We start from the raw sequence: 140,718 nt of genomic DNA on the forward strand, positions 1-140,718 counted from the left end.
TTCAATGATAATGGTCCTTAAGTCACACTGATTTCCTTGTTCACTTTAAATAGATAATATCAACTATTAAAAAGAGCTGAATAATTTCCCCCCTCTCAATTGGAGGCTGCACGGCTCCTCCATGTGTCTCCACAAACATTTCCTCTCTCTCCAGCCCAAACTGTTCTCTTCCCTTGTCCCCCCAGGCCACGCCCCCCCATCTCACCTTCGTGGCAGTTACACAGGATTATGTGGAAAGAGAGACTATATCTTTAAATTTCCTCTAAAGTTATTTTGTTATTACCTTTTATTTAAAACCCTTCTTTTGAGTTGCCATCATGTTATGAAATATAAAAGATAATTACATTGTTCATCATTATTCTCGTCGTCACTGAAATATTGTAATGAGTATGGAGTGATTATTGTGGGGATCTATACTATGGCTAATTAGGATTATTGCATCATTATGAGCATTTCAGCAGGCCATATTGCAATTTGGATTACATTGAAATTCTTTTTGCAACTCTACTTTGTACTAAGGGAAACGGATAGTGACTATAGCTATTTATTTACCATATAAACAGCTGTGTCAATCAAGAGTTAGTGAATGAATGTTTTAACTTTAAATGGGATGTAAGGCCTTCCGAACTTTGGTCTTGCTAAATAAGTTCAATACGATGGAAGGTCTGCTGTTGCTGCTTGCCATCTAACACGTCTATCTCCTGCGCTCTGCAGAGGTTGGACCCGTGTTTGAGACCGATGATCCAAACCAGTTCATCCAGCAGATGGATAACCTGATGGCGCTGGGAGGAGGAGACGAGCCAGAAATGTGTCTCTCTGCCATTCGGGTACATTTAGATGCTGTTTCTTCTGTAACAGTGTTCAGGTGTTTGAACACATTATACAGTATTACAATTGAAATCATGTGTAGCTGCTAATTTTCCTTCATTGTTTTTTTTTTTAAGCTGGCCCTCACTCACAGTCCTCCACTGTCAGAGATCTTTGTATTCACTGATGCGTCCCCTAAAGATGCCCACCTGTTTGACGCTGTGAAGGCTCTGGCACTTGAGAAACAGAGCAAGGTAAGATTTTATATTTTAAAGCATTTTTATATAAAAAACACGTCATTATCTCCGGTTTTGCACAAATGCATTTGGAACTTATGAGAAAATGCTCTGATCTGAAAAGCCTACATCTAAATAAAATGCATTATATTGTTACAGCTCACAAAAAATGTAATTCTTCTGATGACATTACCAATTAATTAATTATTAATTAATGACAGGGCCACTCAATCATAAAGAAGTTATCTATGTTTGCAGATATTTACTTAGTTAATAAGTGTAAAAGGATTATGTCAATTGCATTTTAGGATCTTTTTGTTCCTGTAACAAACTTTATAAGTACACCCTGTATTGTGTACAGAAATGGAGACATTTTATCATGTTATTTGCAGCTCAAACATTGGTCACATTTGGGGCTGATTTTTCCACAGGTGACGTTTCTTCTTACTGAAGACCCCAAATATACAACAGAGAGCAGAGGCAGGAGGAAGAGGAGGAGGAGGAGGAAGAGGGAACCTTTGTCTCCTGACCGTTTCTCTCTTTACTCCACCCTGTCCTCCCTGTCAGGAGGTCTGACGATATTCACCACCAACTCTGACATCCGCTGGGTCTCGGCCATAGTGGAGGATAACACAGCCACTGAGAAGGTGCAGCAGCCAGACACTGTGCTGGGGGTCAACCTCTACACTGTTTAACCAAATCAAATGATTTTTAAAGGCAAAGAAGGCAGAAGTGAATACCCACGTTTTTGGATTTTGATCCCTTGCCTCAACTCAAGTCCTTATCACTGATTGCTTACATATACTGATCGTGACCAGCAATGTTTTCTGTTTTATTTCAAAAATGTTGAAGACGTTAGAGGCAAAATAAACTGTCAAACAAACCACAAAGCCACTGAGACAAGCTAAGTGAAAGTCTGAACAAATATTGATTGTTATGGTCTCAGTAACTGAGCTATCATTCAGCTGTGAATATCTTCAACCACATTTAGGAAATAGTATCTGAAAAACAAACATCTTTAAACATGCATTACATCTCTTCACTTTTTTGCCACTTAGAGGTAGTGGAAACAAGCTGTACGTTTTCACATTAGCACATTATAAAGTTGCCTATTATTTACATATGCAATAACATTATAATTAATTTAAATGTATGTGTCCTTACATGTGAAGAATGTAAGCTCTCTTAATGGTTTCAAGCCCTTTCTGGAAAACAAATATTACACTCATGGGCATATTTTTCTTCCTCCTCCCCAGGTGACCCTCCTCCATGTGGAAAACGACCAAGATTTGATGTCCTCCCATTCCTTCAGAGTTGACAGCTCAGTAAAAAACATCACACTGCACATCACTGGCATCCTGACAGAGTGCATCCTGACCAGTCCGTCAGGTATCTGTGCAGAAAATATATTAGTTTTATAAGCTGTTGGTGGAAGCTCAATCCAACACTTTAACTTCCTCATAGAAATCTTAAAATACCACTACTTCTTGATAATAAAATAATCCCAGATGTTCATCTTCCTCTCCAATGTTAGACCAAAGTCAGTCTCTGCTGAGCGGGGACGGCCCCCTGGCAGCTTTAGACCACTTTGAGGGTCTGTACCGCATCAGCCTGCTCTCTCCCACACAGCCAGGCCAGTGGAAGCTCCAAGCCAACAGCGACGGACACCTCACCTTCAATGTGATAGGTAAAGGAAATGTTGGACACATAAGATATGAACTAACTGCACTTGACCTGATAAAAGACACAAATATTTGCCTCTTGATCTGCACCAGGTGAAAGCAGTGTGGATTTCCTGTATTACTTTGCCACGGTAACCAATGAGACACACCCAGGGTTAGAAAGAGTGGAGGGAAGTCCAGTAGCAGGTGAGAGATTGGGATTTTTGTCTTATACATTTAGAAAATGTATCAATAACAGTCTCACAACGAGGAACGTGCTGACATTTAGCAAAACCGCATTGTGATTTTGATTTCCCAGGTGTTCCTGCCTTTCTGGTGCTGGCTGTGACGGGCCTGGCTCCGGATGAGGAAGCGTCTTTCAGTCATGTGACGCTGCTGGGAGCTGACGGGGAGAGCCTTCAGCAGGTGAAGCTGAACGCCTCCTCCTCTTCCTCCTCATCATCCTACTCTGTGGAGGAGTTGGTGGGATGGGTGGACTCGGTTCCCACAGCTCCTTTCTGTGTGCGACTAACGGGCCGAGACAGCAGAGGGAACAAGCTGGAGAGAGTTTCCACAGAGAGGGTTCAGCCCACTCACGTTCAGATACAGGTAATGATAAACAAAACATTTACTGTGATGTAGGACACAACTTAAAAAACATTATTGGTAGTAACTTCAGCTTTGTGTCACAGTTCATAACTTTTTCATTGAAAACAGCTCAAATATCTTTATCTAAATGTTGCCTATGTTGGAAGGTGACAGATGTCCATAGTGACGAACCTGTAGAGACATTTTCTTTTAAGCTTTAGAGAGCGTTTTAGTGCCTTTTTATTTTATGTCCTGTAACTTTACTGTTTTGGCTCAGTCATTTCCAGAACAGGCTACAGGCTGCTGTTTTCAACCAAACAGTTGTGTTAAACCAAGCACTAAACAGCAGACAGAAAAGTTAGCAAAATGTAGACATTGTGGAGCATTTAGCCAGTAAATAACCAGATTCTTTCCTCACGAGAAGCGAATACTTATGTAAGCACTCTCCCTGCCATAATACTGTGTGTCAGTGTTGTGTTTACAGCTTGATCTGACCGAAGTTTACATAACTCAATTATTGTAGCATGAGTAGAGATAGATACAAATGAAACACTGACCAATTGATTTTCAATGGAAGTCAGAATATCTCACTATTCAAAATGTGAAATGATGGCTTATCCTTAACCAACTTTTCATTCAACTCTGTGTTGGTGGGTTTTCGGATTCATTACATTTCACATTGATGTACCTTAATTCCACTGGCTCTTGTTCTGATCATATTTCATTGTTATGTGTCTCCATTTCTCCAGGTGTTGTCTGTCCCCCGCCTGATACCCGGTAACAGCACGATGGTGGACTTTGACATCCTGAACCATGGCCCGGCCCGACTCTTCAGTCTGACTGCTGATGACGACTGTAAATATCTACATCAGAGAGGACCTCACAGGTAGAGCAAAAATAAAAGAAACGTAAATCTCCTCGCCAAGATTGGACTCTTATATTGCCATTTCATTTCTTATTGGTCATCACTGCTATCATAAAAATAGATCATGGAAAAGAGAATGGCAAAAATAACGTTTTATACATTTTGAGGACTGTTATAGTTAATTAGAATTTCTGTTCCTCAGCTTCCATGTTGCAGAACAAGGGTCCTTCCGCGGTCAGGTGGCCCTCCACACCCCTGCTACGGCTCAGGCAGGAGCTACCGTCACACTCACACTCACCGTGCGCGCTCTGGACTCCTTAGACTCAAATTACGCAGTGGCCTATTTGACTGTGATCCCTCCGGTGAGCATCAACAAAAAAAAAAAAAATCACATCCTTTGATTGGAGCTTTATGATTTTATCCAGAAGTCGCCTGTATTTTTTTATACACACATATTCAATTATCTTAAACTATGTACATTCGATTGTCTCTGTATTGCTGTTTTATATTAGGTTTATTTGCACAATTTAAAATGCAAAAATATAGCAAAGATAAGAAATGATGTGTAGAGGGACAGCAAGGGACAGGACACCCACTGGACCATTTGAAGCCTCCAACTAAAATAAAAAATCAACACAAAACTATACAGACAATAATATGACTTAAGGGTTAAAGGTGTTTCAATGGTTTTGCACAATTTAATAATACACACACATAACAGATAACAAATAACAACAGTGCAGTAAGAGGCAAAACATTTATTTAAAGCTTCTCCCTAAAAAATAATTTAAATCAGAATTGTATATTCATGATATGTATTGCTACTACTTGATCAAGACATTATAAAAAACAAATCACTTCCTTATTTCTCCCTGTAGGATCCGGACACGACCCCTCCCTCCTGCTCCGCGGCACGAGTACAGTCCACCTGTCCCTCCACCTGCACTGAGTCCAGCTGGAGTGTTTCTCTGGTGGTCTCAGACAGGGGGCGCTCCGGCCTGGCCGCCCTCCAGCTGCAGAAGGGTGAAGGCGTTCTGACTTTATTCCACAGCCCCCCACCCACAGAGGAGAGCCTGGAGGAGACCCAGCATTCGGCACACAAGGATACAACAACCATTGAAGGCCATCATCACCACCATCACCACCACAAAGCCAGATTACAGAGAGGAGACCCCCGTCTGAATCTTACTGATTGGGTACCGGGTTTGTCTCAGCAACTGTGGGCGAGGTACTCGTCCAGCTGCTGCTCCCCTAAAGCTGAGCTGCTGGTGTGGGACACAGCTGGAAACATGAAGCGCTGCCGCCTAACATCTGGCCAGCAGACACAGCTGAGAGACAGGAGAACAGAGAGCAGCGGAGCCAGAAGGATTACACTCACCAGCGTCTCCGTCCTGGTGGGAGGTCTGCTGGGGTCTTCTCTGCTCTAGGTCCATGGGATTACAGATGTTTTGCAGGTCAAACTAATCTGTGTGTTGATCACTGGAAAAGAGATAATAGAGAGACAATAAGGACAGAGGTAAAACTGAACAAAACTAATTTAGAATTGAAATAAATGCACTTGATACAAAAAACTGTCCTTTTCGATGATAATTTGATTGCTACTGTAATTTGTGAAGAAGTTGCACTGAATAAAGAATAAATCATTTTATATTTACTGTCACAAACTTGAATTATTTGCGATTACAATATCTGATATCATGCAATATACAATGCTCAATAAGTAAATAATTACTTTTTCAGGAAGGAAATTGTACAATTCTGATGGAAATAATAAATAAAAATAGGTTTAAAGCAACGTTGCAAAGGTTCATAAATAGAGATAATTAAATACTTTAAAGTGTGACTGTAGGGGTCTGTTACACACATCCATATTAATGTGTCTTAACATTACTGTCACTGATTTTTTTACCTATTTCTTTTGTCTAAATTATTATTATTCTATACATATCCTCATACATTTATATTCAATGTAATGGTATGTTTTTAACTGCTGCTTCATTTCGGACCGCAAAGATGATATAAGATGCTTTGGAGTATTTTATTAGGCGACTTTAACTTGACCGAGGCAACATCATTAATTGAGTCTGATACTTGTGATTTTTTGAGACACAACATTTACAGAAGTCTTGACAAAGGATTTAAATTGCTAACAGTAGCTGCTAAGGGATGTTGTTCTTACACAGACCTAATGTACAATCCATAAAAAAGTCAACAGATCTGAAAACCTAGGATTGGAGTTGTGCAACTTGAATTTCAATGAGACATTAATCACACATGTAGTCAGGTTCATTATAACTTGATTTTAACTTTCGTGGCATTTTTGTGGGGATTTGCTGAACTATACATTTTGGAAAGGGTATTGTATAAGGATTCAGAAAATCCATGCTTCCATTTGCCCAGATGTCTATATGGCGGCCATATTGGAATTTCCAAAATGGCCGCCTTAAAATGTAGGTTTTGTAATATCTTGGCTTCTAAATAAGCTGGAACATTGATTTTAACATCCAAACCTACATTTTCAGGGTCAAGGAATACAATGGTGGTAGTTACAAAGGTACTACATTTTACAACATTAACCCTTCGATGCATGAGTCGGTCGAAAATGACCTGTGCAAAGTTGGTTGGGCCTGCTGAAAAGCTGGAAACTGAAAAGAGGACCAGAGTTGTTGACCGAGCCACACTGACGGTGAGCCAGAATATCATGTATGGGTTCAAATCCAGTGCACAGGTAAAGTACAAGTCAAGCAGTGAATCAGCATCATTTAGGTCACCCCATGCACGACAGAACCCACAGGTTTTGGGACTGGCACTGACTATCCACCATGACACACGCAACAAGAAGCTGATGAATCTGCTCAATGCTCATGGCTACTCTGTTTCACTTGGTCGTGCCCTTCTCATGGAAACTGCTCTGGCCATTGCTGTTGTAGAAAACACCAGAGCGCACCAAGGCCTATGTACCACCATTCCTGAGGAAGGGGACCTTTGTGTTTTTTTCAGCAGATAACACAGACTTTGACGAGGACACTCGTGATGGGAAAGGAACCACCCACGGGACGATCACTGCATTGTACCAGAAGATTGATCCTTCTAAATAACCTGTTGCAGAGCCTCTCATCATAGATGATGCACAGAGTCTATCAGTCACTCCCTACCATGTAGACATACTTCACTGTGACAAGCCAAAACCGCAGCATGCCAAGAGGTCAGAACAGTTTGCCATCAGCAAGGGGATCTCAGAATCCTATCAGCTGACACATCTAGGAAGTGTTGTTGCATCTGCATTATCCAGAATGAAAGCAGGAGAAACTTACAGCAATATTCCAGACTGGGCAGGATACAACTCACTGTTGTCTGAAAGCCTTCCCTTGACACAGGTTGGTGCCTTGCCACTATTGCCAGAGGTGGCACACGAGTGGTCAACTCTGTTGACTGTGATCATGCAAGCAAATCAGCTGAGGAAGTTGGCAGTTGGGGAAGATCACCCCACAGTCATTACCTTTGACATGGCCCTCTATGAGAAGGTGGTGCAGCTCCTAGATGTCAGACCTCACCTGAAACAGATGGTTGTTCCCAGACTGGGTGAGCTGCATGTCGTCATGGCTGCCCTCAGAGCTCTTGGTGCCTCCATGGAGAACTCGGGTATAGATGATGCCTGGATGGAAGCAGATGTGTATGGTCCTGCCACAACAAGGCAAATCCTGAAATGCACACGCTACAAGTGAGCTCTCGATGCCCACATCTACTCGTATGTAGCACTCTATGAAATGGCTCTGGAGGAGTTCTTCAAGGACAACCCACAACTGAAATATGTGTGCCTGTAGGCAACAGAGGGAGTAGAAGCTGCCTGCTCAGAGGGTAAAGACATCAAGGCTGAATCTGTGAAGCAAGTCAACAGGACCCTCCTGGAAGCCACTGCTGAAGTCATCACAAAATTCCAAGAATGGGATGAACAAAAATCCCAGCATGCGATGTTCAAGGCCATGATGAGCTACCTACATCGGGTGGAAACAATCCTGTTCTTCGTAGCAGCAACTCGGAATACTTGTTAGGATTATGTTTAAACAGGACCCAGGCGCAGGCAATGACCGAAGATGTTTAAATGGTTTATTGTTTCGAAGACTCAGGCAGGTTTGGTGACTATGGAGGTCCGGAGTGGAGGTAGGCAGTTCAGGCTGGACTGATAACAAGGCAGGCAGGTATGATGCAGGAAGAAGCAGGCAGGTTGGCTGGAAGCTCTGGTGGACGATGGCTGAGGGATTGCACTGGAAACACAAGGAGAAACTAATTACAAAAAGTACAGAATAACACGCAGACAGGATAACTGAATGGGCAGCCAGGAGGATGTAATACCACTGGTGTAGAAAACAATCTTGCGGGGAGTTGCTGGGAGACTGGAGTAGATAAGCTGTGTCCTGATTAGATTGATCTGGGACAGCTGAGTCGGACGGCCAGGTGAGAGTAATCAGGCTGCGGCCTGCAAGGGAAACCACACCCCCTCCACACACACACAGTGGAACAAACAGGGACACAGTTTGGGCCGTGACAATGCTGACCTTGAACTCCATCTGCATTGCAGGCTGGAGAAGCACTGAGCAAGCTGTTCTTTGCCATGGATCGCATCAAGTACAAGAGACTCTGGCCAAGATACATCGCAGACATTCATGGCTTGAGGATCAATCACCCAGAGACCTGGTAGGAACTACAAGCAGGTAATATATCTTTCACCAAGAGTGTCATTCCCTTTGTGTCTGTTGGGGCAGACCACGCATGCGAACATCTGAACAAGCTGATGAAGATTCGCTCTGGGATTATTGGCATCTCTAACAATGCCAATGTCAGACAAAGATTTTTTTTCCATTTTTCATGGTCACACCAGAACTTTCACGTCTTTCGAAAGAGTTCAAGAGTCAATTTGACATGGAAGCTGACAGAACCAAAGAGCACCATGAGCTTGGGCCAAGTGCAGTCAAGAGGGTACATGGTACAATCGACAAGATCAAGGCAGCCGTACTCACTCATGGAAACCCCTTTACCACTGAAGGTGACAAGCTGTACAATGTAATCACACTTGCCTACATCCCAGATGAGTATGTACCACAGATCTTGAATGCTGATGTCACTGGCCAGAGGTTGTAGGAAGACTACGTGTCAGAGCGGATCAATGGAGATGTAAGCCTCTGGCCCCCTGTGAAGAAAGTGAACAATAAGATGTTCCTGTCTGGGAACAAGAAGATTACAGTGAAACTCAGAGAAAATACTGTGGATCTGAAGGAGACAAAGGACCTCTTTGCGAGGCTGATGGTAATTGCCGTAGTGACAGTCAAGGATCTGAGTGGCTGCTTCAATGACAGACTGATGTGACTAACAAGAGATTATGATGAAATCATCCTTGTGTTCGACACATACAGGACAGATTCTCTGAAGAGTGCAACCAGAGATAAACGAAGACAAGGAAAAGCTATCCAGTACCAAGTCAGAGATGACACCAACATCAAACACATCCCACTGAGCAGGTTCCTCTCTCATGACCAAATGAAGGCCGATCTGACTGACTATCTTGCAGCCAAAATTCTAGAATACAACAGGGGATCCTCCAAGCTGATCATCACATCAGCTTCTGGGAACACTAGGAGCAACAAAGACCTACTCTTTGAAGAAAATAACCACGAAGAAGCAGACCACCAGGCTGTGCTGGCATTACACCGAAACCCAGCTGATGCACGGTTGATGTTCTTCTCACCAGATACAGACATTCTAGTGCTAGTCACAGCAAACTATGATCTCTTGCTGAAGAACACATCGATTTCGATGGCCTCTGGTGTTGTGCAGATTGAACCACTGTGGCGAGCTCTAGGTAAAGAAAGAGCAAAGGCATTGCCAGCTTTCCATGCATTCACTGGGGCCGACAACACAGGCAGGTTCTCCCGTATAGGCAAGGCAACCTGGCTGAAGATCTATTCAAAAGCAGATGAAGATATTATCAATGCTCTGCAGATGCTTTTGGATGAAGCAGAAGTGGCGGAAGGAATGCTGTCCACACTGGCTTCCTTTGTGCAGCCTACTCACCCAAGGGTATCAACATAAAGACAATCCTCTTCTGCAAACACAGGGCAGAGAGTGACAAGCTCCCTCCAACACTTGGAGCTCTGAAGCAGCATATCTTGAGGGTCCATGTCCAAACCAGGGTATGGGCAAAGGCAGCCATTGCTCTGCAGGATCCGCAGCTGGACTCCCTGCATAATAGGTACTCCAGAGACTCGGTTGGCATGAAACCAGCAACCACAGAGGTCCTCCCAGCCCGAAAGGCCATCATTGAGATGGTCCAATGCCGATGTAAATCTAACTGTTCTTCTGGAAGAATTTCCTGCAGAGCTAATGACTTAGCCTGTACTGATATGTGTCAGTGCAGTAGCCAGTGCCAGAGCGACGATGGTTCCCATGCCGTGATGGATGAAAGTGTTGATGATGATAGTGATGATGATGCATAGATGTGAATACATTTAGATGTCTAATGAAGAAGGTTGCTTCTTTTCTGTGGTCACAAAATGTGCATGTCATGATGATACTGAAGTTCACAATTTTAAACTCAGTTTGATCAGTTAATGTCAATTATCTGTTGAGTCCTCAATAAAAGTTATGTTAACATGCAATTTAGGGAGTTCTACCTGATTATTGTTGGCACCATTACATTCCTTGATCCTGAAAATGTGGGTTTAGCAGTTCAAATCAATGTTCTAGCTTATTTAGAAGTCAAGATATTACAAAACCTACATTTTACGGCGGCCATTTTGGAAATTCCAATATGGCCGCCATATAAACACCTGGGCAAATGGAAACCTGGATTTTCTGAATCCTTATACAATATCCTTTCCAAAAATGTATATAGTATTGCAATCCCCACAAAAATCCCACAAAAGTATATAGTGAACCTGACTAATACCACAAGAACATGTTGATACACTTGAGGTATCATTTATGAACATTACTTCTCTATAGTTGTTTGTTTAGAGATTGAAAATCATTCTCAGCCTTGAGTGAATCCACATTTCTCCTGAGAACTGATTAACCTCTCAGGCAGTTGCTCATTACATGATACAGAATCGGTGAATATAAGGCAGAGAAGACCTGGACACAAGGGGACGGGACGATTGGGTTCAGACTGAGCTTTCACAATGACTTTGGATATGACGAATAAAAAGATTTCAACAAAAAACAAGCAAGTGGAGGAGAGAGGACACTGGGGCAGTAAGGTGGAGTTTCTCCTGGCTGTGGCGGGAAATATTGTCGGCCTGGGCAACGTGTGGAGGTTTCCCTACCTCTGCTACAAAAATGGAGGAGGTAAGCAAATACGAGGCTAACTACTTGTAACTATAATCTGTAGTAAAGGCAAACTGTTGTATACTTTGCACATTTAGGTGCCTTCCTGGTGCCATATCTGGTTTTTGTGGTGACCTGTGGAGTTCCCCTGTTTCTGCTGGAGACCACTATAGGCCAGTACACCCAGGAGGGGGGCATCACCTGCTGGAGGAAGTTGTGCCCACTGGCAGAAGGTATGCTATTTGGGACTTTTTTGTAGATTAAATATTCACTGAAAAAAGTGGAAGAAGTAGCTGGTACTTTTACTGTTTTATTTTGGTAGTCACAAAAAGGAGGGTTCAAACACAACATAAAAGGCCAATTTTCCCTCAGAGCTCCGTAGACAAACATTGACCACCTTTCAGTATGTCCTCTGTGAAAAACATTAATATTTAAATGAGAGGTGGGAAATCTTTTAGTTCTGTTGCTGAATGTTTATTTCAATGAAAAGAGTTAGGGATTTGTGTTGGCCCTAAACTAGCTGTGAGAGTTATGTAATTTAACTTACCCTTGTTTGGAGCTGAGGACTACCACCTGCACTGTTTGCATTGTAACAGTGTAGTTTACGACAACAAATAACATAAAATATATCTATTTATATACAGTTTAAGATACATTTATTTTAGATTCAGTAAGCAGTTGAAGAAGTAGGCTGTATTTGGTCAGGCTCCCGTTAGGCTGACCATTCACCGCTTTAGGAAATTATTAAAACGAGGTTGACGGGTTTTTCATATGGTTAGTTTATAACAGAATCTATAACTGCAAAATGTGAGCTTGCAGGTATTGGCTATGGAGGGCTGTTGATCCACCTCTACACCTGCATGACCTACATCATCATTCTGTCCTGGGCTCTGCTCTACCTGGTGTTCTCCTTCAGCTCACAGGTGCCCTGGGCCAGCTGCGACAACTATTGGAACACAGGTGAGAAGGATTGAGATACTTAGATACAAGATAATCTAAGATTAACTAGTAGTACCATGTGTTAACTAGTAGTACCATGTGTGCTGTGTACTGATGTTATCTTAGAACATGTCGTACTTTTTCACATTATCTCAAGACACTTCCAGTGATTTAGAAGTGCTATTTTGTTATTTTAAAGAAGAATTAAAGGAACCAATGACCACTGACTTTTACCTCCTAATATGCGTTAAGTTTCAGAAACAATTAATCATACATTTCCGATAATGCAACTAGATGGCATCATTCATTAGCCCCTTCCTGTCTTTTTTTCCATTTAAAGAGGCCCCATCATGCTTTTTGTGTTTTTTCAATCAGACGGTGAAAAGAGGTGCATGCAGCGTATGAGAAAAATAAAGATCTTATTGAATATATAAGCTAGTAAACATGTCACAATAAAGGCACAAAATAAAATCCTGATACCAGAACATCAGCATGATCAGCATAGGGCCCCTTTAAACTCCACACCAGAATGGAGGCTCTGGTTAAAACAATTTTTAGACTTCCGTAGCCTCATCCTAGAGCCACAGAGACACTTATGCATCTGCCTTGAGAATATAATCATAATTTCCTTTCTTACTATCTTTTCAGATAACTGTGTTGATTTTTCCACAAAAAATGAAACCTTTCAATGGAGCAACCGGACCAACACATCCTCTGCTGCCACAGAGTTCTGGGAGTATGTATATGAACAAGCTAAGCCTCTAGGTTCATTCAAGTGCCAAAGTGTGCCCTAAAAAGTCTCAATAAAACATTGTGCCTATCTTTTTATCCTTCTAGACGACGGGTGCTGGCTATCTCAGGGGGTATTGAACAGATAGGCAGCATCAGGTGGGAGGTGCTGTTGTGCGTAATTATAATGTGGGTCACATGCTACTTCTGTATCTGGAAAGGGGTCAGGTCTACAGGAAAGGTATTTATATACAACCTAATACTATAGTAAAAGTATATGCTATATATTTGAATGCCTCAAATGTTGATATTTTTCTCCAGGTGGTTTATTTCACTGCCACCTTCCCCTATGTGATGTTGGTCATTCTTTTGATCCGTGGACTCTCTCTTCCTGGGGCTAAACAAGGAATCATTTTCTACCTTTTGCCCGAACCCTCACGACTCGCAGACCCTCAGGTAGGAGATGCATGATATATGGTAACAATGCAGAGTTCATGGATACATTTACCCACTGTTATGTTGCTGGAGCAGGTCTGGATGGAGGCTGGGGCTCAGATCTTCTTCTCATACAGCGTGGGGGTTGGCACCTTAACTGTGCTAGGCAGCTACAACAAATACAACAACAACTGCTATAAGTTAGTATTCGTCAATGTGTGACCTCAACCTTTCTGACAGATGATAACATGATCATCACATGCCATTATTTCACACATGTTTGTGTTGTGCAGAGACTGTCTGTGGCTGTGTCTGCTAAACAGTGGAACCAGTGTAGTAGCTGGGTTTGCAGTCTTCTCTGTGCTGGGGTTCATGGCTCAGGAGCAAGGCGTTCCCATTGCAGAAGTGGCCGAGTCAGGTAAGGCAAGCTGCTGTAGATTCAACCTCATCTTCCTGCACCTTTTTGTAGCCTTAGAATGAAGCTTAGATAATTATATTGACCCAAAGATCGTTATTGTCAGTAGAAGGAGATGCAAACCCTGTACATTCCCAAGCAAGGCTAGCTAGTTCATGACCATGGTGGAAAGTAACTGAGCACATATACCTATCTAACACCAGGGCCGGACTGGGACAATAAGTCAGGCTGGGAATTATACACCCGAACAGGCCACTACCAGTTTTCTTTTGTGTCATTTTCCTGGATTTATTTGTCAATATTTGCAGCGTTGCTGCCATAGTGATAGCCCTAAACTTTAAATCTACTACCCCAGAATAAACATATGGACATGGCTTACTATTTAAAAAAAAAGTGCAAATCTATTTAGGAACCTATCCATGTGAACATATTTTAAGTGGAGGTGGACCTCAAATCCTCTAGGGGGTTCCGGGGGCATGCTCCCCCGATAAGATTTATTTTTTAAAATGTTGGACTTAAATGCATCACCTGGTACACTTTGAGGGGGAAATAAAGAGACTACACCCATATGAAACATAACTGTATACATTTAAATAATCATAAAATCATAAGACCATGGCCACAACCAAAAACATACCGTATCCAATATGAAAAAACATTGAAACTTGTTTATGTATTTGTTTTTGGTTCATTTATAGTTAGCATGGCATAGTGTGTCTGGGCTCCTGAACCAGCCTCACCCGTCTCCCCCCTGCTCCTCTTTGAGGCAGCAGCAAAGACTAGTTTTAGTTCTCAACAACTTTTTAAAGTTTACCTTACCTTTTTTCACCTAGTTAACTTTTTTTGTATTATTATTCATGCATATTTGACCAGTGTTGGGAGTAACGCGTTACAAACTAACGCGTTACTGTAATGCAACTACCTTTTGCGGTAACTAATAGCGTTACTAGTTACCTATTCCCATTCAGTAACGCCGTTATAGTTACTTTGATTTAAATGGGTGCGTTACTGCGTTACATTATTATGTGTTCCAACTGAACCGAATCTCCCTGCGGATGTAATTTACAGGTGAATACAGTGATGTCCTCTCACAGTACCATGGAAAAGTGAAAGTGACCAGAGAGGAGTGATGATTGGTTAACGCGGGGTAACATTTCAGGGTAAGCCAATCAGAGACAGAGTTGGGCGGGTCTTGCCTTATCGGGAAAATACACACACGAACACTTGCTAATGCTAACACACACACAGACACACACGGCAACGCTCACCACCAGCACACACACAAACAATGGCAGATGCAAGTATTCAGTGTCTTTGATGTTAAGTCCATTTCCCTTATGGCGCAAACTTGAGGATGATGTTCTGGCATCACTCGAGGCGGCGGGAAGATGGGGGCATGGTGGCACCCCGAAAACACATGAGCATCTAACACTGGAATGTGTTCTGGAGCTGGGGAACAGGGAACTTCCAGCTCTCTCGTCAAGGAGAGGAGAGGAGGCTGTCCGCTTCTTCTTCCTCGCCTGGTGGCTGAAAACCTGGGCCGGCTGTGCCTGAGCGGCAGCTGCCGGAACCGGAGATTTTTTTGGCCAGCTCATCCTCGCCTCATGCCTGGGCCGGGGACCCGGGACGGGCTGTGGTCTTTGCTGCTTCGGTATCTTGAACCGGGCAGGACGTGAGACAGCTTGAGTGAAGGCCTGCCGCGGGACCGTTGAAGGTGGCGGCTGGACCCTTCGGGGGAGACAGAGCTGGAGAGCCTCGTCTTCCTTCTTTTTTGATTCGCATCTCAGCTGCATTGAAGCTAGAGCGGAGGCAAATATGCCCTCGGGAACAATAGGCATGTCCAAAACATCCTCTTTTTCCCGGTCTGAAAGGTTCGTGAGGTTGAGCCACCTGGCTCTCTCCTGTACCACCATAATTCCCAGTGCTTTGCCCGTGGCTTGGACTGCACAGCGCTGCACAAGGAGGCAAATGTCCGTGATCGCTGCGATCTCGTCCCAAACGGCAGGCTCAGGTTTGCTCGACAAGTCTTCGCAGAGCTCCGCCTGGTAGGCGGTCAGCAGCGAGGAGACGTTGAGTGCCCTGGCGGACAAAGCTGCGGCTTTATAGGCCCGTTCCGTCATCGCTGACTGAAAACGGTCTGCCTTTGCCGGTAGCGTGGGGTTCCTGCTCGGTGTCGAAGCCAGCCTCGGTTGGAGGTGGGCTGCCACAAGCGGTTCCATGGGCGGCATGTGGAGCAGGCCGAGCCTCTCCATACCATCACAGTCCAGGGAGGAGGCACCCTGGATTGGGGCCTTGTTGCTGAAAGGGCGGTCTCTCCATGAGACCGACACCTCGTCCAGCATCTCCGGAAAGACTGGAAGGAGCTGCCTCTTCGTCCTCGCTGCTTGGGGCAATTGCTTCCCCTCTCATAGCGAGATCTGGAGGTCTTCTTGGCCACTTCAGGCCATGGGATGTCCAGCCTAGACGCAGCACGCTTACACACGGCCTGCAAGTCCATACTTAGGCAGGGCGAAGCTGGTGTGCTTTCGCCCGGGAGAGCGGACATCGCTCCCGGCTTTGCAGCCTGAGCCGACGAAACGAAGATGTCATCCTCGTGCTCATCCGAGTCGGACAGGAGGAACTCAGAGGCATCCTCTTCTTCCTCCATATAGTCCAACTCCAGGACATCCTCCGCGGGTGGAACCATGGTGAGATCCAATTGGGAGCCCCAGCTTGACACAGCGCGGGGCTCCGCTCTCGCGGCTCTTGCCACCGGACCCCAGCCTGACACGGCGCGAGGCTCTGGTTCAGCGGCTGCCGCTGTTATTGAGCCCCAGCCTGACACAGCGCGGGGCTCAATTTCTGCGGCGGACACCACAATGTCTTGATTGCCGGCCGGCGAATCAGCGGACATGAGGGGGTCCTGTCCCGACAAGCTAGCTTGGCGTGCTAGTCGTCGGCGGAGGCTCTTAATGGTGAAGCGGGCACAATGTCCGCACGAGCCGGGGTTATCGATAGCCTCCTGGCCGTGTTCCAGCCCGAGGCAGGACGAGCAGACCTGGTGTGAGTCTGTGCCTGAGATCTTAAACCCGCAGCCGCATAGCCGAGCCTCCGAGTCCCTGACTCCTCTGGTGTGAGGGAGAGAAGGGTCCATCTTTGTTCGCCGGGGTCTCGGCGTGGAGAGGACACGCTAGTAACAGGTACGTTACTGAGAAGAAAAAAACAACCTTGTCGTTAATCCGAAAGGAAAAAGCGACGGTGTAGATTTTATTCTTTAAAAAATATTAACTGGTGTGGTAATACCTTTTGTTTTTACCTCCGTCTCCTCTGGTGTGAGAGAGAAAAGAGAACGTCCTCGCTACCGTGGTGTCGGTGTGGAGGGAAGAAAAGCTAGCAACAGGTATGTTACTTGCTTGAAGAAAAAATCAAACCTTACCGTAATTTTGAAAGAAAGAAACGGCGAGGCAGATTACAATATTAACTGGTGTGTTAATATTGTTCAGTCTTCTTGCAAAGCAAAAAAGTAAACCGGCAAGCGCCCGTCGACCGAATGTTAGCTTTGGGTTCAGTCTGTGGACCGTTAAGCTAGCCCGGCTACTGATAATTCCAGATGTGCTCTGAAGCGAGAAGAGGTGTTTGAATGACCCTGCGTCGTAGAGCAAGCTACTTATAGGGTGGGTGGATTCCCTGACGCTGACGTCAAGATCACCAGCCAATCAGGATTGGCGTAATGAGATTGATGCTTCTGTTTACATACGCGTTGAGGCGCATCCCATAGTGAGACATCGAACGGAGTGTTATGAATGAGAACATCAATGCCAATCTCCTAAAGCACCTAACTAATGTACATGTGGGGAGTTGTTTTTTTCTCTTACTGTGCCACAGAACAACACAAAAACTTGTATTTTTATTGTTATTATTTTTAAAGTAAAGTAACGTGTTACTAGTTACTTTTATAATTTAGTAACTAATAAAGTTACTAGTTACTTTTTGAGAGCAGTAACTATAACTATTACTAGTTACTTTTTTTAAGTAACTTGCCCAACACTGTATTTTACTAATCACTCCCCCTTCAAATGGAAATATGTGTTTACATAAATGGTGACCAAACCGTTTGAGACCCACAGAGAACTTAGACTAAGTTAACTATCTATACACTCTAAAGTCCTTTACCTCACCTGAGGCCTGTACTACGAAGCTGGATTTTCTCTTAGCTGGCTAACTTCAGGGACAACTCGGGGTTTCCGGTCCTACGAAGCTGGTTCTCTTTTTAGCAGGCTAGATCTCCATGGTAACTTATGCTGTGCCGCTAACCTGCCCCGGAGCAGGTTAGGTTGCAGGCTAAGAGCTCAACTCAGTGAAATCACTGCCTGCTGACCAATCAGAGCTCAGTGTGCGGAGTTTAAAGCGATTAAGTCATATTACAGGAGAAAGGAAATACAGAAAAGCTGCCGTTGCATGAAAGACGGCCGGCAAAAATCACGAACTGTGTGAACGTGAACATTAATAGAATATCACCTCCCATCTTCAGAGCAATCTTACTATTATAACATTAGCGTTAAGAAAGCTTACTTAAATATCTGCCACAACATAAGTAACCGAATCAAAGTAACATTAAGTACAGTCCGCGGCATATCACATCATAATGTATCATATATTTCCTTATCTGAGTCAGCTGAGCCGTATCTGGCCGTGCAACACTCACAGTGTCACATTCTGCATGAAGAAGTATTATTTTAAGCAACACATTAAGTTGACGAAGCACTCGAGTCAAATGTAATTAAAGATCGTGTCTTAGACGGGGCAGTGATGTCATAAACCTGTTAATGTACGCATTCAAACACTTGTTCTGTTACCAGCTGTATTCACTTTGCATGTGCAGCTATGTGGCTTTGATCCCGGATAAAGTGTTTAAGTCATGGATGTTTAAAGTTTAACTTCTTCATATGTCTAATATTATAGTTGACTTTTCATTCAGGAAGTATGACGCTGCGCTGTCAGTACGCTTCTCCAAGTTTGTGATTGGTCGAATGCTCCAAATACCACCCCTTTCATGTGAAAGGTTGGTTTGAGCGATCCACTTGATAACCAGCGTCGTAGTACAGCTTAGTGACAGCGCGTATGTTTTGGATTAGGCCAACCGGCTAACTCAAACATATCCAGGTTAGGAAAATCCAGCTTCGTAGTACAGGCCTCTGAGCTGTAGTTATCAGTATCTCAATCTGACAGGAGAGGACTCTCCTCCACCTTGTTGACAGCTCATTATATCCGTTAGCGCAGCTAGCTAGCACCAGATGCTAAGAACAACAATACACGTAACCGGTGCACGCGCTTTCTCTCTTGCTCGCTCGCGCCACACATACACACCCTCCCGAGCTTGAATGACACACAGAGACCAATTGAGGGCATTAGTGTATGATCTGTATGAAAGTGGCCAAACAGATCATGCATTTTAGCCATTTCTCATTTCGCTCAATTTAACACCGTCTTTGCATGGGCTGATTCTGCGAGAACAGCACCATCTACAGGCCTGGCATATTTACTACAGCGTCTCCACCGCTTTCGAACTGCAATGTCCGTGGCTGTCTCCTCCTGATTGGTGGAGTTGGCCCAATAGCCGTAGCGCCACTTTTGTGACGTCATAGAAGTGTTCAAATCTGGATCAGTCTGTATCAGATCCGTTGCAGACCCTTTTTAACAGATTTGGGTATGAAGGAAAATAGAGAGGGTTGTGTTTTCTGACACTTGGTGAGTTCCCTGGAACACCGGGGACACATATTCATGTATAACAGACGTATACAAGTGCATTTTGCATGATAGGTCACCTTTAAGTAACACACGGCTGATCAAGCCGACTGATTAAAGCGTTTGTATTTAGAGTACTACCTTCTGTGTGTCTGTGGTGAAAACCCCGGGAAAATCATGAGCAGCACACTCTGTCCGTATCTCTGGGAAAGGAGGTCTAAAAACACACCTGCCGTTATGGCTTATCGATATAGATTCAATGGATTCAAATGGTTTATTTGTCATATGCACAATAGTTACAGCATTGTTGTTGGCAATACAATCCTCAGGCTCCTCCAACAAAACGTAAAATAGAGCAATACGTTTGGCTTCAGATGCCACCAAAATTAGTCCATCATCACGAGTCAAAAGTGAATTAGTTGACAGCAGTTCAACCAAAGATGTTTTTCTTCCTACATTTTCCACATGGGTTATCTAAAAGGAACTGTTTAGGGCTAAAGAGGTCAAATTCTACAATATTTTCACAACAAAAAAGAGAAATCCAAACACAAACTGCATGAGAATTTAGTTTTAGAATATATTCAAGTCAATATAAAGTATCTCGGGACATTTCACTGCCGAACGAGTACTGTTACTTTTTTACTTGTCAACTACGATATTGGTAAGAGGAGTTTTCCTAAGGGAGTATTTTTGAATTATTTAATTAGTACTTTTACTAAATTAAAAGTCCTGAACAACACACCTCTAGTCCATAATAAATTAAACATTTGCTGACATCTTCAGGGCAACCATAGACATGACATTAACAATCAGCCCAACGCCTGAGTGTTCATGGCACCTCATACACACACACATTGTCACTCACTGGGGTAAGGGTCAGGCTCTGAATGAGCTCATGTTGCTCTACTCACATGTCCCTTCTCTTCACAGCCCAAATATTTACAGTACAAATAAAAAATCTGACTGCGCCAACATCAGAAGCTTATCGCATTTTGTCCGCTGTAGCTTGAAGTAGTGAATGACATTAGATGGCTGTACTTCCTTTAAACCCCTTCATGATTCCCTGTTATTTTCCCAGGTCCCTCTTTTTAGAGATCAAGAAAGTTGTATTTTAATGTGTTACTTAAATCATGTATTTTCCACTACACAGCCACCTGTGTTAATACAACTTTTTGAATGGCTCTTTTTTGTTATTTCTTCATTCCTACATTCCACTCTTCCTCCTCGTTAAAAACACATAAATGATCACGACAATAGAGCAGTCACCTTGGCCTTATCGATTTCAAAGATTATTTTCCACACAATCTACATTCAGTCTGTACTGAAACACGCATGTGAAGAGATTTACTCTTTCTTCTATACCCCTTCCTGATTTCCAGTAACGTCCCCAGTACCCTCCAGGACACTGTTATTCATTTGTTACTCAAATAATGAAAACCCACTTGCCATTGGATGCACTTTTGCTTTACAAAGTTATAATGCTGAATCGTTTGAGCAACAAAGGCAGATAATAGCCAGTGACGAGTCTTGTTGTGTTCCAGGTCCCGGCTTGGCGTTCATTGCGTACCCTCAGGCTGTAGCCATGATGCCTCTGCCCCAACTGTGGTCCATCTGTTTCTTTGTCATGCTCATCCTCCTGGGTCTGGACACACAAGTGAGATGGCCTCTTCATGAACTCTTTGAGGAAGAACACGTTCACATATTGAGATGTAATAATTCTGTCTCGTGTTTTCTCCCTTCAGTTTGTTTCAATGGAGGTGGTGATGACGTCCATCATAGACATGTTTCCCTCAGTGATGCGCAGGGCAGGCCGGCGGGAACGCTTCCTCCTCCTCTTCTGCCTCACATGCTTCTTCTGTCAGCTCGTCATGATCACTGAGGTCAGGGTTTAGTGTTATATACATACGTTACATATTTACCAATCCACTATGGCAGAATATTGCTGCCAAATACGATTTGTATACCATATTTTCATTTTATTTTCACAAGATGTTTTCAGTTTATGTCCTTTTAATTCATAAAACTTTTATATTGTAGGCTTCCATGCACCTGATTTTATCATAATAAGTCAAATGAACAAACCTATGTTAAGTAAATATCTTTACTGTTGTTTCCAGGGAGGAATGTATGTGTTCCAGATGTTTGACTACTACGCTTGTAATGGCGCCTGCATCCTCTTCCTGTGTGTTTTTGAAACCCTGGCACTGGCATGGGTATTTGGTAGGTATTCTGTTTCAATTGGCACTGAAGGTATTTATGTTTGACCTATACAGTTGGGAAACTGGAGAGATGAAACGAGATACAATTTAAATCAGCAGAGGCAGAAACTACAACCTAAATGACATCAAATAATCCACAAACATCTAGCCTGATCCACTAATCATATCCTCTTAAATCTTCATCTATAAAGGGGCTGATCGGTTGTATGGCATCATAAAGGACATGACAGGCATGCAAGCCAACCCGTTCTTTAAATTCTGCTGGCTCTACCTCACACCGCTGGTCTCACTGGTGAGTCACTTTCAATGTACATACAGTATGAATAATGTATTTTCACACAGCCTTGGTCTATTCTCTAGTACACAGAGGCTAAACGAAGTACTCAGATCATTACAGTGTAGAAATACTCTTTTTAAACTAAAAGTCGTGCATTCAAAGTTATCCGTCAGTGTAAACAAATAAAGAAGTATAAAGAACAAATAATACATTTACTAAAAAAAGCACCAGTAGAGTAAATGGAAATACTCAAGTATAGTAGAAGTACCTTAGTCAGCTGAATATGTCCCAGCATGTTATTGTAGCCTTTTTGCTAGATTAAATGTCTAGACAACTTCTGAATCTCTCCTTTTTTCTCAGGGCACTTTCATTTGTTCTCTAGTGGAGTACCAGCCTCTGACCTATAACCGCTGGTACGTGTACCCTACCTGGGCCTACGTGTTGGGCTGGGTCCTCGCCTTCTCCTCAATCCTGCTCGTGCCGGGGTGGGCGCTGTTTAAACTAGCAATGGGGACTGGGAGCCTCAGTCAGGTGGGAAAACTGTATAAATGATAACAATTCAAGAATAATCACGGCCTATATGTCTTACATTGGATATATTCATTATGGGCCAATTAAAAGCAAAATAACCGATAACTCACGTCTCGGATCTTATTTATTAAATAGGTTTCAGTTTCAGGATTATTGTGTTTTTCATTATTACAATTAATTTAGAGTAAAGGCCTTTTAGAAGTGTGACATGTTGAGGTCTATAAATCAAAGTATAATGCCGATTTACACAGTATATAACTCAGTGGCGAGCCGTGACTTTTATACCTAGGCCCCCTGACCCCCACGCCTTCCCTTGAGTTATTACGTTACAGCGTATACTTCAGCGGAATATCAAAACAACGGCCCGGGGTGCAATACGCATCAATGAAAGCGACCCTCTACCACACAATACAACACCTGTAAATAACCCTATTTGTGTTCTTTGAAATTGAAAAAGATATTGCATTGCGTTTGTTACTTTCGTTGCAGTTGTATGTCTTAAGTGGAATTTGGCATGCTTTTATTTTGAAGGCGAGTTAACGCTGTTGACAGGAAGTTGTTGTTGTTGCTATGGAAACAAGAAAAGTTTCACAGCTGGCGGAACTTGTCAGAAAGTCCGCGATAATAACACCCACCCATTTAGAGGGAAGATATGATTGGTCAATTGTAATGTCATTTGACATTACTCTCTCGTTCAGTTACTATAGCTGGGCCCTCTGTGAATTCATAGCTGGACCGCCCATCCTCTTCACAGTAACTCGCAGAGACGAGCTTCTTTCATTTAACCCTTCACATTCAAACAGAAACTGAATATGCAGATTCGAAGGATTTATTTCTTTGGAAATGTTATTTTAAATACCATTAAATGAAGTTATTTTGGTAAAACTAATGAAAAACATAACTAAAAAAATATATTTTAAAAATGTTTTTAATCTTTTTTAATGTTTTTAAATATGATTTTGTAGAATATCTTAGGCCCTCACAGAGGGCCTAGAGGGCCCTGATGGCTCGCCACTGATATAACTACATTATCCTTGCTGTAGTGTTGGGCAAGTTACTTTTAAAAAGTAACTATTATTTATAGTTACTGCTCTCAAAAGTAACTAGTTACTTTATTAGTTACTGAATTATAAAAGTAACTAGTAACGGGTTATTTACGTTACTTGAAAAATAATAACAATACAAATACAAGTTTTTGTGTTGTTTTTTGCTGACTAGTTCTCTGAAGGCAACAGACTCGACCGTTGCGATGGGCAGCATGTCCTCAACGACATACCTGGCCATCAATCTATTTAGTTGACTCTGGGTGACATGTGGCGATTTTAAAAAATCGTTTTTAGGCTGTTTAGATGGTGTTGCTCCATCTGGGCCACTGCCGGTGGTTGAGACGGTGGGGTCTTTTGCGACTAGTTTTATAGCCCCATGTCCATTACTTAGGTGCTTCAGGAGATTGGCATTGCTGTTTTTCGATGCGGACAATGCTTTCGGTCCCGCACACAGTTTACATTTTACCGTAAGATGTTTTGCGTCCTTTATCCCCACAAATTGAAAAATAGTGGTTATATTTCCAAGTTGCAAATGTGCTGCTGCTCTCACTGATACTTGCATGTGCCATTGTGTGTGTGTGTGTGTGCGTGTGCGTGTGCGTGTGTATGTTAGCAATAGTATTAGCAAGTGTTCGTGTGTGTGTATTTTCCCCATAAGGCAAGACCCGCCCAACTCTGTCTCTGATTGGCTTACGCTGAAAGTTACCCCGCGTTAACCAATCATCACTCCTCTCTGCTTAATTTCACTTTTCCATGGTGCTGTGAGAGAACATCGCTGTATTCGCCTGTAAATTATCCGCAGGGAGATTCGGTTCAGTTCCATCAAATAATGTAACGCAGTAATTAACGCACCCATTTAAATCACAGTAACTATAACGGCGTTACTTAATGGGAATAGGTAACTAGTAACGATTTTCGTTACCGCGTAAAGTGGTTGCGTTACAGTAACGCGCATAAGTGATATTGATTATTGCATGAATGCTGTATTACCACTGCCACAATGCAACAAACATATGCAACAATCTAAAAAAAATTGTCTCAAAGTATTTCTGGCTTTTTCTCCCATTTTCTTAGCGTTTCCATCATTTGTGCCAACCTGATCCTGACTTTGCCGTGAATCAGAAGAGAGAAACTGAGTTGCAGCCCAGCAGAGGGGAAGACTTGCACATCACCACTACGTTTATACCAAACACAGAATGAACTCTTCTTCAACTGCATTTAAGTGTCCTCAAACTGAGATTGGGTACAGAGCGGCTGGGCTTTAGTCTAAAATCCTTGTTGTTGAAAGGTTATCAAAGTGTTTATAAATGGTTGTGAAAGCAGTGCTGTTAGGGTGTAATTCCGAATGAAACATAACATAAACTGTTTTTCACATACATAACATATGTGTTAATGAGATACTAATTAAACAAACAGTTTTAAAACATTAACAAATACAATTTCTAAAGATGCACTTTGCCGAAAAAAATGTAATTATGTAAGTTCATCACAATCCACTTCCCTTCCGATTTTAATACGAACTAAAATCATGCATAGCCTACTCTACTACTCTATCATGTATGCTATCAAGTCGTCCGCAAATAGTCCCAATTTGTGTTCTAAACCTCCTGCCTCAACCCCCTTTATATTCTGGTTCTGTCTAATTGCTTGGGCCAATGGTTCGATGAAGATATCAAAAAGTGTTGGGGAGAGACAGCAGCCCTGTCTTGTCGACCTCTCTAATTTAATCCGATCCGTCAGACTACCGTTCACTTTCACTCTAGCTGTTGGTTCATGATACAATGATTTTATACATTTGATTGACTTTTCATTAAATCCAAACTTTTCTAAGACATTATACAAATAGACCCAGTTCACACTATCAAAAGCTTTTTCTGCATCTATACTCACTAAAATTGCACTTTCTCCCCTCCTTTGGGCCTCCTCCACTATATGAATTGTTTTCCTTATATTATCTTGTGTCTGTCTCCCTCTAATAAAACCAGTCTGGTCCTCATCTATAATGTCGGGCATGAATGTCTCAAATCTTTTCGAAATTATGGACGTATACATCTTGTAGTCTACATTAAGTATGGATATTGGTCTAAAGCTACTACATAATTCTTTATCCTTGCCTTCCTTGGGAATTGTAGTAATGATAGCCTCTTTCCATGACGGGGGAGTTTTGTTCTCTTTCATAGTATATTTAAATGATGCCAACAGTAAGGGGCTTAATTCCGATTTGAATATCTTATACAATTCGGATGGCAGCCCGTCACTGCCTGGTGACTTACTATTTTTCATTCTACTAATTGCATCCCCCATCTCTTTTTCTGTAATATCTGAGTTCAACAACCTATTCTGTTCTTCTCCTATCGATGGTAGGGCCAGCCCCTCTAAAAATGCCCTCATACTCTCTTCCTCTGCTGCAGTTGGTTGTGCGTATAGTGTCCTATAATAATCCTCAAATGCTCTCTCTATTTCCTCCGGCTCTCTTAGTAACTCATTGGTTTTAAGATTCCTAATCTTATGTATAGTGTTTAATGTTTGTTGTGTCCTTATCTTTCTAGCCAATCATTTATTTGCTTTGGGCCCCCCTTCATAATATGCCTGCTTTACAAACCTAGCTTTCTTCTCCACCTCTATTAATAATATATTTTCTATCTTCCCTCTAATGTCCTTAACCTTCCTAAGTGTCTCTGGGTCATTTGTATTTTTATGTTGCCTCTCTAATTCTTTTAGTTGCCCAGTTACATTTTGATAGAGTTCCAGTCTGGTTCTTTTAAGGTGTGCTGCTTGTGCTATTAGTTTCCCCCTTAATACTGCCTTTAGTGCATCCCCCAGAATAGTTGGGGCTACTTCCCCGTTATCATTTTCCTCCTTATATCTGATTATCTCTCTCTTTATTTCTTCCACTAACCCCTTATTGTTTAATAGACCCACATTCAATCTCCAGACGGTGTTCTTCCTCCTATCATTTAGATTCAATGTTAGATATATTGCACTATGGTCAGACAGGTCTGTAACACCTACTGTATTCTACAGTCTTCTACCCTATATTTATCTCCCTTTGACATAAAAAAGTAATCTATCCTAGAATAGACTGAGTGGGGGTGTGAGTAGTGTGTGTAGTCTCTATCTAGTGTGTGTATATCTGTCCATATATCTGTGATTCCTAGTTCCCTAGGTTGCATGTTCATGTATCTGACAATGTGCGTCCTAGCCTTCCTTGTACTTGTTGTATCCAAATCATAGTTTAGTACCACATTGAAGTCCCCCCGCAAATCAGGATTCCTTCCATTTCCACAGCTATGATATCCAACAATTCCTTAAAAAAAGTCTTATCGCTGTCCGGTGGGGCGTAAACATTAATTAGTGTAACCATTTGTCCTTCCATTTTCCCCTTGATCACCACATACCTCCCCTCTCTGTCATATATTTCTTTGTTTATTTCAAATTTTACTGAGTTCCCAATTAGTGTAGCCACCCCTCTCCTACCTTGCTTAAATGAACTATAAAATGTGTTGTTATATCCATACCTTTTCAGTTTTTCATGTTCTTGTACTAATAAGTGAGTTTCTTGCAATAAGATAACCTGCATCTCTTCCTTTCTAAATTCGGTTAATACTTTCCCCCTTTTAATCGGATTGTTCAAACCATTGACATTTAACGACACCATTTGGATTCCCCTACGTTGCATTATATTTCCCTTCAAAGCATCTTTTCGTTCCCTCCATGTCACAAAAAACAATATATATAGTAGCAGCAACCGCTAAGCTAAACAAATACAAATTAAACATCAGAACTTGGTCTTCCAAGGTTTTTGGGGGTTTTAAAAATATCCCCCTTTCCCCCGCTGGTGGGTGGAAGGTAAGGCCTCTCCTAGTGAGAGGGCCCCCCCTAGTGGCGGAGATCTCTCCTGTGGCTGATCTCCCAAGCTCACTATAATTGTCCAGCGTGTGGTTTAAACTCCGGAGCTCCCGGCCGGAACTTTGTGAACATATTTGATATAGTCTTTAAACCCTTGGTCTCTGTATTGGCGATGGAGGTGATTCTATGTTTCTAGTGAATTAGCACTTCTTTAAATTAGTCCGAATCTACGGAGCCCCTAAACGGACATGGAAAAAAAAAATGGAGTTTTCCCGACTTTATTTTTTTTGAGAAAGTTACCGATGCACCAAGGAGGAAGTGGAACACACTTTAGACAACCATTTCATTGCAGACTGTTATGTTTACGTGGGGAAATGACAGAGCATACATTATTTGAGATAGACTATATTTTGAAGTCAGACTTAATTTTATGGACATTTCGACCAGGGGTGTAGAGCTATTGGTTTAAGCACCGGATTGGCAAAACAGGAGAGTTTGTAAACCAGTCTGCTTTGATCTATGAATTAATGTCCGTGACTCGCAGAGTACCTGCTTCCCCCGCGAGCTTTTTATAGGGAAAGAAACACTCAGATCACACACACAGAGCCAGTGGCGGACTGTCCCCCCACCCCGTTGACAGTTTACGTCGGCTGGGCAGGGTGAGATTCCCGAGCTGATTTTTAGTCCCAGTCTGCCCATCATGCGTCCTGATGACCGGCGATCTCCTCCATAAAACTAATAAAAGGGGGAGTAATCGGGCAGTTCGGTGTGTGTGTAGAGGTGTGTGTGGTTAAAACGGCCTGTGGTCACTCTTTATAGCTGTTCAATGAAGGTAAACACATAAGGCGGTGCGTAAAAGCTCTTTGAGCGCTGGTGCTGCTCTTCTCTGAGTTACACGTCCCGCTGCCTCCTGGAGTGACCACACACCCCTGGCCGAAATGTCCTTAAAGTGAAGTCTGAGTACGAAATATATCTCAAATAATGCACTGTCATTTCCCCACGTAAACATAACAGTCTGCAATGAAATGGTTGTGTCCTGTGCGCTTCACTTCCTCCTTGGCGCACCGGTAACTTTCTCCCCCAAAAAAAGTCAGGATAACGGGTTATTAGGCTTGTTTGAGACGCGTTGCGGCTCGCCTCGAAAGTAGACGAGAATAGCCGATCGCAGCCGGGAGAGGTCTCAAAAAGCTCGCCTGAAGTCGGACAGCTCCGAGTCGGCTTCTTCTTCTTCTTCTTCTTCGCCTTCTTCTTCGCCTTCTTCTTCTTCGCCTTCTTCTTCTTCGCCTTCTTCTTCTCTCGGTTTTTTGGCAGATTGCAAACAACTTTAAGGTGCATACCGCCACCTCCGGAGTCGGCTTGACTCGGTTTGCATTTATAAAGAATGCACACATGTGTTTAATCGTTAATGTCAGATATGTACTAAGTAAATACATTTGTTCCTGTTCAAGATTAGATTAAACTTGATTGTTATTGCACATATTACAGGTACTGAGATAACGAAATGCAGTTTAGCTTCTAACCAGGAATGCAACAAGCAGTAAAGTGAAAAGTAATATACACAATCTACAGAATAAAATATAGAATGAATTGAATGATGAATAAACAGTGAGGGGTATGAATATACACAGCAGCCTGTGAGCAGTATGAACCGTGTGTATGAATATGCTAAGATATATAAAGTATGAAAACGGTAAGCAGTGCAAGTATAGTATACAATATATAGATATTAATTTCATGATGATAAACATTGTGGAACAATGATGAAAAATGTGAATGGAAGTGCGGTAAAACTGACACAAAACAACAACAAACTTTTGCCGAGCCAATTGGAGAGTTTCATCAGCAGCACGTGGTAAAAACCACCAATGAGCGCTCAGCTCGAGATACCAGCTAGTCGTTTCCCATCAAGCATTTTGCTTCCGCAGCCCGTGGAGAGGAACTGCGGCGCCTCGCCTCGCCTCGCTCTCAAGGCTGCGGGCGTCTTTGTCCCGCGAGATTTCAACGTCTCATGTGAGCGAGCCTCCAGAGCAAGTCGGACAAAATGACTAACCATCATGCAACGCACTAGCAAGACGTTGATCGAAATTGCGCAGGTCTGCGCAGGTCTCGCTTGTCTCAAACAAGCCTAGTATCTCGTGCGCACGAGATACTAACCCGTTATCCTGATTTTTTTTTTCTCTCTCTGTTTTTTTTTTTTTCATGTCCCTTTAGGGGCTCCGTACGAATCAAATCGTAAAATGTTATAGATAAATAATTCCCCAGCCTGCATACATGTCCATACAGGTTCCTTTTATAAAAACAAATAACAATCTTACTTACTCACCCACTGCAGTGTTTCAAAGTGGCACAAAATAAAAGGCTATAGCATTTATAAATAATTTGGTTAAATCTGTTTGTGTCTGTGCTGTCTTTTTCTGATCGCCGTGGTCCGTCACCTCTCATCCTTCTGTCTTTTCAACGCCGTATCTTGTTCCCTCATAGACTACTCATCAACACCCTCGATACGGTGCCGGTCTTCCCTCACTCCCATCTCATTGTTGTCTCCCCGCTCTCGTCTCCGAAGTCTGGTCCACTTGCGTGCTGCCTCCAGTCTCTGCAGCAGCGTAGGTCTCTCTACTCCCGGGTCCGGCACCTGCCAGCCTCTCTTCCGCATCGCCCTCGCTGCATCCTGAGCACTCTTATACACTATCGTTCCTTCGTTCCAGTAAACCCTCAGTGTGTCCATTGAAGGTTGAAAACGAATCCCTTTATCTTTGAGAATTCTCTAGAGCCCCGCATATTTCCGACGTTTAACCGCCACCTCAGAAGAATAATCGTGGTCGAATGTCACTCTCCGTCCCTTCACTTCCATCGCCGTTCTCCAGGCCGTCTTAATGACGTTCTCCTCGACCTCAAACCTCAAGAAGTTGACAATAATGGCTCTTGGGGGTTTGTCTGGTTGTGGTTTTGAAGCAGGTGCCCTGTGCGCCGTTTGAATCTCCAACTTAATATCTTCCGACATTCCCAGCTCCTTGTGAATTAACCTGTCGACGTACTCGGAGACCGAGTCTCCCTCTATTCCCTCCTTCAACCCCCAGATTCGTATATTATTTCTTCTCGACCTCCCTTCTATGTCGGACAGCTTATCTTGGAGCTTGGTTTGTTTTTCAAGAGAGGCCGTAATAATGTCCTGGACGTCGGTACTCCACTCCTCGAACCCAGCCGTACGCTCTTCAAGGATCTCCATATCCTTCTTTTGGGCCCGCATCTCCGCCTCAGCGGTCTCAAATTTTCTATTTGTTTCCTCTCTGAAGCTATCAAGCCCTTGCTTCATATCTTCTCCGTGTTTGTCCATATATTCTCTCAGTTGTCCCATTTCTTCACGTACTCCTTTTAGATTTTCTTCCATCCGGCTGCCAATTTGATCCAGTTTAGCGTCCATGTTGTGCTGGGTAACATGCATGCACAGGTAATGACCGAAGATGTTTAAATGGTTTATTGTTTCGGAGACTCAGGCAGGTTTGGTGACTATGGAGGTCCGGAGTGGAGGTAGGCAGTTCAGGCTGGACTGATAACAAGGCAGGCAGGTATGATGCAGGAAGAAGCAGGCAGGTTGGCTGGAAGCTCTGGTGGACGATGGCAGAGGGATTGCACTGGAAACACAAGGAGAAACTAATTACAAAAAGTACAGAATAACACGCAGACAGGATAACTGAATGGGCAGCCAGGAGGATGTAATACCACTGGTGTAGAAAACAATCTAGCGGTGAGTTGCTGGGAGACTGGAGTAGATAAGCTGTGTCCTGATTAGATTGATCTGGGACAGCTGAGTCGGACGGCCAGGTGAGAGCAATCAGGCTGCTGCCTGCAAGGGAGACCACACCCCCTCCACACACACAAAGCGGAACAAACAGGGACACAGTTTGGGCCGTGACAATGCTGACCTTGAACTCCATCTGCATTGCAGGCTGGAGAAGCACTGAGCAAGCTGTTCTTTGCCATGGATCGCATCAAGTACAAGAGACTCTGGCCAAGATACATCGCAGACATTCATGACTTGAGGACCAATCACCCTCAGACCTGGTAGGAACTACAAGCAGGTAATATATCTGTCACCAAGAGTGTCATTCCCTTTGTGTCTGTTGGGGCAGACCACGCATGCGAACATCTGAACAAGCTGATGAAGATTCGCTCTGGGATTATTGGAATCTCTAACAATGCCAATGTCAGACAAAGATTTTTCATGGTCACACCAGAACTTTCACGTCTTTCGAAAGAGTTCAAGAGTCAATTTGACATGGAAGCTGACACAACCACAGAGCACCGTGAGCTTGGGCCAAGTGCAGTCAAGAGGGTACATGGTACAATCGACAAGATCAAGGCAGCCGTACTCACTCATGGAAACCCCTTTACCACTGAAAGTGACAAGCTGTACAATGTAATCACACTTGCCTACATCCCAGATGAGTATGTACCACAGATCTTGAATGCTGATGTCACTGGCCAGAAGTTGTAGGAAGACTACGTGTCAGAGCGGATCAATGGAGATGTAAGCCTCTGGCCCCCTGTGAAGAAAGTGAACAATAAGATGTTCCTGTCTGGGAACAAGAAGATTACAGTGAAACTCAGAGAAAATACTGTGGATCTGAAGGAGACCAAGGACCTGTTTGCAAGGCTGATGGTAATTGCCAGGTCAAACCGAGACATCAACCAGAAAGAGGCCATAGGAAACTATGAATTTACTCTAACACCAAGGGCACTGTTCGTTCTTCTAATGGAACAATCCTGCCATGCCATGACAAGTCCAAGTTAATCAATCTCCTTGAGAAGCTGACAAGAGAAGATGTGCCCCATGAAAACCATCAGCTGCCTCAAGCTGGAAGTACTACCCACCAAGATGCAATGGATACAGGATTCACAGACACCACATCTACTGATCAGCCAAGTCGAAAGATAGCACTGGTGGACGGCATGGTGCTTGTGCAGAGACTGAGCAAAATAACAGCCACTGTAGTGACAGTCAAGGATCTGAGTGGCTGCTTCAATGACAGACTGATGTGACTAACAAGAGATTATGATGAAATCATCCTTGTGTTCGACACATACAGGACAGATTCTCTGAAGAGTGCAACCAGAGATAAACGAAGACAAGGAAAAGCTATCCAGTACCAAGTCAGAGATGACACCAACATCAAACACATCCCACTGAGCAGGTTCCTCTCTCATGACCAGATGAAGGCCGATCTGACTGACTATCTTGCAGCCAAAATTCTAGAATACAACAGGGGATCCTCCAAGCTGATCATCACGTCAGCTTCTGGGAACAATAGGAGCAACAAAGACCTACTCTTTGAAGAAAATAACCACGAAGAAGCAGACAGGCTGCTGATCCACCAGGCTGTGCTGACATCACACCGAAACCCAGCTGATGCACGGTTGATGTTCTTCTCACCAGATACAGACATTCTAGTGCTACTCACAGCAAACTATGATCTCTTCTTGAAGAACACATCGATTTCGATGGCCTCTGGTGTTGTGCAGATTGAACCACTGTGGCGAGCTCTAGGTAAAGAAAGAGCAAAGGCATTGCCAGCTTTCCATGCATTCACTGGGGCCGACAACACAGGCAGGTTCTCCCGTATAGGCAAGGCAACCTGGCCGCAGATCTATTCAAAAGCAGAGGAAGATATTATCAATGCTCTGCAGATGCTTTTGGATGAAGCAGAAGTGGCGGAAGGAATGCTGTCCACACTGGCTTCCTTTGTATGTGCAGCCTACTCACCCAAGGGTATCAACATAAAGACAATCCTCTTCTGCAAACACAGGGCAGAGAGTGACAAGCTCCCTCCAACACTTGGAGCTCTGAAGCAGCATATCTTGAGGGTCCATGTCCAAACCAGGGTATGGGCACAGGCAGCCATTGCCCTGCAGGATCCGCAGCTGGACCCCCTGCATAATGGGTACTCCAGAGACTCGGTTGGCATGAAACCAGCAACCACAGAGGTCCTCCCAGCCCGAAAGGCCATCATTGAGATGGTCCAATGCTGATGTAAATCTAACTGTTCTTCTGGAAGATGTTCCTGCAGAGCTAATGACTTAGCCTGTACTGATATGTGTCAGTGCAGTAGCCAGTGCCAGAGCGACGATGGTTCCCATGCCGAGATGGATGAAAGTGTTGATGATGATAGTGATGATGATGCATAGATGTGTATACATTTAGATGTCTAATGAAGAAGGTTGCTTCTTTTCTGTGGTCACAAAATGTGCATGTCATGATGATACTGAAGTTCACAATTTTAAACTCAGTTTGATCAGTTAATGTCAATTATCTGTTGAGTCCTCAATAAAAGTTATGTTAACATGCAATTTAGGGAGTTCTACCTGATTATTGTTGGCACCATTACATTCCTTGATCCTGAAAATGTGGGTTTAGCAGTTCAAATCAATGTTCTAGCTTATTTAGAAGTCAAGATATTACAAAACCTACATTTTACGGCGGCCATTTTGGAAATTCCAATATGGCCGCCATATAAACACCTGGGCAAATGGAAACCTGGATTTTCTGAATCCTTATACAATATCCTTTCCAAAAATGTATAGTATTGCAATCCCCACAAAAATCCCACAAAAGTATATAGTGAACCTGACTAATACCACAAGAACATGTTGATACACTTGAGGTATCATTTATGAACATTACTTCTCTATAGTTGTTTGTTTAGAGATTGAAAATCATTCTCAGCCTTGAGTGAATACACATTTCTCCTGAGAACTGATTAACCTCTCAGGCAGTTGCTCATTACATGATACAGAATCGGTGAATATAAGGCAGAGAAGACCTGGACACAAGGGGACGGGACGATTGGGTTCAGACTGAGCTTTCACAATGACTTTGGATATGACGAATAAAAAGATTTCAACAAAAAACAAGCAAGTGGAGGAGAGAGGACACTGGGGCAGTAAGGTGGAGTTTCTCCTGGCTGTGGCGGGAAATATTGTCGGCCTGGGCAACGTGTGGAGGTTTCCCTACCTCTGCTACAAAAATGGAGGAGGTAAGCAAATACGAGGCTAACTACTTGTAACTATAATCTGTAGTACAGGCAAACTGTTGCATACTTTGCACATTTAGGTGCCTTCCTGGTGCCATATCTGGTTTTTGTGGTGACCTGTGGAGTTCCCCTGTTTCTGCTGGAGACCACTATAGGCCAGTACACCCAGGAGGGGAGCATCACCTGCTGGAGGAAGTTGTGCCCACTGGCAGAAGGTATGCTATTTGGGACTTTTTTGTAGATTAAATATTCACTGAAAAAAGTGGAAGAAGTAGCTGGTACTTTTACTGTTTTATTTTGGTAGTCAAACAAAGGAGGGTTGAAACACAACATAAAAGACCAATTTTCCCTCAGAGCTCCGTAGACAAACATTGACCACCTTTCAGTATGTCCTCTGTGAAAAATATTAATATTTAAATGAGAGGTGGGAAATCTTTTAGTTATGTTGCTGAATATTTATTTCAATGAAAAGAGTTAGGGATTTGTGTTGGTCCTAAACTAGCTGGGAGAGTTATGTAATTTAACTTACCCTTGTTTGGAGCTGAGGACTACCACCTGCACTGTTTGCATTGTAACAGTGTAGTTTAATACAACAAATAAAATAAAATATATCTATTTATATACAGTTTAAGATACATTTATTTTAGATTGAGTAAGCAGTTGAAGAAGTAGGCTGTATTTGGTCAGGCTCCCGTTAGGCTGACCATTCACCGCTTTAGGAAATTATTAAAACGAGGTTGACGGGTTTTTCATATGGTTAGTCTATAACAGAATTGATAACTGCAAAATGTGAGCTTGCAGGTATTGGCTATGGAGGGCAGGTGATCCTCCTCTACAGCTGCATGACCTACATCCTCATTCTGTCCTGGGCTCTGCTCTACCTGGTGTTCTCCTTCAGCTCACAGCTGCCCTGGGCCAGCTGCGACAACTATTGGAACACAGGTGAGAAGGATTGTGATACTTAGATACAAGATAATCTAAGATTAACTAGTAGTACCATGTGTTAACTAGTAGTACCATGTGTTAACTAGTAGTACCATGTGTTAACTAGTAGTACCATGTGTGCTGTGTACTGATGTTATCTTAGAACATGTCGTACTTTTTCACATTATCTCAAGACACTTCCAGTGATTTAGAAGTGCTATTTTGTTATTTTAAAGAAGAATTAAAGGAACCAATGACCACTGACTTTTAACTGTTAAGCGTTAAGTTTCAGAAACAATTAATCCTACATTTCCGATAATGCAACTAGATGGCATCGTTCATTAGCCCCTTCCTGTCTTGTTTTACATTTAAAGAGGCCCCATCATGCTTTTTGTTTTTTTTCAATCAGACGGTGAAAAGAGGTGCATGCAGCGTTTGAGAAAAATAAAGATCTTATTGAATATTAAAGCTAGTAAACATGTCACAATAAAGGCACAAAATAAAATCCTGATACCAGAACATCAGCATGATCAGCATAGGGCCCCTTTAAACTCCACACCAGAATGGAGGCTCTGGTTAAAAAATGTTTAGACTTCCGTAGCCTCATCCTAGAGCCACAGAGACACTTATGCATCTGCCTTGAGAATATAATCATAATTTCCTTTCTTACTATCTTTTCAGATAACTGTGTTGATTTTTCCACAAAAAATGAAACCTTTCAATGGAGCAACCGGACCAACACATCCTCTGCTGCCACAGAGTTCTGGGAGTATGTATATGAACAAGCTAAGCCTCTAGGTTCATTCAAGTGCCAAAGTGTGCCCTAAAAAGTCTCAATAAAACATTGTGCCTATCTTTTTATCCTTCTAGACGACGGGTGCTGGCTATCTCAGGGGGTATTGAGCAGATAGGCAGCATCAGGTGGGAGGTGCTGTTGTGCGTAATTATAATGTGGGTCACATGCTACTTCTGTATCTGGAAAGGGGTCAGGTCTACAGGAAAGGTATTTATGTACAACCTAATACTATTGTAAAAGTATATGCTATATATTTGAATGCCTCAAATGTTGATATTTTTCTCCAGGTGGTTTATTTCACTGCCACCTTCCCCTATGTGATGTTGGTCATTCTTTTGATCCGTGGACTCTCTCTTCCTGGGGCTAAACAAGGAATCATTTTCTACCTTTTGCCCGAACCCTCACGACTCGCAGACCCTCAGGTAGGAGATGCATGATATATGGTAACAATGCAGAGTTCATGGACACATTTACCCACTGTTATGTTGCTGGAGCAGGTCTGGATGGAGGCTGGGGCTCAGATCTTCTTCTCATACAGCGTGGGGGTTGGCACCTTAACTGTGCTAGGCAGCTACAACAAATACAACAACAACTGCTATAAGTTAGTATTCGTCAATGTGTGACCTCAACCTTTCTGACAGATGATAACATGATCATCACATGCCATTATTTCACACATGTTTGTGTTGTGCAGAGACTGTCTGTGGCTGTGTCTGCTAAACAGTGGAACCAGTGTAGTAGCTGGGTTTGCAGTCTTCTCTGTGCTGGGGTTCATGGCTCATGAGCAAGGCGTTCCCATTGCAGAAGTGGCCGAGTCAGGTAAGGCAAGCTGCTGTAGATTCAACCTCACCTTCCTGTACCTTTTTGCAGCCTTAGAAGGAAGCTTAGATAATTATATTGACCCAAAGATCGTTATTGTCAGTAGAAGGAGATGCAAACCCCGTACATTCCCAAGCAAGGCTAGCTAGTTCATGACCATGGTGGAAAGTAACTGAGCAGATACCTATTATCTAACACCAAGTTAAGTAACACAAGTCTGATCAAGCCAACTGATTAAAGCGTTTGTATTTAGAGTACTACCTTCTCTGTGTCTGCGATGAAATCCCCAGGAAAATCATGAGCAGCACACTCTGTCCGCATCTCTGGGAAAGGAGGTCTAAAAACACACCTGCCGTTATGGCTTATCGATATAGATTCAATGGATTCAAATGGTTTATTTGTCATATGCACAATAGTTACAGCATTGTTGTTGGCAATACAATCCTCAGGCTCCTCCAACAAAACGTAAAATAGAGCAATACGTTTGGCTTCAGATGCCACCAAAATGAGTCCATCATCACGAGTCAAAAGTGAATTAGTTGACAGCAGTTCAACCAAAGATGTTTTTCTTCCTACATTTTCAACATGGGTTATCTATAAGGAACTGTTTAGGGCTAAAGAGGTCAAATCATACAATATTTTCACAACAAAAAAGAGAAATCCAAACACAAACTGCATGAGAATTTAGTTTTAGAATATATTCAAGTCAATATAAAGTATCTCGGGACATTTCACTGCCGAACAAGTACTGTTACTTTTTTACTTGTCAACTACGATATTGGTAAGAGGAGTTTTCCTAAGGGAGTATTTTTGAATTATTTAATTAGTACTTTTACTAAATTAAAAGTCCTGAACAACACATCTCAAGTCCATAATAAATTAAACATTTGCTGACATCTTCAGGGCAACCATAGACATGACATTAACAATCAGCCCAACGCCTGAGTGTTCATGGCACCTCATACACACACACATTGTCACTCACTGGGGTAAGGGTCAGGCTCTGAATGAGCTCATGTTGCTCTACTCACATGTCCCTTCTCTTCCCAGCCCAAATATTTACAGTACAAACAAAAAATCTGACTGCGCCAACATCAGAAGCTTATCGCATTTTGTCCGCTGTAGCTTGAAGTAGTGAATGACATTAGATGGCTGTACTTCCTTTAAACCCCTTCATGATTCCCTGTTATTTTCCCAGGTCCCTCTTTTTAGAGATCAAGAAAGTTGTTTTTTTATGTGTTACTTAAATCATGTCTTTTCCACTACACAGCCACCTGTGTTTATACAACTTTTTTAATGGCTCTTTTTTGTTTTTTCTTCATTCCTACATTCCACTCTTCCTCCTCGTTAAAAACACATAAATGATCACGACAATAAAGCAGTCACCTTGGCCTTATCATTTTCAAAGATTATTTTCCACACAATCTACATTCAGTCTGTACTGAAACACGCATGTAAAGAGATTTACTCTTTCTTCTATACCCCTTTCTGATTTCCAGTAACGTCCCCAGTACCCTCCAGGACACTGTTATTCATTTGTTACTCAAATAATGAAAACCCACTTGCCATTGGATGCACTTTTGCTTTACAAAGTTATAATGCTGAATCGTTTGAGCAACAAAGGCAGATAATAGCCAGTGACGAGTCTTGTTGTGTTCCAGGTCCCGGCTTGGCGTTCATTGCGTACCCTCAGGCTGTAGCCATGATGCCTCTGCCCCAACTGTGGTCCATCTGTTTCTTTGTCATGCTCATCCTCCTGGGTCTGGACACACAAGTGAGATGGCCTCTTCATGAACTCTTTGAGGAAGAACACGTTCACATATTGAGATGTACCTATTCTGTCTCGGGTTTTCTCCCTTCAGTTTGTTACAATGGAGGTGGTGATGACGTCCATCACAGACATGTTTCCCTCAGTGATGCGCAGGGCAGGCCGGCGGGAACGCTTCCTCCTCCTCTTCTGCCTCACATGCTTCTTCTGTCAGCTCGTCATGATCACTGAGGTCAGGGTTTAGTGTTATATACATACGTTACATATTTACCCATCCACTATGGCAGAATATTGCTGCCAAATACGATTTGTATACCATATTTTCATTTTATTTTCACAAGATGTTTTCAGTTTATGGCCTTTTAATTAATACAACTTTTATATTGTAGGCTTCCATGCACCTGATTTTATCATAATAAGTCAAATGAACAAACCTATGTTAAGTAAATATCTTTACTGTTGTTTCCAGGGAGGAATGTATGTGTTCCAGATGTTTGACTACTACGCTTGTAATGGCGCCTGCATCCTCTTCCTTTGTGTTTTTGAAACCCTGGCACTGGCATGGGTATTTGGTAGGTATTCTGTTTCAATTGGCACTGAAGGTATTTATGTTTGACCTATACAGTTGGGAAACTGGAGAGATCAAACGAGATACAATTTAAATCAGCAGAGGCAGAAACTACAACCTAAATGACATCAAATAATCAAACAAACATCTAGCCTGATCCACTAATCATATCCTCTTAAATCTTCATCTATAAAGGGGCTGATCGGTTGTATGGCATCATAAAGGACATGACAGGCATGAAAGCCAACCCGTTCTTTAAATTCTGCTGGCTCTACCTCACACCGCTGGTCTCACTGGTGAGTCACTTTCAATGTACATACAGTATGAATAATGTATTTTCACACAGCCTTGGTCTATGACACGATGGGCTCGTAAGAACTCAGATGCTCGATTCCGTTGCTTCGTAATATTCTTTATTGCAAAGAACTCAAAGCTTCTCAATGATGACTTCTAGGATCTACTAGGACTCTCCATAGAATCACTAGGTTCGACTAGGTAATGCAAAATAGGTCTCCGGCAAACAGGCATGGATGTGACGACAAGACAAGACGAACCAACACAAGACAAAGGGAGAGAAGGACTATATATACACACATTAGGTAATGGGGCAGAGGTGGACACAATCAGGGGCGGGAACAATCATCAGTCTAGCAGGTGCCACACAGACAGGAAGTGCAGACACCTGGAAAGAGAGAGTAGAGTCATTAACATAATAAGACAGTTAGACAAACACTTAAAACACAACAACTAACAGGATGCTAGCGCTAAAACCTTACAGTCTATTCTCTAGTAAACAGAGGCTGACGAAGTACTCAGATCATTACAGTGTAGAAATACTCTTTTTAAAGTACAAGTCATGCATTCAAAGTGATCCGTCAGTGGTAACAAATAAAGAAGTATAAAGAACAAATAATACATTTACTAAAAAAAAGCACCAGTAGAGTAAATGGAAATACTCAAGTATAGTAGAAGTACCTCATTTTGTACTTCAGTCAATATTTACTGTCCAACAGTGCATGTACACAGGGCCGGCCCTAGACTTTTGGGGGCCCTAAGCAAGCTTTGGCTTGGGGGCCCCCTCACTCTAGCACGATCTCACTACACACAACACGGAACCAACTTTTGTCTTATGATGTTAGCATAAGCACACATATTGTATAAATAAGCATGTAAACACCGTGGACCTAACATCGTCTTAGGGGGTCCTCACCTCCTCTAGGGGGGTCCGGGGGCATGCTCCCCCGGGAAGATTTTTTTTTAAATATTGAATTTAAAAGCATCAATCTGGTGCACTTTGAGAGAAACATTAAGAGATCTATGGATACATATCTCAACACCCATATGAAACAGAACTGTAAACAGATTTTTCTGTATGGATATTTTACAAATCACTTAAACTGTATACTTGTTTTGTCATATAGTATTTCATAACTCTTTTTCATTTATTCTCTCTGGCTGTCCATCATATAATGTTCACATAGAAACTAGCTGTCAATAGGAATATCATTCAGAAGAATGATAATTTCTTGCAAAAATCTGTCACAAAAAGAGGTTGCACATTTAAATTCCAGTGTTGTTATGGCAACGTCAGTGGCCAAACAGCCACATTTACTGCTGCAAATACATTCAAACATGCTGTTGACATGTAAAGCAGTGGCAACTATGCCACCATTTCAGCTGACTTTTTCTCAGAAATACTGTCACATAACATCCATATATTTCAGTGCTAGGTTGATGCTTAGATAAGCTAACTGTGAAACACTTTAACTGACAGGACTCCGGATCAAATGTGTACTGTAAGGTAGCTTCTAGCTTCATGTCGAACAGTAAGTCAACATTTCCCAGAGAGCTTTCTTTGAAATCACCAGGTAACGCTAAAAAACATTACATTTAGATTATATGACAAAGTGTTTATTTAATATATCTGGCTAGCTATAGCTACTTGCTAACGGTTTAGCTTACCCCCGCGATTCAAAGTAACGTCAACGTAGCTGTAATTTATGCTTTGCTTAAATGTTCGCATAACTTGGAAGTTTACTGACATTTACATACCTTGTTTACCTGGCTCAACTGGTGGCTCTGGGGTTGTTGTGTGAGCCACCACTTGAAAATTGTCGTATTTTTTAAGAAAATGTTTTCTTATGTCCATCTTCAAAAACTCTGAGTCCGACTGACAGTTTATTTTAAACATTGTCACAGCTCACAGGATAGGTACCTGTCAGCCAATAAGACAGATGTTTATTTCCATTCAACTCTCTGGCTGGTCTGGTGTCTTGCCTCTGTTGCATTCACTGAACACGGGAAATTACAATCCTGCCGTCCTCTCTTGTGTCATGATGAGGTTCAGGTAAAGCACGGTTAATGTATTATATTATTGACTCAATAATATAATACATTACTTTGAGAGTAGGCAATCTAGGCATATTAACACAATTAATTAAACATACTTATCACGGCGACGGTGTACTGAGATTTATTTATTTTTTAAATAAAAAATTAAAAAATATATATATTTTTTTTGCTAGGGGGCCCCTCACTGGCTGCGGGGCCCTAAGCGGCCGCTTATGTCGCTTAATGGGTCGGGCCGGCTCTGCATGTACACTTGAATATGTCCCAGCATGTTATTGTAGCCTTTCTGCTAGATTAAATGTCTGGACAACTTCTGAATCCCTCCTTTTTTCTCAGGGCACTTTCATTTGTTCTCTAGTGGAGTACCAGCCTCTGACCTATAACCGCTGGTACGTGTACCCTACCTGGGCCTACGTGTTGGGCTGGGTCCTCGCCCTCTCCTCCATCCTGCTCGTGCCGGGGTGGGCGCTGTTTAAACTAGCAATGGGGACTGGGAGCCTCAGTCAGGTGGGAAAACTGTATAAATGATAACAATTCAAGAATAATCACGGCCTATATGTCTTACATTGGATATATTCATTATGGGCCAATTAAAAGCAAAATAACCGATAACTCACGTCTCCGATCTTATTTATTAAATAGGTTTCAGTTTCAGGATTATTTTTGTTTTTCATTATTATGATTAATTTAGAGTAAAGGCCTTTTAGAAGTGTGACATGTTGAGGTCTATAAATCAAAGTATAATGCCGATTTACACAGTATATAACTCAGTGGCGAGCCGTGACTTTTATACCTAGGCCCTCTGACCCCCACGCCTTGCCTTGAGTTATTACGTTACAGCGTATAGGCCTACTTCAGCGGAATATCAAAACTGTAGATCTACATTACCCTTGCTGTATAAGTGATATTGATTATTTCATGAATGCTGTATTACCACTGCCACAATGCAACAAACATATGCAACAATTTAAAAAAAATTGTCTCAAAGTATTTTTGGCTTTTTCTCCCATTTTCTTAGCGTTTCCATCATTTGTGCCAACCTGATCCTGACTTTGCCGTGAATCAGAAGAGAGAAACTCAGTTGCAGCCCAGCAGAGGGGAAGACTTGCAACACATCACCACTACGTTTATACCAAACACAGAATGAACTCTTCTTCAACTGCATTTAAGTGTTACAGAGCGGCTGGGCTTTAGTCTCAAATCCTTGTTGTTGAAAGGTTATCAAAGTGTTTATAAATGGTTGTGAAAGCAGTGCTGTTAGGGTGTAATTCCGAATGAAACATAACAGACACTGTTTTTCACATACATAACATATGTGTTAATGAGATACTTATTAAACAAACTGGTTTTAAACATGAACAAATACAATTTCTAAAGATACACTTTGCCGAAAAAAATGTAATTATGTAAGTTCATCACAATCCACTTCCCTTCCGATTTTAATACGAACTAAAATCACGCATACTCTATCAGCATGTCCTAAATAACTGGCAGTTTTACAGTATGTGCAAAAGGTGTTTTTTTCAAGAGGTCCTCGTATAAATATTTTAAAAACATCGACGGACACACTCTTTCCTTTCTCAACCGTATCCATGACAACACACTGATTTTGTGTCATAACAAAAGCATCCTTTATTTCAAAAATGATTAATCACAGTGAACAGAACGTTTTCTCTGTAACCATGGAGCTCAATGGAAACTATTTTCAAGGTGTTCGGGAGACAGTGAAGCTGTCTCTAACATACGCGTCATAACCCGGGAGACTCTTTGATTTCCATGGAAGAAGTTACATGAACTAATGGAGACCCATATTTCCATAGTCGGCTGAATTAGAGATGATTAATTGATACACTGACAAAGTCTATTCTTCATATTTCTTTATTTAAATACCTTCAAATTATGAAAAACACACTGTAAAAACCACTTGAGAAATATGTGCATTGATTGCAGTGAGGTCTGTCATATGCACAAGCACACAGAGAAACATCATTGACATAACACATGATTGTAGCCACTTAGGCAACACCGTTGTTATACTTTAACACAGTCAAACTCTCAACTGTGGCCCATCTGAGGAAAAGAAAATATCAGAGTGAAACCGGAAAATAAAGCATCTGCATGAGGAAAACGGCATTGATTGATTAGATTCTGTCGATGAATCTCTTCCAATATTATAAGATATGTGTTGTATTTGTAAAATAAAATACGATATCATAACCTGGGATCATGGTGTGTCTTGGTAATGCAAAACAGATAAAAGGAAGTTGGTGTCTTTAAGGCTTTGTTGACATTTAGATAGAAGTCCTTGCAGCATGGATGATGTAATGTTGAGCAAGGTTTTCTCTGCAGCATTGAGCATTCAGTTGTGCCTCCAGGGCCATTTTTCCGGCAGCTTTTATCTTGTGTTGTTTCAAGGGCACCGATCTTGTTTATCACATGTTTGGACTGCTGCCTCTCCTTCAGCATTTTCTACCAGAATAAGGATACCTTTATCCTTTCTCTGTATTAAGTTGCTATGGTGTGACAGTGACACAACCAACTCAACTGATTTATATTGTATTGCCTGTGTCCAAGCCAAATTCCTCAGCCTCCAGGGGAAATACATTTTATTTTTCTTTAAGTGTCTCACAAGCAGAGATCATCCAAACATCAGTGTGGGTGTATAAAGTCAGTGATTATATAAAGTGGAACCTCAGGTTGCACTTGAGTGAAATAAAAAGGGATAAGGTGTCAAACGCTTATTTCTGTTGAAGCACGTTCGGCAACAAAACCTGTACTTCGACATGTAGTACGAACCTTGAATCATTGTTGGATTCCCATTGGCCTGCAGAGTGCAGAGATATCTTGTGCAATCCCTTTAAAAACTAAATAAATAACCGGGGATTAACCATTCAAATGACACATAATATCCAAAAATAGCCCTGAGTACTCCCTCTTCCTTTAAAGGCACGGCGGATTTCTAACCGGTAGAACTGTCAGGAGGTGTAAAGGTGACATTTTCTGATAGACCATTTCTATCACCCACAATCTCCCTGCTTTTTTCTGAGTTTGGGTTTGGTACAGTAGAGTGAAGGCGAGAAGAGCCCTCAGCAGCGTAGGAGTCACCTGTGGAGAAACTCACTGGTTGACTGGAATCTATGTGATACGGGATTTGTACATTTTGAAGGGTTTTAAGGTTAGGGTAGCTCCCGGACTCGGCCATGTCTCGATGCAGATGTTCCCATGTGCTCCTCAGGCTGTGGGGGGGGGGGGCGTCGCTGGCCGCCCGGCACAGTAACTCCGTGTGCTGGCGGAGCTGAGCAATGTTCTGATCCGTGGCGTTGCTCTGGCGAAGCAGCTCCTTGGTGCGCAGCGTAATGTCCAGCAGACCTGACTGTCGGAGGATTTGTACCGTGTTGAGGAACCTGTGGTGGCGGGTACTGATGGTGCCGTTTTGGTGAGGTCCTCTGGATGTGAGGTTGGACGACGTATGGTGCAAAGTGGACCCAGATGGGGCGCCTTGGCTTGAGGAGACAGTAGTTGGACTGGAGGAGGATGGACTGGTTGAAGAGGGACAGGGCAGTGCATGGGTTAGGACTGCCTCTTTGGGTTGCTCGTGAAGACGCGGCTCAGGAAGACTCCTGATCAACCTTTTTTCCTCATTCATGTGATTTGTGCACACCCTCTTACTCAGATTCTGTGATTCATCATTAGATACAGATTTATCAGGCGGTTTCTTGCTGGGGTGTGGGGCAATGCTGGGGTAGGAGTTGAGAATGGGGAGGTAAGTGTCATTTATTTTCTTCCCTGTGATGTGGGACTTCCGGGACAAAGGCTTGTGGAGCTCGCGGGACGCCGGCAATAATCTAGGGTGCTGGGAATGGATCATATGGGCGGAACCAGAACTTCCTGTTCCCCGGCTTCCATTTCTCCGGGACAGCTGGACTTTTTTTTCTATCATGTCCGGCTGGTGGGACAAGGAAGAACAATGCGAGACATACATTAAACACTATATTGAAGGTAGAGGGGTATGTCTACATTATGTTTATTGCGAAGTTACAATTTCAGTTTCCAGAAATGCTATTTGCAAAGGCCTTTGCCGTTTTGAGCATGTGTCCAATCAGACTGGGCCTATTGCTTGGCCCCTGTAAGCGCAATTACTCCAAGGAAGTGAAGAAGAATTTGGATGTAACTCCAGTATAGTATCTTGCTGCTATGAGCTGCAGCCTTTAATGGCTCGCTTCAGACCACATGCTTGATTAATATAAATATTGAATGTGTCGCATTTCTACATTTGACATTGAACTTCATTGGTTCCCTAGCAATACACTCGCCAAGTGTAAGGTAAGGCAAGTTTATTTATATAGCACCTTTCAACACAGGGCAATTCAAGGTGCTTTACAAAAATTAAAGACATTCAGACAAAGGCATTTAAAAACAGTCATTAAAAAGAAAAGATAATAAAAGAAACATTAAAAGAAAAAATACATTAATACAAAGTAAATGAATACCTCTACCTTCACAAAAAAAAATTGTGAATGAGGGCACTCAAGAGATATCTTGCTTTAGATCAAATTGTAAAATAGGGGGATTATAAATCTTCCCTTGCATCTACTTTTTCCTTGGCATATGCATAATGAATACAGCCTCCGTGTCCCCTTTCAGAAAAGTGAAAAAGTCCCTATGGCAGATATGAAACACTTTTACAGTGAGTCGCTCTGACATTTAGCAGTTTGAATTTGAAACATTATTTAAAACATGTTTTCGTTGCACAGCCTTCACACATTCCATCCTTCAGGTCTGTCTACCCTCCCTGTGTGTGCCTAGTACACTTGTCTTACCTTTTTCAGCATCATGTTATTGATGATGTAGATGGGTTGGAGCTCGCGGCCTGCTGCTCTCAGCGTAGGATTCCCAGGATTCCCTTGCTGGAGGTCTTTAGTTTGACCTCTCTGTGAAGTGTTGGCCTGCTCACTACGCTGGTCCTCCACATCTGTCTGCTGCCAGTCTGAGCCATCTGTAGAAGAGATGGAACAAGAGATACAGTATATGCTGACTTATGAAGAATAAAAACATGCTCTTTTTTTTATTTTTATGAAAATGTATTCAACATATGCTTTTAGTTAACAAACAGGGGAGAGAATAGGGACGTACATGCTTCGTTTATATTCATTTTATTCCGCTCCTTACTCTAATCAAAGGACAATACATAATGATAGTGATCCTTACATATTCTCCACTTCCTCAAACACCATTTTGGTTAGCTCGCCTTTTAAGTGGATACCGGGGGGGCTTGTCACAACTGAAGAAACGTTTTCAATGGCTTGTGGAGGAGTGGGTGTGTTTGTGTTGTATGACAGGAGGGGTGTGTGTGTGAGGTGTGGCAGGAGTCGCTTCACAACAACAAGCATTATTAAGTAAAAGCTTTGGTAAAGTGAGACACCTGAACTCTGACTAGCCAGTCTATAGCAGCAAAGTATTTGACACCATTTAATAAACACAATGACTTAATTTAAGTATATTTTAACTTTCAATTCATGTATGTCTCCTCAAATTTACATAATTACAATAAACATTACTTAAATTCCTGCACACTTCCTCTGATTTGGATGTCCTCACCAGCACATTTGCCTTCATGGTTACATTTTAAATCCAAGAACATTTCTTACACATTCATCGTGTATTTTAATGTTTTTGAACCATTAAACTTCTCAGCACTACCTAATCTGACTTGTTAACATGCATGGCAGTGTTATAAGAAATAGACTATGATACTCTGCAAATTCTTTTGCTCTGGTCAAATGTTCACCACATTTACTCACCAGAGTAGCCGGAGTCTTTCTCAGAGCTGCAGCGGGAGCCCGTTCCACTGGAGTCATCTACGTCTTTAGTTTCACGCATTGCCATCTGAGTCAAACTGTTGCTCTTATTTTTAGCATTCTTGCTGGATGAGGCAGAAGGATTGTGTTCGCTCAAGCAAGGCGCTTCCTTCGGCATACTGGAGCCTAATGAGAGAATACAGGATATTTATTACGTGGCTCAAAGCTAAAGATAGAAACAAAGAAATATATTTTCCTCTCATGAGACAGAGCTTTGTGGTGGACTGGTGACGTGCCCAGGCTGCTTGTCACCTACTGCATTGCATAGTGGGCATCCAATTAACATTTCCATTGGCTATTAATTATTTACAAAGTGAGACATTGTTGCTGTCTTTTTTCACTTTATTTGCATCACAGCTTCTTACAATAAGAGTGTGCTGTTCATAAATAGCTTATCACTTGCTCAACTTCCCTTTATTTGTAAAATAATTGGCTGGGTGTTTGTGCAGTCAATTGCACAACAGTTTTTTACCTTGTCAACTTTTATCCCCTCATGAATCTGAAGGTGCCTGTGTTGATTCATGAGGGGATAATAGATGCCTTTGGGTGGTGTAACTGAGACAACTAATCACAGAAACATAATATGTGTAGTACTCAAGGTAATAGCTTATAATTTAAAAGTGACAAGTAACTGGAGACTGTGGGAAGTTCATGAAACATTTGAGGAAAAACCACAACACAAATGACCCCCCCCCTGTTTTCATGCTTGTGTGTACATGTGTCCCCAGGTGTATTTACATGGAGCAAATGGAATACAAGGGTCATGTGTTGTTTTCGAGTCAACAGAGAATTGAAAAAATACAAGGCAGAGACCTAGAGCACAGTACATTCATGCTTTCATATGAATGCATGAGCTTGTTCAGGCTGGGGTTGAACTTTAACGCAACCACTTCTTCTTTCACGCATTTGTATGACGTCAGTCAATCTCAAAGGCTCAGCAACCAAAATGAAATCCATATGTGTATTTACATGCATCTCTGCTTATGGCCTTAATAAAAGCCCTAAGAATAGAAACAAAATAATATCTGAGGAGGGGCCTCAAAATAAACCAACACATTTAAAAGATAACCAGTTTTAACTGATTTGTTGATCACTATTAGTTTGGGTTTATGGGTTTTAAAGAACATGACTTAATACTCCCATCCACACATAGTTCAAGCCAAATAAATCACTTTTTGTGTCTTCCTGTGTCCTCCATTTAAGTTGGATATCATCATGTATTTGATGGTGCAAATTAAAATTACAGAAGCACAAGTCAGTTAGGGAAATTATCAGATAGAAAACAGGTCTTGGATAGTAGACCCTGAATGACACCAGATACTTTTATGTGCTTTCCTTTGTCTGCAAGGATACAATAATTAACAATGCAGCCACTAAATACTACATTGTAGGTCTGCTATCAAATCAACACTGCAGCAACAACATGTAAAGCTCTGCATGAGGCATTTTCATTAGACATTTCTGCGGTATAATACTTTTTCTCCTGGTCATTTGTGTACAGTCACCAGTGCTTCTCCTATTTTCGGAGGCAGTGAAGGCAACACTGAGCTGAAACAGCGCCCCCCCCTCCTTCTTCTACATTCCCCCTATTATGTAACACCACAGACTATGTAACGCCGAACTTCGTGTCAAATTCTCTCTTAAATACACAACCTCTCACACTGAACGCAAAAACACAATAAATAAAGAGGTTGTGGCATAAAGCGGCATTAAAGGGCCGAGTACAAAACAAAACAAAAAGTTATAAGAGTCGGAGCTCGGACAGGGAGAGATAAGTCCTTTCAAAGCATGCTTTACATGTTCTGTCTGCAGTGGGAAACTTACCTTCAAATGTAAAATATAAAAATCATTTCCACATTTGGTTGCTTTCCCCGCTGACTGGGTACCGAGCATCGCTAACCTGCACTGTCATGTTTCAAATGTTATGTAAGAGTTACAGTAGAAACGATTCAGTTTCCGCTCTTTGTCAAACATGCTGCGAGATAACAGTGATAGGGACTAAGGATATATATCCGTCAAGTTAGTCAGAACACAAGGCACATTAAATAGTTAGCTTTTAAAATAAAATGCATCCCCTTTTCTTCTGAATGAATTGCACTCATTAGGAAGAAAATTCGTATAATAAGTGTCAATGTTCTGCATAATTCATACCATAAAATGTGTCAGTCTGTAGGCCTACATACCTGAACGTTTATCCAAAAAGTGTCCGCTTTTGTTTTGAAATCAGGCAGGCTAATTCTAGCTGGCTTGACAATGTCGTTTGCCACGAAATGGTAAATAAGGAGTAATGAAAATAGGTATATCGAAATGTAATGTTATTCGATCTTGTATGCGGCCACAAGACAGTTAAAAAGTTCCCCGCCGATGACACAATAAAAAACGGGGGGGGTGATTGTGTTTCAAGTTGCCTCATTTAAACCCACAATCTGATGGACCTCCTACCAGACACAATACAAATGATCACCCTGTTAGCTTAACGCCCATTGGTCGATGAGACAACCGCTTAAGCCAATCACAGTTCAGGGTACATGCAGCAGCGAGCAAGTGTGCAATAAAACAAAGAAACTCCCATAAAGACCTTATAATTATGGTGGAATTTAAACTAAATAAATTACATAAATACATCGGAACTAATAAATATAAATAAATCAGAATGAATATATAAAATGACATGTTATAAGAAATACATACATACACAGGAACCACTACAATACATAGAGGTTGAAAAATGTATACGAAATACATGCATAAATAAATGTTGAGATTAAAACATAAAAAACATATCTTTGATGTATTCCCAAATGTTGGTTTACTTGCATTTATGCTTAGGTCATGTTCAGTCCTGAATAGGCCTATATATTTGGGCTAAAGCTAAAAATATATTAGATTATGGGCAGGAATAGTTTCAGTTAAAGTCACTTCATTTTAAATTGCAGTCTCGAGCTTTATTCCAAAAGGCAGCTAACAATTGACCACGTGCCTCTGCCAACAAGTCTATTGCTGCTTGCTGGAATGAGCCTGCACCCACATTACAGCACTAAGCTCATTTTATGGGATGGGCGCAGCAGGGCACAATAGAGCAGTCAGGAAAATCAGTTAACATTGTGGGTTTGCAATATGCGCATTGGTTTCTTGACAATTATTAAAACTACATACTCTAAATATAATCACACTGTACCAGAGGCATAACATTCTTGACCTATCGACTCCTTTAACCCTCCTGTTGTCTTCGAGTCAAATCTGACCGATTTACTACTTTCAATCATAACTTTTGTGTTTTAGATTCGATTGCATCAAGGCTTTATGATATCCTTTACAGAAGACATTTGAACATATACAATTGCTGACCACCACTTTCATTGAATTTTAGAGGATTTAGTCAACTTTGTAACACCCATGATGTTCACGGTCAAAAATGACCACCATAAAGAAAAGGAATTAGTAACCATCCAGATCAGATAAAACACACACATACTCTAGTTGTGTGTCGTTGTTTGACCGCGAACACCAAAGTAAAGGGGGGGAACAAAGACAATAGGAGGGTTAAGCCAGTCAGCATGTGGGCATGATTGCACATGAGCAGGAATGGCCAGTGTGAACAATACCGCCATGCAGCCAGAAGGGGGCTCTGCTGTCATGTAGAAATCGCATAAGTTTGTGCAAAAACAAAACAGCTGAAACTCAAACAGTTGCAGCGGACACTTTATTTTTACATTAAAACGTTCAAAAATAACATGATAGACAGCCCCCAAGACAAGGACACATCAATACAAATTGGCTGCAAGATAAGATCATAAAACAGGTGTCACATACATACTAAAGTGCATACAATCTTTGGTCAAACATTTTTCTTTTTAAATCTTTCAAACTTCTTCCTCATCCTTTCCCATGGCAACTCTTCGGGATCCACAGCAAATAGTTGAGCCATGCTTAGATTTTTGGAGCACACTAGACAAGTGATACTGGTCTAGCATCAAAGTTACTGAGTCAAACATGTCAGGTGCATACACCCAGCAGAGCAGCAATGTTTTTAAGGCCAGGGTGCAGGCTGACATACATGGTTTCTGGGGAGGAGAATTTAATAAAAGTAGCGCAGGTCTCTCGAGTGTGGGCCTTGGCTGCGGCACCGGCCAGAGTGTGCATGATCCTCAGCAGGGCCGTCTCACTGAGAAAAAACAAAAGAATAGATTTAAATATTGACAGATAGGATGGATGCTGACTTATACACAACATGTGGACGGAATATTTTGCATCTGTGAAGTTAGGAACATGGAGAAGCCAGGGATCCATTACTTAAAAGCTGAGGATGCCCGGGGGAAAGGCTCTCTTAGGGCACTGTGGATGAGATAAATGTATCTTATCAGTCAAAAACACACACCTGCCGACATGCACACTGGAGGCCAGACACCAAGCAGCCTCTCCTTCTGGTGTTAGGGGTTCCTGCAGAATTTGCCGGGACAAGCAGAGGACAGATCCTGCCAACTGCAAGGGCAGAAACACCACACACTGGCTCTCCAGGAGAGACAGCTCCAGAAGATAGCGACCCATCCACACCACCTGGTGGCACAGGCAACACTTCTGTTCAGATCTCTACTTAATAGGAAATACATTGACAGAAAAGAGGACCAGGATGGACCTACCTTAGCACTGCAGCGAGCAATGGAGGCGAGGAGGAGGAGGAAATGTAGAGGGGGACAGTAGGACAAATCGAACTTGAGCGCTAAGAGGACTTTGCGTTCCATTCGCAGCAGCTGATGCTTCGTGTAGGTGTGGTCCATCAAGTAGCAGAGTCCTGATACCTGGAAAAAAAAAGCGGGAAATGTTTCACATTAATTTAAGGTAAAAACAAGAATGACTAAAGTGATAGGGAATTGGAAAACTGTTGTTGATTACATTTTTAAAAAAACGGTTTGATTAATATCTCAATTGTCCCTCTTCGCTTATTAAAAAGGTCCCATGGCATTGCCATTTCTACTGATCATAAATCCATTGTTCAGAATCAGAAACGGGTTTATTGCCAGGTAGGTTCACACATACGAGGAATTTCACTTGATCTCATGGTGCATACATACAATATAAAACAAAAACTCTCCATATAAAACAACCAATCTAATATAAAACAAAACATCTTTAAGGACACTAATAAAATATAGTTAGATAGCAATAAAATAAAGCAGTAATTTGCAGCAAAATACAATGCACTGAATTATAGAATATAAAATAAGAAATATGTGAATATCAAATATATATTTCAACATTGTGAGATGGTGATGGAGGAGGTGAGGATGGACTCAATGGAGGTGTAGAAGTTCACCATCATTGTCTTTGGCAGGTGGAATTTATTCAGCTGCCTCAGGAAGAACATCCTCGGCTGTGCTTTTTTGATGAGGGAGCAGATGTTCTGCTCCCATTTGAGGTCCTGGGCGATGATGGTGCCCAGGAAGCGGAAAGCCTCCACAGCAGTTACTGGGGAGTCACACAGAGTGATGGGGGCGGGTGGGGTTGCATTCTTCCCAAAGTCCACAACCATCTCCGCTGTCTTGAGAGCGTTGAGCTCCAGGTGGTTGTCCTCACACCAGGTCACAAGATGGTCCAGATGGCAGAGCCGGGATGATGGTGTTGAAGGCAGAGCTGAAGTCCACAAACAGGATCCTGGCATAGGTTCCTGCTGTGCCCAGGTGCTGGAGGAGGAAGTGAAGGGCCATGTTGACAGCGTCGTCCACAGACCTGTTGGCTCTGTAGACGAACTGCAGGGGGTCCAGGAGGGAGTCTGTGATGAATTTTAGGTGGGACAGGACAAGGCGCCCAAAGGACTTCATAACCACAGAGGTCAGGGCGATTGGTCTGTAGTCATTTAATCCTGTGATCCTTGTTTTCTTGGGAATCGGGATGATGGTGGAGGTTTTGAAGCATGCTGGAACGTGGCATGTGAGGTGTTGAAGATGACACCGGAGACAGCTGATCAGAGCTTCAGGGTGGAGGGGGAGACATTGTCAGGGCCAGCCGCTTTTCAGCTATTGAGTTTTCTAAAAAGTCTGTTTACATCCCTTTCATTGTTGAGAGAACTTGATGTGTCGGGGAGGTCAGTGGTGTGGGAGAGTGAGACACTGAAGGGGAGGGGGACGTGGAGGTGTGAGACTGAAGCTGTTGGGAGGTGTCATTGGGGATGGTGTCAGGACTGAACTCTTTGTCTTCAAATCTACAGTAGAACTGATTCGGATCGTTTGCAAGGCATTGGTCGTTCATGGAGTGTGAGGCTTTTGGCTTGTAGTTTGTGATCTAGACCACGCCAGACAGAAGCAGAGTCATTCGCCGAGAGCTGGTGTTTCTTAGAGTATTGTCGTTTAGCATCTCTCACCGCCTTACTAAAGACGTACTTCGACTCTCTAAAACGTGCCTTATTGCCACTCCTAAACGCCTCCTCCTTGAGGTCTACTAGAATGGATTTACATTGTTCAATTTTCCAAACTCACATTGGTTTCTCATACAGCATCTCTATATAGTATGTGTATTCACTCTGTCCTAAACTGCTTGTTTGAGCTCCTGACCCCCCCTCTCTATGAGCCCACTGTGTTCTGATTGGTCAGCTTGTCCACTCTGTTCTGATGAGTCCACCACCGTTGCAGCGGAACATCAGTGTGTATGTGTTACAATGGCGTTTGTTAGCAACCAGAAAATGACAAACAGATGAGAATGCTGCGAATGGAGCAGAGTGAGTGTGTGCCGGCAAAGCTCCGGAGCACCGCGGCTGAGAAAAGATAAGGCTGATTGAGTGTGTGTGTTACGTCACTATGACCAGGAAGAAAACAAAATGTAAAAAGAAAAATGTCCAACGAGGCGTTCTGGGGCAGCATAGACAAGTCTTTTCTGTGTTAGTTTTACTCGCTACAGGCTGTACTTTGAGAGTTTGTGGGGGACGGGTAAAAACCGGAAAAGCATGTCATGGGACCTTTAAAACTACACGCTTGTGTGTAAAGTAAAACAAATACCATATTAAACAAGGGTGGGCTGAGCCAGCTTACCTCAGGGAGGAGACACTCTTCCTTCTTTGCAGCGAGGAAAACGCAAACCATGCCGAGGAGCTGCAGGTTGACTGTGGTCACTTTGATCACACGCAAGGAGCGGTTGAGGAGGTTTATGGCCAGATAGAGGGTCTCCTCTTGAAAATGCATCATCTCCTGTAAACCATAAGATACAGACCAAACAAATGTGATATAGTATATTAAGTTTTCCCCTCAACCTGGACATTGAGGTAAAATACAAATAAAATATATCAGTCTTGTTTCAAATTTGTTACATTTCTTAATACACATTTTTTGTAAATGTGGAAAATTAGAGAGGTCCAAGACAGCTGCCCTGGGGAATTCCACATTGTAGTGATTTCATTTGTGACAGGGTACCATTATACAAATACACTGGTTTCTGTTGGATTAGTCCATCAGTACCGTACCTTCAATTTATGTTAATATGTTATACAACCGTTTGTTAAATCGTTTTACGCTGTCCATACAAGTACCCCACATGATATGCATGTTGGAATCCAGCGTTTTACCATGACACCAAAGACAAATACAGTCATCTCTTTGGGAGCATTTGACCAGTTTTTAACAGACACATAAGAATAAAAAAAAAACTGAAGACTTGCTTTGTTTCGAGGAAAAAGATACCTTTAATCAACAGCGAGACTTACATGCACTTGAATGAGCCAGTCTACCAGGACAGAGCGAGTGGCGTCAGTAAAATGCCGGGGCAGATCGGCGTTGGGAAGAGTGTTTATTGCTTGAGTTTTCTGCAGGGTGAAAACAGAAAACAGGAGGCACACACTGAATATTTAACCAGATATTGTGTGGTACGATTTTCTGCCAATCTTGTAAACATTTAGTGGCGAGGTCTGCATAGAAAACCTTTCCTAGAACATTTTAAAACATAAAAGAAAGCCAGTGGATGATTTATGTCATCTCACCATCATGTCCAAGAACATATCCCAGGCAAATGTCCTGTCCCATATGAGATCAAGCTTCTCCAGTGCCGTCTCCACTTCATGGCGCAGCAAGCTGGGCACCAGTGCCTGTAGGCTGTGAAAACCCTGCAGCTGAGGGTAAAGAAACATACTCTCCTCCACACACCCATCTGCTACACAGGATGGAAACAAGGACAAGTAGGAGTAACATTAGGCAAGTAAATACTCATTTTCTACAATGTCATAAAGTAACCACCTGTGCACCAAAATCCCTCATTTACCAACTACTGTCATTCTGATGCAGGCACCAAGTCAATCCTCATATTAAGTGCATCCATTTGAGACTTTAGAGTGGAAATAATTGTTATATTGGTTACATTACCAGTTGTGTCTGTTAAACTGTCTTCATTGAACCCCATGATGATGCTTTCGTTTGTTTGTGCCGATAACCTCCTCTCCTGCAAACAGACAACCCCTTTAAGCACATGCACTTGGAAGTGGGATTGTTAGGATCATAGCAAACAAAAAACAAACAAAAAAACCTTGACAATCTTAGCTGAGTTGCTGAAACAGTGAATGAAACATTTCATATTTGGAGATCAAAACTATACAAACCTTTCTATTACAACAAAGGGCAGGTCCTTCACACCTGGACTTCCCTCTAACAAATCATCTATACTTATTGGCTGGAAAAGGAGTTTATACTAGCTCAAGCTAAGACAAGACACTCTGGTATGTGTTGGGTGACGATTATGAGCAGGAAAGAAGGCGTACCCATCTGCGATCTGGCTCCATTTTGACTGGAACCATCCTGGACTCCTCTACTTCTACAGGCTGCCAGCGATCTATCGTCCCACAGGCATACCATGATCTGAGGGGGGCCCGCCTCTCATCCGCCTGCAGGGTCAACAGAAAGTCTCACTGCTGCAGATGTAATCAGGATTAACCCATTTTATTACCACAACTGAGGCCAAAAAAACTACTTGATGGAGACTCTAGGTGGCTAAAGTTCATTCTTTTTATTAAAATCATTTTTTTTAGCAGACAACAATGCCACAAAATTAATGTGTGCAAATAATGTTTAACTTCAAGCAATCCCAAGGTCACACTCTACCCATCTAATCAGCAGCTCATTGACACCTGGGATCATGGCAGGTGAATTAAATTACTATCCTGACAACACGAACATGGAGCTGGCCTGTGTGTTAGAGTTTGAGAAACAGAAGGCAAAGAACTTAAAATAAATAAAAGTCTGATATTTTACAAAACTTGAGCTAATAAAAGGAATTAATAAGGAGCAAGGTTTATTAAATTAGCTTTCTTCTGAACCCACCCCTAACTGATTGCTCAATTTAACACATCTGCAATCAATTATTTCGAGAAAAAAAAGTTAAAAACCCCATCAAATTTAAAATGGTTTTATGGTTGAAATCTTAGAAACACGAGGGAACTTTTTGCACATCTAAGAAAACTGAAAAAAAAATTTTTAGGTTTGGACTTTTTTTTTGTTGCTAATAAAGTATGATTGAGACTGCTGATTTGAGTCCGCTAAGCAGACCCTCACCTTCATGTGTAAGTCCAGCAGGGGCTTGGAGTCGCAGAAACCAGTCCGGGCCATGGTGACAGCCGGAGACCGAGTTTCGTCCCGCTGCAGCTACTTATCCACGGTGTCGGTCGGCGGAGGCCTGGAGCAGAGAGCAGTCATGCTGCCCGGAGGCGGACAGCCGCTGATAAAGACAGGTGAGCCCCGCTGATTGGGGAGGGGCCACCGGGGTCAGGTACACGGGAGAGGAGCACCACTTCCGGTTGACGTTTCAAAAAAGAAACCACGGCCCTTTCTCATTTCTCTAACTCCCCTCATCGACTCCCCTCCTCGACTCCTATCCTCGAGACTTAGTCCCGCCCACAGGAGATGCGAGCTGAGGAGCCGAGGAGGGGAACCGAGTAGAGAGGAGGGGAAGCAGCAGGCGGTTAGAGAAATGAGAACTCCTCTCCTCTGAGCGGTCATTTTAAAGAGACGTCCATTAATGATGACAGGAGGCACAGCAGCCCTCTGTCTGATGGACAGATGTGTTCATGACGAATTATATATTTACTTTTAATTCATTCACAGTGCGGTATAATGAGACAATAACAGGCTACAGATGCGGACACACACACACACACACACACACACACACACACACACACACACAGACACACACACACACACACACACACACACACACACACACACACACACACACACACACACACACACACACACACACACACACACACACACATATATGTATATATTTTTTTATATATACAATTTCAGAATCAAACAGAGCAATCTCATAATAACGTAACACATTCAGAGACTGGATATATCCCCCCCCCCCTCTGGTCGCTACAATGAGGAAAATAAATTACGGGCCAAAAGTTTTATTTACAAGTATTAAAAGTAAGACCGAGGACACCAAACCAACTGCAACTGAGACCTGTCTGTCCGCCGCATCTACGCACACACTGTACCACACACACCCCTACACACTGTATCACACACACGCACCTACAGCTAACAGCCTAACAGCCGTTGTGTATTTTATTATTTGAAGCACTAAATGGTCTTAGAAAAATATCGAGTCTTTGTTTGTAGATATCTACTAAACTAAAGCAAATAAAGAGAGTAGTTCTCACTGTAAACATCGCGTCGCGATGAAAGCAATAAAATAATATCCAGGGGATGCATGCAGAGCTGTCATTGGCTGAGATAAGTCCGGCCGTGCGTCACGACTCTTTGAAACATCTCTGTTCCCGGAAATGCATCTACGAAGGAGCCGTGGAGGACCGTGGAGGACCCATCAGTGTATCCGTTATAGCTCCTCCAGAGAGCCTCCTCGACGCTCGATCATCGAAATGCATTTAGAGAAATGAGATGTCCTTCAACATGGTGCGCTGAAATTCATTTCCAGGTCACTACCGGAGGACCGAGGAGTCAAGGAGGGGGATTTGATGAAATGAGAAAGGGCCCACGTTTTCTGTGTCCAAAAAAAATATTATTTATCTTGACAGAAACAAACTTCAGGCATATATGTTGTTTATGGTTCATTGTGGAAAACTTGCCATGCTCCATAATAAAGGAATATTTTGACATTCAAGATTTATACAAGAAACCCCTTGTCACATCTCATCATCTAAATTAATGTGCTTCCTTATTATGAATATGCCTGAAATATCAACTATGGCCCTGTCTCAGGTCGACTATTTTCATTTCCTCGCTCCTCGGTCTCACCGGAAGTAGATTTGTCTGCGCCATCTCGAGTACCGTCCCATGGCTCTTATTCCTGCCGGAGGACCGAGGATTGAGGAGCGAGGAGCGATAATGGAGGAGCGATAATCGAGGAACCACCAGTCCATCCTCCGATGAAATCCTCAGATACTCGCCCCGCCCCCTTACTGTGTATCGCTCACTGATTGGACGATGCAGTGCATGCACTGATCTCATGCTTCTTGTTCTTGACATGAGAGCAGTACCCCAGCGGAGTGAAGAAAAATAAATGAAACTCACGAGAGTCACTCCTCAGTTTAAACTGTGTTTTGTTTCAATTCATGTATCATTTAGTTACAAATATGTGATATATCTGAACAACAAAGTGGTCAAAAATCATTTTATTCATTTATTGTAAACATTTTCATGATCGCTTTTTTCGTTTTATATTTTCATTTACTGTCATTTCCATTCAGTCAGTTCTAAGTGCTATTAAAATGTTAATGTGCTACATCTCCACACAAACAAACAAAGTGTGCAATCCAATTAATGTTAATCTAACTGGGTTTTGATAGATAATATATATATTTTTCTTCTCTCAATTATTTTATTTCTATTGAACTCTAATCAATATTAATCAAAAATATTGTTCGTTTATACATTTTAAGAATGGCGTTTATCTTTTTTGAGAATGAGTTCTTATTTGATTTTATTTATTGGGGTCTACAACAAATGATACAAATGTTTGTGTCAGTAAATGTGTGGCAGGGTTTTTTGTGAAAATAACGGGGACATAGCTGCTGTCACGAACAGCTGTGCGGCGTCATCACAAACGGACGTCGCTTCACGTGACGCTCCGGAGGAAAGGACGTCCCATTGCTCTTAAAACTAATTTCCCTGCTTCTCGTGGTTTCCTTGCGTCCCTCCATGCTTCCCTGGAGGGTGGGACTAAACACAGGGAAACGACGCAAGTGAGGGAAGCAAGGATTTAATTTAACCGACCTGAGACGGGGCCTAACAATCAGTGTTTTTGGTGTGCTACATTTATTGTGTCTAGATTAATTTGTACATTTTAGGGAGAAATTATAATGTAAATATATGTGTGTGTGTTACTAAATAAATCATGAGCTGATAACGTGTCATAGTCTGAGCTGTTCTCATATTGTTTTTGTTTTTTAAATTATACTGATGTCAAATGTCCCTAAATGCAACCCCACAAATACAAAAACAAACTTGACTACCCACTAAAAAAAATCTGTAACTCCTCCGTCACATTTTATACATGGATTTGTCTGCTGAAATTAACTTGTTATTGTTTTTTTAAATGTGTTTCTGGGCTTAAACCGTCCACATGTAAGGATTTTGATTCTTTAAAAAAAAGTATAGGACCAGGCTTTACATAAGTGGATAATGTAAATCTCTTTATTTATTGTGTTAAACCCTCTAACACAACATCCAGACCATGGCCTGCTTCTTCAATAGCTATGGCATGAAGACGGCATCTGTTGCAGTGGATTACACAAGAGAGTGCAGGTGTAGAGTGTAAAAATAGCAAAAGAAAGACACAGATACAGATTTATTCAGTAAAAATGTTTACTGGCACATTATAGTTGCAAATGTTATAAGCTACCATATTGTAGCAGGTATCACCCATTACATTGTGAAGTCTTGCACAGGGGGGCTGAAACTGTCTACCAGGACAATGTCCTCCCCTTATAGATTGCTTTTTTCATTGCCATCTGAGCCTCAACTAACAGCAACCAGCAAAAAAAGAAAAGAAACTTGTTACACCAGCATCAGGTGTGACATTTGTGACAGTTGCACACATTCAAATATACAGAGAAGCAAGGTAAACATAGTAAAGCTGCAAATCAAATACTACAAGCTGCAGGCCTCCGACTCTACCAATGCTGCATTCGCCTTCAAGCTTCTTTTTTTTGGTATTTACACAATAGTGAGGAGGCACTTGTTGTGCCTGTGTATGCCTACAGGAGAGGTCAGGGGTATTAACTTGCATGTTCAGCTGTGAAGCATTGCTTAAAGCGTGGCCAGCAGCGAGGTTCAGAGTATGGCTTCACAACCAATATTAAAAAAGTTCAGCAGCACCCCCTTATGGCCATGATAGCAATGAAGGCAAATCCACAGTGGAGTCCCATCAGTGCAGTGGTTCTGAAATCCCATCCTGCCGTTTCCAAAGCAGGACACTAGGCTAGAGTATGATGGCTGTGCCTCAGCCAGTGAGAAGAGGTGCTGGAGTTGTGAACTGTAAATCAAAGCCATTCGATCACAATATCATCTGCAGGAACTGGGGCCACCTGCTGCCCGACGATCAGTCAAATACCTGCTGCTTTTCTGTGTCCTGATCCCCACTTTCACTCATACATCTCACGGTCACGCACACAAACTTAATGAAAACAAATTCATAAGTGACATGACAGGTATTACAGAGAATGCTGATAGAGGTTTTTCAAACCCTTCAAACTGAGTGCTCTGCAGAGAATGGTATCAAACTACTGATTTCATTATTACATTGTTTAAGCATTGCCTGGAAAAATATATATTTTGTATGTGTTCTGCAGGATGTAGACATGTTTTAACTGTTTAGACGATCTTAGTTTAGTTAAAAAAACTATTATGTGACCAATTTAAATTTCACTTGATAATACTTTCTTATAAATGTATGCAACATGTATGTTCAGAACTAATGGACATTATAATGCTAACCATAAATTACCAGCCCATTCAAATTCCAATCACTGATTGTTACCATCTTAGCAAAATAAGCATCCCCCCCATTGGAAACCCATTGAAATGAAGAACGTAATAAAAAAAAAAGAAAGCCATTTAAAAACGTTTAATATATAACTTTTATATAATGTATACTTAAACAAGACAATGTGTCTTCCAAAATTTGAGAAATAGATGGACAAAAAAGGGGAATAAACAAAACAATGACAAACAAAAAAAGATCATGATGTTCCTCTAGTGAAGTTCTACGAGCAACCAACAACTCTTCCAGCACAATGGAATATAAAATGCTTGTGTTTAAAATGAACATGTTATCGTGTGTTGTAATGACTCAAAAGTATGCATATTTTAAATTTCAACATAACAAAACAACAGCTGGAGTTTTGATTAGTTCCCCTTCTGCGGGTTGAAGGTTGGTCGAACAGCTCATGCAGTGTTTAGTTGGATTGTAAATCTGCAGACTTTTTTTCCAAGACATAAAACCCCAGCGATTGAAGTGCCTTTAACACAGCAAGAAAAACACACACGGAAAAAGAATCTAAACATAAGATGTGGAATCATTTGAAGTGTTAAACGCCCACCAAGTCAGTCGATTTTTGGCCTCATTATAAAGACTTAACGATTTAACTCTCATTCTTTAAATACGGGAACATTCAAACAAATATCTTTAAAACTTACACTGATATTACAAATAGATAATGAACAAAAGATTGGTTCCTAACTCTTCAGCAAGGGAGTGACAATTACTGGATTGAGGACAGCGAATGGCTGCGTGCGTCTATATTGGTCTTTCTTTACAAGTCGGGGAACTGCTGTGAAGTCTCTTTCTTTTTAAATCTTTCTATCTTAAACACTTATTGAAGCGACTGGCCTTAATGAAAACATACACCAATAACCGGCAGCTAGTTTGTCGTGAAGTCAGTCTGGACACTGTACTCTAAGGAAATGACAGCTGCTTCACATTAATGCAGCTTTTAAAGCAACGGTTAACAATGCATTGGATCCTAGTTTCTTTTCCTAAGCTCCAAGATGGTCACAGCAATCCTAAATCACATGCTTGTTCCCTTTAGAAAAGGCCATTGAGTGTGTCGCGTAGTGTCCTCTAGTTGATGTTCCAGCAATAGTTTGAAAACATGCACGAAAACAGACAAAAATGGATGGTTGAGAATCCAAGAAATGGTTGTTCATACATCCTCCTGCACTCACATGCACATTCACCCGCTCATACATACGTGCAGTGCAAACACAGAAATGGCAACCCTCCTCCCCTTCCCCATCTCCCCTCTACTGTAGGAACGGTCCCACCCATGATTTGTAACAGCAAGTTCCAGAAAGAGCACTTGTTAAAAAAAGAAAAGAAATATGGCCTTACATTTAAAACCGTAACAATCGATGAAATAAAAATTTGCCTTTTAACACAAATCTTTTTCCGTAATTTGATTATGCTTTTGTTAAAATGCTATCAAGTACGTATGTGTATATATATATATAGATGCAGTCTATGCATGGGTTGGTGTGTGTGTGTGTGTGTGTGTGTGTGTGTGTGTGTGTGTGTGTGTGTGTGTGTGTGTGTATGTGTGTGAGCGTGGGTACAGCTGGTAGAGAGGTGGTACTTGCTGGCATAACCTGGTTTTCAAAGTTTCAAGGCTTTGATTTGTTGCCCCAGTGCAGCGGACGTCCTTCAGGAGGGCCTAAAGCCCCCCCCCCCCCCCCAAGAGACAAAGCTGCCAGTCTCTCCACACAAACCTTCTGAGGTCAGTCATTCACGGCCCGTGTGTTCATCTCATACTCCATGATCCCCGTCGTGTCTGAATAGCCAGGATGTGTGTATGTGTGTGTGTGTGTGTGTGTGTGTGTGTGTGTGTGTGTGTGTGTGTGTGTGTGTGTGTGTGTGTGTGTGTGTACGTGCATTAAACACCCAATGAAAATGTGTCTTGTGCAAGTTTCTGTGTGTGTCGTTCCCCAGCAGTGCAAGTGTGTGTGTGTGTGTGTGTGTGTGGGATTGTGATCGTGTGTTAGCCTGCCTGCTTGTTTCAAGAGTCTGAGTGATCATTCCCGTATGCTGGCGGAGTAGGAGAACTGAGGGAAGTGCGTGCGCTGATCCGTGTCCTCTGCGTCTAAACTGTCAACTGGAGTATACAAAAGGAGAGAAGACAGAGGTAAACGTGTTAACCCTCAAATCTATCCAAACTTGGAGCACAACAAAAAGCACACGGTGTACTCACACTTGTCAGGCGGCGTTATTGTTATGGTTTGTGCTGTGAACTCATCATCAAAGTAACGCGTGTCCGTCTCCGATGTCACCTGGGGTTTGAACGGGGGAATGAGCTGAGGAGAAAAAATACAATCGGTCATTTTACATTCTATTTAGCTAAATGATAGATGGCTTGATAGATCAAAAGTGACTTCAGATAAGTTGAAGTGGACCTATTATGCTATATTGGACAAATATATTGTAGGGCCATACCTATACAAAACATGTCTGTGAAGTTTTTTGCTTAAAATACCAAACAGATCACTCATTGTAGCCGCGATAGGTCCCCTTTAAATTTCATTTCATTTTTATTTGTCCCGCTCATGGTACGCAAAACCAAATGTACAATGATTGCCAAAAAAGATGACTACCAAAACACCATTGAGCGAAAAGGAGCAGGGAGAGGAATAAAATCTTCTGTGACCTGCCCCTTTCTAAAATTATGGTCATAATACATTTTTTTTTCTTTTTCCCACAGCCAAACATAACAGTATCTTAGGATACTAAGAGAAATACAAAAAAAAAATACTTATTTCCCACTTGACGGTTAACGGAAAGAAACAAAACAACACCAAAACATCACATGTATAAGGAAAAGAAAAGTGCAACACCCTCATCTGAGCCCTACTGGAGAAGAAGGACGCATGATGATAATAATAACAATAATAACAATAACAACAATGGCAATGGGACCCTCAAATACAAACAAAGATACAAACTGAAAGAATCATGCAAGTACATTATCAATAAGTGCTTCTGCATTGGATTCAAATAAGCCAAACATTTGTAACTGTTTTTATTATATGTTATATTATATTGGCCAAGGTGAAGTCATAACGGGTAGGTTACATCCTACAGGGGAAGATGTGTAAACTTCCTGCCGTCCTTTTGTGGAGCTTATTCCAACACTAGCCAGGATAGCTTGTTATTGTTATGTTAGTTCACACCCTGAACATCCTAAGAACTGCCACGTCATTCCTTTATTTCCCCAGAATCTCACCTTTTTCTCAAGAACATCCTTCCAGTTGATGGAGGAGAAGAACTTGTGGCTCATCACTTCTTTGGCATCATCTGGGCCGCCCCCGAGCCTGTAAACAAAACCAAAACACCATCATCATCTCCACCCACTCACCAGCTACCTTTATTTATACAGATAATTGTGCAAACACCGACGTTACAAGTGGACACCGAGCACTTCTGCCGTGTTGTTCTGTTCTGATAAATGTGTCTCTCATTTCCTCACAGGTGCTTGTGTCGGTAAGGCAGGCAGTGCTCAATGTACTAATTTTAACAAGCTCTTCGATTGTTCCACGAAACACTGGGGCTCGACAAAAACAACAATCAATTATGTCTGTGTGCATGGCCGTTGAAAACTAATCAAGAAGGAACAAAGGTTTAATAATGTGGTTACTCATTTTATAGCTGGGTTTGTGGGGCCGCTGAGCACAGAAGAAGATTCAGAAAACTAATCGAGTGTTACAGACATGGTGCAACGTCGCAGGAAGGAAAGGTTTGTTTCTTGAGCTACACTGCTGCATCACTCGGTTTTTTACTATTATACAAATTGTAACCCTGACAATGTTTGATTTATCTCCATGTTTGCGTGCTATAACGTTACGCATACATTTGAAAAAACTTTGTCATTTTTTTTTTTTTTTTTTAAATAAGGCAAAAAATAATGTAATGATTTTTAAAAGAATACATACATGTCCACTGTATTGCCAGCTTTTCTTTTACACTAGCATATCAATACATCTACTTTGATGATATGTTGTGCTCAAGCTAGGGCTGCTCAATGAATCGTATTTTAAAATCGCAATTACGATTTTGGCTTGCAACGATTATGAAAACAACGTAATCGAAATAAAACGATTTTTTAAAAATGTATTATTATTGGCTTTTTAATTATACTTAAAGTTCAGGGTAATCGACTGTTAAAAACATAATGTTCAAAAAAAAAATCTCCAATAAATGTATGTTTTCAAACTAAATGGATAATCGTTTTTAATAATCGTGATATCAGTTATTGACCCAAATAATCGATATTATGATTTTTGCCATAATCGAGCAGCCCTAGCTCAAGCTATTTTTAAACGCTGCCTAATACAGTGACATGTCTTTGTTTCTGTTAAATGGCTTTGGTAAAACGTGATGTTTACAGAAAACTGACCTCAAGAAATATGTAGGAGATTAAATGTCGAGCTTTAATATAAAGCATGTTTGCATTTTGGTTAAATATCTTTCAAAATATCTTTGTGCAGAGTTGTGAGCCTTCCGCACTACAGATAATCGTGAGACTCATTTTGATCCTGATTATCCAGACACATTCTTATATTTACTAAATGAGGGTTTGATTCCCCACGGTGTGTGGCCTAGCTGCTAACCACACACCTTTGTTTGGGATCCTTTTTGAGCAGGCCGGCCAGCAGGGCCTTGGCCTCAGGAGCCAGGTTCTTGGGGAAGCGGATCTCCTCCATGAGGATGAGCTCAAAGAGACGCTCGTGGTCCTGGTTGTAGAAGGGCAACCGCCCACACATCATCTCGTACATCACCACGCCCAGCCCCCACCAGTCCACCGCCCGGCCGTAGTCATTGTCCTCCAGCACCTGGCAAGGTAGAACATTGAAAGAGTTGAGAGAAGAGAGGAATAACTCTTTTTAACTTATTTTTCTTTTTAAAACTTTCTTGCTTGTTTTTTTTTTATTTAAAAAAAAAAAAGTTGTACTTCACTTTCGACAAATACAATCAAATTATTGTCCTGTTTTTTATCTGATGGGCTGGTAGGCAAAAAGCCCCCAAAAACAACAACTAAGGTCCGATTTACAATAAAAAAGGTTTATATTTAGCCGAATCGTGTAATTGTGTTTGTTTATTTAACTGCAGTTCACTTCAAAAAAGATAATGTCCTTTCAATAGAGATATATTTTTGGAAAAGATTGAGAGCAGACTTTTTTCTCCCGGGAACCTGTTGATTAGAAATGCTCTGTAGGTCAATTCACATTTCCTAAGTGTTAGTATGTTATCATTATGGTAGCCAAAGCCAGCAGCTCTCCCAGCTGAACTTCTGTTCATACTGCTTGTTCCCTTACTGCCCCACGAGGCATCAACAAAGTAGCTCCAAAATGTTCAGACATGAAACTACCGTCCTATCAAAACTTAGATTCCATAGAATAGATTGCATCACCTGCATGGCTTCAGCGTGTATTTGCATAGACATGGTGACAGAAACATAATAATGTGTGATTCCTCAGCCGTGGTTAGGTTACCTCTGGTGCCAGGTACTCGGGGGTTCCACAGAAGGTTTTCATGGTGGCACCGTCCGTGATCCCCTCTTTACACAGACCGAAGTCTGTAATCTTTATGTGGCCGTCCTTGTCCAACATGAGGTTCTCCAGCTGTGCAGGGACAGATTTACTTTACAGTCAAATTGTTACAAATATTCCTTCAGCTTGTTTACTAGTTGAACACAATACTGTCATACAGGGTTCATACACTTTTTCACCAATGATTTTCAATGACTTCTCCATGACCAAAGAAATTACTCTTTCTCAGCGGTACCACTGAAACATTTAGATTTTAAAATGGTACGCTGGAAAATAAGGTCTGCATATGAAACATGTTGTGCCGATCTAAAACAAATCAAATAGTAGGCTTACTAGCTCCTACAGACTAAATCCACTGTAGACTAGAGGGCGTGATTTTAAAAATCTCTCACCAGCAAAATACCTCGTCAGTTAAAGGCCATTCATTACTATACGATACAGTATTTATTATCGTTATAGTATTACTATTTCGGCGAATAGATCAAATATAAATTATATTTGATGCAACTTTGGTTACATTTCCATAACTTTTCCAAAAAATACTGTTTTCCATAACTTTTCCTGGGCCTGGAATTTGCATTTCAAATGTTCATGATTTACCCTGGTCATAACAAGATCTTACCTTTAAATCCCTGTAAACTACATTGCGTGAGTGTAGGTACTCCAGTGCTGACACTATTTCCGCACCATAAAATCTTGCTCTGTCCTCTGAGAACACTCTGTCTCGTGATAAGTGAAAGAAGAGCTGAAAAAGAATTAAAAAAGAAGGAACAGGAGTAAGGTCATATTTAGGTGTATTATAAAACACATCGGACACAATAGTGTTCCAGGAGAAAAAGGGAAAAAACTTACTTCTCCACCATTTGCATACTCCATCACAAAGCATAGCCGGTCATGAGTTTGAAATGCATATTTTAGTGTCTGTAGAGAGGGAAACATATTTGAACATCCTGACAGTTCCTTCATTTAGTAAAGTGCAAAATAAGGCACCAGCACTAGAAACTCACCGTTAGAAAGGGATGCCGCGTATTTTGGAGAACTCTGCTTTCTGTAACAGTGTGTGCCACTTCATCCTAGAGGAGCACACACACACAGAGTTACATTGAGTACATGCAAAGATAATGATATGTAACATTACTGTTGAAGAACTCTGAAGTCTAGATATGACTGTGATTGGCACTTACTTTAGCAATGATGACTTCTTTGCGGAGGATTTTCATGGCGTAGTACATCCCCGTGGCCTTCTCCTTCACCAGGATAACTTTACCAAATGTCCCTTTTCCCAGCAGCTTCAGATAGTCAAAATCACACATGTTCTGCAGAAAATTAAAGAAAAAGTGTGACGAAGATGCATATATAATATACACATGTATTAGTGCACTACATGCTGTGTCCTAAAACAAACACACACACTTATTTTGTGCAAATGAGATGCCACATGTTGAAAATCTATTCATACTTCCCCGGAAATGACACAATGAATCCTTTAAGTTACATAAAATAGACACCATGTAGAGATCAGAATCTGATTTTTCTGACATTTGCTCTATGGTAGAATAAAATACAAATTATTAAACAAATATATATATTCATATAAAACACAAGTATAAGTAGTAAACTAAAATAAAAGATCAAATAAAAAAAAACAGAGTTAGACATCACTGTAAACATAAGAAGTTAAAGTAATATGTACAATAACATTGTAATTGTTTAAAGTCAAGGAATACATATAGAAATGCTTAATGTTCAGTTTCCTACATATAAATAATCACAAAAAACATGTATACACAAATGTTGCTCTGCACCGTATAAAGGTTGCTTCACCCAAAAATATTGAGAAAGATTTAAAGGCTTAGCGTTTAAACGAGTTGCAAACCCTTCGGCTGCCAGGCTCAGCGAGTGCAAATACTGACCACTTTTGTGCGTAACTTGGACACAGCAATCTCCATCTCCTCCGTGCCGCTGATGTCACTTGGTGAGCCAAATTTAATCTCCATGGGCTCCTCGTCGTGCTGCTGACTCTTCAGGCCGTTTGCCACCGCCTGGATCGATCGCATCCACTCCTCCCTGACCCCGAAGGAAACACACATTACCGTTATCAAATCTAGCCATGTCTACATTACTCTGAATATAAACATCTGAATTGGCAGGGGCCCTGGTACACAGTGTAGTAGTAGTAGTAGTAGTAGCACTGATGTTTGTTTTGTAAACTCTTTGCACTCATGGTTCAGACGTTGTGCCAAAATATATATCTTAAAAAGGAAAAACAGGAGTCTAGCGGCCTACATTTGGGAAGTAGAGGATAATCTGGGGGGCTGCTGGGATTTGGGCAGAGCCGATTTCAACAAAATGTGATGACGATTGCTTGGGTTGGGGGGGGGAATAATCATGTTTAATCTGGAACTGAATTTCTATTTCCAGCAGGAGGGTATTTTTCTACTCTTGCAAAGTAAAATGATTTCTTAGTATTGAGGCCCTTTGTCTGTATCTTTCTCCTTACTGGTTTAACTCATGTTCTATTCTCAGCCAATGAGGATGTGGTAAGGTTTAGTAAAACCTAGGGGGAATAGTGTTTCAACCATGAATAAGAACAGTTATAGAAAATAAGTAAATGAGACTGTCTATAAAATATCTCTGGACTATTTACATTACAGAGGACACCAGACCTTTAACTGCAGACTACCTTCAAGCTAAAGTGAAATTACATCTAATTATATAAATAATGATATGCAAATACAGCCCAATGTCTGGCAGAAGAGTAGAGTGAGGCAGAGAAGACATGCCACATAGGTATTGAGGATAATAGTGGTAGTTTACATATTCATTTGATTAGCTAATCTCAAAAAGCCGCTAGCCTGATTGCAGACTCTTCTAAAACTTTTTTAATTTGGATTTTAATTAATTATATTTATTCAGTCCTGTGTTTATTGACTCTGTTGGACTTTAGTGTTTTTAATCAATCGGTTTAAGGACTGGGAGGGGGGGTTAGTAATATTGTTTTGGAGCACCCTTTGTGCATGAAAATGACTAAATCAATAAAGTTTGAATGATTGAAAACAAATGTTCATCTTTGCTGTTTTATTGTATAAATGTTTATATTAATCCGGTTTTTCAGCGTAGACTGTTTCACATGTAAATACTGGTGGCCAACCACAAATGACTCTCACATTTGAATAGGGTTTTATCTTGAAAACAGACAGAAAATAAACAAATGAAACCCTTGGAACGAATGTGTTTTACCTCTCCTCGTTGCTGTCTACATGGAAGGTGCGCTCGATAACAGAGGTCCATTGCAGGCATCGAATGACAAATGTGTTGGGCCTTGGGCGCTCTGTCTTCATCAGCTGGCATTCTGTAAGCAGAGACACATCAGCCAACACTGAACGACTCAAGGCAGCGACAACAAAACATCAAACCACTTCTCGGAGTTTAATCCGCCACTTATTTGCCAGCAAGATGGGGAAACCGACCTGCGACAGAGAAGTTGTTGAGCGGGGGGAGGCTGTGGTCACTGGACACCTCGGGCTTCTCTTTGTAGCCAATGAAGGATCCATCGCTCTTTAAGATGAAGTAACGAGGTCGCCATGTTTTAATGTATTCACCTGGAAGACAGACAGATTTGGATCCAAATCGGTTTTAACGTTTGACACCTTGCTCGTGAGGAGACTCCAACTTACAAGCCAAAGAGGGAAGTATTTCATAATAAAAAGGCATAGATTTTTTAACATACACTATTACATTTATGTCAACCCAGATGATGGATGGTGAACACAAGGGGCCCCCTTACCTCTCTTGTGGAGCCATCCCTCTCTCACAACACTGACTTCATTCATGCTGGGGCAGAAGACTGTCTGCGTTGGGAGGGGCTGCAGACAAGCTGGTGGAAATTGTGCAAACGGTTCCTATTGGTCAAGTCCCTGAGAGTGGCTCAGATAAAAAATATATCATGTAACACCTGCAGGAAAAGGAACAGAAAGAAATACTGTAAATGCAGAATACACGGGTGTCAAACTACCTATAAAAAGACAAAAACAATGCTAATCGTGGCATGGCGTAACTTTGACATGTGACTACAACTCACAGATACAAACAATGTTATTCATATTTAAAGTTTTTTTTTTTAATCACGAGCCTGTTTTTCCTTTGTGACTCAGTTTGGACTGTTTACAATTTATGGCTGTACAGAATAGTTTGAAGCTTCAATAATAACATTAAAATATGATTTTCTATATTTAACATTTAAATGCTGAGCAGCTTTTATGGGATAAAGATTAGGCTACGATAAATATTATTAGTATTATACTATTTATAGAATGATATGCTGAGGCTGCGAAGGATTATATCAGACGAGCACTGATCCAAGCATTTCCAATAACTCCAGATCATTGTAGGTGAGAAAAACATATCCCTTATAGCTATTCACTTTTTACATAAACAGTTTTTTTAAATGAGGCCTGAAGAAGGTTTGAATGCAGCCAGGAAGGGGGAGAAGAAGACAAAGTGAAAGCATTTCTGGAAACATAGGAAACTTTCTGTGTATTGCGCTTGATGCCTATCTAAGTGTTGTCACCACAGCACTGCGCTTGAATAAATTCCTCACCTTCGGAGGCACTCTGTTTCCTTGAAACACAACTCCACAACAACGAAAAGTGCTGACATCTGCAAGTCTGCTCACAGCCTTATATCTGATCATCTGACACTTAGGACAGTGACATCCAAAACAGGACGAGCATAATGACTATAATAAGATATAATAAGATCTCATGCAAATCAAACATGCAAATCAGAGATGCAGTGTGAAAATACATCTAAATTATATATACAGTACATTATGGGACCTATACATCTGATATAACCATAAGCAAAATGTCTGCAAAGCACTGTATTTCTAATGTAATAGCCTCCCACAGCTCTTGCTGAATGTTTGTGGAGAGGCCTTGGTGATCCAGGGTCAGCCCTGAATCAACAGCTTATGTTAGATAATAGGTTTAACAGAATTTCACAATATTTCAGTGAAAGTGATGGGGTTGAATATTACAGTGCATACAGTTACCAGAACACAAAGCCTGTTTGAACTGCTTTGTTAACAAAGATAAAAACAGATAAGGGTTCCCACGACTTCAGACTCTGTTATGACCGTCAGAGGTGCATCCACGTTTGTTCATAAATGTACTCATACTTATCTGAAGGGCTAAAATAATAAGTGCTGCTATTTGAGAAATATGAAGCACAACTGCACGTTGTACACCAATAAGCAGTGTTGGAAGAAGTACTCAGATGCTTTACTTAAGTAAAATTACAATTACTATTGTCTTAAGACACTCCACTACAAGTAAAAGTCCTGATTGCACAATGTTACTTCGGTAAAAGTATGAGCATTAAAATGTACTTAAAGTACAGAAAGTACTCATTCTGCACAATGGCCTATTTCATAATAATATAAAATAGTATTATGAGCTTAATGTACTTCAAGTATCAAAGCAAAAGTAGTATGTACACGTTATGGATAATATTTTCTTTACACAGTAATATTCTTTTTAATACATGTCAGAGTATTTTAGAATTGTATGTGGACCAAATACTGTGTAGATTAGTAGTACAGTACTGCATTATAGCATATCAGCATATCGTGTGTTTATATGCGTAGTGCGCACAAAGTTACTTTTAGTGTAAGTACAAGAAGTAGAAGTATAAAGTAGCAATACATGAAAATACTCAAGTGAAGTACAAATATATCATAAAATAAAGTAAGTACAGCACTTGTAAATAGTTACTTTCCATCACTGCCAATGAGTGACAAAGAGGGCATCTAATATCTAGTCAAGCGTAAAGGTAATTGTCTTACATGTAAAGCTACTTGAGAAAACGTCTTTTTTATTAAGCCAGTAAAAAGCTATACTTGACAATGCTACCCAGTTAGAATATTAACACAGTTAATCAATATCTGAAACATTACATACCTAACCCTACCACAAGCTTCTCCGCGTAAACATTAACGTAGCGTCAACACATCCTCATCCTCTCAGTGTCACATTTTTAGCTACTAGCTAACTGAACAAGAGTCAACAAACGTTACAAGTCCAAAGACGGGTCAGATGGCTTTTGTATGTTAGCTTAACAGTAAACAAGTTGCCAAAACACTTAAAATAAAGCTGATGAGCTGTTTGGCCAAGTGGTGCGACAGACAAGCAGTGAGGACACTGACCATGACCGCATTACGACCAAACAAGGCAGCTAGCCAAAATAGCTTTCAAGCTAACAGCTAGTTAGCATATCAGTTAGCAACTTGCGCTACTTCTTCTCATTACCTTACTATGTCTTTCCTTACCTCGACTTCAGCGACAGAAATACTCCCAGCTGGTCTGCTCTTGAAGAGGCTCGGAGGTAGGCTGTACAGAGCTCTCACCAGTTAGCACTTGAAGCGTGTGTGTATTGAACTCTGTCAATGATCACACAGCTAAGCTGCTCGCTGAGCTTGTTTTCTTCCCTCACAACAACAGCGTCGGCGGCGGCGTGCTTTGGGTCTGTTGCTGCTGCAGTGGCTCACTGAAGCGTATTGAAGCCAGCGAGAGAATAAAGTCCACCGAGCGCCTGAACTTGATGGATATTTATGTCGAACACGAGTACGTATAATGTCCAACTCCTGGGAAGATAAAACCCCCTCTTTATGGGTTTAATGTGGTTAGTCGTCTGCTAAGCGTGGAAGGAAGCACTCCGTCCCAGGCAGACAGTACAGCAGCCCTGCAGACGCACGCAGCAGGAAGTGACGTAGAGGCCGGAGAGGGTCCACTGGTCCACTGCACCTGAACAGTCTGTGTGAAAGTACATCAAGTACCGCTACTGTAACCTTAACCTCCACACAAAGCTGCTGGACAGATTCTCTGACAGATAGGCACTACGAATAAGGTTTAGAAAGTCGTGTAAAGTGTCGTGAAGAGGGTGTTGTGTCTCCACCTTCTCTTTTAACCCTGATCCTAGCAACATGTTTGACATACATGACTTATGTAAAAGACCTAGGGGCTTTTTTTCATTTTAATGTGGTGATAAAAATGGATATTCAGAATTCCCCTTTGTAAAAAAAACATTATTAATAAAGTAATGCCTGCTTTGCATATGTAAACATTTCATTGTTTTTGGTGCAACTATTAACATTTTGAACCCATTTCCTGTAGTGTTATTCCCCTTAAAGCAACAACATCGTCAAATCCAAACAACATTTACAGGAAATACAAACTGGGGACCGCATTATAAAATACTGTACACAACAACCATTATAGAAAACAAACTTGCAAACAATATTACTTGTGTAATTAATGACATCTGAAAACGTATTATTATTATTATGCTATTTTTGGAGGCAATAGCTTGCAATACTTTAAATGAGGTATCATGGTAAACATTTACTCAATTCATATTTCTATCCATTAAGTTTAAAATGGCAGACTTGAGAATATTTGAATCAGGGGTTTTAAGGACCCCAAAACATGGTGTTTTATTTAAAAGCACTTAAAAGGGTAGTATTAAGGTAAATCCACCTCACTGTTTCATAATAAAACTGAAAGTTACTTTGGATTTGAACCTTGTTGAAAGACCTGTCATACATATACATATGTATGTATGAATGTATATATATATATATATATATATATATATATATATATATATATATATATATATATATATATATATATATATATATACCTAAAAAGCATTGTTTGTGAAGTGGAGAGATTAAAGAAGTGTAAGGCAATTTTATAAATGTAACAAATGTTTATTTTACAGGTATCATTTACAAAAATGCTTCTTGATACATCATATGAATCTTGTGCCTAAAAAGAAAGAACTTTCTGTCAAAGAGCTTTATTTTTGTTGTCTTTGTTGCTTTCTCTGCAGGTAGCGTGCACGAGCATCGCCAACAGCGGTTTCGTCGTTTCGCTTTTCGAGCTTCTTCATTACGTCCTCAGTAGAAACCTCTGAAAAAAGAACAATACATGTATTATGTTATATATGACTTAATTCTTCAGACACTGAATTGGAAAACAACCAAATGGCCTTTCAATCCACCCTGTACAATAGATGGACCTTTAACTTGATTATTTCATAAACAGGAACCATCAAGCTGTAGAAATCACACATTCAAAACTTATATTAAAGGAATTCTGGAAACCTGCTGGTCTTTTGGCTGCTTCCCTGCTCTCCCATTTCTTCATCTCCTCCTCAGTCACTTCTTCTCTCGCCACACTGCTCAGCTCATAAACGTCCACTTCATGGAGTTTAGGTAATAAGTCCTTCACCCACTCGTATCGAATAGGACACGCCGTCCTGACGTACATCCGCGAGGTCACCAGCACATCGTGGAAGATAATCCAGTTCAGCTCACCCTCCTGGTCAAACAGCTGGGGGCAAAGAGGGATAATGATCAAAGTAGGAATTCAGAGAAAAGGCATGAAGGTGGTGGCTCCAAAAGTATCCTCAATGAAACTGTGTTTTACTTATAAAGATATTCTTAGAAGTAGTTACCGATGAGGCTGGATGAATGTGAACCATGGATCCGTGACCGTCCATTGTGCAGAACACCTTTCCAATAGACCTATGTTGGGGAAAGAAACATTTAACTGAAGATGTTTTCAAACACAGCTAATGTTACATTAGTAAGAGATAATAAAGGAATCCCAAAGTAGAGTTAAATATAGATAACGTTAAATAAACATTGGTGATACCTTCTGGCGACGTTGGTGAAGTATCCTGAGCACAGGCATCGTCTGAAGAGTTCACTCTTGTTGCCCTCAAATGTTTCTTCAGGGAAATCTCTCTTCTGAAAGAGAACAAAAGTCACACTCAAATGAACGTGTGATGGCAAACAAACTAAACCATTCATAAACTACAGAGTTAAATATTGGACCATCACAGCTATCTTCAAAGAGCTCCATACAAATAATGATGCAACACTGATGTGGGGAGCAGGCATGATATATCACAGCTAAGACTAAAATAGGCAGAATTGCACATTTGTACATTACAGCAATATGAAGGCTCTATAAAGCATGGGCACCATTCAGTTAATGATACTGTAAGAAAATGAGTTGTGTAAACCTGTTGGAGCCGGAGGAGAATATCTCTCAACTGAGTCTCCACACTGAAGGCTGACTTCAGCGCCCTCCAGTGGACCCAATGATCTTTACACCACGCTGACGGTCTGTCACTGCAAGAAGCAAGAGAAGGCTCACACTTACAACAGATGTGAAAATAGATCATCAATGTAGTATAACGTCCTGAATACAATGCAAGTAGGAAACGAACACTGACATTTCTGACGTGTAAATAATGTATATTGTGGCATTAATGAGTTATTTACCTGGATTGACACGACTGAAACACAATGAGGAGAGTGGCGAAGTCGTTCATACTGCCGCTCTTGGCAGCCAGTGCTTTGTGCTGTTGATCTGCCTCCTTCTGCTTCTCCGGGTGGCCTGCAGGCAGGAAGAGAGTCTTCACACTACACCTCCTGACACATTATATACATCTATAATATATGATACTAGACACTTCCTATGATATCACCTAAATATTATGGATTACAATTATTTATTTTATATTTCGTTAGTTCTTTGTATTTTCCCGCTTGTGGTTTTTCAATAGAACACTTATTTTTGCACTGGGACTTCACCATCAGTAGCCAAACACTGTGCAATTCACCTTTAATATTATTGTTACTAATACCCCGCTCTATATACTGTAGTATACAGGTTTTATCTTTTAGTACCAAGTGCATATTTTTACTTTATATCAATATTTGTATTCAATCGTTATAGTTTAACCCATGTTTATACAAAAATATAAATTTTCAATAAAAATGTTGTTCCAGTGGACATTTTTGCTTTAACTTCTTATGTGTATATGAACATATTTATATTTGTATTGCACATCTTTACATATAGGTTTATATAAATATTTGTATTCTATTATTTTATTTATTTTATTCTAAAGAGAGACTATCTCAAACCCCATTACCCCCAGGATAAATCTATATTGTTATTCAGAATTATTTTTCCTTTAAAAGCTAAATGTACTGACCTGGCCTGATGAAAATGTTCTCCACAGACAGCATGGCGGCCACAGGCAGCAGCAGGTCCTGGCAGCCCAGCGAGGCGGCTTTGAGCAGGGCTCTGGTGAGGCCGGGGTGCAGGGGGAACTCCACCATCAGCTCCCCCAGCCGGGTCACTCTGCCTCTCCTACAGCCAGCACGCCACACAGATAAGGAGGACGCATGACATTTCATAGAGAATTACTCAAACCCAGTACTGCGGAGCTTAGAGAGTCCACAGGTTTTACCACTCACCTGTCGATGGCATCAAATTGGTAGAGCTGTTTTAATGCCTCCAGAATAAACCTCTCCTCTGGACAATCCGGATAAGGAAACCTTCAAATAAATCAAATCATTACAAAATAATTTAAGCTTATTCCCGTAAAGTATTTAATTGGTCATTTGTTACACCTGATTCTATTGTAAATGTATATCGTTTATTTATTACTGCATTTTACTGGCATCATTGTGCCACTTGCAATATTTTATTTCTATTTCTTTTGAGGTCTTAAAGTTAGGGTAGGTAAGTATGGAGAAACCAGCTCGAGTGCACAAGAATTTGAAAGTACGCAGACGAAAAAAATCTGCCCCTTCCTTCAGACTTCCTCACAGAGCCCCTCCTCCAACACACACGAACGCGCACATGACCAATGAGGGCACGAGATAAGTCTGTGCACAGATGGAAGGCTGAAAGGCAGGTCGGCCATCCAGTTATTTTAGCCGGGCCGGCTCAGATGATTGGTCGTGCTTTTTAAAGCGCCACGGCTTCCACAGGTGACATTTTTTATGTATTTATTGTCAAAGCATTTAATGTATTCATTGCTATCGGGATGTTAAGAGCATTCCATGGAATATAACAAAAAGTGTATCTGAAGTGAATGACCTACCCCACCTTTAAGTATATGGTATGTTTCACTGTTAGAGCTTGGGGCTTTTCATTTGTAACAACTACACTGTAGCTATCGCGCAAGGACAATAGAACCTTTGAATATTTGAAAAGGTAAAACAAAAAAAGCATAAAGAAATGACAAGTATAGGAAATAAGACAGAATAACCATACCTGATGACATCATGAACACCCAGGCACTTGAGGGTGAGAATCACTGCGGTCAGACTCGTCCTCTGGATTTCTGGCACTGTGTATTCAGGCATGCACTTCTCCCAGAATTCCTTGTTGTAGATTCGAAAGCATTTCCCGGCTGATGTTCTTCCAGCTCGGCCTGCTCTCTGCTGAGCCTCGCTCCTAATAACAACAACAAACACTTTTTTAAAATGTGTCTGCAAGCTTTCATAATGGCATGGGTGTCAGCAGGAAAATTGCTTTTAGCAGGTTTGAAATAAGTTAATTATTCCATAACTGACTTTGAAATCGGCACCACCTCCAAGATATCCATGCCCACCCGTGAGTTGTGGTTGAGCTGCTTCACAAACCCGCTGTCAATGATGTACCTTTATGGGTAAAGATTTGGATGATTATACATTTTGCGCAAAATATTTTAACAATGTTATTAGACACACAAGTATTGTTATATATCTGATAAATGCTGCCATGTTTTCAGCCAATAAACACACTCACTTTATGCCATCGATGGTGAGAGATGTCGCTGCGATGTTAGTTGCCACTACACACTTCCTGATTCCAGGAGGTGGAGGCTGAAAGATCTGCTTCTGCTGATCTATGATGAGATCAAAAATAATACAGTTCATCTGGGAAACAAAAGAAATTGAATTGACTTGACAATAAATCAGATGTATGTATTTACCAGTGGGCATGGATCCGTAAAGGGGCAAAATAAGAAGGCCCTCCACGGTTTGGTCCTGCACATCGTAGCGGTAGTCTAAAGACTCAGCTTTTTCATACAACATGTCGCAGGCGCGCTCAATCTCTGACTGTCCTGTGATGTGACACATGGAGAATTTAAATAACTCAATGCCTCAGGGTTGAGTTGTACTGCGATCTTAGAGCTTGATAGTTATGAATTACCTGTCAAAAATACAAGAATATCCCCTGCCATTTCACTGGTGTGCACATCAAGGGCCACTTTCACCACCTGAGGAGCAAAAATGAATTGAGCTATAACAACACATTTAATCTTGATTGTTGAGGTATTGTTTTAAAGTTTCAACCTTGAACCATGAATGAAAAACATCTAATGTATCATGAGACTCAGTACCTCTTTCATATAACCAGTGCTCTCAAAGTCTTTAGGTCCTACAGCAAAACCAAATGTGCTGGTGACAGGGAACATCCGCCCAGGAATAGCAAAGACGGGGCAGTCGCCGAGAAAGGCGGAGAGTTTGTCAGTTTCTAAGGTGGCTGACATCACCACCACCTTCAAAGGAGAAGCCCGGCCCTTGGGGGCTTTGGCGGGGTTAGAAAACCTTTTCTTCAACAGACCCAGGAGAATATCCTGCAACGAATACAAACTCTTACTCCAAGTGCAGATTGAAACATAGACAGAAATAACTACATTTTGTAAGCTAACAATGTTAAACATTTAAACCCCCTCCCTTTGGAACTCACTCAAAAACACATCAGATGTTGTGTCTCCCTAGCATGTTTGAGCAATTGATAAATACAATGTTTTTTTTATAATACATTATTTGTTTTAAATTGCTCAACATAATGGTATGATAAGTAAATAAAGGAAAACTAAAGGAAATGGAATTAGGATAAACAAACTTCAATACAATTAAATAAAAACAGGAAGAACAACAACATCTTGTTCTTCTTTAAGAGTTTATAAGGGAAAGTGTCTTAATATATTCATTAAATTCAGATAAAATAATGAAAATAGGATTGGTGTAACCTTTGTTATTTTGTATGTATGTTCAAATCTACCATATCAAATTATTATGTTTAAATTCATTATTATATGTCATGTCATGTTTTAAATTACAGTTTGATATTTTGATTAGTTTTACACATGATATAATCTTAAAGTCATACATTAATGTTTAACATCTTGGATCAACGTCATATGGACTCACTGTGTTGAGGCTGCGCTCGTGGACTTCATCCAAGATGACCACGCTGTACTGAGGAAGGATCGGGTCAGCCAGGATCTCTCGGAGCAGGCAGCCGTCTGTCATGTACTTCAGCTTCGTGCTCTGGATCAAACAAAGTCACAGTTTCATGTCAACAAATATTTAAAAGAACTACATTGTAGTTTATTCAGGGTATTTTTGCCTGTCTCACCTCTGATGTGCAGTCATCAAAGCGCACTTGGTAGCCAACCTCTCTACCCAGAGTGCATTGCATCTCATGGGCGACCCTCTGGGCCACAGTGATGGCAGCCACTCTGCGGGGCTGGGTGATGCCAATTTTGCCATCTTTACAAAAACCTGCAAAACAAGTAGTGCAGTGGTCTCATGTGTGTCCTAGCATGATTAAAACACCCAGACCGCTGTGTTAATAAAAGCCAGACACTTTTTACACAATTTGAGAGTATGGGCTATTTTTCTGCCAAAATATGTTTTTTTCAGACAACTGTAAAGAAACTATGCATTTAGTTTTTTATTTTACAACTATTTGTTTATTTGAATCTGTAGATGTATCATACAATCAGCATTAGTGAAAGCCTCTCACACATTTGAAAAATCATCAGGGGAAGTTTGAAAATGTATGTAATTTTTCAATACATAACTTTAATGGACAATTTGTCAAACATATGTGTCTTTTTTTCTCATAGCCTAATCTGAGCCAGACATCTTCGCTTTAGCAGTAAGGTACTAACATAAAACAACATTCCTTCGCATTTGTATTGTAATTATACATTTGTACTTTGCATTGCATGTTGATGTTTTTTTTATTTAACATTTAAACCCTTTTTAGAAGTAGTGTATCTCCCCTTAAACCACAAATCACATGTAAATGCTGTCATCTAACTTTAGAACTTTAAAGATTGTTACATAGTAGTTCTGATCTATGTAGTGTGTGCATTAGCAATAGCAAGCCTCATATGACCACAGAGGAAGCAGCTAAAAGACAGCTTACCAGCTTGATGAAGGTACTTTGGAAGTTGTGTGGTTTTCCCGCTGCCAGTCTCACCGGTGATGACCAGAAAAGTGCTGTCTTTGACGGCCTGAACCAGCTTGGCTTTGTGCTGATAGATCGGCAGGTTCTTCGGGTTATTTTCTTTCGGGTCCAATCTCGTTGACTTGGACATAATAACTGACAACTCTGAGTACCTTTACCCGCAGAGAACAGTGTGAGGAGCTGAACAGACGAAGCTAATACCGATGTTTATCACCCGGTACACGGTATAGTTGGAGTTATTTGCCCACTGACGGTTTAAAACTTTAGAAAATTAAAGTTTCTTTCACATTTCTGTGTCTCGTTTCAAAGACGACACGCTCGCTGAACAACTTCCGCAAACTATCTCATTCTGTGTTTCTATTGGTCGAGGTGGGAGCACATGACCGAAGAGCCACAACCATAGAATGTAATACAATATATTCACAATTCTATTTACTTTCTTAAATAACAGTTTTCTCTGTATGAAAACAAAGTTAAGAACCAGTCATTTAGTATTTGTGAATGTTCATTATGATGTCACATGTTATAGGTATTCATTAAAAGTCCTACGGGTGGGTTGATTTGTTTTTTTAAATGTCACCAAATTAGTTGAATCTAGAAAATGAATCAAGCCATTATAGTTGTAACAGGTTTATTTTTTTTCAACAAGAAATCCTTTTTGCTTGAACATTTCGAACTTGTGCTTGAAATAGCAGGGTTTTCTTTCTGGTTACAGATAAATAAGAGGTCCACCAGAGACTACGCTGTAAAGAATGCTCTGTTCTGGTCTTGGTGTGATTTGTCTTAATATACGGCTTTCTGAAAGACATGGAAAAACAAAAAAAATATTTTACAGAGTTAGATGCAATGTAACAAAGTGTGTGATTCACTAAACCAACATACAGTAGACTTCATAACAGTTTCAAAAGTCTGCAAATCCACTTACTGTTACTGCAGGATTGTAAGTAATCTGGTCCCTTACTTATCTCTATGTCACAGTGGAAATATACCTGCAAGGAAACATCCTATTTAAAAAACATCCCCAAGCCTAAAAACATTATTGTTGATCTGTTTATTTGGATTTGTCTTACATACCAGGTTTTCAAATGCTGGTGGCTTCACAAATGAGAACATCTTGACCACAAACCATTTATGAAGAGAGGGATATTTGAGCACCTTTGGAACAACTGGCAACACACCAGTTTGGTGGCTATCACCACTGAAAGGACATCTGGATTGGATACGGGAATTCAGTTGATCAGTACAGGCAAATATGTTAACATACGGAGCCTTCTTGGATATTAAACTATATGTCTTAATGTGAAGTCACCCTTTAACCAGCAGGTTCCATCTTTGTGGGTCATATGGGTTTTTAGTTGGTGTCGCCCAGCAGTCTTCAAGCAAGAGCACCAAGTCCTTGTCTTCCTGTTTGAGAACAAAAACGTCCACATACACAGGCTTGCCAAGCTCAGTCACTATAGGAGGGTCTCGAGAGGAATGGAAATACTTGTAGTTGGAATCTGTAGAATAATGATGATTGAAAACAAATAAATAAGGCTTTAGCAAATCTGAAACTGTCCATTCAAAGTAAAAGCAGTTCATTTATTTTCATGTCGTGCATTATCACTTTTTTGATGGGACTTTCTGTTGTTTGAAGACTTTGTGTTGGATAAAAATGTACAGACACATACATTTGAGATGGACAATAAAAAGTTAAAAAAATAGGAATGTATAGCAACAATTCGACCAACTTAACCTTTGGCAAATCTCATTTCCGTCCTCAGTATTCCCTCATTCCTGAGTGTGGACGGGTACACAGATTTTCCTCCCTTAACCTCGACACCCAGCTTACTGATTTGTGCCAGTGCAAAGCTGCAATGCACAGTATGACTACGAAACAATTGAAAAAGTAAATGAATAGCCATTCCCCTCATACAGCAGGAGAAGTGGGTTATTTTTCATTTCTTACAGGAAAGGAGTATCACGGAAAATAGGGCCTTCACGCAGATGTTGCTTCACCTCAATGTTGACCCAGTAGTTCATAATCCCTTCTGATATCTGCAAGACACAGCAAATATAATACTTTTTGTTCTGTAAAATATCACTGATTTCTCTGATGATGGGAGGTTATTTAATTGAATTAACCTTGGACTGAGTGCCACAATCAGTGAATGGAAAGCTGAATGTGACAGCTTCCTTGGATTTTATTTTAGGTTTACAGTTGTCACTTTGACCAGAAGGGATCCAGCAAGCATCCAGGTTCAGAGGTGGGACTGTGGCACTTTGATAAATGGTAATGTTGAACCCATCCTTGTTGCAGAATTTATGTTTTGACGCCAGTGGTTTATGATTTCTCCTCACCTCTGTAGAAAACATAGTGAGAATTAATAATAATCTAACTCCTTGAACATGTTGGCATTATATTTAAATTAAAGCTAGGATTACCTTTGACTTTCCTTTCACAGATCAGAGGTATTGACTTGACAATGTCAACAATTCCTCTGTCTAGTGCTGTGATGACAACAGTCAGACTTGTGACATGCTTCTATTGAACAAAATGATCGGATTAGAAAGTGAAAAATACAAATCAGCATTCAAATTAAACACACAATTGTAAGCTTACTTGTCTTCTCACAAAGCATCCATATGGAGCGACTGTTAGGATAATGAAGGTGTCAGCCTCTCCAAGGAAGTAGTGGCACTGTTTTGCTATAGAGATGGCTTGGTAATACCCGCTGTGCTCATCTGTGTGTACATTTAGACAAAATCAAAAGCATAGTAAATTCTTAACAAGCTATGTATCATGATCAATACATATTTTGCAAATGTCTGACTCACCTTGAACATAAATATTGAAACGGAGATCAGGAAATTGCATCTTTGACAGGTAAACAGACATGAATCCATCGTGGCAAATGGATGTATGATTACTGTTAGTGTTAGAAACTGCTGCTTGGGGTAGCTTTGTAGCAGCATGAGTTTTACATTTCAAAATTAGCAGTGATAATGAGACTAAAATTAAGTTTGTGCTGTGTAGCAACATCTTTGGAATGTGTGACAGGTGCAGCAGCTGCTTCTCATTTGGCCTGATTGGCACGGCTCTCAAAGCAACTCACAGAAACTCTGTCACCACCTTAAAAAAACATTTCTGTAGTTTCTCACTGTATTCTCCTGCAGTTGGAAGCTTTGCAAATTGATATGACTATTTAGCACAATTCTGCACCATACTTCATCCCTTTTTATTTTTTGTACAAATGTTTTCATTTCATAATAGTTTTTATTGTATGTTGTTTGTAATATTTCTATGTTTGCTCTCTTCGCAATGTGTTTTCAATTCCTTGTATGTGGCAACCTATTTTGCAATAAAACTGATTCTGATTCAGTTTACATTTATGCAGAAAAAAACCTCTAAACTGGCTGAAGGTGTCAGTGTGCTTTGATTAAAAATAGGCTACATCTTTTCTGCAAGTCAACCTGAGTGCATAAAAGCAATTGATATGGTATACAAGTACTGTTTCAAATGCATTTAAAACCTTTTGCATACACAGGGTTGTCTCATTAAACAAACATACCGAATACTACTGGATTTTATGTTAAGATTTTATTTGATAAACATCACCCAACAACAAGGTGTCATTGTCTTATAGAGGTACAGAAAAAAAACAGTACTATTATGCAGCAAACAAGACATGTATCAAGTTATAGTATGTTAAAATAGTAAACACAACCGTGATTGGAAAGGATGTTGATACTGCTAATATCTCAGCAGATGTTTAAACTCTCTTTAATTCTCTATAGGTGGTTGAGCTGGTCTACGCTCCTGTTGTATATCGGGTTTTTTAATTCAGCATCTGACAGGGAAACAATGGAGAAGTTGGAGAGAAGTTGAGCAGATATTGTTTCATCCTGAACATGCAAACAGATCAGCACTCACTTTCTTTGGCTTTCTTCTTCCCCAAACCTGCAGCCAAACACAATAACAAACAATCAAACTGATTACATTGTGTGCATTAAACTTTTATTTCTCACACTCACACTCAAATCAATATTAAATGTATTCTAAATACCTCTGCGACGCTTCTCCTCCAGAGTTGAACTGGCTTGTTGTTGCCTCATTTCATCTTGGTTAACTGTGTGAAGAAATGAACAGGTGAAGTTCCTGAAAACATTGAAATTATATGATTTAATAAAACATACTTATATTACCGTAATAAGGGCGCTTGAAGCTTGCTTGCCGTAATCTGTTGAAGAGTTCTGGAGAGGTGACAGGAGACTGAGTTACTTTAGTTTGTCAATATACAATTACCCATTAGCATATGGTTGAATCGTCAATCAATCAAGTACATTTGTTCAAGTACTGTTCTGAAAACATGTGAGGTACTTTACTTGAGTATTAACATGTTCTACTTTTATCTATTAATACCTCTAAAATGGGAAACAAATACTTTTTACCACGCTACATTTGTTTGACACTTGTAGATACTGGTACATTTTTACATACATAAAATATGTTAACTAACATTCTACTCAGCAGTGTACAAAATATGCACTTTGCTCCAGATTCACATGTATCTATTGCAGATCGACTGTCGACAGGGCGACTGTGGCTGTGAGGGAGTGTGGTCGTCTTTCAACCAGAAGGTTGTGGGTTCGATCCCAGCCCATGCAGTCAACATGTCGATGTATCCTTGGGCAAGATACTTAACCCTGAGTTGCTCCCGATGGCATGGCCAACGGTGTGTGAATGTGTATGAATGTTAGGTCCTATAGAGTAAGGTACACTGCTCTGTATGAATGGGTGTGAATGGGTGAATGACATGTAGTATGTAAAGCGCTTTGAGGGGTCTTAAAGACTGGATAAAGCGCTATATAAGTACAGTCCATTTAGATCAAAACAAAAATACTTTAATGATCTATATTAATATAAAGCTTTTCAGAAGAACCATTCTGCATAACAAATAATTGTATTTTTGATACCTAAAGTGACTTGTACTTATGGAGTTTTTTCAGACTGCAGTATCATTATTTTGACTTAATAATAGAATCTGGGTACTTCTTCCATCACTTGTCACCAGTTATACAAACAGTAGTAATTGTGCTGGATGTTAAGCACCTCTATGAAATCCCAGTTTAGTCCTCTGACTCTCCGTCCTCTGGAACTGGTTGAGGTTTGGATAAATCCCACTGCTGCTTTCAGGGTGCAGAGTCAGGTCGGGATGAGGCATCGCTCCTGAAACTGTGTTGCAATAACCTCTGGGTTCCCCCTGCTGGTTGAATGGGCCTTGGTCCTCATTTTCTGGTATTTCAAAAAAAATATAATACAATGATGATTTTTTTTTACGTGTGATAAGAAACAAAGACATTATCTTTTAAAAATCCATGAAAAAAAGTGAAGAAACAGAGCAGTGTGTACTCACCATAAACAAGATTAGGATTGTGTGCACCTGTAGGGAAATGACACACAACGTTACTTGTCAAGGAAAAAAAACACATATATATTACTTTCTTTATTTTATTATCGTGCATCACATGTGTTAACATAAATGACTTTGTTTGATTACCTCCCTGCTGTTGGCCGTCTGGCACTCTGCCTGTTTCCTCTGAAGGACTGAGACCTGCAGGGGGACATTATAAGGTCAAAGGTCAAAGGTCAAAGGTCAAAAACCTAGAAAAGTCTGTCCAGTCTCCTCTATCCAAAACATTGAACCCATAACTGTTCATCCATTTGTAGTAACCTAAAATCTCCATGTACTGTATATGAGACGATAATCTTTTCTCAACCTATGAGATTATGCTCCCGTAGACACGTTTGAGGGATTTTTCTCTCACTAGACGGGGGATTTTTTGACTTTCTTAGAACCCCTCAACAACATTTCATGACGTGGTATCAATCTTCTTGACCTGAAACAATAAAATGTTTTCCCCAAACTAACTAATCTTTTGAAGGACGGGTGGTAACTGTTTATTTTTCTACAATGCTATTTAATCTTGTCTTTTGCCAGGGTGCTCTGCTGTGGACACTTTGTCTTAAATAACAGATGCAAGTTTTCATAACACATGTATTTTAATTTAAGATGCCTTGCCTGGCAGTATTATATTCATGTATTTTTATTTTAAAGTATCTGCCTTTATTTTTGACTGCATCTGTGCACTGGGCAACATTTTACAATAGGCCTTTCTAACTTAAACGGTAAATTGTAAAAATGGTTGCTTACCCTCCGTACCTGCACCTTCAGGATTGTACGAAGCTGTGTTTTTACAGCAGACTGAAAGGAAAAAAGTTTTTATTTGAATCAACCATCATCCATCCATAAACCCATTGAACAAGCAAAGCACTTCTTATTCGATTAACTGTTTGGACTAAAAGTGTCAGACTGGGGCAGTACTCACACTTCATGCAGCAGTAGCCACCGACGCTCAGCAGGATGAAAGCAGCCACACTGATGTAAATCAGTAGCATCATGTTTACGCTTTGAGCACCTGCACGACAACATGTGGTTTCACAATGCTGTACTTCACAGGAAACTGTAGCTCACACACTTGCCCTCTCAGGCCCACAACGTTTATTTATTTCATTAAAATAGGAATGACCTTACCATGTTCAGCAACCAACTCCACTTGAAGACAGTCATCTCCTCGTGTACAGACATAACACCCCAGGTCTGAGATGTTTAGCTCATTGATGCTGATGGAGAAGTTCCCCTCTTGGCCCTGGTTTGGAAAGGCCTTCACACGACCAAACTTGGGGTTCAGGAACACGATGCGACCTGCAGACGTGAGCTGCAGCAGGTGCAGATCAGGAGTTTGGGTCCATGACACCCTGGTGACGTTACTTTGTTCAAAGTTGCATGAAAGAAGCACAGAGGAGCCAAGCTGACTGCTGAGTGTGTGTATCTCACACACATCTGGATCCTTCACACAAGAGCTCTTATTGTACGGCTCGTCTGAGCGGGACGAAAGAAATACAAGAAAAGGTTTAAGCCACATATCTCATAAATAAATACCCAACAGCAGTTACTCTTCCTTCTTATGACTGTATTCAATACTTAGGTGTAAACATGTTAAAATGAACCATCAAGGTTGAGAAACGTGTGATAACTAAAATTTTTAAAGGCTCATGAAGCAGAAAAAGCTTCGACATATGAAAAATGCACTAATAGGCAAACATGAATTGCTTTATTATAGACAATGATACAAAAAAGAAACGTATAACATTGAAACTAAAAAAAGGAGAAGCTTATTTAGACAAAAAATACCAACTTAATAATTATAATTTTACCTAGGGGGACATGAAGATTAATCAGACAAATATATTAAAAAAACATTTAACATTGAAGAAGAACCAATATGTATGTAGTAATTTATCATTATCGAATTATTATGACATATATTCAAATATATTAATAACATCATAGTTCATTGTAGTCATGTCTTATCTTGAAGTCAACACATTTGGTATTGCAATTTTAATAACCAAGCCCAAGTTTCAAAGAATAAATTGATTGATTAAATAATGTCAAAAACGCAGTATTTTAATTCTTTAATTTCACAAGAGGACTCACCATTTGAAGTCACACAAATAAAGTGAAGCGCTAAAAGGAACATCCACCCGTCAGTATCCATCGTCAGAATCTGTGAGAGTGAGCAGCGCTGTGGTTGTGCTCGATGCAAACCCCTCTAAGCGTCACGGGACAAAACCACAAGACCCTACAGTTCATCTGCAGAGGCACTTTGATGTCTTTCCATTTCACATGAACGACAGACTAAATGTTTGTCACAATGTTTCTCTTTTCTTAAGATCAAAGTGGATCATGTCTAACAATATATTCCAATCAAGAAGTATTGTTCACAATGATAGATGAATATGAGTTAAAAAAAGCCTGACATAAATGCCTCCACCAGACCACTTCCTGTACTTGGGCTTGGTGTGAAGGCCAATGGAAAGGTTGTTCACAAAGCCCAGTGAAAGTAGAAGCATATTTATACCTACATTTAATGTTCAATAAATATAATTGCAAAAACTGCTGAGTTTGACTGCTTCACACTGAATTGGTCGTTATTATTTTAGTTTGTTTAATGTATTTAATTGTTTTAAAGATTTTATTGTATTTATTCATTTTGTACTTTTTTATTATCTTACCTTTTTTTTACCTTTTTGTGATGCTTGAATCGTCATATTATGTTTTTATGCTGCATGTGTGCAAAAAAGTTTTGACGTTTGACCTAAAGTGACTTTTCTTGTTCTTTGTTATTATTTGTGCCGTGTTGTTAAAGCACTTTGAGCTACACCTATATGATAAGTGCTACACAAATAAAGCTTTATTGTAATTATGATTACGATTATTAGTATTATTACTGTGTGTGTCCGTCTATTTGTGATAGCGACTCAATACATTTCAAAAGAAAATATATAGGTTACAGGTTATTTATCTGATTAGATCAGACTTGACCACCTGAAGTATCAAAAAGCCGACTCAGATGTAAATGAGTAGCCTCCTCTCTTTCGTCACTGTGCCTGCATGATGAGTTGTGGTTTTATACAGGAAACTATAACACCTCTTGTTCACGTGTTTGGCCCACACACTTTGTGACCATGGAAAGGAAGGAGGCCACAGATGACTGCCGCTCAGAAACCATCTTACCTCTTTATCATATTCTATAGAGGTTTCTCAAAACTCTTTTTAGTAATGTAAATTTGCTGTTATTATGTCCGTCAGCATGGCGCGCTGAAATCCATTCAAAAGTCAAGCCTAACGGCAGTATGCTTGTAGACTTTTGGTTTTAATTAAAAAACAATCTTATAGTTTTCCTTTCCATCAATTCAAATTAGAATCTTCAAACCACCATGATGTCTTCAAGATAATACCGGGTGTCTCTTTTTGACCTCATTGGTAAGAAATCCAGTTTTATTTAGAAAGTCCCAGCCGGGTAAGTTGCCTGTTGATGCTGACTTGACTCTGGTGATGTTCGGTGTAAACGTGCCACTGCATTTTTGTCCTCTGACATCCGAGTCTCCGCAGAGTTACAGCAGCAGGATGGCCGGGAGCTTCTTCAAAGGACGCCTCCTCTCCTTATTCGATTATAAAACGGAAAAATACATTATTGCCAAAAATAAAAAGGTTGGAGTTTTGTACCGACTTATTCAGTTATCTATCATTGGCTACATTATAGGGTAAGTCAGTTCAACTTTTACAGTTTTATAACCTCATTGCACAAGTTAGAAATTACTATAAGAATAAAACTGCCTTGTTAACCATGAGAAGATAAATCATAGTATTAATACAGGGGTTTATGTTGACTAATATCAAACTGTACGATAAATATTTAGTATAAATAATAATAATAACTATAGATTTATTTTGTTAGTGCTTTTACAGGTGCTCAAAGACGCTTTACAGATATAGTGAAAAGAAAAAAAGAAAGGAACAACAAATAAATATATAGTTAAAGTTAAAGTCAAATAATACAAAAACAATCACACATTAAATGACCAATATACCAAAAAAGAAAAAAGTGTTTTATAGAGATTATGTGCTTCAGTCAGTGCTGTGAGGCCAAGTGACAGAACAGGGTATTTTTTACTTTTTAAAAATTGTCAGTGTACTTTTGTGGCTTGTTCCGTGCCCTGTAGCAAAACCCATACATTTAAAAGCTGTAAGCATAGATAAAAATAATTTTTTCAGTCGCAAGTGCTTTATTATAAAAAGGCGTCAGTCATTCATAAAATAGTCCATAAGAGTACAACCTAAACCTATAGTTACCCAAAGGTATTATAGCAGAGCTTACTAAAAGCGCATATACCTGTTTTTCTGAGTATGTATCTTTATTGCACTTATTGTAAGTCTCTTTGCATTAAAGTGTTTGCTAAATGAAATAGTCTTAAATTAAAATAATATTCCACGATTAGATATACCACGTAAATGTTCCACTAAATTCAGATGGAAATTCATCACAAAAGAAACAACACATCTGTGTTAAACGTAATGTTTAAGATGAACAATGTGAAAATCAAAATGTCAAAAGGATGCTTTAAACACACATTTCAGCGTATACATCTTTCCTCTCACTCACAGCTGGGTTTTTGTAAGCAAGAAAGGCTACCAGGAAACCGACTCTGCCATCCAGAGCTCTGTGATTACTAAACTGAAAGGAGTTTCGGTGACTAACACCTCGGAGTCTGGTCGGCTGGTGTGGGGGCCGGAGGACTACGTCATCCCACCCCAGGTGAAGCTTTTAAGGTCACCTATTATGCAAAATCCACCTTTTCATGCATTTTATACAGAAACATGTGTCCCCTCTGAGTAAAGAGATTCTGAAAGTTTCAGGAAAAAAGATTCTCTCTCTTTTTGTCCTGATCCATTTATATAAAAACCTTTCTGAAAATGAGCTGATCAGATTTTCGCCACTTTATGATGTCACAACGATTTTTTGGCTTGTGTAAACATTAGCCAATAATCAACCAAGGTAACCCCACCCCCCCACCTTATCACCTGAATCTCCTCCGAGAGCACCATTAGGCGCTTTCACACCAAGGACTTTGCCGTACTTAGTTCTGATGAACTCTTTAGTTCTGATGAACTAAAGAGCAGATCGCGTTCACACCGGAATAAGTCCCTGAGGGAGGATTAGGCAAATGAAGCCGCTGACGTCACTTCTTCTTCTTCTGCTTTGGGTTTACTGGCAGGCCGCAAACAACTTCAGGCCGTATACTGCCACCCGAAGTCCCCGGCCCAAAGTCCCCGGAGTTGGGGACTGGCTTCAGTAGAAGCTGCTGGGACTCCCAGCAGCTTTTACTGAAGCCTTCAGAGTAAATCGCCAGAACGCCGACACCTCCTCTTCACTAAATCGTTTCCTCATCGCTCCCATGTTTTTTTTTGTGTTGTCATAAGTTAGTCTCTCTCCGTTGGTGCGCTGGGCTAATGCTAATGCTAATAATGCTAATGCCAGCAAATACAATGGCGGCTTCACAAAACTTATCCAAGTTTTACGGGGTGTGGTTTGCAATCCGCCCTGCCAATCAGAAATGGGAACCTTTTTCTCCCAGGAAAGTTCCTGCTCTCTAGCAGGGACTAAAAAGGGGGTGAAAAGGTTCTCATGAACTAAGTTCTAGTTCCGGATTTTTTTGGTGTGAACGCAACATTTCAAGAACTATCGGAGGTATACTGGGAAAAGTAATCCGGTGTGAAAGCGCCAAATATCTCTCAGAGGGGCGAGGGGAGTGGCTCCTTATTTTCATTTAACAGACAGAGAATCAGCAGTTTTGAAACAGGGCTGAAACAGAGGGGTTTATGGGATGCTACAATTGGGGATCTGTTTGGTATTTCGAGCCAAACACTTCAGAGACATGTTTTGTATATATCTGAGACCTATAATATATTGATGAAAAATATTCAAAATATTCTAATAACCTTTAACCCAGAGCATCACACATCAACACTGGGTGAAAGACACACACATGCTAACTACATAGGGAAGTTAATACAGAATGTTTTTCATTTTTGATACATGCTTAGTTATATCTGCTTGAATTTATGGATGAAGCATGCAGGTGCAGCTCCATAAGCATAATGGGCCAACAATGTAAAGTGTATCACTAATGGAGACCGTTATTTTTGATTAGTCTGTCGATTTCTTTATCAACTTGTTGTTTTGTCTACAATGGCAAAAAGTGGGGACATATATTGATAGGTGTTCGCCAAAGCAAAGGATGACATCAACAATGATCTTGTTTGGTGTACAATATAAAGACATTGAGTTTAGTGTCGAAGAGGATTAAAGAACACGAAATATTCACATTTAAGAAGCTAAATAAGAGATTTTTAAGCAATTTCACATAAAAAATAGCCAATTATCATTTTTTAATAATTTGTTTGTTTACAATTGACCCAAATGCATATATTTGTGATGTAAACATAAAGACAAATTCAAAGTATTTTCTCTACAGGGTGAAGCCGTTCTGTTTGTTGTCACCAATTTCTTAGAGACGCCAAACCAGAAGCTGGGTTACTGCGCTGAGGTAAGGAAACAGAACACAGGTACTTTCAATGATTACAATAGGAGCTGTCAAAAATAAGAAATACATATATTTTTAGTTATCCTCACATTTGACAACAATGCCAGTCGTAACAGCAACGTATCATGTAATGTGGAACTGGATTTAACATCCATTTTGTCAAAGATTATTTTTCTCATTTAAAAAAGTAAAAGATATCAAATTGCAGATAACGTAAAGATATACAGTATATATCAGCCAATATTAGTGTTTATAACCAGGTGAATGTTCACTCTAGACTGTAGTGAGTGTGTGAGGAATTTGAGATCCTTTATTTGATTTTTTCCTGGAATATAATTTTTCAATTATTAATTTAAGGTTACTGCAAGAGTATCAGACCCTCGATCCTTATACCCTGTTAAGGTGTGACAGTCCGTTCTCCAATGTGCCACCTGAAATGTAAAACAAACAAGATGATAACCTTGAATCTCCATCCATTATTAATGAAACTATCTTGTTTAGTGATATGGTGAGCAAATTGTTCCTACCAGGCTTCAAATACTCTATGTGTTTGGTTCATAATAGACAACATTTTCACACACGTTTTCATGTATTGTATCTATTGTGATTGCAGTTGTCTTTATTGCACTGGGATACATGGCTTTGAATTTTGCGACATTTCAACATCAGGAATGGAAGTTGTTTTAGTATTAGCCACAGAGCATAATGTGCTGTTTAGACTGTGGAGAAGACACGGTCAGCCTGTAGTTTCAAACTGTCTGACACTAACCGTGTTTATTTTAAAGTATAAGGTTTATTTACTTTGCACTGTTTGAGTGCTGATAATCTGGAAACTATTCCAAACAGCCATGATTCAAAGTTACAGAGGGCGACCATGAGTGACCGAGTTTAGGCAAGAAATTACACAAACTGAATCTTCTCTCTGCCCTATCATTGTGTTTCAATGAACCATAGAAATACGCTTGTTTTCTCTCACGATTAATGGCTTCTTGAGCAAATTAGCTTTACCGAAAGCTCCACCAATCAGGATGAATAACACAGTTACACAATGTTAATTCATCAATAGTGCGCACAATGGGAAGAGAGAGAATCAGAGGCACTGGTCTACATTTTCTTCACAGCTCTTAGTCATGACAAAATACCTTTAACCCTTCTTGTGTGTGTGCCAATTATACTGTTCATCCTCTCCCTCAGCACTATCTTTGGCTGCACATTTACAGAACGTGTCTGGTATGTAAACTCAGTCTTTTTTGGTCTCTTGTGTCACTGCAACATCCAGGAAGAAAGTGGCACACAGCCATAAAACTTTGCTCTTGTAAACATTTCGGCTCTCACCAATCGCAGTGCCCGTCTGAAAGGCTGCCACACTCAAGCAGGGACCATCATTCATTATGCTCTGCCAGGCAGTCAAAACTCACTTAAACAAGAGGTTCACATCTGTTATGAGAAGTGTCAGGTGTCCATAAACAAACCCGAGGTACATTTTTACTTTCATCTTAATGGTGTTGCGATGAAACTGCTTACCCTTACTCCACAGGACTCTACTGTTTCAAAGTAAGCTGACCTTGTTGTGTCACCAGTGTATGGTCACGTCATCTTTGAATGTTGGGATTTTTCATAAAATGTATAATTTCACAATGTTTCCCAATATATTTTCTAACAGGAACAGCCAAAATATGATATGTAAGGTAGCCCTTACCTGTCAGGAAAGGCACAGTGTTCGCTAACTCACCATTGTATGTCAAAAGGTGTGAGGGAACCTCATTTAAATGATTAAAAGTGAAAAGTATAAAATGGTAAATAAAAAGTATTTATTTCATTCATCTATATTTACATTTTCTTGGCCGGAATGGGTTTCCGTAGTTTCATTGTTTGTGTAGCCCTTTTTGTAACACCTACTGAGAAAGAACAGGCAATAAATATGGCAAGCCGATTTAGCTTGTATTCATTTCTGGAGGATATCAAAGTAACTTACTAGTAAGAATGCGAGTTATTGATATAAAAAATGTAATTCTTACTAGTAATAATGTTTATTTCTGATATCAAAAATATAATTTTAACTAGTTCTAAAAAAAAATGCACATTACAACTAGTTACAATTTAATTTGTGGTATCAAGAATTTGCATTCTAGTTAAAATTATATTTTTGATATCAGAAATATACATTATTACTAGTAAGAATGTAGTTTTTGATATCCTCCAGAAAAGATTAAAAGCTAAATCGGCTTGCCATAAATAACACACAAGCATGATTATTAAACAATCAGGGCGAGTATCTAAGTGCAAAGGGTTTAAACAGAAAGGGTCGAAACCAAAATGTAAAACAGACAAAGGCAAACGTTACCGACAAGGTTCGGCAGGGAATCCAATAAATAAGCAAAGGGTCAGAGAGGAATGATCAGGAATACATGCTGTTGCACGTTTTATAATGCAGAAGACCATTTAGCTGCGAGGTTAAGGAGGCAACGGGAAGCAGGTGGGTGTGTGAGGCATTCAAAGAGGTAAGGCCTCCTGACAGGGCCGTCCCTCCCTACAGGCCGATCAAGCAGACTGCGTGGGGCCTGACCTTGCGCTGCACGGTTTCGCCTCTGCGACGCTCGCTGCGACGCTCGCGAAACAGAGGGCCTCATCATATAACTTTGCGTGGGGCCTCATGTTGGCCATGGACAGCCCTGCTTCCTGGGGGGCAGGGTCTTAATGAGACTAGGTCAAAGGAAAACCAGGCAATATTACTGCATAAACACTGAAGGATCGGGATAATTCCTGAAAATGTATTACTGTGTCTTTTGTTCTCAGAGCCCAAAAGTGCTGGATGGTCACTGCAGAGATGACGAGGACTGTGAAGAGGAGAAGATGGTTATAGCTGGTAACGGTAAGAAAGTAACATTGTCGGCTTTGCTCCATTTTGAATTATGGGTTAAATATAAATTTTCTTGTCACTATGTTTTGACTCAAATGAAAATGAGTTCAACATTTATGATGGTAAACCCAATTAGGTTAGGATAACAGCCCGTTTACACAGCAGCGTTAAGAAAAAAATCTTCCAACGCTTACAACGCTTCTCTGACCATTGACTTTGAATGGGGTGACTTCAATTTGCCTCGCTTTTCGTCGAACTGCATTGTTGGGAAGCGAAGCGAAGATTTCCAGGATTTCCAGGATTTTCAGGATTTAAAAGTTGAGCAATGTTCAACTTTTGTAGCTGAGGTGGAAGCGTCAGCCAATCAAATCCCGTTTATGCAAATCTGACAGTACAAGCGCTAGCCAATCAAACCGTGTGCAAGCTGGGAGAGCCAGACCGCAGTTCATTTTCTATATTCCTGAATATGGAGGAGAAATTAGTTATTGCAGGAGCAAATCACCCGGTTCTTTATGACCAGTCGCTAATAACTTACCGGTAGGTTTTCGCCTGTTTGGGGAGTTTATATCCAGTTTACTTCGTTTTAACATTGCTATTGCTTTGTATGTCGGGGGCGGCAGATTCATGTGATTGGTTGTTGGTTGCGTTGCTCGCAAAAAATCCCCAAGCTTTCAGACACGCCCAGCTCCAAGATCTTTTTTAAAGCTGCTGTGTGGACGGGCCATGAGTGTCTTTCAAGCCTTTGTGATTGTTTTTTTTATCTCTTTTGAACTGATTATGTAAGTTCAATATTACAGTGTCTTTTCATATGTGATAAGCTTTGGGAATTTCTGTTTTTCTCAAGGAATTAAGAGTGGACGATGCTTAAGAAAAGATGAAAACTCCACTGGTACCTGTGAAATATACGGCTGGTGTCCCATTGAAAGAAAATTCAAACCGCGGTAAGCAATCACAGAGAAACTCTTGCAATTGTATGTAAATATTTGATGTACTGTAAATTGGTTCAACAAAATCCTCAAGGCATTAGCTTGTTTTTTTTTTTTTACAGTAAACCTCAGCTGTTAAACGCTGAAAACTTCACCATCTACATCAAGAATTTCATCTTATTTCCCAAATTCCAATTTTCAAAGTAGGCCAATATCTATCCATCTGTGTGTAACACTCCTTGTACTGCTAGTGTCCCAGAAGCAGTTCACATTTATATTCTCACCGTACAACTGTGTGTGTTTTTCAACTATAAGGTCCAACGTCCTCGAAACAAGTGACGACTCCTTTTTGAAAAAATGCAGATTTGATGAGCAGCTCTATCCTTACTGCCCCATCTTTCGCCTGGGGGACATCACCAGGAGAGCTGGATACAACTTCCAGGACATGGCCACATTTGTTAGTATTGAACTTTTATTTATTTTTGATTGTCTGAAACCTTCATTTTAATGAAATGTCTGCAGGACTTCTGTTTAAGCTGATATACTTTAAGAGTCAACAATTACCCAACATGTAAAACCTTACCTCTCCCTAATTCAAAAAAACATTACAGAATGAGTGTACTGTAAGTGTAAAAAACAAAGTGTAAATCTCAACATCACAACATGTCAGGCAATGTCCTCCCCTCTGTCGCCCCCTTCAAACTCCACACATCTCCAATAAAGGCACTCACACAGACACACAAATACCTTTAATAAGAAAAGATGTACATAATTAGGGAGAGGGGTCAAGGCTTAATATTAAAACGGGCACTGCTCCCCCCTTTACCCCCTTTTCCCCCTTAAGACCCACCATTTCCCATTTTTTTTACTATGATTAGTTACAGTTGTTTGGTATTGTGTTTCCCAGGGTGGCTCCATTGGCCTTTTGATAGAGTGGGACTGTGACCTTGACAAAGGCTACTCTAACTGTAATCCACAATACCATTTCACACGTCTGGACATCTCCAACAACTCAATCTCAACGGGATTTAACTTCAGGTCAGAGTCACTCCAGACTGTATGTTTCTACAGTATGTTGAAAAGACAAATATTTACAATTTTCTTCAACAATGTAATGTATTTACAATTCAAAAACACATTCAAATATTTGATGTGTAAGCAGAAAGCTTACACATCTTCCGGCGCAGACTGAAAACTCATCTCTTTCGACTCCACTTCGAGCAATTAAAAAAAAACGCACTTATATACTAACAAAGCACTTATATACTAACTAAGCACTCGTATACTAACAAAGCACTTATATACTAACAAAGCACTTATATACTAAAAAAGCACTTATATACTAACTAAGCACTCGTATACTAACAAAGCACTTATATACTAACAAAGCACTTATATACTAAAAAAGCACTTATATACTAACTAAGCACTCGTATACTAACAAAGCACTCGTATACTAACAAAGCACTTATATACTAACAAAGCACTTATATACTAACTAAGCACTCATATACTAACAAAGCACTTATATACTAACTAAGCACTCGTATACTAAAAAAGCACTTATATACTAACTAAGCACTCGTATACTAACAAAGCACTTATATACTAAAAAAGCACTTATATACTAAAAAAGCACTTATATACTAACAAAGCACTTATATACTAACTAAGCACTTATATACTAACTAAGCACTCGTATACTAACAAAGCAATTATATACTAACTAAGCACTTATATACTAAAAAAGCACTTATATACTAACTAAGCACTCGTATACTAACAAAGCACTTATATACTAACAAAGCACTTATATACTAACTAAGCATTCGTATACTAACAAAGCAGTAATCTACTAACTAAGCACTCGTATACTAACAAAGCACTTATATACTAACTAAGCACTTATATACTAACAAAGCACTTATATACTAACTAAGCACTTGTATACTAACAAAGCAGTAATCTACTAACTAAGCACTTATATACTAACTAAGCACTCGTATACTAACAAAGCACTTATATACTAACTAAGCACTTATATACTAACTAAGCACTCGTATACTAACAAAGCACTTATATACTAACTAAGCACTTATATACTAACTAAGCACTCGTATACTAACAAAGCACTTATATACTAAAAAAGCACTTATATACTAAAAAAGCACTTATATACTAACTAAGCACTCGTATACTAACAAAGCACTTATATACTAAAAAAGCACTTATATACTAACTAAGCACTCGTATACTAACAAAGCACTTATATACTAACTAAGCACTTATATACTAACTAAGCACTCGTATACTAACAAAGCACTTATATACTAAAAAGCACTTATATACTAAAAAAGCACTTATATACTAACTAAGCACTCGTATACTAACAAAGCACTTATATACTAAAAAGCACTTATATACTAAAAAAGCACTTATATACTAACTAAGCACTCGTATACTAACAAAGCACTTATATACTAAAAAGCACTTATATACTAAAAAAGCACTTATATACTAACTAAGCACTCGTATACTAACAAAGCACTTATATACTAAAAAAGCACTTATATACTAAAAAAGCACTCGTATACTAACAAAGCACTTATATACTAAAAAAGCACTTATATACTAAAAAAGCACTTATATACTAACTAAGCACTTATATACTAACTAAGCACTCGTATACTAACAAAGCAATTATATACTAACTAAGCACTTATATACTAAAAAAGCACTTATATACTAACTAAGCACTCGTATACTAACAAAGCACTTATATACTAACAAAGCACTTATATACTAACTAAGCATTCGTATACTAACAAAGCAGTAATCTACTAACTAAGCACTCGTATACTAACAAAGCACTTATATACTAACTAAGCACTTATATACTAACAAAGCACTTATATACTAACTAAGCACTTGTATACTAACAAAGCAGTAATCTACTAACTAAGCACTTATATACTAACTAAGCACTCGTATACTAACAAAGCACTTATATACTAACTAAGCACTTATATACTAACTAAGCACTCGTATACTAACAAAGCACTTATATACTAACTAAGCACTTATATACTAACTAAGCACTCGTATACTAACAAAGCACTTATATACTAAAAAAGCACTTATATACTAAAAAAGCACTTATATACTAACTAAGCACTCGTATACTAACAAAGCACTTATATACTAAAAAAGCACTTATATACTAACTAAGCACTCGTATACTAACAAAGCACTTATATACTAACTAAGCACTTATATACTAACTAAGCACTCGTATACTAACAAAGCACTTATATACTAAAAAGCACTTATATACTAAAAAAGCACTTATATACTAACTAAGCACTCGTATACTAACAAAGCACTTATATACTAAAAAGCACTTATATACTAAAAAAGCACTTATATACTAACTAAGCACTCGTATACTAACAAAGCACTTATATACTAAAAAGCACTTATATACTAAAAAAGCACTTATATACTAACTAAGCACTCGTATACTAACAAAGCACTTATATACTAAAAAAGCACTTATATACTAAAAAAGCACTCGTATACTAACAAAGCACTTATATACTAAAAAAGCACTTATATACTAAAAAAGCACTTATATACTAACTAAGCACTTATATACTAACTAAGCACTCGTATACTAACAAAGCACTTATATACTAACAAAGCACTTATATACTAACTAAGCACTTATATACTAACTAAGCACTCGTATACTAACAAAGCACTTATATACTAAAAAAGCACTTATATACTAACTAAGCACTCGTATACTAACAAAGCACTTATATACTAACAAAGCACTTATATACTAACTAAGCACTTATATACTAACTAAGCACTCGTATACTAACAAAGCACTTATATACTAACAAAGCACTTATATACTAACTAAGCACTTATATACTAACAAAGCACTCGTATACTAACAAAGCACTTATATACTAACTAAGCACTTATATACTAACTAAGCACTTATATACTAACTAAGCACTCGTATACTAACAAAGCACTTATATACTAACTAAGCACTTATATATTAACTAAGCACTCGTATACTAAAAAGCACTTATATACTAAAAAAGCACTTATATACTAACTAAGCACTCGTATACTAACAAAGCACTTATATACTAAAAAGCACTTATATACTAAAAAAGCACTTATATACTAACTAAGCACTCGTATACTAACAAAGCACTTATATACTAAAAAAGCACTTATATACTAACTAAGCACTTATATACTAACTAAGCACTCGTATACTAACAAAGCACTTATATACTAAAAAAGCACTTATATACTAAAAAAGCACTCGTATACTAACAAAGCACTTATATACTAACAAAGCACTTATATACTAACTAAGCACTTATATACTAACTAAGCACTCGTATACTAACAAAGCACTTATATACTAACTAAGCACTTATATACTAACTAAGCACTCGTATACTAACAAAGCACTCGTATACTAACAAAGCACTTATATACTAACTAAGCACTTATATATTAACTAAGCACTTATATACTAAAAAAGCACTTATATACTAACTAAGCACTTATATACTAACTAAGCACTCGTATACTAACAAAGCACTCGTATACTAACAAAGCACTTATATACTAACTAAGCACTTATATACTAACTAAGCACTTATATACTAACTAAGCACTCGTATACTAACAAAGCACTTATATACTAACTAAGCACTTATATATTAACTAAGCACTTATATACTAACTAAGCACTCGTATACTAAAAAAGCACTTATATACTAACTAAGCACTTATATACTAACTAAGCACTCGTATACTAACAAAGCACTCGTATACTAACAAAGCACTTATATACTAACTAAGCACTTATATACTAACTAAGCACTTATATACTAACTAAGCACTCGTATACTAACAAAGCACTTATATACTAACTAAGCACTTATATATTAACTAAGCACTCGTATACTAAAAAGCACTTATATACTAAAAAAGCACTTATATACTAACTAAGCACTCGTATACTAACAAAGCACTTATATACTAACAAAGCACTTATATACTAACTAAGCACTTATATACTAACAAAGCACTCGTATACTAACAAAGCACTTATATACTAACTAAGCACTTATATACTAACTAAGCACTTATATACTAACTAAGCACTCGTATACTAACAAAGCACTTATATACTAACTAAGCACTTATATATTAACTAAGCACTCGTATACTAAAAAGCACTTATATACTAAAAAAGCACTTATATACTAACTAAGCACTCGTATACTAACAAAGCACTTATATACTAAAAAGCACTTATATACTAAAAAAGCACTTATATACTAACTAAGCACTCGTATACTAACAAAGCACTTATATACTAAAAAAGCACTTATATACTAACTAAGCACTTATATACTAACTAAGCACTCGTATACTAACAAAGCACTTATATACTAAAAAAGCACTTATATACTAAAAAAGCACTCGTATACTAACAAAGCACTTATATACTAACAAAGCACTTATATACTAACTAAGCACTTATATACTAACTAAGCACTCGTATACTAACAAAGCACTTATATACTAACTAAGCACTTATATACTAACTAAGCACTCGTATACTAACAAAGCACTCGTATACTAACAAAGCACTTATATACTAACTAAGCACTTATATATTAACTAAGCACTTATATACTAACTAAGCACTTATATACTAAAAAAGCACTTATATACTAACTAAGCACTTATATACTAACTAAGCACTCGTATACTAACAAAGCACTCGTATACTAACAAAGCACTTATATACTAACTAAGCACTTATATACTAACTAAGCACTTATATACTAACTAAGCACTCGTATACTAACAAAGCACTTATATACTAACTAAGCACTTATATACTAACTAAGCACTCGTATACTAACAAAGCACTTATATACTAAAAAGCACTTATATACTAAAAAAGCACTTATATACTAACTAAGCACTCGTATACTAACAAAGCACTTATATACTAAAAAAGCACTTATATACTAACTAAGCACTTATATACTAACTAAGCACTCGTATACTAACAAAGCACTTATATACTAAAAAAGCACTTATATACTAAAAAAGCACTCGTATACTAACAAAGCACTTATATACTAACAAAGCACTTATATACTAAAAAAGCACTCGTATACTAACAAAGCACTTATATACTAACTAAGCACTTATATACTAACTAAGCACTTATATACTAACAAAGCACTCGTATACTAAAAAAGCACTTATATACTAACTAAGCACTTATATACTAACTAAGCACTTATATACTAACAAAGCACTCGTATACTAAAAAAGCACTTATATACTAACTAAGCACTCGTATACTAAAAAAGCACTTATATACTAACTAAGCACTTATATACTAACAAAGCACTCGTATACTAAAAAAGCACTTATATACTAACTAAGCACTCGTATACTAAAAAAGCACTTATATACTAACTAAGCACTCGTATACTAACTAAGCACTTATATACTAACTAAGCACTTATATACTAACTAAGCACTCGTATACTAACAAAGCACTTATATACTAACTAAGCACTCGTATACTAAAAAAGCACTTATATACTAACTAAGCACTCGTATACTAACTAAGCACTTATATACTAACTAAGCACTTATATACTAACTAAGCACTCGTATACTAACTAAGCACTTATATACTAACAAAGCACTTATCTACTAACTAAGCACTCGTATACTAACAAAGGACTGGCTTATCTAAAGCCAGTTGAGTATCACTTGAAATGTTTTGGCTCTATGAAACCTGATGTACTTATGTGATTCTGTTTTCTTCAAGTTTGTATCTTCTTGGTCGAATGCACTTATTGTAAGTCGCTTTGGATAAAAGCGTCAGCTAAATTAAATGTAATGTAATGTAATTCAATGAATGTCTTAATTGCGTCTTATTTTTTTTATTTTGTCATTCTCATGCCTCTATATTTCCCATTTGTTCCTCAACAGACACACTCGTTATTTCAAAAATGCTGCTGGTGAGAGCTATCGATCTCTATTCAAAGTCTACGGTGTCAGATTTAACATTATGGTCCACGGAAAGGTAAATGCATTTCTTTTTAGGATGAATACATGAAATACTGCTCTGCTCTGCTCTGCCAAAGCATGATGATGCAGGTTCTCTTGATAAATAAACAACAGTTATAACCTTTTATATTGGTAATTTTCCACTTTCTCATTCTACATAACTTGTATTTCCTCTGCTTTTCATAGGCGGGGATGTTCAGCATTATCCCAACAGCCATCAACGTGGGTTCAGGACTGGCTTTAATGGGAGCTGTAAGTACCATCGATAATCATTTGCTTTAAAAAGAATTGCACAGGATTTTAGATTTTGCCAGTTGTGACGGTAACTCAGTAAAACTTAATTTCACAGGGAGCTTTCTTCTGTGATATGGTGCTCCTCTACCTGATGAAGAAGAGCGACTCTTATCGAGAAAGGAAATTTGAAGGACCAAAGTAGGAAGAGCAACACATGGGTTGAGATCTATGAGGCGTCACAGTGCATATTATACTGTACAGATAAGAACCTTCATAGGTCAAAGACACTGGAGCATTTGATTGATAATATCTGCTTTAACATGTATTTATTTTTTAAATACTGTAAAATGACACATTATGAAACATGGCTTATCTCAATAAATGAATTGTAATTGGTTTTGTTAATAGTGTGCATACTATGTAGTTTAACAGGTGTGTGTGTTCCACAGAATAAAGACATCAACAGCTAAAGACAGAAATGCTGCCACAGTACAGGAGAAACTGACATGTTTTACTTTTTAACACGAGATGAGTTTGTAATTGTTGGTTATAGTGTAATACAATACATAGAAAACATGTCATGTAAAAAATGACATTTAGAGCAGTTTAATATTCTTATGTGAAGCTCTAATAAGAAAAGGCAACAAAATATGAGTCTGAAGTCGTTAGTTATCAGTTGCTATTTTATTTTTCAATTTTTAAAAACATATTTTTAAATATTTGAAATTGCTGGTTAAGTCAAAACGACTGTCGGTTACTGCTTGATTTGCAAAGATCCATAATTCATGTGAAGGAAAATGACCTCATAAATGAATTGCCAGTTTTCCTCTTCCATCTTGTTTTTGAGTTTGAGTACATCAGTGACGTCAGTAACAAACTAAACGTGTTATTAACACAGAGCACTGCTTGTATATAAATTGATGTAAATAGAGGTTTTTTCTAATAAAACACTTGACGTGGTTAAAAATATATAATTATCACATTATTGTTTATTATAATAACAAACACAAGAAGAGATTTGGTACACACACACACACACACACACACACACACACACACACACACACACACACACACACACACACACACACACACACACACACACACACACACACACACACACACACACACACACACACACACACACACACACACACACACTCTTGCACTACACCACTGTTGCCAACAGATGTTACTAAAGGACAGCTTCAGGTAGTAGTCAGCCTCAGAACCACGTCGACACCATACAGTGTGTGAATGTAGTTTTTTTCCATTTTAATTATACATCCCACATTCGAACTTTGAATAAAAGAAATAGTCCAAAAACTTTAAAGCAAAAATATACTTATGTGAGGATATTGTTGTCTTCACCCTACAGCATCAGAGCTTTAAACAAGTAGGGATTAATACAACTCTCACGTTTCCAACTCAGTATGAACACCTTTACCTGGAATGTTTAAAGTTAATTCAATAGTGTGCCTGCCATTCATCACCATGTTCTCTTTTAATTTGGTGTCACTTGACATGTTGTCATAAGCATTTAGCTCCTAGCACAGCTGAACTGGAAGTACCTAGGAGGGGAGTTTCCACAAAGTTATTTTAGATTTTCTGTTTTCGCAGCCAAACCCCGCCGGCTGTTTGGTTTGAATCGATTGATAGATTCAAATTGTCCACTTCCAATCCTTTAGAAATAATACAAATCACTGTAATTGAACTGTTGTTCAATAAAATGCAGGACAAAATAAGGCCTCTGATGCTCTTCTACAGAATGGACAGTAAAGGCTGCTTTGCTGAAATATATGACATCGTCTAGTTTAATTTGATACAATATAAAAACTCAAAAGTCAGACATAAAGCTCATTTCAAAGTTTACAACCAGCATTTTCAATAAAAGAAGTGGCGGGCTGATCTTCCTGCTACACCTTGTCCATCAGAAATAAAATACCTATTTGTTTTTTTTAGTTTCACCTTTCACTGGAGACAATAGAGCTTACATGACAACCCATTTAGAGGAAAGGAACACCATTTACAAGGAAGTGCCCAACTAAATAAAAGACTGGTATGTGGAATGGCAGTATAAAGGTGTGAGTGCAAGAGGTTTGTCCGCATACCATCGGACAACATGAAGGTCCTACTGCTAACGCTGGTGCTCCTGCTGTCTAGCGCTCAAGGTGAGCCATATTCCAATTATAATTATATTAAAGCATCGTATTTATAAAGGAAATATCAAATATGAAGTAAAAACATTTAATCTATAATGGAAGCATTTTATTTGATGCTGATTACCTATTAGTGCCATAAGAGTCTACAAGTGATACATCATTTGTAACATTCACCTGTTTGTAACTTAGAAATTATGTATCACTTGACTCTTATGGCACTACTTCTATTCTGTTTTATTGTGTTGCACCATTGGGGGAGCCTGGGACCTAAGATTTTCATCGACATAACTACACTGTAACTATGTACGAATGACAATAAAAGCATTGAATCTAGAATTACCTGAGTGTCGACGTACATTATAATAATAATAATAATAATAATAATAATAATAATAAATGGGATTTATATAGCGCTTTTCTAGACCCAAAGACGCTTTACATTATGAGTACGGTCGACAAACAAAACAAGAACAAAAACACAAACAAAAACAAAAACAAAAACAGAAAAGCAGTCAGGAGGATGTTGGTTCAGAGGGGTAGGGGCGGGTTTAAGGATAAGCAGAGTTGAAGATGTGGGTTTTGAGACGGGACTGGAACAGGGTGAGGGAATCAGACTCACGGAGGTCTTGGGGGAGGGAGTTCCAGAGCTTCGGGGCTGCCACAGAGAAGGCTCTGTCCCCGAAGCTCCGGAGTTTGGCCTTGTGTTATCTTGTGAAAAGCTATGCTGTACTACCACTAACTTAACATTGATGTTGTCTTTAAAACGTCATACTATTGTAGCAAGTCATTCTAATTGCTTTTGTCTTTTCCCGTCAGTGCTCTCACTCACATGCTTCACCTGTGAAGGAGACATGAACTGTAAGGCGGAGACAGTTTGCCCGGCATCCTCTCAGTACTGCAAGACCATGGAGCGCGGTACTTAAGCTCTTTCTGTACTTTATATCTAATGTGTATGTTTTATCATGTTTGTTTGGCATTTTTAGAGAAGCCATTTTTATCTGGTACGATGACACATGGTTTGTAAACTCATTGTACATTGTTTATTTTGTCGACAGGAGAAGAACTTCGTCGAACTTGTGAGGAGCTTTGTGGAGATGATGATGAATTCACAACCTGCTGCTCTGAAGACCTTTGCGGACCCTGAGGCCTCCCTATAAGCGCTCACTTCCACTTCCAGATGAAATAAAATAATACGAGAACAAATAATTATCTGAGTCTTAATCTGATAGAAAATGATTTGTCAATCTGACACTCCTATCCTGCTTTTACTTTCAATTCGCTCTTGAAATTATGATTAATGATTTAGTCTCACTCTTCATTTCACAACCAAAACTGCACTGGCTCACAGCCATGTTTTATCTTCAAAGATCTAGTGATGGCGCAAGGGCACACACACGCACGCACGCACACAAAACACACAGACACAGACAGACACACACACAGCCACGCACACACTTAATCCTTCCTGATGTCAGTTAGTGGGTCAGTGCTGCGTTGGTCGCTGTCTGTGTCGGCTGTAACTTGAAGTTGGCTGTTTCAAAACATGTAATGGAAAGAAATAAAGCTTTTAATTGATCTGCTAGATTTGTTTCAGCTGTCTTTTGTTACATGTTAGACAGAGGCCTATTGTTCTGATGTACAAGGTTAAACAAATGATACCCAGCAAATGTGTCCACGTGAGGTGGGTTTAAAAACAGTGTGCTGACTTCCTCATGATTTAATTTTGGGGCATAATGTGAAATGTAGCAACAATAGAAGACTGCTGATGTAAACATGGAGCCTTTGATAATTATGCAATTTAAAATATTTTAAAGAATCTGGTGTGCAAATGTTTCATAGGGAAGACAATGCAACCAACATTTTGTATTAGGACTTATGTTCAAACACTTTTTCTTTACTCTTTCTTACTGTCGCTATAAGGCCAGTTGCCTAATTTTTTCATGAAGGTAAACTGGGTAATACATTATAGTAAGCCAATTAATTCTGTCCAACATCTCCACATAGCCTCACACAAAGAGAGGTGTTCTGGTCTAGTGTGTGTGCATTTATGTGAGCTAATGAGAATAACCCAAAACCAATAACAACTAAACTAAAAAAAACAAAGAGACAGATTGGCATTTAACCAAACAGACATTGATCAAATGGAGACACTTATATGGTAACAGAAATGTGATGAGCATAAGTACATTATCATCTGATGATCCTCACCTTTTTCACCACTGAGCCAGGCACATTAATTATCTTTAAAGAAACAAATAAAACTTGTTCACAAAAGTGTTTCTCTCACTTCCTGTTCAGTGTGTTAATCTCGCCTGGCAGCATTCATTCACTCAGAGAACATTCTTCACACCCTGTTACTGTCAGGCATGCACGGTGCTGGACTCATGCCCATCAAAACACTGCGAAGCGTGTTTCATCTACAAAGTTATGGTTCAACATGAGGCCAGGAATAGTAATATTAACTACAAAGAAAGCATCTTAAAGCTTGGCTTACTAATTAAAGAGGAACGTTACCCTTTCATAATGCTGGTTTGTTTATTTATTAGCCGATACTCCACTTAATCTCCTTCTTAAATGCATTTCCTGTTCCACCAAAAACACAAAGACGTTCAATGATTGAATGGCATGGATATAGAATACCTCCAAACCTCATGGGCCTCTCGATATCAGGCAAATAAATCTGTAAAATATAGGTCATAAGTGTTAATCTCTCCGGCTGTTCCTCCTTTACATTAGAGCAGCTCAGATGAAAGAGGTGGATGATTGGTGGATTAGTAGATCAGAACCTTTTACACTTAATGTGTTACCCATAAATACACACATATTGTTCATGTGCCAAATAAACACAGATGCACACACAGTGGACGTTAATGCAATCATCTTTATGTTTTTGAACCAATTTTGGGGGAATCACCCCAAAACAAAAATGTTACAACTTTCCATGATTTAGAGGAATTATTGAAACTTCTGAAGAAGTCAGTGTGCAGAAAGCCACATTGAGAGCATGAGGGAAATACTACATCTCATCTGCTGCCCACACAGGAAGAGCTGTGCTGCTGAGCGTGTGAGAATTAGCATCATGCCTCATGCTAAGTGTCTTTGTTTTTCTTAAAGGACATCTACAGTACATTGGGGCAAGGCTGTGTAAAGCTCCAATCATGTTCGTTGAGACATTTTTTAGATTTAATCAAGGATCTTGCAACATTTTTGGCACTGCTCCAGTTGGACAGTTTGAAGCTTTGTTGTTGCTACGGAGTTTCTAAATCACGTGCTTCTTCTTTATACTGAGATAATAGATAATGCCTTTAAGAATCTCTTCGTCAAAATAACCCTGCTAATATTTCAATCATTAGTAGAACACAACTGTTTTGAACAATGCATGTAATAAAATAGGAAACAAATCCAATAAAATGAAAAAAGCCATCATAAGGAAGGTATTTTTTTGTATCCGAACGTATTATATGTGTTTATTTTTTCACCCCATTAGTCATCTCTGAAGGCCAACCCCTCCCGTCACCATTATCTTGTAACCTTTTTAACTGGACCAACTGGATTAAAACTACCAGAGAAGCAAATCATGCAACAGTGAAACACGTTGATGCAGCAGTATTAACAACTACAAATGTCATATACATGTATTTATACATTCATTTTTGCTGTATATGTATATTTTTGCTGAGTTTTGGCTGATAATACTATTATTACGATTTTGATTGCAGGACTGTTATTTGTGATTTTATATTTTGTTTTTGTTACATTAGTTTTGATAATTGGGTAAATGATATAACGATTCTTCCATTGCTATCGGTTTAGGATCCAAAAAAAGAGCATGTCGGCTGCACAAAGCTTCCCCGCTTAAAAAATAAAGATTCAAAACAAAGACTCACTCTGTTGCTCCACCAATGCAGGGCCTGTTGTCAAGAGTGAGCTCTGCTTTAGCTGGTAGAGTAATGGTGGTTCATCTATTGGATTAGTGGAGGGATTTCACTGTGGTATTAATCTGAGAAGACAGCAGGAGAGCGGGCTCACGCTGAGCTGTTGTGTCTCTCAGTCTCTGGCCGTCACTCAGCTCGCTGTTCCAACTCCATCAGACGCTCCGACACGCACAGGACACCTCGCAGCCAACATGAACCTTTTCTGCTTCTCGCTGGTAAGAGACACACTTTTCATTTCTGTGTCTACTTGACAAGCTGTGTGTGAGAGGCTGAGGGAAAGAGGAGTGTTGCCATGTGATTGAAATGCAACCAGTACATTTTAAATCTGTTGATCACGGCATGCTGGGTAAATCATTAGGTTTGGGAAAACAAGTACAATGTGGTTGTATCAGCCTCTGAATAAGTTAGAGAACAATGAAATGTAACTATTTAAACTCCTACTATTCTTATTTGTAGTCAGATCATTAACCCACTTATTGGTTTGTCATTATAAATATCCTTCTGATATTAAAGTTGCTCGTTTCTGCACAGCTCTATGTGAAAAAGTAGAAATGCATGATATGAATATAATTACCTAATATTCCTATATATTTGTACTTTAATGCCGTAGTTTATGTAGTAGTTGATGCGTTCACAATGCTAGAGGACAAAGCAGATAGAGTATTGATAATTGAAGCAGTGTAAAAACAATGTGCAGTGGCAGCCTTTTCCCATTCCCTCCCACACATGGTCCCTCAGATGCTGCTGCAGCTGTCACGCTAAACGCTGACACAAGGCCATGTACAAACTTTTCATTTGGACAGATGTTGGGGATGTTAACCAACAATCAGGATTATTAACTAACGTCGTTCTACAGTCAGAGGCGTGAACTGTGATTGCACTCATTGTCCTCTCTGTTGCTGTTGATTCACGTCACTATGATGAGTCATAGTACAAAGACAAATGAAACAAATATCAAAACTAAGACATATCTTACCTACATGTAGGTCATCATTTGGCACATTAATTGAAAGTAATTAGGTGAAATAAACGTATCATTTCTTTGATGCAGGACTTTTGAGCGTTTTAGTTTAGTTTTGAAAACAAACGTACAGACATTAGGTAAAGCTTAATGAAAACTCTATCTTGAAGGATATTTGAATATAAATAATTTTATAATGAATTTCCTCCACAATTCAACATATGCAAGCGAATGAAGGGAAGTACAACTAAAGTATTTGTAATTATATAGAAAGGTACAAATGTGAGGATATCTGTATTATTTCTTTTAATTTCTTCACATTTCAGTCAGACAACTCACGTGTTTCTTATGTTTATTATAAGCAGCATATAGTTTGAGTTTGGCGTCTAGGCTCGGGCCTCATCACTCCACAGATTTACAAAGAACATTGAGTGATGATTAGATAACTATCCCCCGAGCCTACAGGTGGAAGCTGGGGTGGAGCTGGGGTGGTGGTGGGGCAGGCAAGCAGCAGCAACATGAAACACAGCAGCAGGAACATGAACGCAGCTATAGCAAGTGAACACAGCAGTGGCAGCAGCAGCATAGCGAGGCAGAGGCAGGAAGACCTGGCAGCTTAAATAGAGCGACATGTTTAGGAGAATGTGTTTGTTTGGTTGTAAGAGGGACGAGGTGCGTCACATGTGGAGGCGTGTGGCGCAGTGGAATAGTGCGTTGGTGTTGGGATCAGGGGAGCACAGGCAGGCCCGTTTCTACGGGGGTGCATAAGGGTGCATTGCACCCTCAGTTGAGTCGTTATGCACCCTCATTTGAAAAAAAAGTTTAAAAAAAAAAATGTAAAAGTAAAAAAAAAGAAAAGTGAACAATATTACATATAATAATAATAATAATAATAATAATAATAATAATAATAATAATAATAATAATAAGAAGAATTTAGTGCATTTATTTGATCAATTTAAACGGTAAAGTCAGGTGTGCGTGACCTGTGCCGCTGCACGTTCGTCATCAGCAAGGTGCTTACCCAGCAGTCAATGATGGACATCAGAAAATGGTTAAAACAACCAGCCCTTATCGCCAGCAGTAACACTGCATCTACTGCAGCCGGTAATAACAGTTCAGATCATGGGGACATTACGTTACCCGCGGCCACTGTCGTGGACACTAACGTCCTCCCGCCCGACACGCCGGCTTTGCCCGCCTCGCCCACGGAGGCGGAGCAGCTGCAGCCGTCTTCGTTGCCCCAAACACCGCCACCCCTCGGCTGCCTGCAAGTGCCAGAGGACCTCGGCAAAACAGAGCCTGCCCAGGTATATTTAAAAAAGTACCCAACTCGCCTGTACAGTGGGGTAAGGCGCTCATTTTGCAGCTCATGGTTTCAAAACAGAGATTGGCTGGAATATGTAAAAAAGATGCCATCTTCTGCTATGCATGTAGACATTTCGGTTCAAGTAAGTCAGATGCCTTCACCACAACTGGCTACAACAACTGGCGCCATGCTCTTATAGGCTATGATAAGGGACTGGGAAGGCATGAATCAAGCAAAGAGCACATATATCCATAGATCTCTTAATGTTGCTCTCAAAGTGCACCAGATTGAAGCTTTTAACTTCAATATTAAAAAAAAAATCTTCTCGGGGGAGCATGCCCCCGGAACCCCCTAGAGGAGGTGAGGACCCCCCTAGAGGAGGTTAGGTCCACTCCCCACTTATAAAAATAGCACTTTACCACTGCACACTCTCTAATCTCAGATGCAACCTGAGTCATTTTGTTCTGGAACCGGGCCTGAGCACAGGTTCAAACCCCACTGCAGTCAGCATGTCGTTGTGTCCCTGAGACACTTCACCACAAATTGCTCCTGTGGGGATTGTCCACAGTATTGAGTATGTAAGTCGCTTTGGATAAAAGCGTCTAACAAGTAACATGTAATAATAATTAATGTATGATTGGTGCTCGAGTAGACTGCCTGAACTAGCTCGCAGGCTTTGCCCCATTTAGTCCAATACCGACGAGATAATAAAAATTATTTGAGATTTAAAACCTAAAAAAGTCATCAACTGATGATGACATCGAATCAAGTCTCCTCCTTTGTTGCCACTGAAAAGGTCCGTCTGTTCAGTAAAAAGATAAGACGTGAACATACAGGCAAGACGAAAGGGATGAAGAGAGAAATTGTTCCTAGAAGGAATCCAAACAAGCCACACACATTTTAATCCTGACTGAAATCTGTGCTGCGTAAATTTCAATCCTCCACTACATCCCTGGTTGACAAGCAAATTTAAAAGAGCTTTGGAGCAGCATTAGCAGCATATCCCTACAGTCGTATCAAATCCTCATAACTCTAATTGTACGTCTATTTGAAATACAGCAAACATGTAGGTCTTGTTCAACCATTGAGGTTTTCCTCAGTTGTAGGCCCTGGAAACAATCATTTAAGCTGATGTGTGAGCCTGTATGACATTTCCTCACCACCAACAGGAAGTAGGCAACCTACAAATCCTGCGCAATATGTGGGCACTACTTGTTTCTTCATCAGTATTAATCAGATGTAACCCATCAGTACGGAGGAAACCCATTCATGAATCAAGCCTGCTGAGAAAGTTTAATTGAGCAGCTGTCTGTCTGTCTGTCTGTCTGTCTGTCTGTCTGTCTGTCTGTCTGTCTGTCTGTCTGTCTGTCTGTCTGTCTCTCTGTCTCTCTGTCTCTCTGTCTGTTTGTCTGTCTGTCCACTTGGCATCAGGAGGGGTCCATGGAAAGCCTGTATGAGGCGGTGCAGAGCTCCGGTGACGGACCCCTCCGACCCATCCCCAGCCGAGCCTCCAGCCGAACATGCAGCCGCTCCTGCAGCCCGGCGGTGCTGCTGGATGACAAGTGGCACGGCTCGGGAAGATCCATCTCTATGGTGAGAGAGTCAGAGATCCAGAAATGTATCATTACAGCAAAGACACAGTGCGGATAACAGCCCAAAATAAGACGAGTAAAGTAGAAAAAACATGTTTATGAAAATAAGTAGCAGCGTTGAACATAAAAGTAATGAAGCATCAGCAAGTGACCACTTTAATAGTGTGTAAAAAGTAAAAAGTGTATGTTGAACAACAGTAGTGTAACAGTCTGAGGAAGTGAAGCAGCAGCCAGTAATAACAAAAGTAAAATCTATATTTCAAAGATTCAAAGATTCAAAGCTCCTCCAACAATGCAACAGCTATATATGGCTATATACAAAAATATACACATGTATATATTGCACATAGACGCTCCTACAAAACAGTGTCATATATCCAGTATTGGTTTGGTGGTTGCCCGGGTGGCTGTGGTGGTTGCCCGGGTGGCTGTGGTGGTTGCCCGCCTGCTGCAGGGAGAAAGGAGAAAGAAAAGGAGGAACCTACACTGTGTGTCCGCTCATACTGTATGCATGACATATGGATTATAGGCGGCCTGCTAACAATCATAATCAGATTGTACGGGTCACTCCACAGAGGAATTGGGACTTGTGGCCCCCCAGCCACCAGATTGTACTTTCAAAATAAAGCTGATTATGAAACGGTTGAAAGCTGCTGCTGAAGCCACACAATTCAGAACTGTGAAATACATGTAATTGAACAATCATTTACTCATTAAATCATTATTGTGCAGATAATAAACCAACATCTGACTGAAAATGCTTTGTTTTCATTCAGGAGATGCCACAGATTCATAGGACCATCTATGATAAAAATAAAAGAAGGTGAGAGCATTTTGTGACTACTCGTTGTGTCATTATGCTGTAAACAGACTCTGAAACTGAATACAAAACATTGTAATCCTGCAGGCTTCTACTGTAAAACCTTTTTTCTGTTTCTTTTGTTGAACGTGCGTGTAAATTGCAGAGAAAATCACGCAGGGAAAAGGCTTTTGTCTCCCATAGAGTAATAATATATGGCTCCCTGTTTATTGTCACCGCCTTTTACAGTAACACTGGAAATCCATCCTGCTACAGCTGTGCTCTTCGTCTTATTCTTATGTCTTGTTCAATTGGTCTCGACAATTCAATCATGTATCTTAAGAAGATCGACAGCTCAAGACATAGACATTAGAAACAAATAATATATATACTATATATATTTATTTTGATTGTTAGTAAATGCTCTTTGACAAGCAGTCTCCTGCAGACAGTTGAAAAAGCAGACGGCAGATTATAGCTGGTTGACTAAGAGGATTGAAGGCCCGTTTGCTTACAGTATGCAGTCACCTCAACACCTTCACTTCCCGGCACAGTTTGAGGAACAGATCATGCACCTCTGCACGGTATCTAACTTGTCCTCAGTTTAGTCATGCTCTATGGTTGGCTTTTGTTTGTGTCTGTCTTTTGGTATCGGTGGGATTGTTTTGGTTTGTTGTCAGGCTGAAATGCCATATCATCTTTACTTAGTTCTTAGAGTCTACCCTAAATGAATCTTATTAGAGGCAGTTGTGTAATATCTTTGATTATTTTACTTTCAGAACACATATATCCAAGTCTGCCTCAGATAACGACACACTAGGTGAGTACAACAATGTCCTTTGGGTTTTGTTAATTCTGGGTGTTTATTTTCTTTCAATTGGACCTCTACCCTACACCTTAAGGAAGACTACAGCACAATATTTGAACTTCTCTGAGTTGGAAAGAAAATACTGTTATGTGGATTATTTAGATTAAAAACCTCCGATGACCTTCTGTGACTCCGAAAACTATTTCATTCATTTATTGTTGATTCATTTAAAACCCCAAATCTTTGTGATTTATCTCCCTCCACGGCAGATAACCCCGGCTGTAATGCTGCGGTTTGGCCGTCCGCCAAGAGCAAAGAAGATTTAGTCCGCATCCCCAACAATCACAATGAAGGTACATTGGAAATAAATAGGTTAAGCTCATCTATATGGCAATGTTCATTTGGAATCCCAGCATGACGTCCAAAGACTTGGGCTGGGTTTTCCAACCAATTTTGGGGATTAAATGCTGCACCAAACAAGCACTGTGAATGTTGTACCCGATTATTTCTATTGAGGCACATGAGGAAGGGATGTTAAATGTCCAGTGTGAAAAGAAAGAATATACAGCAAAGGCTATGTTAGACCTTATTTCAGTCAGACAACTCACGTATTTCTTTAACATGTTTATTAGAAGCAGCATATAGTTGAGTTTGGCGACTAGGCTCAGGCATCATCACTCCATAGATATACATAGCACGATGAGTGATGATTAAATAACTAACCCCCCGAGCCTACATGTGGAAGCTGGGGTGGGAGCTGGGGTGGTGGTGGGGCAGCAAGCAGCAGCGACGTAGAGGTAGCTGCAGCAATAGTAGCCGCAAGCAATGCATAGAGAGAGATCTGGCAGGTTCAATAGAGCGGCAAATTAAGGAGACTGCGTTTGGTTGGTTGTAGAGTGGCAAGAGGGCGTTATGTATGAATGCAGCATAAGTGCTCGAGTTGACTGCCTGAACTAGCTCGCAGGCTTCGTCCCATTTAAGATGGACTTGAACAAAGGTGCATTTGTCCTTTAATCTTGAGAAATCGAGACATGAATAAATCAGTTTCCTGGGTTTTTAAGTGTTTCACTAACCTGATGATTGTTACATGTTGTTTCCCTGCAGAAATGAAAAAGACTAAACACAAAACTGAAACCAAAGACGGGAAAGGAGCCCATTCAGGCACAAAGAAAAAGGAGAAACCACACTCAAGCCACGTAAGAATAAAACAGAATCACTCCAGTCTACTAAGCCAGGTTCCCCTATTGATGGTAACCTAATGAAAAGTAAAGGTACATTTAAACAGAAATATTTTAACCCCTTGCCTGAACTGAACCCGACTCCTTTGAATTGCTTCTGTAACACAATTACATCACTATGTCATGTAAATAGAGGGCTTTTTGAACATTAAAGCATGGAAACATGTCACAGTAGTGACAGAAAATACAAATATGAACCTCCAAAATGATCATAACATGTCGTCTTTAAACAAAATGCTTCTCCTTTATCTCTGCACCACTCTTATTAACACAGCATTAACATACTGATGCTTCCCTGACAACCTAAGTATCTATACAAATGTACCTGTTGCTGCACCAGTAGATGTGCAAATGTTTGCAAGTGCAGACTGGGGGTCACATGACGCAACAGGCCATTGTGTGTCTAACAGGCTGCCAACTGCTTGTGACATCCAGAGAGCCTATGGTGACCTAAATGGCACAATTTAACATAAATGCTTATTTAGTATTATTACAGTGCAGATGGCCCAAAGAGGGTACTGTGTAATCTGTGGTCCAGAGAGAGATGTGAAAGAGTAGGACTGTGTGTGTGTGTGTGTGTGTGTGTGTGTGTGTGTGTGTGTGTGTGTGTGTGTGTGTGTGTGTGTGTGTGTGTGTGTGTGTGTGTGTGTGTGTGTGTGTGTGTGTGTGTGTGTGTGTGTGTGTGTGTGTGTGTGGCAGCCTGTTGCCGGGTCACTCAGTGCCCATTCTGACTAATGCCCATCATAGTGAGAAGCAAACAAAGCAGAGCCTGCCAGTAGTGGATCAGCAGCAGCTCTTAGTGTCTCACAATGTAGCTGCTAAAAGGACGAGTGACCCAAATGGGGAGAAGATATTATGCCCACCCTTTCTGTAAAAAACCTCTAAAACCAAAACAAATGTCTAAAGCTGTAAGCCCTACGAGTCTTCATAAGACAATGCTAAGATGTTAAACAGGTATAGTGTTTACTTTGTATTCTTACCACCAGTTCATCATGTTAGCATGCTAACATATGCTGATAAATATTTAAAAGAAAGAACCGCTGAAGTGTTTCACAAAAAACTAAAATCTCAACCTCTTAGTGACACTAAAGGAAAGTAAGAGCTAGGATTGATCCTCTTGGGACAATGAATGTGTGAAATTTGATATCAATTGAATTCAATCTGGACCAAGTTGTAGACCTATCAACAGACACATTAATGCCACTAGCAAGGCGAAATGAGAGGTGGGATCTTAAAATGTTTTTCTATTAGCATAAAGTGCATTTCGTCGAGCAATCAGAAGAGATGTCATCTTCTAACGGAATTAGAAATGAAAACTAAAATGTCGTGTGTTCTATTTATTCAGAATATACACGCCAATGGTGATTCTAAACCTGCAGCCAAAAGAAACCAAAAGACTGGAAAGAAAGCTGTTGGAAAAAGTGGGAAAGACGGGTCGAAGAAAAACCACAACTCAAGAGGTGAGACAACTTTCTGTACCAACGACGAGATGACTGTGCCGTTTCCCTATTCCCTAGATTCATCTGTCCTTTTGTAACCTCGCTTTCCAGCGACTGAATGACTCATTTCCAAGACTAAACTTAGTCATGCTTACAGTTACAGATTTCAAAATTGTTCTGCTCTGATGAATTTTACTTCTGCTCTGACATTTCTTAACTCCTTCAGTGTAGTTGCCTTTGATGCCTTTAGGGCTGCTTTAGAGTAAACAAGCATCCTTAAACTACTTATAGCTAATACAGACCAGAAGAGATTCTGGTTTGGCCATTTTAATATTCCCTCCTACTCTCTTTCCGGTGCTGTTTTATGAGTAAAGTGGTCTCAGGTAATTTCCAGTGTAAAAGGTTTCTTCAATGTCTTTTTTAATGGTCTTGCGACACTTGTGATGGTGTTACGACACTTAGTGGGACTTAGCAGAACAATTACTCACTCCCCATTGTGGTAATTAAGTTTTTTTGGCAGCAACACCTCAACGTGACGCAGAAGCCTGACTCATGTGTCAATGTCAACACCCCTGAAGTTTCACCAGCCTTAGAAAGTTGTGAATTGTCAGTTTTTCATTTATGCTTCTCTCTCTCAGTGAACTCCCCACCATGCGCTATGAGCCCACCCCTGGGACAACACTATCTGGACGTGCCCTACAGGTCAGACAGGAGGCCCTACATAGGGAAGTCGGCCACCCTCCCAGTCCCCACTCAGGAGAACTCGACCCCGGGCCGACGCACAGACATGATGAGCCTCCCTGGTGGAGCGACCCCCACCCATACGTACCACCAGCGCTGGAGTAACCCAGGCGAGAGCAGCCCTTCCTGGGGGTCCGTGCAGCACACCTGCTGCCGGCCGCACACAGAGTATCGCATGTTCTCCCCTGACTTCAGCACGTCCCCGGAGAAGGAGTGGGAAGAGGGACAGCAGCAGGAAGCGGCCCAGGGGGACAGCTTAAAACGGGACTGTAAACCCCAGACTTCCCCAAACGTGCCACGATCTATGACGGATGTGAATCTATCAGAAGCAGATGTAAGTTTCTAACGGTCACTATGTGTTTTGGAAACCATTAGTTAGTTCTTCCAAGGGCTTTGACATGGTTTGAGTCAGTGCTGTAGAGTTTTTGCCTTTTACTCGTGCCCTAAATGCAATGGTCTTGGATAGGTTAAAGGATGCTGATAGGCAGAGAGACCCATAGGGAGGTTCTTGTCCATCTGGTGGACACATGTCTGGGATTCAGTTGGTAATTCATTCATAATTTATCTTAGTGAGTGTTAAAGCCTTGTTTAGTGTTGTTTAACTGAACTTTTACTAAAAATCTGGTTAGTTTCTTTTGGTTCTGCCTCCAGTAGGTGTTCTCAGACCGTGTCAAGTGTTGATTGGTTCAATCATTTTGTTAACACCAATATTAGGATGCATATTATGTATTATTGTCATTTCATTGGTTAAAACAACATTTTCTTTCCCTGTTGTGGTAACTGGTAAAGTGGTGCCCTTTTTGCATGTTTGCTACAACTGAAATTGTTATATTTAAAGATTTTATATGACCACAAATGTAACAATAATTAGGTACAGAACCGACCATTCGATGACTAGTTTGTTCGTAGGAGATAGGTTAACTCAGAACTTGCGTAGTCTCTAAACTGTGGGGAGTACAGCCAAAGAACCATTGTTTTAACCTATTTGAATTCAGCCTTTGGTAACCTTTGTGAAACATTGAAACAATGCATCATCATTTGATTCAGAAACTGAACTTTTAGTTGGGAATCTGCCCTTAGATTTTCCCATTTGGATCCTTTCTATCAGTTGCTGTTGAGTACAGCTCGTTCGTCACGCAGCGCTAATACCGCTCCATTGTGCGGATTGACCTCTAGAGTCAGTGTCTCTGCAGACATCTATCAATACGGAGACCTCCGCTGATACCCAGAGAGCGCGTGCAGAGTGAATCCAGCGCAACACAAAGCGGTTAAAGCTTAACCTTACTTTGTGGAAAACTGTCAAAGACATAAAGGATGATCCAGTGTGGAGATTACAAAATCTCTATAGATCTATCGTGTCATTGGTTCTCAGAAATAAAATGTAATTTCATTTGACATCAAGCCTCTTAAGAGTATAGAAGTCATGGTGTAAAGGTCAAGACTCATTGTGCTCCCTATTTAATGAAGTCAGAGCTCTTCTATGCATCCGTTTCCTGGACCCACTTTACATGCACCATGTGACCTGTATCACAGAGTCAAACAAATGTCCAATGACATTTTCAAATATTATAAAATTGCAAATATGCCATACAGACTTATAAAATAATTAAATCTTCTTCTTAAGTTCTGGTAAAAAAATAAAATTAAAATAATAATAATTATATTTGAAAAGATAAGAAGATAAGGATACTTTAAAAAATAAAAATATTCATGTCTAATTTTTAACTCTATATATGAACAACTGCCTCTCCAGGGAGTCAAGCGCCTCTGAAGTAAAATAGATTAGAAACTCTAATCTGGATCGACTGGGGTTTACGACTGATTGCATTCAGTGGGATTAGGCAATGGTTTTGTCCGTTGAATTCCCTTTTTTACAATTGATCAATTGAAATCCCCCACAATGAAAACACAGAGGCAAATCCCTGCATGGCAACATCTGAGCAGTGAATGAGAGCAAAGTGTGATCCTGTGGAGAGTCAAACCGCCTCTTAGTTTCACCGGGGAGTTTTGTAACATGGTAAAGTAAAGGCTAGTGATTTTTAACCTTTTGTCAAGAACTAAAACTACTAATAATTACCTGTAGATACATCTTGATGTTTCTAAGAGATGAAAAGAAATCTATTCACTTCCACATTGAGAGCAGAAACAAAGCGGAAAGTGTTTCGACATTACTAAGTTGCCACTTTCAGCTGTTCCTCTGTCCTGCATCAGCACTTCCTCATTAAGACATTTACTGGATAACATAATTTGCCCCGTCATTTACCATATCCAAGTTCCCCATTTCTAAACATTTGAGGAATTTTCAACTTTTATCCATCTTTTTTCCATGATTTCCTTTCGTTTAATCGTTATGATAAAACATTTGACTCTAGATGAACAGTTCTGTTTGTTTATAATGTCAGCTTAACCCTGATGACTAACTCCAGTGGTTATGACTGAGCTCTGCTTGGTGACAATTCAGCCCACTAATGAAACTAAGTAGCCGACGTGAAACAATCTCATCATCACCACGTTATCACATCTTCTGAAAAACAATTACCACAATTATAAAACCTAAAATCAGCCGTTCCTGGAAGCGGTTCTTTATTTTTTTGTCGAGCGGGCCACAAAATGCAAACTCAAGCACTTGTATTTTCCCCTTTCAAAGCAACACTGCTGTGAGGGAGACAGTGTCAATTGCCTCACATCCTGTGTTGTGAGGAAGTGGAACAGCCAGCCCATCAGACAGGCAGCCACAGAGTTAGTTAACACATCACTGTCCGGAGAGAGGGGTAACGACAAGAGGGGAGCAAGCACTGAGATTTGAAAATAACCTTAAAAACAGGAGAACATGTTACAAAGGACGGCCTCCAATGTGTCCGACAAAACAAAGAGCTGCAAGCCAAAGGTACGTGAGAAAAAATAAAACTAAATACGAGTGTAAAAGTATAGAATAGTCGAATATCAATTTTGACATTAGGAAATGACCAATGTCCTGAGGGGCAAAAAGAGACAGTTACAAATGTGTACAGGTGCATTTTATGTAAAAGACACTTATCACCATTAAAACATATTCATAGTTGATGTACGGTGTTTTTCTCCAAATGTAAAAAGTAAATTGTATTTGGAAGATTTTTTATAATGCAAAACAGACACACAATGGCTTAAAATACTTAAAACGCAAAACCACAAACATTGCAATTAGCGGGAAGAATATAGATTTAAAACTGAATGTCTTTGATTCTGCTGCTGTCCTGTGGGGTAAAGTGTTCGCCTGACAGAGGACGCTGCATTTAATCAATCCGCAGAGGGTTGTCTAGGAGTATGGAGCTCATATTTAACCAGGATTTCCAGGGATTACTCATTTATTCAATTCGGAGATGATGGGGAGTTGGGAGAGATTATAATGACTTTTAGTTTTATGAAAAAATGAACCGGAGGAAAGCTACTGCGAGTATATGAGACCTATGTCATGAGGACAAAACAGTTTTTTGTAATCAATTCTTTTTTAAGTACGGACATGTTAGCCAGTGTTGCTGTATATAACCAAATATTCTCTCTGCTCCAACATGACCACAACATGTACACATCTACAGAGGGCACTAACAAATAATTAGAACATGTTGTCTTTCCATAAGAGAAGGGACATAAAGAGGGTATAGAGACCATTTACAAATCTAATCATATTTTGTCAGTAAAATCCTCTCTGGAGTGAAGTTGGAGCATTTGTGTTTTTTTTTTTTTCAGCCTTAAGACAGCTGGGACAAGGAGTCACAAATGCAATGAGTTGATGTTATGTAATGCTCGTTACACAAACAGTACCATTTGTCTTTGTGTCATGCTTTGCTTTTTAATCCTCCCTGCAGCGCTCCACCAGCTTTGGCAGGTTTGACATCAGGAATAACTCTCCACAAGCCAAACCAGAGGAAAATGGAACAACCGTGGTATGTGGATTTGAACCCATGAAAGCAGTTACTTGTCAATAACTTAAAAAGTATTCATGTTAAGTATTTCAATATAAACATTTGCATTAAGAATTTTCCCCTTTTGCACCGTATGCTTACATATTCAAATATCTGCAGCCATTGGTGCTGTGACGTGTTTTGTATTAACAAGCACAAATTAGGTAAAGATGTGACTAAAGCATTTACAAACACAGGCACATACACTCATCCTCACAAACACTTGATCTAAAAGCCTTATCTATGCCTTCAAGGGCAAAAATGGTTTCCACCACCTGCACAGCAAGCAATCTGCTGTCTGCAGCAAAAAACAAAAGAATGCTGGGAAAAAAAACGTTGCTATACTAGATGGGAGATATACAATATGTCAAGGTCTTAAATATCACAATACTACTATTTATGTACTAAATGATCTCTCTTTTCACAGCACACAGAAAACTGCGAGACTTTGGACCCAAACAAATCAGCTGGACTTGGGAAGAAGATGAAGGCAATTTCTCTGACCATGCGCAGGAAAATGGGGAAGAAACACGCCAAGTCATTTTCTGAGGAGGTAGTGTGTAAAAACTGAACCCACACAAACAACACTTTACCTCAGTTGCAGTAAACCTGTCCGTCTTTCTCAAGAATCTTATCACGTTCATCTCTTATTAACCCACATCCTCAGGCTCAACACTGTTTGCTATATTCAAATGACGCACTTCGCTCCGACTTGCACTCAAACACGTATTTTTGCACCCTTGTGTTTGACTGTTACACTGAGAAAGAATCTAAATTGAATTTGCTTAACTGGAAGTTCTCTGTTATAGTTTCCTTATTGCCTTTCACTTTCATTTAGATGTACTTCATTAGTTAACTGGAGTTTGCACACTTTAGTCTATGATCCATTGAGAACTACACGAATATTTGAGTCTGTACTCTCTTATTATATCTCTCAATAAAAACTGTATATCTGTTATTTTTCTCGCAGGGTGATGACATTGACAAAGACCCAGAAGCAGAGACAGAGAGCTGCCCTCCAGCTGAGAACAACCCAACAAAGTCAAGCAACTCCTTAGAGAGTCTTTACAGTGGCCTGAGCTCCTCCAGTAAGTACCTGCACTGCAATGTATGGGCCACAGAGTGCTGGCTAGTTTTAGCCAACATAGTGAACAAATATTTTGGGAAAGAAAACCTTTCAAGGTCAGCGGATTTGTGTATCTATGAATAAACAGTCACAATGATTAGATAAGCATGACTGTGTGTGTGTTCAGGTGGTGTGACCAGTGAGTCCAATGGCTCTGGTCAGAGAGACAGTCTGAAGCTGGAGGAGGACGGATCGTATCAGGGACAGTTCAGCGGCAGAGCTCGGGTCCACACAGACTTTGTTCCCAGCCCGTACGACACAGACTCCCTCAAACTCAAGGTAAGATGCAACACAGCAGAAGTGGCTGAAGCACTTAAAGAGGCCCCATTATGCTATGAGGGGTTTTACCCTTCCTGTAATGTGTTATATAGGTGCATGTAAATGGTCTGCAAAGGCTAAAATCCCAAAGTTCCCTCCAGAGGGAGTTTCTCTCCCACACACAGCCTGAAATGCTTCTAATTGGACTCCTTTGTTTACCTCTGCAACATAATGACATCACTATGTTACACTTGCACTTCTATTGGCTAGCACTCCAACACATTTTATGTGATAGGCTAGGGGCGGGACATATTTTAGCAGGTGACCAATCATAACAGAGCCTTCCAGTTAACTAATGAGAGCAGAGTATAGGCTCTGGTTTCAGACAGAGGGTGAAGTGAGCTGCTGCGGCACAGGCAGTATGAGAACAATAAAGACCTTTTCGAACATTAAACCACTTAGATAGCACTTAAGTAAAATACACAGTGTTTTAATGTTCAGTAACAACACTGCTCTGATCTAAATTATTATTTTACAAGGTAAACATAATCTTTAATCTTCGCTGTTATTTTGTCCTAGGTCGGAGATATAATCAACATCATCAGTAAGCCTCCGATGGGCATCTGGATCGGCATGCTTAACAACAAAGTTGGCAACTTCAAGTTCATCTATGTAGACATGTTGGTGGAGAAAGAGGAAGAAGAAGAGGAAGCTCCCAAGATCAGACAACAGAAGCTGAGCAAAAGACCTCGGCCTAAAACATTGCTCGAGTTACTGGAGCGATTGAATCTGGAGGTGAGGAAACATGTTTTATTCTGTTTACAAGTGAGAGGGTTTACTACGGAGCATCTAAAAAGGGACATGAAAAAAAAAAAGTCAGAAAAAAAAAAGTCAGGATAACGGGTTAGTCTCTCGTGCTCACGAGATACTAACCCGTTATCCTTACTTCTTTTTTCTTTTTTTGAGAAAGTTACTGGTGCGCCAAGGAGGAAGTGGAGCGCACAGGAGACAACCATTTCATTGCAGACTGTTAAGTTTACGTGGGGAAATGACAGTGCATACATTATTTGAGATATATTTCGTACTCAGACTTCACTTTAAGGACATTTCGGCCAGGGGTGTGTGGTCACTCCAGTGCGCACGAGAAACAAACCCGTTTTCCTGACTTTATTTTTTTTCTCATATTTTTTTTTTTATGCATTGGATTATTATCGGATAGGGTAATAACTTCATAATTAACTACGTCTGAAAGCAGAAGTCTAGGCCAAATAATTGCAAGTCTCTTCAGTGCGCATGTCACAAAATTAGATGAATTGTGGGACATGTAGTTTATGGGCGACGTGCTTCTGTAAAGCGGCATCTAACCGTATAATAAACATATTATATTCTTTCAGAGCTCTTGTGGGGCCACATAAAATGAAGTCAAGGGCCGGATTTGGACCCCGGGCCTTGAGTTTGACGCCCCTGCTTTAGGGGCTCCGTAGTTTACAGATCGTTACATGCATAAAATAAAAGCATTTATTAGAGTAAGCCCTTCTGAGCAGGAAGTAAGAGATAAAGAAAAAAGAAAATCAGCAAGTTAACCATGAAAATCTCACATTCAACCGCAACGATGTATAAAGGTTAAACACCTGGCATTATCAAGTCTCTCGAAACCTGTACCATCACTTTGTGAACACGTTGTTCCACTCATGATGTGTGAAACTTCATAGACTCAAAGGATGAAAGGTGACTGTGAAAACCCTTTTTTCTGAGCTCATGTACACTCTGTGGTTTGGTGATAATGAAGACATCGCTGTTGTTGCAGGAGTACGCCTCTGCCTTGCTGCTGAATGGCTACCAGACAGTGGAGGACCTTCTGCACCTGCAGGAGAAACACCTAATAGAGCTGAACGTCCACGACCCCGAGGACAGACGCAAGATTCTCGCAGCTGCTGAGTGCTGCTACACAGGTCAGCAACATAGGCTACCATGCAATGACTATCACTTCTATTGAGTTGGTAATACATTACATATTTGTTTCAACTTATCATATGTGGTAATGTAATGGCCTTTGAATAATGACACCAAAGGTTTGGTTCCCTAAGCCTTGCTCTTACTTTGAGAGCCTCTGCATTGCAATGTGTCTTTCACAATAAAGGACTTAGACATAAACATGATCCCTTCCTACAAGAGTATTTTGCTTAGAGACACCTCCACAAAAAGACTTACAAGTCAACAAAATTACGTACGACTCGACAAAACAGCATAAAGTAACATTTCCAGATAGCAGAACACTGGAAATTGTTAGCTGTGGAAACCCTTCTCAGCAAAAGAGCCCTGGTTATCGACGAGGCAAAGGAGGTGAAGGGCGAAAGTTAAAAACCAAATGTTGAGGTCAAGTGCCTATCAATACAGCTTTTTCACAAAACAAACAACAAACTTCCAAATAGCAAATGGACAAAGCTGTAATTAACAAATAAATGCTAACCAAATTAGCATACCCAGAGGTTCCTTTAAACCTAAGGCTCACCAGTCAATCAAATTGCAAAAACAAACCTAGGACCAACATCTTGACCAAGCTGCCAATATTCAATCAGCCAATCAGAAATGAGTATTCAACATGGCTAACAGTCATTTTACAAACATATTTAGTAACTTTAGTAGCATTCAAACAGCAACAGAGACCATGATACACATCTAAATAAGAACATTCTGTTCCTAAAACATTTACAAAGTATAACCTTAGAGTTGAACATAAATATAAAACCAGGCAGGTGTAACTCAGTGCTTTTCAACAACTTGGTTGTAAGCTATTATTCTGCCAGGAAATAAAAAAGTGTTTTTGAAATGTGAAAACAGAGGCATGGATGCCAAACAGAAGAGAAATACATCCTGCGTGCTCTGAGAGGCTTATCACTGATTTCCTGTTACTCAGAGAAAAAGTGCTTGAGGTGTTCCAATCTGATGTCTCGAAGCAGAAGGCTGATTATCACTGTGTGAATAAAAAAAAAACTACTTTTCAGCATGAAGAGGAACAACATCCTCTTGATAGTTTTGTTCAGGCTGTTGTTAAACTGAAGTTGTTTACGAGGCAAATTAAAAGCCATTGTATTTGTTGTCTGGTTGACAGCGCGAGTAAACAGATGGCGGCGGCGGCGGCTGCAGCGTGCCTCTGCCAGGCTTATTGACTCAATTTAATCAAGCTGAACTCCATTAGGCTAGTGGTTTAGCAACCTGGACAGGAGGATTAGCTGCTTCCATCAGTGGAGTAGAACTATTAAAGAATGGCAGAATATTTGTACTCTGTGTGAGTGAATAATGCAGCATGCCACCACCTCACCTGGATTAAGCTTTGATGAGGTGTTGGATGTATAAAAGTGTCCAAACTGATGGACGAGATATCTTTCATTTTGCACATTGCATATATCTAAGTAGTCTAACATTTATTTGACTAATCTCTGAGAGTGGGGAATACAAGTCTCAGAAGACATTACATTTTGGGGTGTCTTTATCTAAAATGTCAATTTGTTTTTGTTTATTTTTATTATATTATATTCAATTTTATTGGACAGGTTACTTTACCTGTTTTTGCTTATAAATATCTTTATTTTATATTTGTATTGCACATTCTTACTTAACAATCTCATGTTTATAAACACATTTTAATTCTATTTTTTTAATTTCTAAGTTTTAAATGTTATTCTAAAATGGAGTAACTATAAATGTTTAAAAATGCAAATTCTCCCTGGGATAAAAAAGTATTTTGTTTTTGTTCTGATTAATATCAGAGTGACATTTGCAGAAGTAACTTCAGCATTAAGTCATTAAGACAATCAAAGCAGGCCAGCAACACATTCTCATTGTTTCCTGGGAAATGTAGCAATTACAACCTTTAATGTTAAAAATAAATTATTGCTATTACAGAAATAGATTGTTAAGAAAAGACTCAGCCTTTAAATGTGGGTTGATTTCCGCTGACGGAAGGAAATCTCCTTTAATGCGGTTGAAGACAGAAATGTTTAATATTATGACATTTGATTAAATTCCATTTAACTTGTTTTCGACCGCAGGTGACGAAGTTAAGGAAACGGAGGAGCAGAGATCCTCCCACAGTCAGCAGGAAGAAGACAGTGACTGTCCCAGAGACTCGGGTTGCTTTATTCCATCTGAATGTACAGAGAGCAAGGAAGACACAGAGCGGCTCACAGAGGCTGTGGACTCTTAGTGAGAATACTCCTCAGATGGATGCCATGACTATTGGGATTTCAGTATTTACTTAAGGGTGATGGTTTCGAAAATTATCAAAATGTCAAGTTAATATCCCTTAATACAACATTCTGAGAACATGCTTGCCTAATGTAGAAGCGTTTTAAGAGTGTAATTGAACAAACAACCTGTACTCAGAGTCATTTTATCCATTTGTCGCTAAAATAATAATAATCAAGTTGTACGTTTTGATATAAAGAGTTTTCTTTATTTCATGTTGTTGAAAAAGTGACATTTTATTGAATTAATGTCATTTGTATTTATTGCATTCTAAGTCATTCAGTGTGTTTTCCGTAAAAAGCCTTTATTTATCACATCTGTATCATTTCACCCTGTCTCATTGTATATTTTTTCTTCTCATTAATGAAGTGAAGGATGTTTTTGAACTGTGGCGTCTGGGTTTGAAAAATGCATATTCAAATGTTGCCTATATTACTGTACAGGAGAAAATGTATTTTTTCTTAGTGTGTGTGTGTGTGTGTGTGTGTGTGTCTGTGTGTGTGTGTGTGTGTGTGTGTGTGTGTGTGTGTGTGTGTGTGTGTGTGTGTGTGTGTGTGTGAGAGAGAGTGTGTGAGAGAGATGTGCCTGTGCATGAATTCATGTTAAGGTCAGCATTCAAATGTTTTCAAAACTTTTTGTAAATAAAATAAAAGCAATGCAATAAAATATTATTTTTCAGAATAATTTATTTCAGGTACCAGTTCAGTGCCTGATAATAGTTATTGATGCCTTTACATGCCATTATATAAATATTAAGACAATTTGTTCAGAAAATTAACTCAAAAATATATAAAAAGGGATTTTATTTATGTTATATGAAATATATATATGTAGTTACAACATTATTTGTTCATGTTGTCATATTTTTGATGTCAACCTTTTGATTAATTATAAAAAATAGTTACAATAATAATATAATATGAATTAATAATACAAATTATAACACTACTACTGCTAACATATTATTATTATTATTATTATTATTATTATTATTATTATTATTATTATTAATAATAATTCACTCAAACGTGGATGCCCTGGCTCTGTCTGGTTGGATGAGAACACGGAAACGTCTGAAACTTTCATATTACGTTGCATATCGCTAGAGTTCATGGGAAATGTAGTATAATGGCAACATCAACTACAATATTCGTGGCATCTATGGTGTGAGTCTCAGACTACATTACCCAGCATCCACAGGGCGCCATGCAATGTTGACGTGTATTTTGTTGCTAGTCTGAAAAACTCCTATTTCGCATCACACAGCTGTCACAGCCGGACATCATTTAACCAAAACTTGGAACATTTGACCGACATTGTGTTATCTTTAAGCAGTTGGTGAGTTCGAAACAGTTTGTAACGATGTCTGGAGAAATCTCTATGATTGGTAAGTTAAATTACGGTTATTTCCACTCTGTAATTAGCCGGTAACAGTATGCTAACACATGAGCTAACTTGCTTGGTCCTCATCACCTGTTGTCCCGGTCTAGGTTCCGTTATCCTGGCCCTCTTCCTGGCAGGATACCTGGGTCAGCAGTACTTGCCGCCCCCCAAGCCCAGAGTGATCGGCCTGGATCTGGGCACCACCTTCTGCTCGGTCGGCGTCTTCCATCCTGGCAGCGGGGAGGTGGAGGTGATCGCGGATGAAGAGGGAAGGAAGAGCATCCCCAGCTCCGTCTCCTTCACCACCACTGCGGTGCTGTCCGGACATGAAGCCGTGGAGCTGGCCGACAACAACCCTCAAAACACCATCTATGATGCAAAGAGGTTCATAGGGAAGATATTTGAGCTGGAAGTCCTGGAGCAGGAGAGCGCGCGGTACCCGTTCAAGGTGGGTCGTGATGGGGTTAGTTCCCAGTGACTGACCGGAACTACTTTGCATGTGATTGCAAATTAGCAGTGGTGGAATAAATATTCAGGGGCTTGACTTTAGGAACAGTACCAATACATTGTCAAAAATACTTAATTAGAAGTAAAAGTCCTGCAAGTATTATCAGCAATATAAAGTACAACAAGTAAAAGTAATCATTGTGCAGAAAAATGGCCTTTATGCGTGTGTATAATTATATTTATATATGTGACATTTCTAGATAATATGGTTGCATCAAGTAGCATTTTACTGTTGTAGACAAACAAAGTTCTGAATGACATTTTTGTAAAATATTTTAATTATTTTACTATTTTATGACTAAAATAGTTAGTCCACTAGTATACATTTTAGAGATGCATTCTGTTAAAAGTAGCTTTAGCTGTTTAATGAATATTGTGGAGGAAAATTACATTATTTCCCTTTTGAATGTAGTGGAGTAGAAGTACAAAGTAGCCTTACATGGAAATGCTCAAGTAAATTACAAGTACGCTCAAACTTGCACTTAAATACAGTCATTGCTTGAGTAAATGTACTTAGCTAATTTACCAAATAATCTTGAGATATCCCCTTACTCTCAGTTTTGTTATTCTATCATCATCACTGACTCTGCTTGTTTGTGCCTCTTTCAGGTGATAAACAATAACGGAAGTGCAGAGTTTGTGATCTCCACCAACCACACCTTCACTGTGAGTCCAGAGTTCATCGGCTCCAGGCTGCTGCTGAAGATGAAGAAGATGGCCGAGCGACAGCTGGACGTCCCCATCCAGAGGGCCGTCATCTCGGTGCCCGCGGAGTTTGATGAGAGACAGAGGAACTACACCGTGAGGGCCGCTAACCTCGCTGGTCAGTTCTCTTATTATTTAAGCTGATAGTTTAATATCTTTATGTGTCATTTGCAAAAGCTGCACCTGCTTCTAAAACACATATAGCTACTGTTATACTTGGATATTTTTTAATTAAAGTTCTCCTATTATACTATTTTTAGGCATATATTATAGGTCTCAGATATATATAAAAAACATGTCTATGAAGTGTTTTGCTCAAAATACCAAACAGATGTCCCATTCTAGCCATGCCTCATACCCCTCTATTTCAGCCCTGTTACTAAAGTGCTGATTCTGGGTCTGTAACTTTAAAAAAAGGGGGGAGCTTATGCAGGAGAATTCTACCCAGAGACTCAGCTAAATGCTGCCGTGATTAAACGCCATATCATGTTAAAAACCACATCAAGGATTATTTCTGAAACAGTATGGAGCTCAAATGCTTCTTTTGTGAGGTGAGTTCCTATATTTATAAAAAAGCTTTTTTACACATTTCCGATATTACGTCATATCGGCAGCAAATCTGGTTCAGCTCCGTTGTAGCTCCGTTTTTAGAGATTTGGGTACGGAGGAAAAGAGAAAGGGTTTTGTTTTCTGACACTTTGTGAGTTCCCTGACACACCGGACACATATTTATGTATAAAAGAAATCAAAAAGTGCATTTTGTAAGATAGGAGACCTTTAAGATCCATAACAGCCTTTCTTCCCCACACACATGCGCCACATTTGTTACATGTTTTCCCGTGTCCCTCAGGCCTGGAGGTGCTGCGCGTGATCAATGAGCCCACAGCGGCGGCCATGGCGTACGGCCTGCACAAGGTGGATGTGTTCAACGTGCTGGTGGTGGACCTGGGGGGGGGGACCCTGGACGTTTCTCTGCTCAACAAACAGGGAGGCATGTTCCTCACCAGAGCCATGGCAGGTAAGGACTCTCACTGACGCGAGATATGAGAAGATATGAGATCGCTTTTGTCCGAAAATTGGAGCTTCGGCTTTTGTTGCACAGTTCATGTCCCAGTTAAAAGATTTCAGTATCACTTTCCTCTGTGTCACGCAGGGGAATTATAAAATGAGATTAGATAGACACGTCCTTGAAGCAGAATCAGGTTTATTGCTGACTAGCTTCACACAATAAAGATATTTGCTTTGGTGTGAAAGGTGCATACATAAGAAGAATACGTCATAGAAAAGGAGCAAAGGAGCAATAATTGTGCTATTACAAAAACAATTTAAAAATAAACACAAATATATATATATGCAAAAAAACTAAGTACAGTAAAAATAGGACAAGTACAATAATTGTACAAAAAGTTGCGAGTTTTTAAAAGAGGAAGTGTTGAACAGAAATATTCTGAGGGGTGTGCAGGACTCACAGTATAACATGAATAAGAGTAGTTCACACAGTTCACTTAGATATTGGATCGTAATATGGCAATGTTGCATTTTTTCCCGGTTTTAAAGTAATGTCTTTTTCAAATGTTTTAGTCTTTGTCTTTTACCCACATCTCCTCCTTACTGATGATCACTCATCAAAAATGTCAGTGTTAATCTTTCTATGAAATGACCAATTCTCAACCCAACATATCGTCACAAAATCGAGGTATTAGGTCAAAATGATAGTGATAATTAATATACTCCATATCATCCAGCCCTAGGTCTGTGATCTTTACACTTTGAAACATAATCTGGGAAGTTAAACCTTGGTTCTGTTATTCAGTCTGTCAAACAGTGTTTAGAATTAGTTCAGACAATAATCAGGTCAAATGTAGCATCTATATATTCTGTAACGTCACAAAAAAATCTAGTATAAGTTAAATGTGTTGTTATAACCTTATCATGATTAAACTGTTTCTTGGCAGGGAACAACAAGCTGGGAGGTCAGGACTTCAGCCAGAGGTTGCTGCAGTACGCCATGGAGCGAGCCCAGCAGGAGTTTGGCGTCCCTCCCACTCTGAAAGAGGACATCCACCGCCTCCGTCAGGCCGTGGAAGCCGCTAAGCTCAACCTCACCCTCAACCCCAGCGCCTCCATCCGCGTCCCCCTGCACCTGCAAACCCCCGACAGCTCAGAGACCCCCGGAGGCTCCGCTCCTCCTCCGGTTCTCTTCCAGACCGCGATCACACGGGAGCTGTTCGAGGAGCTCAACGAGGACCTCTTCCAGAAGATCCTGGTCCCCGTGGAGACCGTGTTGGCCGAGGGCCGCCTGGACAAACAGGAAGTGGACGAGATCGTTCTGGTGGGCGGCTCCACCCGGATCCCGCGGATCAGGAGGCTGATCAGCGAGTTCTTCGGGAAGGAGCCCAACACGTCGGTAGACCCCGACCTGGCCGTGGTGACGGGGGTCGCCATCCAGGCCGGCATCATGGGGGGGTCCTGGCCCCTGCAAGTGAGCGCCATCGAAATCCCCAACAGACACCTGCGCAAGACCAACTTCAGCTGATCAGTTATTGACGTAAACGATCAAAGCGATGCCTCAAAGACTTCATAGCTGTTTCATGCTTTAATGATGTGCGTCATTTAAAACCTGCTGAAGTATGAGGAGGCTTGGGAGGCGGCCAACAAAACACTCAGGTTTTGAACTCCTGATTCTTGTAAGTGACGCTTTTCACAACACAACATTCCCCTTAGACAGATTCTAACTGATAGCATCTGCAGAAGTGAACAGTCCTGTTTTGTTAAGGGACAGATTCTTTTATTTTGCACAAAGCTTCCGCACAAAGAAAATAATGACTGAAAATGTGAAGGAGAAACTTCTCTGCGTCAATCATGCTTCTTCATGGTAGATACTCTCATGGTGTTCAATTCAGGGAACAACCATTTCAAGGACTTACAACCCAGCCAGTAAATCTTCTGCTATTTATGTATTTATTTATTCAAAAACGGTGTGTGTGTGAGTGTAAAGGTGGAAACACAGTGTTCCTGTTCAGAAAGCTGCTATACTGTTTGAAGTGGAGCGTGGAGGTGTAACAGTTTAAAGATGTGTAATTCATTTCAAACAGATTCACAGCATTGCCTACAGACGAATCACCTCGATAATGAGTAGGCGTGGTTGACTCAGCTAATTGGTAAAAGCCTAACTATTCAAACAGTACTGTAACGTCTCACATCACTGGCACCACCTCTCGCTCATGCTCAGTGCTGCACCTCCACTTGTTGACCAACTGTTTTTGTGCAATAGTGAGCCATTTGTGTAGCAGGGACTTCTGTGTGTGCTGCATGTGAGAAGTAGAAGCTTGTTCTGCTTTAGAATAAGATATACAGGCGACTATAGACCTGCAGGAGGACCAACGCTTTGCTTACCGGTGCTTTGTGGATAAAATGTGTTGAGTCACATTTTGGATGTTTGATGGACCTGATGAACGGTTGTTACGCCGCCTTCAATTTTGACAGAATTGTATTGAATAATTTACTTTGAAGAAAATTATCTTGCTCTTTTTGTGGTGGATTTTAGGCTGGTTACTGAAAATCCAGTAACGTCCAATACAACCATTTCCAACCAAGAACTCAAGTTACCTTCATTCCTTTAAAAAAGTATTACAACTACATTTAGCCTAATTTCATTCATGAATCAGTTTATTTATTATATCTAATTTTTTTTCTCATGTTGAAACTAAGATCTTGATATAATAGAGCCTTTAACTAAAGAAGCAGATTGCCTTTGATACCGTACATATTATTATTAGTCCCTTTTGAAAGGGAGAAATTATGTAACTAAGATCTATTTTTATATGTCGTGTCATACTCACTGAAGTCCAGCCACCTCAACATTGATGAAGAAGTTTGAACTGTTACAAGCCGCAATTAAAATGATTTCCCTTCGCTAACTTACTTGTCTATTTCATATTCCTGGGCTTTTCACACTCCTGATCCTCACATTTGAGAAAGAGGATGCTCTTGAGAACTTAAGGCAGTAAAACTATTTTTGATTTGATTCCAAATGTAGCATGGGCTCCCCTCCAAAAGAATAAATCTATGATAATGCAATTCATGTAAAATACTAACTTAGTGTGCTGTAACCTGGGCAACGGGATTTTTTCAGTAATGTCATTTAAACTAAGTTACTGAAACACATTAAGAAATGAAATAAAAACAAAGTTTGGCTGCATAAATAATGTATTTATTATGACAAACTTATCTTAATGTTCTGTCTCTTGGGCCAAAGTAACTCAAATCAATTGTAACAGTTATTGACACAAACGCTGTTTATAATAATGGTATTGTATGTGCTTGACTAGAAATGTTAAAATCTCCTTCTTCCTGCATTAAATGTGCCCATCTCATTCAAGTATTTGACCCCTCCCAGTAAAATGAGTCTAGAACCGCAGCTGAAATGTAGTGATGTGTCGAAAGTCTAAAAAGACAGGATTACCGACTCACTTATTAAAAACACTGTCTGATTGTTGCTTTAATCCCCAGTTCCTCCTTTTCGCGTCATATCATTGAAAAACAAACAAAAGTTTCAACTTAAAATCTCCTTTATTAGATCATTTTTTTTGTATTGTTTACTTCTGAGGCACAGTAATACCCAAATAAAGAAAACACAAAAGGCAATCCATTTCCTTGACCCTGTTGTGATCCCTGTAGCGTCCCTTCAAATAGCTTAGAGCTTTATTTTTCACATTTAGCACCCACCAGCACGTGGATGCATGCAGCTGTCAACAACAACAACACACTGCAGACTGTCCTGCGACTCAGAGGCAGTGGCATGACTTCCATCATGACCCGGATATTGCTTTTGTTCATCACGGTCACATTGTTCAATAATTATTTGTGAAATATAATGCTTAGTTGGCTTGAGCATCTCACACACTGGTTCACCTTTTTATGTACAATAACACACTCAACATAGCACTGCACACAGGGTAACATATATACCCAGCCTGAATACACACTATACAACAATCACATCTTTTAAAAAAAAAAAAAAAGTCCAAACACATTCACATTAACCATAAAAAGACTGCACACATCTTCACCCCCCAACACATACATCAGCCGATATGATTATTATTCACATGCACTGGTCAAAGGTGGGCATTCAGGCTCTTTCAAAAGAATTATCTTACATACACCATTTGAATATTTCACCTGGAGGAGAAGGCAGGACTTCTGTAAACAGCTTGTTGGTGTTTTTTTGTTTTTCTCTTAAATATAAATATGAATGAACAGCAGCACAGTGGAGTGCTGATGGAAGGCGCGAGGAGCGGTTAGCGAGTCTCATGCTGCGTTCAAGCCTCGTTAAAAGCTAAAGAAATCTGCCGCGAGAAGAAGAGTGGTTAAAAACAAGAAACTGCTTTGGGAAATTAGCATAAAATAAACAATCTGGAAACATATTTAAATGAAGCAGGCGTTAATTGTAACTCAGAGGGGCCTCTCCGGGCCACAGATTTGGCGACTCCCGTCAATAAAAAGTGCGTGTAGTCCCGTGTCATATACAGTAGTCTGACAAGCAAACTCAAAACTATTTACAGAATTTACACAACTGAGTGGTTGTTTTTTCTCTCTCCATCAGATACAGCAGTCTGTCAGTTTCTCAGCAGGACAGAGGTGGAGGTCAGAGGAATGATGAGTGGTCTGTCCACACAGGTCGGTGGATACCCTGGTTGCTTTAGTAGTCGTAGCCGTTGTCTTCGTACAGCTCCTCCCCACTGCCGACTCCATTCCCCACCTCTGGAGGGCGCCAGAGGAGTGAGACAAACAGTCAGTGTATTGGATAATGACATGCATTAAGCATTAAAAAGAAAACAAGTATTGATATCATGCTAATAATACACATTATTGTTTGTGTCTAATATTAGGCCTTGTGGATTTCTTCATGCCTTTCCACAATGTATTATGTAATTGTTAGATGTGTGCAGTTGTGAGCAACTCTGTTCAAAGTATTGATTCCTTTAGGGCTGCAGAATTTATGGAAATGTTATCAAAATCTCAATATGGACTAGTGCAATATTTAAATTGCAGTAGGAGCAATTCCCACTAACATTTCAAATCTTATCACAATTGCAAAATCAGTCAAAAAGAATCACAATTATTTAAATGACCCAAATTGTGTAGCGCTTCTTTGAGTTGGTAAATGTAAATGAATCAATCCTTGAGATGTATTATTTTTTGCACACTATGGCCCCGGTTTCTCTTTTATAGTACATGTACATTCGACCAGTAGTACTGCCCGCCCCATAACACGTATCTTTAAATGGACTCCAAGTCATTTATAAGAGGAAATAGCCTAAGAATTTGCGTGCATTGATTCAACATCCCACTTGCATATACGTTATGTCATGACAGCATCTCAATCAAACAACGCACAATAAAGAAAGTTCAATATGGAAATGCTATAAATATCACTAGTTTAGTTTTGAATTATCATAGCAACTATCGTGAAGTGAAAATCTGATATTGTGACAGCCTAACTTTACAACCACATCACGTTTCCCCTTCTTATAGTGTTTTAAAAGTACAGTAATCTGAATGGATAAGAACGTATTTAATCAAGATTAGAATTTAAGTTAAACATTTGTATTTCTACCCGATAGTGAAAAAAACAGACACGTGTCGGCAATGATGAACGCATTTCTGCAGTTACACTCAAATAAGATGTGAAAATAGAAGAAAAAGGAGCGATTGAGTAGAAAGTCGGGTGAAAATCATGAGCGGGAGAATTAGGTGGGACTGAAATGACTCACCTTTGACCCCCAGCTCTAGAGGCTGTCTAGACAGACTGGGGCGTCTATGAGCTCCCCTACACATGACGTAGACTCCAGTGGAGGGGGGCTAGTGGGGGAGGATGGGTGCATGAAGGGATGGATGGATTGATGAAGGGGGGGGGGGGGGGGGGGGGGGGGGAGTGTAGGCGGAGAGGAGTCAGGTAACGAGGGATGCAATGGAATAAAAGGAAGTAGTCCCTGCTGGTGGAAACATGGAGAGGAGGTGGAGCACATCACACAGGCCGCTACTGGGGGTGACCTTCAACAGGAGAGGAAGAGGAGGAGCGTTCACAGACAGATGCATGCTGGGATGCAGAGACATGCTTATGATTCCTCATCTTTAGGTTAACAGACAAGAGAGGAATTTCAAAGTCACAACAAACAACAACAACAACAACAACAGGGTAAGAAACATCCGGGGCGTGAACACGTCCTCTGGCTGCGAGGCTCTCACCTGAGAAGATGAGTTTCTCCTTCATCACGTTCAGGTCTCGGCTGGACCTCCGGACGGCGGCCGCGCTCAGCATGATCTGCTCCGGGTTGTAGCTGCGCATGCCGCTGGTTCGATACCTGGGGGGGGGGGGGGGCACGGTTAGGGTCAGAGGCCGTCTCAAGAAGCAGCGCTCAGGTGCTATGCTCCATGCATCTGGATGAGCCACCAGAAAACTGCAGGACTGCTGCTCTGCTTTTAAATCAAGGAGGAAGAATTTCCTCTTTGCAGTTATCTTTTATTAAATTAAATAACTCTTATATCTGAGACTTTTTCTTGCATTTTAAACCTATATCGTATTCTATTTTAGTTTTTTTATGTATTTGTATTCTCTTGTTTTTTTAATGATTGTTCTCAAATGTAATTGTTGGTTTGTTTAGCTCTGTGTCTTGATGCTTTTAATGTTTTTTTTTAAAGCACTTTGAATTGCCTTGTTGTTTAAATGCGCTACATAAATAAACTTGGCTTACCTTGAGTCAACAATTACATCCCTAAATAATGCAGTTTGTAGCTCAGGGACAGTTTTGGTCCGTAGAGGGAAAACTTCTACAGTTCAAAAAGGAGCTACATGCCCAACTCATTGTTAGTGTGTCGTGCAGAGCCTTAAGATGAACACTAAACAATGAGGACATTTTGAATAAGGCACTCTTTATTAGGTGTGTATTGTTTCACTGACAGGTTTCTTAATGGTTGATCCATAATGTACTACTCATACTTCAAGAGTCAGGTATTTATCTGGAAGTAGTAATAACTATATTCTGTCCTCTTTAGCCCTTTCCAGAAAGTGGTTAAACGGTTAAATAGATTGTTATTTAAAAAAGTGTGATCTGCAAATAACACTTTGCAGAGATTCAAAAAAGATATATGTTTTCAGTTGAAAGTCATTGTTCATGATGCCCTGCATTTACTATATATCTATTGAATATACTTTCAGGATGAATAATAATTAATACAATTAAATACAGGAACGTTTGCTCCAGTCTGTATTTATTGAATCATTATTTGTGTGTCAAAGCAAAGAGATTCATTTCCTGCACGTGAAAGCGGTGCCTTTGCTTCAGTGAAAGCAACTTTGACTTCAATGAATTAGCTTATAACTCTGAAGCGTTGCTCAGAGTAACTGGAAATGCAAAAGAGCAAGCTCTGAGCTGGTCAGCATCAATCAAAGTCTATTCTGAGGCACTTCCCCTGATCAATGCACAATCCTACTTCATTTGGAAGTTTAGTCGTTGGCCTTAATAAGATGGAGAATACATTTAAATCTCATTGGCGACTTAATGCTGCGGATGTGTTGTGCTGTGTGGGTGGAAAGCATTTTATTAAGCCCTAGGGGATAAGGATGTGAGCTTCTTCCTCTAGAGGAAGGATGCAGCAGTGCAGTACAACGATTCAGGTGACATGGAGACAGAGAAAATAAATATAGGAAGAAAGGTAGAGAGAGAAAAGTCTGATGAAGTTTAATGTCAGAACAGAGAGAACGAAAAGACAACTGAGAACGAAATGGGAAAAAAATGTCCAAAAAATGCGAGAAAAAAAAAAAAATGGATAAAGATGAGACAGAAAGAGTGAAAGGAGAGAAGACGTTGGGTCAGGAGAGGTGACCCAGTTACCTGATCATGTGATAGCTGAGAGAAGAGGCCAGAATGCAGCAGAGGAGGAGAGCATGCACATCAGGCAGAGGAAGAGGACGAGGAAGAGGCGGAAAAGGA

At 40.1% G+C, this 140,718-nt stretch overlaps 15 protein-coding genes across 27 annotated transcripts in view; 8 read left to right on the plus strand and 7 right to left on the minus strand.

Moving 5' to 3' along the window:
- The window catches only part of vwa7 (von Willebrand factor A domain containing 7), an 11,870-nt gene extending 6,049 nt beyond the window's left edge, over nt 1–5,821 (plus strand). Inside the window, exons 8-17 of the mRNA XM_079676885.1 lie at nt 715–827; nt 945–1,061; nt 1,475–1,690; nt 2,300–2,432; nt 2,578–2,730; nt 2,819–2,911; nt 3,024–3,313; nt 4,042–4,178; nt 4,360–4,519; nt 5,036–5,821. Of these exons, the coding sequence (XP_079533011.1) occupies nt 715–827; nt 945–1,061; nt 1,475–1,690; nt 2,300–2,432; nt 2,578–2,730; nt 2,819–2,911; nt 3,024–3,313; nt 4,042–4,178; nt 4,360–4,519; nt 5,036–5,584 (1,961 nt within the window). The 3' untranslated portion in view covers nt 5,585–5,821. The remainder of the gene's footprint in view (nt 1–714; nt 828–944; nt 1,062–1,474; nt 1,691–2,299; nt 2,433–2,577; nt 2,731–2,818; nt 2,912–3,023; nt 3,314–4,041; nt 4,179–4,359; nt 4,520–5,035) is intronic.
- Nucleotides 5,822–11,108: 5,287 nt separating this feature from the next.
- Nucleotides 11,109–26,017, plus strand: LOC307036509 (sodium- and chloride-dependent GABA transporter 2-like). The gene is made up of 14 exons (XM_079676887.1): nt 11,109–11,498; nt 11,576–11,710; nt 12,297–12,437; nt 13,065–13,152; nt 13,254–13,386; nt 13,467–13,601; nt 13,677–13,780; nt 13,874–13,998; nt 21,261–21,373; nt 21,462–21,599; nt 21,837–21,939; nt 22,130–22,230; nt 22,576–22,746; nt 24,867–26,017. Exons 1-14 carry the CDS (start codon nt 11,333–11,335, stop codon nt 24,990–24,992), a joined length of 1,779 nt encoding a protein of 592 aa, XP_079533013.1. The 5' UTR covers nt 11,109–11,332; the 3' UTR covers nt 24,993–26,017.
- Nucleotides 26,018–34,464: 8,447 nt separating this feature from the next.
- LOC307035589 (sodium- and chloride-dependent GABA transporter 2-like) lies at nt 34,465–44,648 on the plus strand. Its single transcript, XM_079675116.1, has 14 exons — nt 34,465–34,672; nt 34,750–34,884; nt 35,471–35,611; nt 36,275–36,362; nt 36,464–36,596; nt 36,677–36,811; nt 36,887–36,990; nt 37,084–37,208; nt 38,870–38,982; nt 39,071–39,208; nt 39,446–39,548; nt 39,740–39,840; nt 42,230–42,400; nt 42,912–44,648. The coding sequence occupies exons 1-14, from the start codon at nt 34,507–34,509 to the stop codon at nt 43,038–43,040; spliced, it is 1,782 nt and encodes a 593-aa protein (XP_079531242.1). The 5' UTR covers nt 34,465–34,506; the 3' UTR covers nt 43,041–44,648.
- On the minus strand, nt 43,756–50,154 carry LOC307035590 (CLOCK-interacting pacemaker). Of its 3 annotated transcripts, none has more exons than XM_079675119.1 (5): nt 49,935–50,154; nt 49,576–49,651; nt 47,695–47,877; nt 46,714–46,889; nt 43,756–45,839 (listed from the first exon to the last, which is right to left on the minus strand). In XM_079675119.1, exons 3-5 carry the CDS (start codon nt 47,867–47,869, stop codon nt 44,853–44,855), a joined length of 1,338 nt encoding a protein of 445 aa, XP_079531245.1. In that variant the 5' UTR covers nt 47,870–47,877; nt 49,576–49,651; nt 49,935–50,154; the 3' UTR covers nt 43,756–44,852. The 3 variants fall into 3 exon arrangements, with proteins under 3 accessions (XP_079531245.1, XP_079531244.1, XP_079531243.1); XM_079675118.1 differs by having other exon boundaries at nt 49,576–49,656; XM_079675117.1 differs by lacking the exon at nt 49,576–49,651.
- Nucleotides 50,155–51,437: 1,283 nt separating this feature from the next.
- ccnp (cyclin P) lies at nt 51,438–57,547 on the minus strand. 4 transcript variants are annotated; one of them, XM_079678790.1, is made up of 9 exons: nt 57,276–57,547; nt 56,486–56,608; nt 56,094–56,169; nt 55,715–55,881; nt 55,442–55,540; nt 54,774–54,929; nt 52,392–52,550; nt 52,130–52,308; nt 51,438–51,916 (listed from the first exon to the last, which is right to left on the minus strand). In XM_079678790.1, exons 1-9 carry the CDS (start codon nt 57,327–57,329, stop codon nt 51,748–51,750), a joined length of 1,182 nt encoding a protein of 393 aa, XP_079534916.1. In that variant the 5' UTR covers nt 57,330–57,547; the 3' UTR covers nt 51,438–51,747. The 4 variants fall into 4 exon arrangements, with proteins under 4 accessions (XP_079534916.1, XP_079534915.1, XP_079534918.1 ...); XM_079678789.1 differs by having other exon boundaries at nt 55,715–55,884; nt 57,276–57,546; XM_079678792.1 differs by lacking the exons at nt 56,486–56,608; nt 57,276–57,547 and adding an exon at nt 56,327–56,444.
- A 2,992-nt stretch (nt 57,548–60,539) lies between these two features.
- akt2 (v-akt murine thymoma viral oncogene homolog 2) lies at nt 60,540–74,139 on the minus strand. Its single transcript, XM_079677371.1, has 14 exons — nt 73,618–74,139; nt 71,077–71,244; nt 70,760–70,891; nt 70,530–70,641; nt 69,203–69,356; nt 68,474–68,605; nt 68,297–68,362; nt 68,142–68,210; nt 67,912–68,034; nt 67,233–67,361; nt 66,358–66,572; nt 64,967–65,054; nt 63,938–64,040; nt 60,540–63,841 (listed from the first exon to the last, which is right to left on the minus strand). Exons 2-14 carry the CDS (start codon nt 71,120–71,122, stop codon nt 63,762–63,764), a joined length of 1,449 nt encoding a protein of 482 aa, XP_079533497.1. The 5' UTR covers nt 71,123–71,244; nt 73,618–74,139; the 3' UTR covers nt 60,540–63,761.
- A 906-nt stretch (nt 74,140–75,045) lies between these two features.
- Nucleotides 75,046–81,791, minus strand: dhx40 (DEAH (Asp-Glu-Ala-His) box polypeptide 40). Its single transcript, XM_079677899.1, has 17 exons — nt 81,371–81,791; nt 80,573–80,718; nt 80,365–80,484; nt 79,548–79,784; nt 79,358–79,424; nt 79,137–79,268; nt 78,950–79,049; nt 78,736–78,822; nt 78,434–78,616; nt 77,629–77,709; nt 77,364–77,521; nt 76,645–76,759; nt 76,383–76,491; nt 76,010–76,104; nt 75,810–75,879; nt 75,457–75,685; nt 75,046–75,262 (listed from the first exon to the last, which is right to left on the minus strand). Exons 1-17 carry the CDS (start codon nt 81,540–81,542, stop codon nt 75,150–75,152), a joined length of 2,214 nt encoding a protein of 737 aa, XP_079534025.1. The 5' UTR covers nt 81,543–81,791; the 3' UTR covers nt 75,046–75,149.
- A 235-nt stretch (nt 81,792–82,026) lies between these two features.
- Nucleotides 82,027–84,473, minus strand: LOC307038021 (zona pellucida sperm-binding protein 4-like). Of its 2 annotated transcripts, none has more exons than XM_079679311.1 (10): nt 84,230–84,473; nt 84,015–84,136; nt 83,837–83,936; nt 83,537–83,754; nt 83,361–83,449; nt 83,148–83,281; nt 82,722–82,911; nt 82,487–82,622; nt 82,336–82,401; nt 82,027–82,217 (listed from the first exon to the last, which is right to left on the minus strand). In XM_079679311.1, the coding sequence occupies exons 1-10, from the start codon at nt 84,432–84,434 to the stop codon at nt 82,122–82,124; spliced, it is 1,356 nt and encodes a 451-aa protein (XP_079535437.1). In that variant the 5' UTR covers nt 84,435–84,473; the 3' UTR covers nt 82,027–82,121. The 2 variants fall into 2 exon arrangements, with proteins under 2 accessions (XP_079535437.1, XP_079535438.1); XM_079679312.1 differs by having other exon boundaries at nt 82,027–82,210; nt 82,338–82,401; nt 84,230–84,472.
- Nucleotides 84,474–84,973: 500 nt separating this feature from the next.
- Nucleotides 84,974–89,825, minus strand: LOC307036193 (uncharacterized protein). Of its 3 annotated transcripts, none has more exons than XM_079676270.1 (11): nt 88,954–89,824; nt 87,988–88,335; nt 87,782–87,871; nt 87,607–87,657; nt 86,953–87,006; nt 86,809–86,835; nt 86,505–86,687; nt 85,598–85,645; nt 85,459–85,521; nt 85,326–85,352; nt 84,974–85,242 (listed from the first exon to the last, which is right to left on the minus strand). In XM_079676270.1, the coding sequence occupies exons 1-11, from the start codon at nt 89,012–89,014 to the stop codon at nt 85,184–85,186; spliced, it is 1,011 nt and encodes a 336-aa protein (XP_079532396.1). In that variant the 5' UTR covers nt 89,015–89,824; the 3' UTR covers nt 84,974–85,183. The 3 variants fall into 3 exon arrangements, 2 of the variants coding, with proteins under 2 accessions (XP_079532396.1, XP_079532397.1); XR_013807296.1 differs by having other exon boundaries at nt 85,161–85,242; nt 85,326–85,383; nt 88,954–89,825; XM_079676271.1 differs by having other exon boundaries at nt 84,974–85,383; nt 88,954–89,825.
- A 529-nt stretch (nt 89,826–90,354) lies between these two features.
- Nucleotides 90,355–104,963, plus strand: LOC307036764 (P2X purinoceptor 5-like; the record flags this gene model as incomplete). Of its 2 annotated transcripts, XM_079677375.1 has the most annotated exons (11): nt 90,355–90,563; nt 91,465–91,615; nt 93,336–93,407; nt 96,201–96,276; nt 97,109–97,205; nt 97,313–97,393; nt 97,506–97,647; nt 98,098–98,228; nt 104,256–104,349; nt 104,520–104,585; nt 104,683–104,963. In XM_079677375.1, 11 exons carry the CDS (start codon nt 90,355–90,357, stop codon nt 104,767–104,769), a joined length of 1,206 nt encoding a protein of 401 aa, XP_079533501.1. In that variant the 3' UTR covers nt 104,770–104,963. The 2 variants fall into 2 exon arrangements, with proteins under 2 accessions (XP_079533501.1, XP_079533502.1); XM_079677376.1 differs by lacking the exon at nt 97,313–97,393.
- A 1,645-nt stretch (nt 104,964–106,608) lies between these two features.
- On the plus strand, nt 106,609–108,311 carry LOC307036877 (lymphocyte antigen 6D). The gene is made up of 3 exons (XM_079677485.1): nt 106,609–106,738; nt 107,546–107,644; nt 107,785–108,311. Exons 1-3 carry the CDS (start codon nt 106,690–106,692, stop codon nt 107,871–107,873), a joined length of 237 nt encoding a protein of 78 aa, XP_079533611.1. The 5' UTR covers nt 106,609–106,689; the 3' UTR covers nt 107,874–108,311.
- A 4,351-nt stretch (nt 108,312–112,662) lies between these two features.
- LOC307037297 (uncharacterized protein) lies at nt 112,663–119,897 on the plus strand (the record flags this gene model as incomplete). The annotated part of the gene is made up of 8 exons (XM_079678068.1): nt 112,663–112,935; nt 114,366–114,527; nt 115,303–115,349; nt 116,105–116,145; nt 116,403–116,486; nt 117,238–117,329; nt 118,717–118,831; nt 119,449–119,897. 8 exons carry the CDS (start codon nt 112,663–112,665, stop codon nt 119,895–119,897), a joined length of 1,263 nt encoding a protein of 420 aa, XP_079534194.1.
- A 2,382-nt stretch (nt 119,898–122,279) lies between these two features.
- LOC307035591 (SAM domain-containing protein SAMSN-1-like) lies at nt 122,280–129,790 on the plus strand. Its single transcript, XM_079675120.1, has 8 exons — nt 122,280–122,438; nt 123,397–123,474; nt 123,920–124,045; nt 124,463–124,580; nt 124,746–124,897; nt 125,456–125,671; nt 126,684–126,828; nt 128,929–129,790. Exons 1-8 carry the CDS (start codon nt 122,382–122,384, stop codon nt 129,081–129,083), a joined length of 1,047 nt encoding a protein of 348 aa, XP_079531246.1. The 5' UTR covers nt 122,280–122,381; the 3' UTR covers nt 129,084–129,790.
- Nucleotides 129,791–130,265: 475 nt separating this feature from the next.
- On the plus strand, nt 130,266–135,639 carry hspa13 (heat shock protein 70 family, member 13). Its single transcript, XM_079677374.1, has 5 exons — nt 130,266–130,511; nt 130,615–130,955; nt 131,624–131,837; nt 132,570–132,737; nt 133,675–135,639. The coding sequence occupies exons 1-5, from the start codon at nt 130,487–130,489 to the stop codon at nt 134,253–134,255; spliced, it is 1,329 nt and encodes a 442-aa protein (XP_079533500.1). The 5' UTR covers nt 130,266–130,486; the 3' UTR covers nt 134,256–135,639.
- A 633-nt stretch (nt 135,640–136,272) lies between these two features.
- Nucleotides 136,273–140,718, minus strand: part of gdpd5b (glycerophosphodiester phosphodiesterase domain containing 5b) — a 51,321-nt gene continuing 46,875 nt past the window's right edge. The window contains exons 15-18 of one of the 4 annotated variants that reach the window (XR_013807441.1): nt 140,620–140,634; nt 138,974–139,089; nt 138,499–138,778; nt 136,273–137,485 (exon numbers count right to left, since the gene is read on the minus strand). Coding sequence is in view for 2 of the 4 variants with exons in the window: in XM_079677372.1 (XP_079533498.1) it covers nt 137,424–137,485; nt 138,974–139,089; nt 140,620–140,634 (193 nt within the window). In the remaining 2 variants the exon portion in view is untranslated. The remainder of the gene's footprint in view (nt 137,486–138,498; nt 138,779–138,973; nt 139,090–140,619; nt 140,635–140,718) is intronic. The other 3 variants (XR_013807442.1, XM_079677372.1, XM_079677373.1) reach the window with 3 other exon arrangements.

This window comes from Notothenia rossii (assembly GCF_949606895.1).
Source record: "Notothenia rossii genome assembly, chromosome: 4".
In the NCBI taxonomy this organism is placed as follows: Eukaryota; Metazoa; Chordata; class Actinopteri; order Perciformes; family Nototheniidae; genus Notothenia; species Notothenia rossii.

Coding starts and splice junctions, on each gene's coding strand:
- LOC307036509 (XM_079676887.1), top strand. CDS start 11,333: ATGACTTTGGATATGACGAATAAAAAGATTTCAACAAAAAACAAGCAA. Junction 13,602..13,676: donor CACGACTCGCAGACCCTCAG/GTAGGAGATGCA, acceptor TTGCTGGAGCAG/GTCTGGATGGAGGCTGGGGC. Junction 13,999..21,260: donor TGCAGAAGTGGCCGAGTCAG/GTAAGGCAAGCT, acceptor GTTGTGTTCCAG/GTCCCGGCTTGGCGTTCATT.
- LOC307035589 (XM_079675116.1), top strand. CDS start 34,507: ATGACTTTGGATATGACGAATAAAAAGATTTCAACAAAAAACAAGCAA. Junction 36,363..36,463: donor GCTGCCACAGAGTTCTGGGA/GTATGTATATGA, acceptor TTATCCTTCTAG/ACGACGGGTGCTGGCTATCT. Junction 36,991..37,083: donor TACAACAACAACTGCTATAA/GTTAGTATTCGT, acceptor TGTGTTGTGCAG/AGACTGTCTGTGGCTGTGTC.
- LOC307035590 (XM_079675117.1), bottom strand. CDS start 47,869: ATGCCGAAGGAAGCGCCTTGCTTGAGCGAACACAATCCTTCTGCCTCA. Junction 46,890..47,694: donor GAAAGACTCCGGCTACTCTG/GTGAGTAAATGT, acceptor TCTCTTCTACAG/ATGGCTCAGACTGGCAGCAG. Junction 45,840..46,713: donor ATAACATGATGCTGAAAAAG/GTAAGACAAGTG, acceptor TTGTCCCACCAG/CCGGACATGATAGAAAAAAA.
- ccnp (XM_079678789.1), bottom strand. CDS start 57,329: ATGGCCCGGACTGGTTTCTGCGACTCCAAGCCCCTGCTGGACTTACAC. Junction 55,885..56,093: donor CAGTTTAACAGACACAACTG/GTAATGTAACCA, acceptor CATCCTGTGTAG/CAGATGGGTGTGTGGAGGAG. Junction 52,551..54,773: donor AAGAGTGTCTCCTCCCTGAG/GTAAGCTGGCTC, acceptor TTTTTTTTCCAG/GTATCAGGACTCTGCTACTT.
- akt2 (XM_079677371.1), bottom strand. CDS start 71,122: ATGAATGAAGTCAGTGTTGTGAGAGAGGGATGGCTCCACAAGAGAG. Junction 70,892..71,076: donor GGGATGGCTCCACAAGAGAG/GTAAGGGGGCCC, acceptor TCTGTCTTCCAG/GTGAATACATTAAAACATGG. Junction 66,573..67,232: donor CCGAGTACCTGGCACCAGAG/GTAACCTAACCA, acceptor CTACCTTGCCAG/GTGCTGGAGGACAATGACTA.
- dhx40 (XM_079677899.1), bottom strand. CDS start 81,542: ATGTCCAAGTCAACGAGATTGGACCCGAAAGAAAATAACCCGAAGAAC. Junction 79,269..79,357: donor TATTCTTGTATTTTTGACAG/GTAATTCATAAC, acceptor GTCACATCACAG/GACAGTCAGAGATTGAGCGC. Junction 75,263..75,456: donor AGCAGCCAAAAGACCAGCAG/GTTTCCAGAATT, acceptor TTCTTTTTTCAG/AGGTTTCTACTGAGGACGTA.
- LOC307038021 (XM_079679311.1), bottom strand. CDS start 84,434: ATGTTGCTACACAGCACAAACTTAATTTTAGTCTCATTATCACTGCTA. Junction 82,623..82,721: donor TGGAACCTGCTGGTTAAAGG/GTGACTTCACAT, acceptor TATCCAATCCAG/ATGTCCTTTCAGTGGTGATA. Junction 82,218..82,335: donor TACAATCCTGCAGTAACAGT/AAGTGGATTTGC, acceptor GTTTTTCCATGT/CTTTCAGAAAGCCGTATATT.
- LOC307036193 (XM_079676270.1), bottom strand. CDS start 89,014: ATGGATACTGACGGGTGGATGTTCCTTTTAGCGCTTCACTTTATTTGT. Junction 87,658..87,781: donor TGGCTACTGCTGCATGAAGT/GTGAGTACTGCC, acceptor TTTTCCTTTCAG/TCTGCTGTAAAAACACAGCT. Junction 87,007..87,606: donor TGAAGGTGCAGGTACGGAGG/GTAAGCAACCAT, acceptor GTCCCCCTGCAG/GTCTCAGTCCTTCAGAGGAA.
- LOC307036877 (XM_079677485.1), top strand. CDS start 106,690: ATGAAGGTCCTACTGCTAACGCTGGTGCTCCTGCTGTCTAGCGCTCAA. Junction 106,739..107,545: donor CCTGCTGTCTAGCGCTCAAG/GTGAGCCATATT, acceptor TTTTCCCGTCAG/TGCTCTCACTCACATGCTTC. Junction 107,645..107,784: donor CTGCAAGACCATGGAGCGCG/GTACTTAAGCTC, acceptor TTTTGTCGACAG/GAGAAGAACTTCGTCGAACT.
- LOC307035591 (XM_079675120.1), top strand. CDS start 122,382: ATGTTACAAAGGACGGCCTCCAATGTGTCCGACAAAACAAAGAGCTGC. Junction 122,439..123,396: donor CAAAGAGCTGCAAGCCAAAG/GTACGTGAGAAA, acceptor TCCTCCCTGCAG/CGCTCCACCAGCTTTGGCAG. Junction 123,475..123,919: donor AGGAAAATGGAACAACCGTG/GTATGTGGATTT, acceptor CTCTTTTCACAG/CACACAGAAAACTGCGAGAC.
- hspa13 (XM_079677374.1), top strand. CDS start 130,487: ATGTCTGGAGAAATCTCTATGATTG. Junction 130,512..130,614: donor TGGAGAAATCTCTATGATTG/GTAAGTTAAATT, acceptor GTCCCGGTCTAG/GTTCCGTTATCCTGGCCCTC. Junction 130,956..131,623: donor GCGCGCGGTACCCGTTCAAG/GTGGGTCGTGAT, acceptor TGCCTCTTTCAG/GTGATAAACAATAACGGAAG.